The sequence below is a fragment of the Pinus tabuliformis genome, chromosome Q, assembly GCF_031772625.1.
Source record: "Pinus tabuliformis cultivar Carrire ecotype Pingquan chromosome Q, CPIR1, whole genome shotgun sequence".
NCBI lineage: Eukaryota > Viridiplantae > Streptophyta > Pinopsida > Pinales > Pinaceae > Pinus > Pinus tabuliformis.
Genome location: NC_142296.1, coordinates 700,746,108 through 700,890,286, shown reverse-complemented (window position 1 = coordinate 700,890,286; position 144,179 = coordinate 700,746,108). Strand labels below are relative to the sequence as shown.

The following is a 144,179-nucleotide window of genomic DNA, read 5'->3' as shown; positions in this document are numbered from 1 at the left end:
TTAGTACCCAATAAAGCAATAGCTATACATGCAGATGAAAAAACTCAGTCTGCACTTCCCAAGCCCATCATCAGACCTTGGGAATAGCTTGTCACAACAAGCACAGAACCAGTCTTGGATATGACAAGTACTTGTCCTTTCATATTCCAAACTACGCCAAGCCCATTCATTTCAGAGTGTTGGATTCATTCATGATAGTTCACCTGCTCCTCATGATAGTTCACCTCCAGCTGTTCCAGACTCTGCCTCTCTTCCACAGCAACAACAACAAAAACAACAACAGATTGTGAAATGCCAACATTGTGACTAAGTTGGCTATTTGAAAGATCATTGTTTTGATCTTCATCCATGTAAGCACTGTCATAAAAAGTAGTCATTGTTCACACAGATACTTCAAAAATAAACGTCCTGCAAGAACAAAGATTCATCTTGGATGGATCACTTCTTGGCAATGGGCATCAATAGACAAGAAGATATTCCAAACACATGTTAGAACTTGTTCCAGAGTATTGAACAATCTTGCAGTTCCATCATCTCACCTTGTATCTGACAGGGGGGGAAATGATGGTCATCTACAAGCTTCAAAGTCATATCAAGCGAGCCTAAGCCACAACCTACCACACCAGTTTCAAAGTTGTAGCCAACAACAAAGATGCCCCTGAACATGCCTTCAGTTGGTAATCTGGGACACTTCCTCTAGTAGAAGACTTCAGCTTCTTGCCAGTGTCGGAAGAATTCCAGGAACAAAATTGGGGACACTTCCTCTAGCAGAAGACTCTAGCTTCTTGCCAATTTTGGAAGAGTTCTAGGAATTGCATTAAGCATTCCAGAGTTGTTGGTCATCCTTAAACCATCATAGGTTGAGACTTCCCTTTTCAGGTTGAAGTTTACCCTTTTATGTGGGGTGAGACCTCCTTTTATTTGTTGAAGGTTTCCCTCTTCAAAACAATAGGAGCACTTCCTCTAGCAGAAGACTTCAGCTTCTTGCCAGTTTTGGAAGAGTTCCGGGAACTGCACTAAGCGTTCCAGTGTTGGTGGTCATCCTTAAACCACCGCCCTTTATACCAACATTTCAGAGAGCACATCTAGCCTAGTGCTGCCATGCATTTTTGTACATTTTGTATTACAGCTCTCTTCTTGGACTCATACATAACCCATCAAATTAAGGGGGGGAATGTTGGACACATAATCCTCAATGGGTTAGTGTGGAAGCCGAATGGACAAAAGGAGTCCAAGGGACCTTGGGATGTGAAACCCAACGGTCACAACATGTACTATAAATGTAAATAATTTGTCAATAAAATTGTACTTGCATGTTTTATCTTTCATATTCCTCTGCTGCCCATGTGTGTTTAACAGTATCTATATTTTTAATATTGTTGCATCCAAAGTTCAGAATAAAGATGATGTTTTTTCCATAGGAAAAAAGTGAACCATCTATTAAAAATAGAAAGTTACATAGCATACGTTGAGCATTTCTAAAAGACTCGTTTTCGCCTTATAATAAGGAGAAAAAAATAGTCTCAACTGATTGAAAATACATGCATACAGAGTATTTGCACACCAGTCTCACCAACAAAACAAGCAAAACGACCCGTCCTGTCCATGCACACCTCCTGGGATCCTTAAAAGGATAACACGAAGAAGAGATATGAAATAAGACAGAAACTGTGAGTCTGAGGGGACAACGAGGCAACCAACATCCTTTGAGAATCCACAGTAAGCACTATAAGGATTCTCGAACAAAGAAAAAAAAAAAAACGTTGATATTACACAGCGAGCCCAGACCTCCTTTTTAAAGGTAAACAACCCAGGTACCCTGATGAAGTTTCTTCAAAAATTGTAGCAATAACAAAAAGAATCAGTTTCAAACTATGTACAAGAACAATAACAGTTTTCTGAAAATCAAAATCTTAAACAAAAATGGGCTGTTCGAGTGGTCGAAACACCCCATTTTCTTCCTCCATAGCTATCCATGACCCCATATCCTGTTCAACACCCTCTTTAGAAAGGTGATCAGCTTCATGGTTCTTTTCTCGGTAGATATGGCAGAGAGATATCTCTGTGAAATGACATTTAAGATGAGAAACTTCTTTAAGCAGAGGATGCAAGATGAAATTTTTGCAATGTTGAGTCCCATTAAACCATTTCTCAATGTTCATTGAATCCCCAAAAATCTAGACTGCTCTCACATTCCTAAGGATAAGCCAACATAGGAGGTAGTGTAAGGATTTCAGTTCAACAAAGTTATTGGATCCCTGACCAAGACCAATAGATGATTTAACAAGATTTTCCTTTGATAAATGTATAATCAGACCAGCCCTGCAACGTTCATTAATGTCAGAGGCCCCATCAAAATAATCTCACGGAGTTTAATATCTAATAGATTCTTGACGAATAGCTCTGGTAGTAGTAGGAGCTTGTGGAACAGGGATACTATCATAAATAGCAGCTCCTTTTGTAGCCAATCTTCCAATCGGGAAGACAGTATCCTTAAAAATGACTTGATTCCTGGCAAGCTAGGTCCCCCAAGTTATGAGAAGCGGGATGGATCTCTCTCTGTCATTTGTAGCTTCATTCCACCACCTCTGCCAAGCTTCCAGGACTCCTTGCCCTTCCCATCTAAAAGGAATTTTGAGCAACCTTAGAATTTTGGCCCATAGGCTAGTGTTAAAGGAGCATAAAAGGAACAGGTGATGTATTGTTTTGTTACTAACTTTACAGAGGGGGCACCAGTCAGGACCAATCCTTCCTCTTCTTTGAGGAAAATCCCAAGTGGGAACTTTCTGTAGCAGGACACACTAGAAGAACAGTCTTGTTTTTGCTGGCTCTTTTAACTTCCAAAGCTATTTAACCCACAAGCTAGATTATCCCACCCATTTTGAGACATCAACCAATTATACCCCATCTTTGGAGAGTAAAGCCCATTCTGGGCAAAGACCCATCTGAGTTCATCCGGAGAGTCAGAGAGCCTGACTGATGAGTTGAGTAGGTCCCTTCTATACAAGTCCCATTCCTCCAACCATTCTTCATCCAAATGAAAATCTCTTCCCTGAATCTACCCTTGAATCCATACGGTGGAACCCCGGGGATCAACCACTTGATTTAAAGTGTAGAGTCCCCTATCTTTTAAAGCCAAAACCAGCCCCTGAGACAGAGAAAAAATCTCAGTACATCCTATCCAGTGGTCTCTACCCAACCTGATCTGAGTTCCATCCCCCACACTCTAAGCCAAACCCTTCTCTATAACTTTGACAGAAGTGACCACAGCTTTCCAAATCACGGAGGAGTTTTTGGAAGTCTTTTGCGGCAGTCTGATCCAATCTAGCGTTGATAGAGGATCAATATATTTTCTTTTACTAACAGAGGACCACAAGTTCTCAAAAGAAATGAGCCTCCATGCGAGCTTTGCTACTAAAGATTGGGAGAAGCAAGCAATATTTTTTTATACCCCAGCCTCCCCACTCTCTAGGTTGTGCCACTTTATCCTAAGCAATCCAAGAGTTACTTTCTCTGACTTGGACCTTGCCCACAGAAACCTATTGCATAATTTGTCAATTGAGGATAAGATTCCTTTGGGAACCCATGTCAGACTAGCCCAATAGACTAGAACTGCCATCATAATAGATTTAATTAACACTAGTGTACCTACCCTGGAAAGCCACTTGAAACTCCAATGATTCAGTTTGGATTCGATTTTAGCAAGGATCCATTTCCAATCATTGATCCTGTAATTATCAGGCTTTAGAAAGAACCCCAGGTATTTAAATGTATCCTCCAAAGATTTGACTTCAAAATGCAGGACCAACTCCACTCTACGCACCATCTCTCTGGACAAACCTGAGCATGTGAGTGAGGATTTTCTCTTGTTTATGCAAAGACCAATAGCTTTCAGGAAAAGGTCCAAGATCCTCTTGAGCGTCCTACAGTCCTCGAGACTTCCATTGCTGAACAGAATAATGTCATCCACGAAAAGGAGGTGAGTGACCCAAAAATTAACAGCTACTTCAATACCTTTGAGAGTCCCCTGCCTTTTTGCGTCATGAATGATAAGACTGATGCCATCTGTTGCGAGTAGCAACAAAAGGGAGAGAGAGGGAAACCTTGACGCAGGCCACGTTTAGGACTAAAAATGTTGGAGGCCGCTCCATTGATCAGGACAGCTATGGAAGATGAAGAAACACAACTCATAACCCATCTCACAAAATCATACCTGAATACGCGATGAGTTAACAGCAAGCCTAAGGTACATCCAACTGATCTGTCATAAGCCTTTGACAAATCAATTTTCACAATGGCTCCTTTTTTCCCCAATTTTTAGACTATGAAGAGTTTCTTGAGAAACTCCTACTGCTTCATGTATTGTCTGCCATCTAGAAAGCGAAATTGCTCAGGATAAATGTTTAGGGAGAGGAATGGTTTTAGCCTAGAGGCAATAACTTTGGCAATAATTTTGTATACACAAGTGCACAGGGAAATGGTCCTGAATTCATCAAAAGAGCCCGGGTGGTCAGATTTGGGAATGAGGGCTAGAAAGGTGGCATTGGAGGGATGATAGATCGATCCTGTACACCTGGATTCTTCCACAACTGCCACTAACTCATCTCCAATGAATTCAAAGAAATGCTGGAAAAATTCGACAGTCCAGCCATCCAGACCGGGGCTTTTTTCCTGTTGTATTGCTTTGAGAATGTCTTCTACCTCCTCCTTAGAAACAAGTTCCATGATGGAGTCATTTCCTTCCTCCTCTATGAACCTAGGAAAGAATTGGGCGACTCTTCTAACTTCTACAATAGAAACTTCCTCTGGTGCTTTGAAGATATTCTTGAAATAATTGACCCCTAATGAGGAAACTCTTCAAAAGAGCGAGCCAGTTCACCATTGGCTTTCTTTATTTCCAAGATTGTATTAGTGTTTTTCCTTCCTTTAGCATAATTATGAAAAAATTTAGTACTATTGTCCCCCGCCTACAACCAGATCATTCTACTTTTTAAGCGCCAACTTTCCTCCCTGAGCTGGAGGATTCTCCTCCTTTCCGTCTCCAACTCTTGAAGTCTAGCCCGAGACTCTACTATTCCATATCCATTACTGCCTGGGTCTTCAAGGAGGGCAATCTCAGAGTTAACATTTTCGAGGGTCTCTTCTTCCTTCAGTTTCTTATGGAGGTCCCAATGCTTAGAGGCGACCTTCATCCTTTTTAAATTATCCATAAAAACCTTGATGCGGCTCTCATATTCATTGAGATCATCTTTATTCCAAGTGTTATGGAAGAGGCTAATAAAAGATGCATCCCAGAGCCAAGAGGAATTATATTTAAAGGGAGTGCCTAGTTTAGTGAAAACTCCCTTTAATTCCAGAAAGACAGGGAAATGATCCGAGAGACCACCTTCCCCAACCCAATGTCTAAAAGCCTATAATTTTTCCACCAACGATTCACAGAGCAGGAATCGATCAAGTTTCTTCCTAATCCATTCTTTTCCTATTCTTCGGTTCCTCCAAGTCGGGCGTAATTTGAGCAGGGAGACATCCACCAAGAGAGATGAGGCCAATTTATTCAGAAAGAAATCAGATAGAGGATCTGCCCTATCTCTGACCCCCCAATATTCTGTCATCCCCAAGGAAAAATTTAGATCTCCTCCAATTATAAGATTTGAGTGCGCCAAAAAAGATTTAGCGAAGAAGGGGTTCCAAAACCTCTCCCGATCGAAAACAGGTCCATAGACATTTAGAATAAGAAAAGGGATGCATAGTTCATTGGAGTATAGTTCCACAGCGAAAACATTTTCTGATCCCCAAGAGGAGATCTCTCGAAGTACCTTTGCGTTGAAACCTAGTGCCACCCCACGTGAATGTCCATTAACATATATGGCATGGAAGCTCCAGCCCGGAAGGAGCTTAACGAGGCATCCTGTTACTTCTTCCCCCTTCCCCAGAGTTTCTTGGAGTAGAATAATATCAGGTTTGTTGGACCTGACCAGTTCCTTTAGAGCTAGCTTTTTAGGTAAACTAGCTAGACCCCTACAATTGTAGGATAAGATGATCATCGAAAAATCTCAGGGGGTGGCCGCTCTGCTCTAAGCACCCCTGACAGAGACATCTGCTTCCCGTCAGTAATATCGATAATAGCCTTCAACTGTGCCTTCGACAAGTTAGATTTCCTTCCTCTTAACTTCCATGGGCCTGCTGACACCATGTCCAGCTCCAGGCCTCCCACAGCAAGCCCTTTCCCCTTTCTGTTGGCCAAAGGTCTAAGGTTGTAGGGAGTTCAGGGCTAAAGAAAATAGGAGGGGAAGAGGAGACAACATCCATGGGAATAGAGGACAACTTAGGAGAGGATGGAATGGCCATGATAACACTTTCTACAGAGGCTTGACCCTTCCTCAGGTCCGGCATGTCATTCAGGAGCTGCCTGAAAGGACCAAGCTCATCACAACATGATTGAGATAAAGCAATAGAAGTGCATAAGGAAAAGGAAGGGGATAAAAGCTTACTCACCTGAGATTCCCCTGCCTTTTCAGAGACTGCTAGGGGTCCCAGGAAGGTCATTAGGATACAAATAGACTTAATTGCTACAAACCCAGGCTGTTCCTCATCTTCTTACTCCACTTGCTCTGGAACCAATCCCTGAGCATTTGCCTTAGGATCACTCTCCTTGATCTGAGCCCCTTCTTCTTGTGTGAACACCTCCTGATTTTCCTCCAGATTTTTTGCACTTCTCCTTTGTCTTCAACGTCGACAGTGTCCCAAAGGGCACCCCTAGTCCAGATGTCCATATTTATGGCAACGATGGCATCTGAATGGAAGATTTTCATAGTCCAGGGTCTGTAAAAACTCTATATCTCTATACTTCAGGTTAATAGCGTCTACCAAACCTTCTCTGGTATTTAAACTTACCAGAATATGAGCAACACTCAAATCATGTGTTCATAGATATGATCTATCAAAGTCGAGAAACTTCCCCAAGGCATTACCAATTGAAATGAAGATTGAGTCAATCTAGAATTGCATAGGCAGACCCGGTAATTTGACCCAGACCGAAGACTCTGCCATTTTTTCTTTCTGGGCATCAAACAGGGGTGTCCATCTTCTAAATAAAATTGGCCTCTTCCCAAAGCTCCAGTTCTTTTCCAGCACCCATTCGACATGCTCCTTTTGCCCAAACTGAATGCAAAACCAACCTCTGTCTAGATTCTTGATCTCTTCTGGCTGACCCGGTGCTTCTTTCCATTCTGACTGAGCCCAAACCTTGATGTAGTCTACCGAGAACTTTCTTCCACGAACTTTGCCAACTAAAACAGTTTTTGAGGCTTCCATCGCCTGATCTATATGAATATCCACTCCAAAAACGCAACTAGGGTGCTCCTCCTTTTTCCTGATAGGTTTTTTCTTCTTTCGCTTTCCACCCACTTCCTCCTTCTTGGCTTCTCCCTCCCCTAGATTTTGATTAACAAGAGCATCTACCTCTTTTGCCCCAAGCGACTGAGGTCGCCTACCAACAGGGTCACTATTGCCTTCAACCGCCTCCACAACCATCCTTTTTACCTCAATGCCAGAGGCTGGGGCCAGCCTTCGCACTTGACCCTCAACTCTGGATCCTTTCGACTCCCCTCCTACCTCTTCATTGGACGTAGACCACGACAGGCTATGGAGCAGCCCTTCCAAAATTAGGTTTTTTACAGGGACCCTTTCCTGAGCTTCGTTTTTCAAACCCCCTCCTCCCACCACCTCGTCAAGGAAACGTGAGTTCGCTCCGCTATTCGGAAATAAATGTTACATATTTTTCTCAGACACATCTTGACCCCAACAAGTGAGAAGGTTTCTGGTGCTTGTTCAATGTCGACAGACTCACATTCAAAAACCATCTCCCGCTCTTCTCTCAGGCGATCCGTTTTACCATGACTTCACATTTGATTTGGGATAGTTATGGTTAATGCAGAAGACTTTGCCAGTATCACTTCCATTTTAAGCAATGGGAGTCCTCCTCCATAACCTTTACTATAATGAATATTTAAATTCAGAATAAAGAAGATGTTGTCTTATATTAAAAGTTAAATTTATTTAAAACTTTATATATGAATGAGATGATATGTTTCTTAAATTATAAACTTATATACACTATTTAAAAATATAAATCAGTTTCTCTACTGAGTATAAAATGGAATAAATGATGACAAGATGCTCTAATGAATCAAGAAAAAATACATGATCCCAATAATGTAATGTATTAGTTCTTTATGAGCAAATAAGAGTAAGGAAGCCTTCTCGTAAGTTGCTAGAATCATTAGAAGGTTTTATGCATCAACAATTAAATCCTATAAATATAGCGAGTTATGAATACTTGAATTATTTACAACATATTCAAGCCTTATTGACAAAGGATCAATAACCATATATGCCTTTCTACCATTATGAATTCTCATCTGTAACAAGGATCAATAACCATGGACCCCTTTCTACCATTATGAATTCTCATCTCCAGCAACAGTTCCACGTATTTGGGCTAATTCCAGGCCACCATATATGTTTAGCTCTGTGTTAACTTGCCACTTTGCTGGTGATTTGTAACAAGCAAATTCCAGTGGCTGGAATATTGCCGGTGAATGAGAAGAAACAATTCTCTGCCAAGTATACAAAAAACTAGAAAGATCTCTATCGCCCATGTATCTATTACTTCCTTCACGTAGAAAAAGTCCCCAATCCATTCAAACTCATGAGAAGCGACCACCACATTCATGAACACCAACTAAAAGATTCCCATCACCAAATCAATTTATATATAAGCAATCTGAACTACTCCTTCCTATAATCAATCAAAGACACAACCTAAAATAAAAATATCAACAACTCCTTTTCAAAATCAATCAAAGGCACCAATCTAATCCAAAACCTAAAATATAAATAGGACTTCTCCTTTTCAAAATAAATAATCCACCGATCTAAGAAACAACCTAAAATAGAAATATCAATTAGAACTTTTCAAAATCATTCAAAGCCACCAATTTGAAATACAAATATGAATTAATTATTCAATAATTAAAGTTATTAACAGAAAAGAAATAAAAAAAGGAATTATAAATTACTGTTCCCATAAACAATAAATGATACTGCAAAAATAGATAAACATAAAATAAAAGTGTTTTGATTCATTATGAGTTTTTAAATTAATCAGTTTGTATAGGATTTAGTTTTATTAAGGTTTTATTTTATTAGGATTTACGTTTAAATTTCATGGGGAGGAGTTGAGGGTGACACACTTAATTTGTGGTGTTAAATTATTTTAACTTGAATGGATTAGGCATAGTACAAATATATTATGCAAATCAATCAATCCACCAATTGAAAATAGAAATATGAATTTCTTGTTCCCATAAAAAATAAATAATAGTGGAAAATATATAAACATAAAGTGAAAAGTGTTTTGATTCACTATGAGTTATTAGTTTAGTTGGTTTGTATAGGGTTTTTTTTTTTCCTCATAAAGGAAAAGTCGTAATATAGGGTTTAATCTTATTAGTATTTACTTTTAAATTTAATGAGGAGGAGTTGAGAGTGACATTTAATTTGTGGGGTTAAATTATTTTAATTTGAATGTATTAAAAAAAAATTCCCATCCTATATTTAACAAGTTTAAATATTTTCAAAATAAATAATGATATATTAATTATATATTTTTAAAAATAATAATATATGGAAAAGGGAAAGAAATAAATTAAATATTTTTCAAAAATATTATTCTTTAGAATAAAATCATTATAATATAAAAAATTTAGTTGCACTTGCACTTGGAAAATCTGACCCCACTCTCACATTCACCTTTCGAGTGCTTGGGAATAGGGCTAATGTCCTAATCGTTGAAGCTTCGTTGTTCTACCCAAATTCTGGAATCAATCATATTGATCACATGACAATCATAGTCAAATTCATCCCACAAGTAGCTTGCATTGGGTCTCTCGAGGCCAAGGAAGTATGAGGATCGTGTCATGTACAGTTGGAGTACATGATCGGGAAAAATGGTGAGAACACTTGGTGTTCTCTGCATCTCCTCAGCTTCGTGCTCCCTTAGTCTTGTAGAGAATCCTTGGAAAACAATGTTATAAACATGAAGCAGCAATGTATTATCATTCCCCACATCCATAAAAAAGCCCGATTCTATTTTGATGATGGCCTTGACAAAGTAACGGTTGATGTGTACCACTACTCATGAGTAAGAAAGATCGTTGGTTTTGAATTACTTTCAATTCGAACCATGAATGTCTTCCATCCATCTCTGACACACCTACCAATGATAGTTGACACAGATATAACACTGATACCAACAATGATATTTACATTGTTGATTTTCTAAGGATATACAGAGAAACCATTATGGAATTTTGTTTCACTACCAATGCCACTCAATTTACAAAACACTCAATTTACAAAACAATAACCCTGAAACAAAATAAAAAAATAGATATAGAGTTATAAAATAGAGTATTTCCTTCTCAATCAATCTAGAAATCATAATAAGCTAGAGAATTTTCTTCTCAAACAAACTAGACACCGTAAATAAAGCCACTGACCTATCAAATGCTTCCAATCTCGTCTTGTTAAATGGACCGCGTTTAATCCTAAGATATAAGTAGTCCATCCATATGAGCATGCAACTCTTTTCGCATCTCTTTAGACTTTTATGAATTCAAATGCCTTATTATTATAATGTAGATAAGTGAATAAGATATTATACGTATTGTCTCCACTTCTTAATTCTAAACAATCAAATGTGATTTGAACGCAAAATTATTCAATAATCACATGCAGAAATCAACAATCGCTCAACTACAACCAACGAGACTTTAGAGGAATTAATGACAGAAACGAGAATATTTTTTCCACCAATTGGAATAATATTGTGTGGTCTATTTTATCTCACAAACAACCTCGATAATCATACAAAATAACACAAAAGCCATAGAAATAATTCGTCATGTGCATATTTCACAAACAAAACAAGAATTATATTAATAAATATATCATTGATCAGTCACAAACATGGTTTCTCAAAACGATAATGCAATGGAAATGTTTCCCTATTGTAAATGTCTTTCCGCAATGTGATAGCAAAGTTGGAAATGGCTTTTCCAATGCTTGAAATATAACACCAATGTCCTTGATACACATCTCTTAAGCCCTTTCCATGACGAGCACACCAATGTCAAAGAAACACTACATTATGCATTCACACTATGTAAAATTAAGCAAGGTGAAATGTTAACATGTAAAATTGTGGAAATTTTGCTTATTATTTTGAAATTCTATGGTTAAAATTAAACATTGTGTAAGATTTAGAGTCCTTTTTATTACAAATTTTCTGTGCATGTAAAGTTTTAGTAAAAATGAATATTTATCTGTCATCGTTATGGTGAATGTAATTAAATTTATTTATTTATTTGTATTTTATAAATACAAATTTATGATTATTTGTGTTATTAAAAGTCTTTTTTGAAATTATGTAGCTCATTTCAAATTCTAAAATTTAATTATGAGCTTATTTTTGGCTTTATTCTTGGGGAGATTAACTTCCCAAATATTCTATTCCTTTGTTGTATATTTGCACCTTTTGGGGAAATTTGTAGCTTTTATTGTCTGCACAAAGAACAAAAGTGACCAACTTCATATCAGCTACTGAAAAAACAAGAACATGGCAGACACCAAGGAGATTAGTGGTAAAGAACAATGTGAAATTTTGAATAGTTTCAAGGATCATGAAGGAAATAATAAAGAGGTGACTCAACACTCAGAAGAGAAACACAAGCAATTTTGTCAAGAAGAGGTGTAGTTGATGCTATTCTTGGGTTCAATTTCCAGATTGGAGATATGTGCAGCCTTATTCAAGGTTTGATCTTAGTTCACATAAGAATTCAAAATTTATTTAAAAAAATTCTATATTCCTTTGTAGACACATGTTTAAAACTATAAAATAAATTCTTTGTACTGATTAAGGTTTTCTATAACAGGAGGAAGTGATCAAGAAGAAATATGGAGGAGTTGTACCAAAAAACCTCTGATTTTGAAGGTAGAAAATCACAATATATTTCTTTATTTACGAAGCATTCATGCTGGCATAATCAGACAATGTATTTAAATTCAACGTAGTCCTCATGATTTGTAAGGCTAAAAGACGTAGTATTGTAGTAACATTTCATTTTATCATGGTCAATGGATGTCATAAAATAATTTGGACTTGCCAATGACTAAATTCTCATGGGACCACAAAGGTCATTATGTCCAATTTCCACATCCATGTTTTTTCTTCTTTTCAACTTTTTTTGTCAAATTTATCCCTCTATTTCTTGTCTAAAATGAAAAATTCATAATAACTCTTTCATGTTTTTACCAATTAGATATACGAGTAGGTTATATAAATTTTTAGCCAATATTTTAAAACCAAGGTGGGATGTGTTCTTTTCATGTAAGAAAGACATATTTTCATTGTGGTGCTTATGGACTACACTTGCTTGATTTTCAAGATAAAATGGTTTAAATTTTGTTGAATGATCTCTACATTATTTTCAACTGCATGACATGGGTTAGATTTTGCATTAGATTTACTTAAGAAAAATATGTTGGATTAAAACAAGAATATGACAGGCAGTAAGGAGATTAGTGGCAAAGAGAAATGCGATCTTTTTAATAGTTCAAGGATCATAAAGGAAACAATAAAGATGTGAGTCAACATTCAAAAGAGAAACACAGACAATTTTCTCAAGTAGTGGTGTAGTTGATGCTATTCTTGTGTTCAATTTAAAGATTGGAGATATTTCCATTTTTATTCAAGGGTAGATCCTAATTCACATAGAAATTCAAAATTTATTTACAAAATTGTTATAGTACTTTGTAGACACATGTTTCAAACTATATATAAAAAAATTATATTGATTAAGGTTCTCTATAGCGGGAGGAAGTGATCAAGAAGAAATAAGGTGGAATTGTATAAAATGATCTTTGATTTCGAAGGTAGCAAATCATGGTCTATTTTTTTATTTACAAGGCATTCATGTTGGCATAATTAGACATAGTATTTAACTTCAACATAGGCCTCATGATTTGCAAGGCTCAAGGAAGCAGTATTATGGTAACTAGTGCTATACATTATTGTCTTACGTTGTTTCCTTTGCAACATCTAGTGCAATTTATAGTTATAATGCATTGATTATTCTATGACACTCATCGAATCTCATGACAATGTATGTATATTTTGTTGATTGAAATGTTAATTTTATGTCGTAATAGCATAATGTATTTTAGCGAGGAGCTTGATCTCCAAGGTTCGTGTTCAAGTTCTCCTTGGGTGAATAATGTAATCAAAAGTGAACAATGTAAACAAAAAAAAAAAAAAAAAACTACAACAACAACATAATATATAATAATTTATACTAGAATTTTTTTTTAAGTAATTGATTAGGTTGATTTTTTATGAATTGATAGTTTGTTATTTATTTGAATTATATATTTTATTTACACATAAATTTTATGTAATGATATTGTTTTATTTATAAATATATTAATTATTTATATATGATTTATAAGTTATACGTATATGGTTTTTTCATTGTCTAATATAATTGTTTTTATGTAATTAAGATTATAATTTTTGAAGTCATTTTCAAATCAAGAATTAATATTGTATTTTTTTTTAGTCATTTTCAAATAAAGATTTAGTTTAATTTATTGAATACGAATTCATTTTTTTTATGAATGAATATCTTTGTTTAAATTTCATTGTAATGATAACTTTATTATTTTTAATGTTAAAATATCAATTTTGAAAACAATTATGCTCTTATTCTATCATGTAAACAAGATACCATACTTTAATATTTAAATTTATAAATAAAAAACTCTAATTCTATGAAACCATTGTAGAATAAATCATATATATATATATATATGCTTATACTCAAACAAACCATTATTAGTCCCTACCATAGGCACAGATGGTACCATAGTAATCGAAATGGGGTTATTAACATTTTTTTTAAGTTTCTTAAGCTGGTTACTATTCCACGCTGCTATTAAATGTGTATATCTTGCCACTTCGTAGTCTTATTTGGCCTCTTCCTAAGGAAGACCATATATTATGTGCATTTTTTGAGGCACTGCTGTATATTCTTCATTGATTTCTTAAGTTAAAAAGGTTGATATAAATCCTATTTTGGCAAAGAGGAAGTAATGCTAGCATTAATTCATTAACAGAAAGTGTTTTCTTTACATAATATATATACATATATGATGCATAAGGTAAGGTGAAGTCATGTTGAGTTCTCACGTAAGTATTCCACATGGCTAAGTTTGCATGTACTCTGACACCAACTCACCTTCTTTGTCCACTCATCACTTCCTTCACTACTCGTGTGACCATACTTACTGTCGTGTCCAAGTTGTTGTTTGCATGAGGGTCCTTCTCTTGCTATCCCTGTGATTTCCTGTGTCGTTATCCCTGCCACTGCCTGTGTCTCTGCTATTGATGTATCCTATGTCGATGCTTTTACTGGATTAATAAATTTCATTTCAATCAATTGAATACACATACGGATTTGGGGCTGAACTTGGAACACATTGATGAGGATATGCCACGGGACTAGACTGGAAAGGAATGTTCTCAAAAAATTTATTTGTATTTTGTTATGGTTCATTGGTAATTTAGTATTTTGTTGCCTTCATATTTGGTGGTGCCTCTACCTACTCTATTGTTGAATCAATTACTGCTACATCTTTCGATGCTACAGAGTTATACACTGAATCAACGGGTATAACAACTACTGCATGTGCCTCCGATCTTGACGCTACTCAAATAATAATCAGAGGAAGTGACTCTTAATTTGCATCACAGGTTGATATTTAATATCAGGTAAATATTAGTAACTCTTAATCTGCATAAGTAAATCAGGTAAATATAGTAAAATCCTTACTTATAATGAGTAGCATGCCTATACTTTATATATTGTCTTTTCCACAGTATGAAGGTAATATGTGAACTAATCCCGATTTAGTAGGGGAAATACACATATATGTTATTACACGAGACATACTTATCCTTATTTTGTCGATGAAACACTTCCACTGGTAATCCCTTAGATCTAGAATCATAGTCTGGGTAATTATTTGCAATTATTGGTCGCTTGAAAAGAAACAGTGCATTTCAGAAATAAGAAAAGCATTAAAAAATCATAGGTGAACAGACCCCAACTCTAAGTTGTAATAAAACCCATTTCCTTTTATGCTACTCAGAAAATAAGTTATTAAAATTGAATAAAAGATCTGGTATATAAGTAGATTCATACATGGAAGTTAGAAGAATTAAACATGCAATTAAATTATATCCGTCGAAAAATCTTACAAGAACATAAAACAAAAACCCAATATTACGAAATCGTTTTCATGATTTGGAGAAGAGCTTCATGCTGACAATATTTTGGATTACAAAAATTCTATAGAAGACCTATATTTCAGGCAACAACTCCTACATGATGAAACTAGAGACAATCACTAAATACAACATACACACTTAGAGTGCAATCCTAGGCATACCCATTTAAGAAATAAAGGCCCTACATATAACCCATGTTTTGAATTTTAGGTTTGGTGTCTAGAACTCCAAATTTAGAAAATGGGAAGATTCATTGTTTTGGAAATGGGAGTTTTAGAAGATTTTGGAAAACCTTGCAGTCTAATCCAGTACTATTATCCAACTTACTAATTGTGCTAGATTTTCTATTTTTTTCCACTGACATTGGCATTGGAGAATTGCCCTATTATCAATTATCATTTTTCATCGATAAATTGATATATCATTCAAGTGATATCCAAGATTAAAATTATTGAATATCTATGTGCAAAAGAGCTTCAAGAAAGAAAATACATGAGAATATGCAACCCAACGTTTTATAATCTAAGTGATTATATGCATGCACTTAAGCACAGAGACAAAGAGAAACTATTACAATCCTCTCTGGAAACCTTAATTTAATGGAAACCTTTCATGTATCATCTATGAAAAACAAAATAGATCAGGTACAATGATTGCAACATATAATGTTTTATCTACTTAAAATATTAAGACAAAAACTTCTAATTAACTTTTTTAGGAGAAATTGCTAATTAGAGAAAACAACATTCTACTCGATACTGGTTTCAAGAATTGAAAATCCTATTTGTTCATTTTTCCACTTGGATTGAATCAAGACATCAAAGAGCGAGATATTAAACAAAGTTGTACAATTTCATACAGACAGTATTACAGGTTTTCTTAAGGCATTTATCTCTAAAGGAGGATGCACAATGAGTGCTAGGAAAAGCTTTGCCTCCATCCATCCATCCTTCCTTCCTTCCATCCCTCAAATAAGAAAGTTAGCAAGTGAAAACCTTACTTTTGCTTTGGTTCAACAATTTGTCCGGTGTCAAGATTTTCCTATTTACACTAAGCCAAGGATCACAAATAGATGATACCGCTAAGCTTATAGAACCCTTGCTTTCACAATTTGAAATCATATAGTGATACAAATGAGCTCCTTTGAGTTTTGAACAAAACACAAATTATAATCAAAAGCTGTGATTGAGCCCTTCAACAGAGAAAACTGAGTCTTTAAATACTAAAAATAGTAAGTGCTACTATAATTAAGAAAACTAATGAAACTAATTAGAGGTCTATGTGGAATAGGTGGGTGGCCACCAATATCAACTTGGATCAGTCCTCCCCCCTTAGGAAGCAATGGTCCCCATTGCGTGCAGTGCCTCCATGAGGTGAGGAAATTTCTATTGAATATGGTCATTGGTGAGCCACTTTCTGTGTTGAAGGAGTTGGTTTGCTTCGACAAATTGATATAGTTGGATCCACTACTAGCAAGTGTTCTTGATTTGTGTGTCCATGATCTTATCAGTTGTGACATGTTAGATACAACTTGGGTTGAGCTTTGTTGGTGTCAACTTCTCAACAACATCATATGTGTCCAACAATGGGAGAAAGTATGGTCATAGTTAGTCCACATTTAATACTGGGTGTAGGCCAATGAATGGTGGAATGTTGAGCTCAAAAGAATTGTCCCCTAAAACCTTAGTGATGGTGCAAGGCCCATATTAGAGTGGGCGAAGATTGCAGTGGGGCCGAGCGAGGCACAACTTCTACAAATGTAACCAAATTTTTTCACCCACCTGAAAATTGTGTGGCACCTGATGTTCATCATGATGCTACTTGTACTATGCATTTTCTCTACCTAATATGTCATGTACCTACTGACGGATGTGCTAAATGTTCTCAAAGAAGTTGTTAGCCCTGTCATCTTCATATTGGACATGAGCCAAATATACCTGAGTAACTGCAAATGGTATGGAAACATCAATGGGACATTGTGGCTAGAATTCCAATCCCACCTGAAAGGGGTTGTGCTCAGCTGAGTTGTGGAGAGCCATGTTGTAGCTGTGTTGGACATAGGGGAGGCTCTCATTCCATATGTGTGGGTGCTTCGAGTTGTACATGTACATGATGTGCATGATTACTTGGTTGACGACCTTTGTTTGGCCATCAACTTGGTGTTGAAAGTTATTGGAATTAGTGAGCTTGGTATCCAACAACGACTAGAGGCTTTACCAGAATTCACTTAGGAACCAGCTGTCCCGATATGAGATAATGGACTGTGGGATCCCAAAGTGTACCCATACTCATTCAAACAAGCATTTGGTAGTGGCTTCTACTAAGATACTCTTCTTTCAAGCTGATAGAATGGCCACCTTAAAGAATTTGTCGACGACCACGAAAACATAGTCATTTCCATGCTTGGTAGAAGGATAGCCAGTCATGTAATTCATGGAGATGGATTCATGGGCTAGCTAGGAGTAGGAAGAGGAGTATAGAGACCTTGCCACAAATATTGTAGTACTCATAGAGAGATATCTAACGAGGTATTATATGTGCCAAACAGAAATCATATGACCAAGTTATGGCCCTGAGAATTTGGCTACCTAACTAACCCCAATGAGGCCCACAAACTCTTGGTGCTCAATATCCCAGGGTTAGGTTTTTGGTTTTTTAGGGTTTCCCTTTATTTTTCAATAATAGAAAGGCCCTTAAGCCTCATTGTAACACATTTCAGAGGCATATAGCCGCATAATCTCTTCTCAGAAATAAGCTACCATCGACTGAGCTAGTTTATGTCCATTCTGTATGTAAGCATATTTCAGTTCTTTGGTGTTAATCAAATGAATTTTTAGTTCTGCTGCATCTACGTGTTTATGTTTATATCTATGTTCTATTATGTTCCTCCATAAGTCTGGATCAATGGTATCAAAGCGGTGTGCTCTTTCTCTCTTTCTCTTTGCATGTCCCCGATGAGGTCAAGGTAAAAGGAGTTAGGGCCCAAACTGGTTGAATCTTTGGAAGACCAGCCTTGCAAACCTTGATGGCCTCCCATGGTCGAAGAAAAGAAAGACGAGGGAGCAGGAGATCCTTTCAAAATATTTATCGAAGAATCCCTTTGAGTGAAAAAGGAACACAAAAAATCACAGATATAAACATAAACATAGATATGCAATAGAAATAAAACTTCATTTCATTAACACAAAAGAACTGAAATATGCTTAGATACAAAAAGGAATAAACTAGCTCGGGTAATGGTAGCTTATCTCTGAGAAGAGATGTGGCAAGTACATGGCTTTGAACTATGTTACAATGGGGCTCAGGGGCCTTTTTATTATTGAACAACAAATGGAAACTGTAAAAAAAAAGAAACTAACCCTAGGAGAAGGAACACCAAGAGTTAGTGGGCCCCATTGGGGTTAGCTAGGAAATAAACTTCTCGGGGTCATAACTTAGTCATATGATATCCATTTGAAGCATACGATACCTCGTTAGAAATATCTCTTTGAGTACTATAGGATTTATGGTAGGACCTAGTTATGGTCCTATGGAAAACCTAAAAAAATGCAATTTAAGGAGTCAAAACAACTCTAGAAGTTCAAGACCCAAAAAATTGGTAAAAATAGTAAATGATGCTATAATCAAGGAAACTGATGAAACAGACTGGAGGTCTAAGTGGAATAGGTAGGTGGAAACCAATATCCACCTGGATCAAAAACAATAAATGCTGCAACAAAAGTTTAAAACCTTCAATTGCATATCAAGCTATTACAAATATGGGTTGCTCACATAACGAGAGCTTCACTGGGGGAGAAATACCATGCCATGTGCATTCACATTGGGGGATATAAATTGAGAAAATAAATGACATCATATATTGAGCATATAAAGCGGGGTAAAGGATGTTTATATTGGTAGGTATAAAAAATGGAGTTCAAGTTAATGAAAAAATATAAAGGGGTATAAAAAATGTTAATGAAAAATTGGATACCTACAATATCTAGTGAAATTAGGGGTTTTTAAATTAGGAAGGTATATTGGGTTCATATTAGTAGGGGATTAAATAATGTGATCTTTAGATGTATTTTCCAATATGTATTCAAATTAAGGGTATTGTTTAGTATGCCATGAACGCATGGGATATGTCAGAGGTTCATTGAGTGAAGCCCCCATGGCTCATATGCTTCAAAGAAAACATAAGAACTGTTGAACATATGAAATTTCAATAACACAATGTAGAACCATTTATGGAAAGTATCATTCTACACGGAATTCAGATTACAATTGTCAATGTCTATGCAACACCCTATGCCGCATTGCCCAATATACTAAATATTATTGAAAAAGCATTATGCAATATACCTATTGGTAAACCAATAGACATCGTAGGATATTTCAATGTTAACATGCATTAATGCAGCAATAGAAAAAAGACAAAAACATACTATATGCATAGCTAAAACCTCCATTTCCTTCTATATACAAATACCTGTGTGGCCACATCACTCATTGATCATGTATGGTCTAACATAACAAACAACCATAAGATCTACAAGCCAAATACATATTGGTCATATCATGAAAAAAATTGTCTCATAATGGCCATATATATGCAAATGAATCATAAATCATATTGAATTATTTCCATATTTGCAATTAAATCACTTTTTCCCACTTTTTGTCACTATTGAGGCTTAAACATTTACTAATGTTCTTTTGGAAGCGTCCAATGCATCAATATGAAAAGAAGATTCTTATGTCATTTCCTTTCTACTATACAAGCAAAATGGATCAAAGCTATAGTGACCAAAAACAAAAAACAAAAGTATTTACAAATACTATTTCTACTTCTCTTTGGTTCTTTATTTTCATATATTAGCTAGTTTTCGTGTGTCCATTATCACTAATTTCATTTTCTCCACCCATTTTTGTTTGCACTACAATGAATGCGTTGCATCATTGAGTAGCAAAGAAATACAACATCACAACAAGATAAGCAACTACAAAAATAAGCAGCAAGGCAAGTCAATCTATGTCCATTTCTTATTTCCATTAGTCATATCTACATTGTCTTGTTGTAATTAACTTTGATTTTCATGACCTATACACAACCCAAATGCATTGTCAACCATTCCAATATCAATTAAAGAACTGGACATCTGTAAATCTTGAAAATTGTTTCATGGCAATGGCATGGTTATATATAACACATTTTTGGATAAAGCAACAAAAACACATCAAAACTATTCATTGATTTGACTAATCAACAAGTATTGATGATAATCACAATGGTTGTTCCAAGTGACCTGATAAAAGAAACAAAATCAAAAGATCTTTCTAGGAAAAGGAATTACAGTAAAAATTTCCAAATTGTGCCAAAATAAAACTATGATTGTGGTGACTGTGACCATAGTCTTTTGTTAGATAATACAAGCATTGTAGAAAACATCAACACAAATTGTGCAAAATAAAAATTTGTTCCCAATGCAACAATAAAACAGTTGGGAGAAAGAATAGAAACATTCCCAATTGGAATAGTTGCAACACCTGTAACAACAATTCAAAAAGTTGGAATCCAATATACACTGCAAATTAGACACGGAAGCTCTGAAGATGATAAGGCATTGATAACATGCTCACCCTTCCACTAGTCCCCCATTAGTCTTATGCATTTCAACTTTTGGTGTGTATGCAATATCAACAATTACATTTTATTTTTGGTATTTTATATTATAGCTACAACATTTTGAAAACTTTTCACCTATCTACAATGAAATGGAACAAAAATTGCAAAATGGAGATATGCAAAATATACTTTTCAAAAACATAACAAAAAGAAAATACCTCAAGGAAAAAATGTTTTGTACAACACAGGCCACATTCATAACAAATTTGAACACTAAGATACAATAAGACCTCAAAAAAATAATCGACAAACAAATCAAGGTACGTACATATCCAATAATCTATCTATGTTTCATTCCACCGTTATTTATTTTTCATTACACACTTGTTGACTAGTCTTCTATTCTAACAGGTGCAAGGAATACTTGTCATTGCATATGCATACTCTACACCATTTGAACCTGTCTGTGCAGTCTACAGTTTCCCAATGTCATCACCTGCAACGATAGAATATATGCCAATATTTTGCATTAATTGCAAATAATAAACCCCTTTTCTCTTTCTACATTTTAATTGCATTATAAGAACTCTCGATAATAGAATATTGTATTGTTTCCTTAGAAACAGGCTAGTTCAAAAGAAAATATTGCCCGAATTAGCTCAAATGTACTACCAAGAATATTTGCAAAAAACAAAAACATCAATTTATATGTTGCGCAATTAATAGATTCATGGTCTTTCCACTCTCAATGGTGACAATGAGATTCTAGATGTTGAAAGCAACTACAAACAAAATAAAATGAGCCAAAGCTCCAACTAGCAAGTTTGTCTTTCCTCCTCAAGTATCATCCTCAATATTTCACCTTTATTTTTTGTCCATTTAAAAATATGCTACAAATTTCTATTCAGGCAAACATTAATAAACACTTTGTATTAGTTTTTCCTCATCTAGGGATGATCAAAGTCCATAAACAATATTGGGAATTGTTATAGATCTTAAATGCCAATGTTGAAACAAGAATGAGCATTACTACGTTGATTCAAAAAAAAACATTTATGCTTCAAAAAACTTTCATGTCAAACATAAGAATGCCCCTTTTTTGTTAATAGTGATATTATCGAAACAATTTTTTTATCTTTTAAATTGCATAAATATTTTGAAACATTGTCTACAATTTTCTTGTTTCTTGTTAGGCTTTATTTTTTCTTTTTTGTTAATTTGAAAATTTAATGGTTCTAATCATTCACAAGAATTCAAAGTATTGTGATTTGTTATATTATGTTTCTTCGTTGTCTTTAAAACATGTTGCATTCTCACTTAAGTGCATATTTTATCAAGTTTTCTTTCAAACACCTCCAAATCATATGTATAGCTAGCATAAATGATCCCTCAATGATCGTTAAATTTCATTTTTCTTACTTTACAAGAGAAGATAAGATTTAACTCATATAAATTGTTGTAGCTATAGTTAAATTTATAGATTTGCAAAATCAAATAACTTTAAAGAGCATGTGGATTTCTTGTCAAGCTCTAAGTCCAATTAATATCTTTATCTAATAATTACAATGCTTTGATGTGACAACATATATTACAGGATCACCATCTCAACTTTAATTAACCTCATATATTTTTAACCAAATAAATTGAAAAAAAAACACATATAGATTTTGTGTGGAGTTTCTGGCATAGTTAATTCCTAAAAGCTAATTTACATAATAATTAGAATCCAATTTATTATCCTAGAACCTAATTTATATAATAATTAGAATCCAGTTTATTATCGCCACTTCAAGATTCATTTTCATAGTTTATTTTGTTACACATATTTTTTACCTTATTAAATTATGAATTGAATTAAAAATTTAATGGAAATTAAATTCTCTTTAAACTAATTATTTTATAAATTTCATAAATATTTAATAATTCAATAAAATATGTCAAGTCCCACTAACAGAATTGATTGAGGATGGGCCTTGTTAGCAATATGACCGAGGATCAAACCTCACGGGGGTGGTTGTGTCTCTGATAGGGGGAGGACACACCCAGGCTCGGTGCGGTCCACGAGTGATTTTGACGGATTAGATTCCCTTGGGTTGTGGTTTCTCAAGCGAAAGGTCAAGCGTGGATAATCATAGACAAATTTTCAAAAAAAGAATCAATAAACTATAAAATTAAAGTGAATGAAAATATAAGCATATATTTAAATTTATTTTTATGAATTACATATAATTAATTACGATGAAATACTTGACTTTGTGGATACATTTTATTTCTATCGTCTGCGAAATAAATTAGCTACTTTTTCATCTTAGATTGCATTTTGAAAGAGTCTATAGGAAATCAAGTTCATTATTTTATTCATTATTGTACAAGGATTTGTTATCCGTGACCATTTCTAAATTCAATGTGAAAAATTTAAGCATGGTTTAAATATATTATGTTGATTTTTTTATTTAGAATATTTTTTAATTATTCTGTTATGTTTTGTTGAAAATATATATGTGTGTGTGTGTGTGTGTGATTTAAACTTCCAAAGAAAACTTTATTTTATTGTATTTTTGCATTGAATATTGTTATGGTTTGTACTCTATTTATAATACGAAGCGTTGTGTATCATGTATCTTAGCTTTTACATCCCTTATAATGAAACACATCTTGTTATGATTTATTCTACAAATTCAATTGACCATATATACCATCTATCACATTTGTAGCCCTTGTTTAAGTGACACAATATGCTAGCTATAGTGCTTTATTTATTATATCATTTATTTATTTCTTTTAAGTTATGTATTCAATCTAACCAAAGTCATTCCAATTAAAAGACAACAACTAACTTCCATCTTTCAATTATATAAAATATATTAAAAAAAAATTATATCAATAATAAAAATATGCTTATACAAAAACATTTTCCATATATCACCGAAATCGAGGAAAAACTAAACTTCACAGATCTGAACAATGATAAAACTAGCACAACCACATTAAAAGTATTAATGTGGTTGATATAACCAAAGGCTTCATTTGTATTATCACTATTAAATGTATATTAATAAAAAAATTATTATTATAACAAAAATATTATTATTAATAATATAATTAACTTAGAACTAAAGTCGTAGTCTAACAATTATGCTTTTTTTCCCTGAAAGCTATGGCAATTCTAGCCATATTTTGAAAACATCCGCTAGGGATTTTTGTAAATCCAAGTAAGAGCTGTCAAGATTCATAATTTTAGGTGCCCTGGAAGTTTTTAATGGTGGTGAATTCATTTCCACCATAAAAAAAAATGATTCAAACACTGCTTCTACAAGATTTTTTGAATTTTTTTGCCCAGATTCCGACCACTTTTGGCTGTCCGGGCAATTCTTTCACCTCAGTAGACGACTCCAAAATGAAATATTATTTTATAAAAAATATTTAATTTTAATTTATCTAATATAATTTAAATATTTAATAATATTATTAATTAATAATAATAGTAATATAATAAAGATAATAGTATTAATCTTAATAACAATACTTATTTATTAATAACAATAATTATTTTAGTAAATATGGTCGATATAAGCCCAATGCTTCATTGCTTCATTTATATCTATGATAGAAGGCATTAATAAAGATATAATAATGTTTTAAAATAAAGATTTAAAATTAAATATAAATATTAATTAATTAATAATATTAATTAATATTAATAATAATAACAATTTAGGTCTGCAGGTCTTAATCATGGTTAAACAATGGGAGTCCCTTGACCTAAAACCGGCGCCAGAGGATATCCTCTCTGTTTGGGGGAAGGACCTTACGGCACAAAATGTGGAATGGTATTTCGGGGTCGTCGACAGCCATGGGAGCGTGAAGCCCTCTGTGGAAGAAACTGGCTTTAATATATGTTCCAAAGGTTCGCTGGGAGGAAGCCTCGATCAGGCTAGACAATGCATATTCAACGCAAGGGATCCTCAAGAGGTAAGGTTACAGAATGAACCCAGTCATATTGTATCTCCTCGGTTGATTCAAGGAAGGAAAGGGAAGGGATCGACCTCGGGTCCAATCCTTTCAGGGGGACTTGAAGATATCGTTAATTTGGGGTCGGCACGAGGGTTCCGAACCAGAGGGGAAAACAAAAGAGGTCTGGTAGTTATCAGATCCATCAATGCTGAAAAGCTAGTAAACCCTAGTCGGTTATCAACTGTGGTTGCTCCGGAACCTGGAGGATTTGTGGAACCGAGGTCCAGCTTCATTAGCCCTAGCAATAAGAGGCCCGAAGAGGTGTTTGAATCTATAGGAGTGCTAGGGAAAGTTTCAGGAGGTGATGCAGCTCCAGAAGATAGAACTCAGAGGAATCACTCAGACCAGCAAGAAGGGATACCCCAGAAGATCGTAAATACACAATCCAAGGAGGAGGGTTTGGTGGTAAATAAGACAGGGGAAAAAAGGAAAAAAACGAAACCCATCAAGAAGAAGGATATCGAAGATAATTTAGTGCTGGGAATGGATGTTCAGGTGGATGAGGCAATAGAAGTGGCTGAATGTACCCTAGTTGGAAGAGCGAGGGGGAAGAAACATTCAACCCAATTCATTAAAAATTGGGGAGAGCAGGAATGGAAGACGGATCTAGTTAAAAACTTCAAGGTCGCGGCTCTGGCAAAAGGATGGTTCAGGGTGAGATTCGAGAATAAAGAAGTGGTAGACTGGGTAATGGCAAGAAACTAGGCATTTGGTAATTATCCAATACTATTCAAGAGATGGAGCCCAATGTTTGATGCTATGCATGAAAGAACAGATACATTTCCAGTTTGGGTACGAGCTCCAGGATTGCCCTCATTTCTCTAGGTGGAACCAGTTTTTAGGTCCATTGGGAATAGGTTGGGCACCTTTCTGGAGGTGGACATGTCGTTTCCTCAAACCCAAAATATGGCGATGGCCTGGATTCTGGTAAATCTAAACCCCAGGGGAGGACTCGCGGAGAAGATAAATCTCCAATACAGAGAATATGTTTTCGAACAGATTCTTGACTATGAGCATCTTCCTTTCAGGTGCCATAGATGCCACGTTTATGGACACCTAGCAAGAGACTGTCCCATGGGAAAACGTCGAAGAAGGAACCAGAAATCGAAGGAAGGAGAGGGCATGGAAGCAGATCAGGACCAGCAAGTGGAGGAAATGGAGATAAGAGAGAACCCGGTGACGGAGTCAATGGAGGTGGATAATCACCAGGGGGAGAAGGAATTATAGCAGATCTCAGACAGCCTTCCAGTTAAGGAGGGAAGGACCGGACCAGGGCTCGTTAATGAAGGTCCGACTAGAACAGAGCCTGTCATCGAAGGCCTGAATCAGCAGCCCAACAAAGAAATCCCAGCTTCCACAAGTACAACTCCAGTTGAAGACCCTTCGGGGAGCAAAATGTTACAGCGGACAACCTTTCTAAAGAAGGTATACAACAAGTTATGGGCAGTTGGAAAATAGTGGAAGAAGATCAGGGACAGATCCGTGTGTCAGATCAACCACCATACTCTTAATATTTCCTTACTTTGCAGTTTTACAGTTTATAATGTTATTTGAAAAACAGTTGGCTCTTACTGTTTTGATGTAATTTTTGTTGATAAACTACATAACAATTCTATGTTGAATGTTGATTCTATTTTCATTATGGGTTGTTTTCCTCTTAAGAGGAGGCCCAGGAAATAGTAATTGGACATAAACAAATGGAACACATATTTTTTGGACTGATCATAGCTCTTAATAGGCTAAAAACGCAACTGTGTTTTTTCGCTTTTCAGCTGAACTTAAGACTGATTTTGAGATGCAGAAAGGGTTGTTTTCCTTTTTGTAGTAGCTTTATGAGTTTTTCATATAGCAAACGGAATGCCTTTGGCATATACTTGTAACTTTTTATGTTTAATGAAAAGTTCGCTTTTTTCCTTGGAAAAAAAAAATAATAACAATTTATAAGAAATATTTCGGCGTAAATCACAAGCAGAAAATATCTATCGACGTGTTTCGAACCAACTAGTGTGGTTCATCGTCAGGACAAGTTGAAGAAACAAATCCAGCTTAGCATGTTAAATAGTCTGAGAAGAGACTCCAACGGCTAACTTAACCAACGACTAATTTTGACTTTAGGACCAGGGTCATAAAAATTATTATGGAAATTAGTTATATTAGGTACCCAATAAATATTTAAAATAATTTTAAATGGATTTTGACTTTAGGACCAGGGTCATAAAAATTCTTATGGAAATTAGTTATATTAGGTACCCAATAAATATTTAAAATAATTTTAAATGGATTTTGACTTTAGGACCAGGGTCATAAAAATTATTATGGAAATTAGTTATATTAGGTACCCAATAAATATTTAAAATAATTTTAAATGGATTTTGACTTTAGGACCAGGGTCATAAAAATTATTATGGAAATTAGTTATATTAGGTACCCGATAAATATTTAAAATAATTTTAAATGGATTTTGACTTTAGGACCAGGGTCATAAAAATTATTATGGAAATTAGTTATATTAGGTACCCGATAAATATTTAAAATAATTTTAAATGGATTTTGACTTTAGGACCAGGGTCATAAAAATTATTATGGAAATTAGTTATATTAGGTACCCGATAAATATTTAAAATAATTTTAAATGGATTTTGACTTTAGGACCAGGGTCATAAAAATTATTATGGAAATTAGTTATATTAGGTACCCGATAAATATTTAAAATAATTTTAAATGGATTTTGACTTTAGGACCAAGGTCATAAATTTTTTTATGGAAATTAGTTATATTAGGTACCCAATAAATATTTAAAATAATTTTAAATGGATTTTGACTTTAGGACCAGGGTCATAAAAATTATTATGGAAATTAGTTATATTAGGTACCTGATAAATATTTAAAATAATTTTAAATGGATTTTGACTTTAGGACCAGGGTCATAAAAATTATTATGGAAATTAGTTATACTAGGTACCCGATAAATATTTAAAATAATTTTAAATGTATTTTGACTTTAGGACCAAGGTCATAAAAATTATTATGGAAATTAGTTATATTAGGTACCCGATAAATATTTAAAATAATTTTAAATGGATTTTGACTTTAGGACCAGGGTCATAAAAAATATTATGGAAATTAGTTATATTAGGTACCCGATAAATATTTAAAAAAAATTTAAATGGATTTTGACTTTAGGACCAGGGTCATAAAAATTATTATGGAAATTAGTTATATTAGGTACCCGATAAATATTTAAAATAATTTTAAATGGATTTTGACTTTAGGACCAGGGTCATAAAAATTATTATGGAAATTAGTTATACTAGGTACCCGATAAATATTTAAAATAATTTAAAATGGATTTTGACTTTAGGACCAGGGTCATAGAAATTATTATGGAAATTAGTTATATTAGGTACCCGATAAATATTTAAAATAATTTTAAATGGATTTTGACTTTAGGACCAGGGTCATAAAAATTATTATGGAAATTAGTTATATTAGGTACCCGATAAATATTTAAAATAATTTTAAATGGATTTTGACTTTAGGACCAAGGTCATAAAAATTATTATGGAAATTAGTTATATTAGGTACCCGATAAATATTTAAAATAATTTTAAATGGATTTTGACTTTAGGACCAAGGTCATAAAAATTATTATGGAAATTAGTTATATTAGGTACCGATAAATATTTAAAATAATTTTAAATGTATTTTGACTTTAGGACCAGGGTCATAAAAATTATTATGGAAATTAGTTATATTAGGTACCCGATAAATATTTAAAATAATTTTAAATGGATTTTGACTTTAGGACCGGGGTCATAAAAATTATTATGGAAATTAGTTATATTAGGTACCCAATAAATATTTAAAATAATTTTAAATGGATTTTGACTTTAGGACCGGGGTCATAAAAATTATTATGGAAATTAGTTATATTAGGTACCCAATAAATATTTAAAATAATTTTAAATGGATTTTGACATTAGGACCAGGGTCATGAAAATTATTATGGAAATTAGTTATATTAGGTACCCAATAAATATTTAAAATAATTTTAAATGGATTATGACTTTAGGACCAGGGTCATAAAAATTATTATGGAAATTAGTTATATTAGGTACCCAATAAATATTTAAAATAATTTTAAATGGATTTTGACTTTAGGACCAGGGTCATAAAAATTATTATGGAAATTAGTTATATTAGGTTGTGAAAATTTCAAAACAAAATCAAAAAATTTGGCCATCTTTTATATTACTTGTGTCCAATTTTATAATACTACAATTCCTGCTGTATTACATACTCCTGACAAAGATGAAGGCCAAGTCACTCTCATACAATATGACTCATCTTGTAATGCTGTAGCACTAGTATATGTTTCCTGCAATGATTTCTGTCCTCCTGATTATTGGGTAACCAATTGGGGTAAGCCCATAAAGAAACCTGTTGCTGCAGCCCAGTCAATCATCACAGAGATAGATGGTAAAGTTACCACACGATTTCCCAGAGTTAACACAGTTCAGCGTGGTGGACCCTCTGCTTCTGTCTCTGCAGTTCCAACTACAATCAGCGAATTACATCCTGCCTAGACCTCTGCACCTCCGCAGTCTGTAATTTACCAAGCAGTGTACGATTCTATCAGAATATTATTTTCACAACCAGGCCCTTCTCAGCCTTTCAGTTCAGTCTGTGACCATCCACACTGCTCAAAAACATTTTGCCAATTTTCTTCAGAACCACCTACACCACATGGTGAGTCATCAGACCGCCACAGAAACAATATGATTAGATTTACTCCTCCGTCTGACTCATCTGAAGAAAGATACAAAAAAGTTGTTTTTTTTAACCCACAGGAAGAAATACTTGTACATACAGTTTCTAGTTCTTCCTCGTATGGTTTGGGTTATGTTGATTCTTCACCTATTCCTGAGTTCAGAAGAAATCCTATTGATAAAATTCCAAAGCATGTAGAAATTCCTTCTGATTCAGAGATAGTTGCTTTTTTAAAGATTTTTAAAGGAATTAGTCCATATGATCCAGATGATCAGTGGAAAAAGAAAATGTTCAATTGGGATATGTTTACACATGAAAAAGAACATTTGTACTTCGAAGAAGTAATGCTTCTTCCGAAAGATGATCGTCCTACCTTCAACAGATAGAATGTTGAGAATTGGAAAGAATGGATGAAGGCAGAAAATCAATGGATATCATTCTATGAATGGTATTACCCTTCTGCAAATATAATTGAACAATCCTTGATGAAACAATTCAGAAATCAGGCAAAGCAAAAGAGAATCAAGGATCCAGAGAAATTTGTAGAAGAAAAATTGAAAGAAAATCCTGTAGTAATTCCTCCTCCTTTGAAAGCTCATGTATTCCAACCAAAAATTCAGAGTATGATGAATAAGCCAAATATTCCTAGACCTCTGATTGCTGTTCAAATAGAAGGAGAGAAATTACTAAGAAAAATTTGTTCGCAGTTCCAAGTAAACATGATACGGACTGGAACTCCAAACAAACACAAGTGGGAACTCCTTGATGGAAACCTCTTGGAGACAGACACATAATTTTCCCCTTGGAAGAACTTTGTGATAAGAATCCAGGATGGAAAATTGTAGAAATTACTTCCATCACATGCTGATGATCCTAATTTAGTAGCAAGAGATTCAGTTGCTGCTACTAATTGGAAAAATCTAGCTCTGTCTAGCCTTGAGAAATTTTTCAGTTCTAAATTTGAGAGTATTGAAACTGCTAATTCTTAGATGAAGAGTATGCTTGAAAGTATTTTAAGGAAACAGGATTATAACACAGTATGTTTGAATAGCAGTGTAACTACTCTAGCAGGAAATGATAAAGCACTTGCTAAGAGTCTTGACAGGTTATCTCTACAAACGGGCCAGATAGAAAAGAAAACCCATGAAGTTGCCTCTGCTCATGGAAAAGAAATAGTAAAAATCAATACTTCTCTAGACATTGTCAAAAAACAAGTTTGGGAAGTATCTCAAGGAATAGAATCCTTGAAAAAGAAGCCTAGGTTGGAAGCATACAAATCTGCAACCTTATTTTCAGAACCAAAGACTTCTGTTCCATATTCTATCACTCCTTCTATGGAAAGCCTCATCAGAACACCCAGTTCTATAACCTTTCCACCTCCAACTTCCTCTCATCCATATTCTTTGTTTGCAAATCCCAGTTTCTTTAGCCCACATCCTGCTATAAAACAATCCAAAGAAACTGAAGAATCAAGCAAGCCTGAGTCTTCCAATTTCATGTTTGTGGATTCATTCACTAAAGATGAAGGAGAAAGTTTTGATACAAGCCTTCATAAAATAGAAGCAGAACCACAAATTGAAGACCTTGAAGCTTGTATCAATAACTTCTCTATATCAGATCAAGAGCAGTCCGATGAAGATAAAGACCAAGTTAATGCTACATCTTCTAGATCAAGATGGGAGACTACATGGAATCCTGCTCCTGATCGCAGAGACCTTATGAAATCAGAATATCATAAGGATTGGTCTGCAAATTCTACCTACTCATGGAATATTGACAATTGCACTGAAGCTGAAATTATGTCTGTATTACATTCCATGCTTGTCTGCTATAGGACTTATCTTGCAGATGATATAGGTCCTACTAATGCTACAAGAAGAATCATTGGAGGCTTTGAGGGAACATTAGATTCTTGGTTAAAAGCTGAAACATTGTAAGAGCCAAGTCTCCTTGTAGATTGGGAACAAGCTGTTGTCCTAAATGAGGATGGCACCACTCACATAGACCCTGTCACTCACATGCCTATCAGCAATATGATAGGAAAACTCCTCTATGCAATTACTGTCAATTTCATTGGTTTTCCTCAAATAACCAATGATATTACAGCAATTACTCTGCTGGCCATGAAACTACACAATATGCAGCACTTTGATGAGTATTTTAATGAATTCCTTCACAGATTGCACACATTGACTCCAGATCTTATTCTTGAGCCAAAATGGAAGGACATTTTTGTTACATCTCTTCCCCAATGGGTTTTTTCTGCTATTGTCAACAAATTACCAGGGAAGGTTGGTGATTATAAATTTGGCATAATCAGGCAAGCTGTAAAAGCTATTATTGTTGAATTATGCTCACAAATGAAGATAGCTAGAGCAGGATTCCATGTAGTCTCCCATCTTGATCTGGAAGATGTAGCATTAACTTGGTCTTTATCTTCATCAGACTGCTCTTGATCTGATATAGAGAAGCTATTGATACAAGCTTCAAGATCAATATGGGAGACTACATGGAATCCTACTCCTGATCGCAGAGACCTTATGAAATCAGAATATCATAAGGATTGGTCCTACAGAAATGGTATCAGAGCCAAGTATTGTTTGAGTGGATTTTTATTGTGAGATATTGTCTGAGTGGATCGCGAATTCGCTTGAGTCCTGAATAGCGTTTGAGCCCGTTGTTGCCGGTGTTGGTGTTGGAGGGTGTTGAAGACATTGGACGAGAATTCGTACTTTGGTACGCGAGGAAGCCGCAATTCTGCTTTCATCATTTACTGCGAAGTCTTTGAACGGGTATTTATCTATCTTAAATCTACAATGGATGCATCTAGAAATTCATCTGCTGAATCTTCTGAGTCTATGGGAATGTTTGGATCAAAGCATTTTAAATCTATAAAGACTGAAGATGAATTAAGATATGGCTTAGAAGGATTATGTCATTCTGAATCTACTTCTGGTAATTCTGCAATTATTGAACAAGAAGAGACAGATCCCACTGTAAACTGGAAACTTCCACCAGTTTCTCCCCATGATGTATATAGAGGACTTTCATCTTTTAATTTCCGTGCCCTTAGTCAAATTAAAATCAAAGAGAAATCCATCAAAGGAGATCTAACGTTGAATGCCATGTTGACCATCTCTCTGTTAGAGGCCAAACACATTAAAGCAGCTCTTAAATCTAGTTATCAGTACACCCATCTGGGGATGGTGAGGATAGGACTGAATGTACTACATAGAAAAGGCCAAAAGGCCTATTTATTCTCAGCCCTATTTGATAATCGATGGACTACATTTACCCAAGCTATGATAGGTGGCATTGAGACAAGCCTTGCTGAAGGCCCTGTACAGTATGATGTTTTTCCAGACTTTTCTGTTGCACTTGATGACCCAAATGTCCTGCAATGCCTAACATTAGGTATCTAGACTACCGGATATGAAAATTTCAAAACAAAATCAAAAAATTTGGCCATCTTTTATATTACTTGTGTCCAATTTTATAATACTACAATTCCTGTTGTATTACATACTCCTGACAAAGATGAAGGCCGAGTCACTCTCATACAATATGACTCATCTTGTAATCCTGTAGCACCAGTATATGTTTCCCGCAATGATTTGTGTCCTCCTGACGATTGGGTAACCAATTGGGGTAAGCCCATAAAGAAACTTGTTGCTACAGCCCAGTCAATCATCACAGAGATAGACGGTAAAGTTACCACATGATTTCCCAGAGTTAACACAGTTCAGCATGGTGGACCCTCTGCTTCTGTCTCCGCAGTTCCAACTACAATCAGTCAATTACATCCTGCCCAGACCTCTGCACCTCCGCAGTCTATAATTGACCAAGTAGTGTACGATTCTATCAGAAGATTATTTTCACAGCCAGGCCCTTCTCAGCCTTTCAGTTCAGTCTGTGACCATCCACACTACTAAAAAACATTTTGCCAATTTTCTTCAGAACCACCTACACCACATGGTGAGTCATCAGACCACCACAGAATCAATATGATCAAATTTACTCCTCCGTCTGACTCATACGAAGAAAGATACAAAAAAGTTGTTTTTTTTAACCCACAGGAAGAACTACTTGTACATACAGTTTCTAGTTCTTCCTCTTATGGTTTGGGTTATGTTGATTCTTCACCTATTCCTGAGTTCAGAAGAAATCCTATTGATAAAATTCCAAAGCATGTAGAAATTCCTTCTGATTCAGAGATAGTTGATTTTTTAAATATTTTTAAAGGAATCAGTCCATATGATCCAGATGATTAGTGGAAAAAGAAAATGTTCAATTGGGATATGTTTACACATGAAAAAGAACATTTGTACTTCGAAGAAGTAATGCTTCTTTTGAAAGATGATCATCCTACCTTCAACAGACAGAATGTTGAGAATTGGAAAGAATGGATGAAGGCAGAAAATCAGTGGATATCATTCTATGAATGGTATTACCCTTCTGCAAATATAATTGAACAATCCTTGATGAAACAATTCAGAAATCAGGCCAAGCAAAAGAGAATCAAGGATCCAGAGAAATTTGTAGAAGAAAAATTGAAAGAAAATCCTGTAGAAATTCCTCCTCCTCTGAAAGCTCATGTATTCCAACCAAAAATTCAGAGTATGATGAATACACCAAATATTCCTAGACCTCTGATGTTGGGTCCCTATAATACTAGTGATTACCCCATTACTATTGTAGTTATACCCCTTATTTATATTGTTGTGCCCCTATTACCCCCATATTGTTACTATTGTGCCACATAGAAGCCCACTATTGTTATTGTTGTGCCCTACAATATTATTGTTATGTAGGCTTTGATTGTATTGGGACCACTTAGACTCCTATATATAGAAAGGAGGTATTTTCATTTGTATCATCCAAGAATTGTTCATTTATGTAATGTAAAGGAGGTTTCCCCCTCGAAGAGGCTGAATTCTAAGGCATGGATCTCTCTTTTCTATCTTTTTGTGAGCTGGTTTCATAACATTTGGTATCAAAGCTTTGGATTCTAGGGTTTCGCTGCTCCAAACAGGTCATCGTGGCATTTTCGCTATAACGTTTTTTCTGTGATGTTTCAGAAGTCGCAAAAAAAACCCATTTGAGAAAAAATCGCGCTGAACCTTGAGTCCGAATTTCAGAGCGTTTCGCGCGATATTTGCGGAGATATGATCTGAGGAAGTTGGTCTTTTTGCAGACTCCTGAATTACATTCAAAACAGGTGACCTGGGGAAAATCGTCATAACTTTCTTTCTGGGGATCGGATTGAAATTTCGTAAGAAGGTACAGAAAGAGGACGGACTGTGGTTTCTTGTATGTGTGTTTTAGATTCAAAGGTTGAAACAGGGACTCGTGGCATGTCGTACAATTTCGCTTTACTGAACCAGTCTAAAAGCAAGTCACTGTGGGAGATTTCACACAACTCTTCCTTGGATAATCCAATTTGGCTCAGACTTGTGGCATTGGAAAGAGGGCACAGAAGGCTACTACAGGTAGCAATTTCAGAATTGGATGATCCGAAATTACAGAGATACATCAGGTTCAATATCAGGCTTCTATAAAGTGAAAAAAGGTGTGTAGTTTTTTTGTTTTTTAATTTTTGTGTAAGGGCATAGCAAAGCATTATTATCGGTAACTGATGCCCCGAGGAAAGAAAATGCAAACACCTAGTAAGGAACCTGAAAGCTCTAGCATGACTCATGAAGAAGAGGAAGAAATGCTACATGATATATCAAAATTACAAGAACAAGTGCAACAAATGTCACGCTCACAAAAGCTAACAGAAGCTAAGATAAGTGGCGTGGAATCTAAGATAAATGGTGTGGAATCTAAGATAAAGGGCATGGAAGCTAAGATGGATGATTCGAAGACAGATTTGAAGAGAGACATGGCAGATTTGAAGATAGATATGAAGACAGACATGGAAGAATTGAAGAAGTTGCTACAAGAAAGGGTCACTAATGGTGAAAAGGTAGTAAAGGAAACTCATGATGAGAACAAAAGAAATGTTAATCATGATTCCATAGACTCTAATGTTGGATCAAAGACTCACCATGTTCCAAAAATCGATATGAGGAAGTTTGATGGCAAGGATCCCGCCACATGGATATTACAAATGGAGCAATTCTTCGATCTCAATAATGTGCAAAACACACAAAAGGTACGTATGGCAACTTTATATTTGGAACCAAATCAGTTTGTATGGTATCAATGGCTTTGTTCTCGTAAACAATTTATCACTTGGGCAATTTTTACGGAAGAATTGATAGCACTTTATGAGGATACAAAAAGTAACACTTTTTTTAGCCAATTGATAAGTCTCAAACAAAAGGGTTCAATAATGGAGCACATTGAGGAGTTCCAAAAATTGAACATAAGGGTAAAAGATATTCCAGAGGAGCATAGGATTGATGTGTTCATAGGGTCTTTAAAGGATAATATCCAACATGATGTGCGCCTTTGGGAACCTGATTCATTAGAGAAGGCATTCAGGTTAGCAAGAAAAATGGAAAGCAAAATTATGGCAAGTAGGAAGCATACCATTCACAACTATAAAGACGGAAGTGTTGTTGCCCATAGTCTTCCACAACCTACAAGGTTGACACCACAACAATTGGAAGAAAAAAGAGCAAAAGGGCTTTGTTACAATTGTGATAGCAAATACACAAGAGGTCATAAGTGTGCTGAGAAGAAATTATTCTACATAGATTGTGAAGAGGAAGAAGAAAAGGAGCAAGAAAGGTCAAAAGAAGAGGATATATTCCAGGAACAAAGCCTAGATGAAGAACAAATAAATCCGACCATATCTTGTAATGCATTGGCGGGAATTACCACTCCTCAAACCATCAAGATAGAAGGACAAATCAAGAAGAAAAAGGTAATAGTGTTGATTGATTCAGGAAGCACCCACAATTTTATTAATTGTAGGGTAGCAAAAGAATTGAATTGCTTCCTATATCCAGCACCAGAGTGTCAAGTGATGATTGCAAATGGAGGAACAATAAATTTCTCTGGAAAGTGCCATAATATCAAGCTATCCATGGGAGAATATGTATTGACTAGCCCAATGCTTTCCATTCCAATGGGAGGTGCGGATGTTGTACTAGGAGTCCAATGGCTACAATCCTTGGGTACAATAGCTTTTAATTTTCAAGAACTTTTCATCAAATTTTCTGCGGAAGGAAAGGAAGTTGAATTAAGGGGTATTGCAGGGAAACCAGGAAAGATAATCAGCTCTCATGGTATGAAAAAGCTTCTAAAAAAGGAGCAAAGAGGTGTAATTGCACAATTATGCTCGCTAGATGTTTCCACATTGGAATCATCTATTTCTCCAGATCTCCAAAAAATCTTGGACAATCATTCCAAGGTATTTGAGACTCCCAAGGGTCTCCCACCTATGCGTGATCATGATCATGCTATTCATCTGATTCCAGGAAGTGTTCCTCCAAACATCAGGCCGTACAGATATCCCTATGTCCAAAAAAGTGAAATTGAACGTATGCTTGCAGAAATGCTAGAGGCTGGTATAATTCAACCGAGTCAAAGTTCTTTCTCAGCTCCAGTAGTATTGGTGCACAAGAAGGATGGATCATGGCGCATGTGTCCAGATTATAGGGAGCTCAACAAGCTCACTATTAAAGATAAGTTTCCCATTCCTGTTATTGATGAATTACTAGATGAATTGCATGGATCCATTTACTTCACCAAGTTGGATCTTCGTTCGGGATATCATCAAATCAGAATGAAGATTGAAGACATTCCAAAAACGGCATTTAGAACTCATGAGGGTCATTATGAATTTTTGGTCATGCCTTTTGGCCTTACCAATGCACCTTCAACATTTCAAGGTTTGATGAATTCAATTTTCAAACCATTCCTTAGAAAATTTGTGTTAGTATTTTTTGATGATATACTAATCTACAGCAAGTCTTGGAAGGATCATGTTGAACATGTTGACAGGGTGCTACAACTATTGGAGGAGAAACAATTATATGCAAAAAGATCCAAATGTTTCTTTGGAGTCCAGGAGGTGGAATATTTGGGTCATATTGTATCTCATGAAGGAGTTAAGGTAGACCCTAGCAAAATTAAAGCCATTAAGGAATGGAAAATCCCCACATCCATAAAGCATCTGCGAGGATTTCTTGGGTTGACAGGGTATTATCGCAAGTTTGTTAAGAATTATGGGAGAATAGCAGCACCTCTAACAACATTATTGAAGAAAGATTCATTTTCATGGACTCCGGAAGCAACAAAGGCCTTTGAACATCTTAAAGAGGCAATGTGCCAAGCACCAGTCTTAGCTACACCGGACTTCACAAAAACCTTTATTGTGGAATGTGATGCTTCAGGAAATGGAATTTGTGCTGTTCTAATGCAAGATGAAAGACACATTGCTTTTGAAAGTCGTCCAATCAAGGGAAAGTTTTTAAGCAAAGCTATTTATGAGAAGGAAATGTTGGCAATACTCCATGCACTTAAGAAATGGTGACCCTACCTAATGGGAAGACACTTCAAGGTAAAAACGGATCATGATAGCCTTAAATACTTTTTAGAACAAAGATTATCCTCTGAAGAGCAACAAAAGTGGGTCACAAAGATGTTGGGTTATGACTTTGAAATCATCTACAAAAAAGGGAAGCAAAATGTGGTGGCAGATGCACTCTCAAGAAAGGATGAGGATGTGGAAGCATGGTTGTGTGCCATTTCTATTATCCAACCAGATTGGATAAACGAAGCAAGGGAGGAATGGAAGAATGACGAAGAAGTGTGGGCACTTATTCGAAAGCTACAACAAGATTCCAGTACTTCTGATACATTTAGCTGGAAAAATGATTCGTTATGGTACAAAGATCGCTTATACCTCTGTAAGAATTCCCAGCTAAAACAAAATATTCTTATGGAATTGCACACTTCTCCCTTAGGAGGGAACTCAGGATTTTAAAAAACTTACCACAGGGTTAAGAAGGAATTTTTTTGGGATGGCCTTAAATCAGACATTCAAAAGTTTGTGGCGGAATGTTTGGTTTGCCAGCAAAATAAAGTTGAAACAATTAAGACACCAAGTCTGTTACAACCGTTATCCATTCCAAGCCAACGTTGGGAGGAGGTTTCAATGGATTTTATCACAGGTTTACCCAAGTCTGAGGGAAAGAGTGTCATCATGGTGGTAGTTGACAGACTTACCAAGTATGCACACTTTTGTGCATTATCACATCCATTTAAAGCCAGTACAGTTTCTACTGCATTTATGGAAACAGTTCAAAAGCTACATGGAAACCCAAAGATTATTGTAAGTGACAGAGATCCCATTTTCACTGGAAATTTTTGGACAGAATTATTTTCTTCTCTTGGTACTCAGTTAGCTCATAGCTCATCTTATCATCCTCAATCTGATGGGCAAACTGAGATAGTAAACAAATGTTTGGAAGGATATCTTCGTTGCTTTGTATCTGATAAACAGACACAATGGGTCAAATGGTTGCCTCTGGCTGAATGGTGGTATAACACTTCCTTCCATACAGCAACAAAAATGACCCCATTTATGGCACTTTATGGGTATCAACCACCATCCATCACATCATATTTAAGAGAAAATTCTAAGGTTCAGGTAGTGGAACATCACATCGAACATCAACAACAAGTCCTCCAACTCTTAAAGGATAACCTCGTGTTGGCACAAAATAGAATGAAACAACAGGCAGATCAACATCGCAGTGAAAGAAGTTTTGATGTAGGTGATTGGGTATTCTTACGACTACAACCATATAAGCAAATGTCCCTAAAGCAAGCTAAGAAGGATAATAAATTATCACCAAAGTATTATGGTCCATACAAGGTGTTGCAAAAGATTGGTACTATGGCATACAAATTGGAGCTTCCTACAGCTTCTCGATTGCACCTAGTCTTCCATGTTTCATGTTTAAAGAAGGTTATAGGTGACAAGCTCCCAATTCAAACAATATTGCCAGAACTTGATGAGGAAGGAAAAATTATATTGGAACCGGAAGCAGTCACAGAAACAAGAACTCGACAGCTACGAAATCGATCAATTTCAGAATATCTTATCAAGTGGAAGAACTTATCCGCTGAAGATTCCACATGGGAGGATGAGAATTTTATGCAGAAGTATCCAAAACTACTCAAGTGTTGAGGACAACACTTTTTTGAAGGAGAGGGGCATGTTGGGTCCCTATAATACTAGTGATTACCCCATTACTATTGTAGTTATACCCCTTATTTATATTGTTGTGCCCCTATTACCCCCATATTGTTACTATTGTGCCACATAGAAGCCCACTATTGTTATTGTTGTGCCCTACAATATTATTGTTATGTAGGCTTTGATTGTATTGGGACCACTTAGACTCCTATATATAGAAAGGAGGTATTTTCATTTGTATCATCCAAGAATTGTTCATTTATGTAATGTAAAGGAGGTTGCCCCCTCGAAGAGGCTGAATTCTAAGGCGTGGATCTCTCTTTTCTATCTTTTTGTGAGCTGGTTTCATAACATCTGATTGCTGTTCAAATTGAAGGAGAGAAACTACTAAGAAAAATTTGTTCCTAGTTCCAAGTAAACATGATACGGGCTGGAACTCCAAACATACAAAAGTGGGAACTCCTTGATGGAAATCTCTTGGAAACAGACACAGAATTTCCCCCTTGGAAGAACTTTGTAATAAGAATCCAGGATGGAAAATTGTACAAATTACTTCCATCACATGCTGATGATCCTAATTTAGTAGCAAGAGATTCAGTTGCTGCTACTAATTGGACAAATCTAGCTCTGTCTAGCCTTGAGAAATTTGTCAGTTCTAAATTTGAGAGTATTGAAACTGCTAATTCTGAGATGAAAAGTATGCTTGAAAGTATTTTAAGGAAACAAGATTATAACACAGTTTGTTTGAATAGCAGTGTAACTACTCTAGCAGAAAATGATAAAGCACTCGCTAAGAGTCTTGACAGGTTATCTCTACAAACGGGCCAGATAGAAAAGAAAACCCATGAAGCTTCCTCTGCTCATGGAAAAGAAATAGTAAAAATCAATACTTCTCTAGACATTGTCAAAAAACAAGTTTGGGAAGTATCTCAAGGAATAGAATCCTTGAAAAAGAAGCCTAGGTTGGAAGCATACAAATCTGCAACCTTATTTTCAGAACCAAAGACTTCTGTTCCATATTCTATCACTCCTTCTGTGGAAAGCCTCATCAGAACACCCAGTTCTATAACCTTTCCACCTCCAACTTCCTCTCATCTATATTCTTTGTTTGCAAATCCCAGTTTCTTTAGCCCACATCCTGCTATAAAACAATCCAAAGAAACTGAAGAATCAAGCAAGCCTAAGTCTTCCAATTTCTTGTTTAGGGATTCATCCACTAAAGATGAAGGAGAAATTTTTGATACAAGCCTTCATAAAATAGAAGCAGAACCACAAATTGAAGACCTTGAAGCTTGTATCAATAACTTCTCTATATCATATCAAGAGCAGTCTGATGAAGATAAAGACCAAGTTAATGCTACATCTTCTAGATCAAGATGGGAGACTACATGAAATCCTGCTCCTGATCGCAGAGACCTGATGAAATCAGAATATCATAAGGATTGGTCTGCAAATTCTACCTACTCATGGAATATTGACAATTGCACTGAAGCTGAAATCATGTCTGTATTACATTCCATGCTTGTCTGCTATAGGACTTATCTTGCAGATGATATAGGTCCTACTAATGCTACAAGAAGAATCATTGGAGGCTTTGAGGGAACATTAGATTCTTGGTTAAAAGCTGAAACATTGAAAGAGCCAAGTCTCCTTGTAGATTGGGAACAAGCTGTTGTCCTAAATGAGGATGGCACCACTCACATAGACCCTGTCACTCACATGCCTGTCAGCAATATGATAAGAAAACTCCTCTATGCAATTACTTTCAATTTCATTGGTTTTCCTCAAATAACCAATGATATTACAACAATTACTCTGTTGGCCATGAAACTACACAATATGCAGCACTTTGATGAGTATTTTAATGAATTCCTTCACAGATTGCACACATTGACTCCAGATCTTATTCTTGAGCCAAAATGGAAGGAAATTTTTGTTGCATCTCTTCCCCAATGGGTTTCTTCTGCTATTGTCAACAAATTACCAGGGAAGGTTGGTGATTATAAATTTGGCATAATCAGGCAAGCTGTAAAAGCTATTATTGTTGAATTATGCTCACAAATGAAGATAGCCAGAGCAACCACTAATCCTAAAAAGCCTCATGGCTATCAGCAACTCTATAAGCAATGGCACCTTGGTAAAGCTGGCAATTCTGAGGGGCATAAGAGAAGAAAGAAAAGGCATTTCAAAAAGAATTACCAGATTTCCCAAGAAAAACCAAAAGGAAAACATCACAAAGCAAAACCCTACAAACATACAAAAATGTTTTCCAAGGACAGAGAAATAATCTGTTACAATTGTAACAGAAAAGGCCACACAGCTCCAAGTTATCCAAACCAAAAGAAAGATTTATCTAAGAAGAAAGTCCAGTATAGAAATAAGAAATGAAATATAAATTCTTTTGATCTTCCTAGCAGCTGTGATGAGCTTGTATCTTCTGATTCTGAATCTGAGAATGATCTTAACTTTGTTGATTCAGAAGAATCATCTGATGAAGAATTTTGTAATAACCCACATTGTACAGAATGTAAATATTGTGATTGTGATGACCCTGATGTTTGTACATGTAATGCAGTCAGAATGATGAAGACTGATTATGATGAAATCAGCAAAAATATCTTTGCACAGATGATGGCTGCTACTGACCCACAAATGAAAAATATGTACAGATCTTTGCTAACAGAACATTTGAAGCAAACACCTTCTAGTTCCAAAAATTCTCCAAACAAAGGGTATGTGCCCCCAACTACCCTCTTCTCAGTAGAAGCTTTAACCAGGCAGTTTCGAAATGAAGATTTTGGAGAAGATCTGCCACAGACTTTGCCTGCAGTCCATCAGGCAATTAAAGAATTAAGAAAAGCAATAAAGGAGAATAGAAGGTTTTGTGTTCAAAAACATAATGAGTTAAGTCTAAGAATAATGAATGCACAAGTAGCCCCTGCTACAACATCACAAGGTCCAATCTCAGGAAAAACAGAAAACTGGACATCCCACATGAATCCAGTAATGTCAGAAACAAGGCAAGAAGGAAATACAGAAGAAGAAGAGGAGAAAGCCAGAACAGATTTTGGATGCAATAGCATGAACAGAGATGTCATGTATTGTGTCAAAATGAAGGTAAAGATTGGAAACCAGTATGAGTTTTGGAAAGTTCTTATGGACACTGGTTCCAGATTAAATATAGTAAGTGATACTGTAGTTGGCATGCACCATCGAAGGCCAACAACATGTCCAAGAGTGATTACAGCAAGTGGTGATATCCCCACCAAGCATGAAGCAGAAATAGATGTTCTGCTTACAGAAAAGATTGGAGTTCATTTGGTTTGTCCCGTTGTCCCAGGATTGGATTGTGCTATGTACCTCGGGACCCCATTCTTTCAAAATTTCAGCATGCATGGAGCAAAGTTTGACACAAGAACTCAGAGGTATGGATATTTTATCAGCCTCAAGGATAAAGAAATATTTTTTCCATTTATTAATTCTAATTCTCCAATTAGGATTAAAAGGATTGAGAGAATGGAAAATTTTTTGGCAAAAATGGAAGTTAAGAGAGAAATATTAAAGACAGAAGAACATTTAGATAATGGAAAATATGCTTCTGAAATACCAGATCTCACTGCCAAATTTAAAGAATGTTGCTCAGATGATCTGAATGCCTTTTGGCATATCAAGAAACAAGAAGTAGAACTCCCCTTGAAGAAGGATTTCAGCGAAAAATTAAGGAGATCTAAAGCAATGGAAATGAATAAAGAATAGATGAAGATGTGTAAGGAAGAAATCAAATATCTTTTAAAGAAAGGTTTCATCAGAAAAAGTAAGAGGCCAATAGCATGTTTTGCTTTCTATGTTAACAAGCACGCTGAAATAGCCAAAGGTAAACAAAGGCTAGTTGTGAATTATAAGCCTCTGAATAGTATACTAGATTATGATGCATATCCTTTGCCCAAGCCATCCTCTATACTTGCTCAAATATCAAAATCAAAGATATTCTCTAAGTTTGATTTAAAATCTGGTTTTTGGCAAGTAGGAATCAAAGAGGAAGACAAATGGAAAACAACATTCTCTGTGCCTGAAGGGCATTATGAATGGAACATTATGCCATTTGGCCTAATCAACGCCCCTTCATCTTTTCAGAGGATAATGGATGAGACTTTTGAAGGAATGGAATAATTCCTGAAAAAGTATATTGATGATTTACTGATTCATTCTTATAATATTGCTGACCATATTAAACATTTGAAAATATTTCTCCGCAGGGTCAAAGAAATGGGTATAGTATTATCAGAATCAAAAATGAAATTGTTCAGGCCTATGATAGATTTTTTGGGTTACAATATACAGTATGGATCTTATACTGTAATCCAAAGAAGTCTAAACTTTATTGATCACTTCCCTGATGAAATCAAAGATAAGACTCAATTGCAGAGATTTTTGGGAAGTTTGAATTATATTTCTAAATTTCTGAAGCATTGTGCACAAGAAAGAAAATTGTTAAATAAAAGGCTTCAGAAGGATCCTATTCCATGGAATAATGACTGCACCCAGGCAGTCCAGTCAATAAAAGAAAAAGTCAGAAACATCCAGCCCCTCTCTCCTATCAGAGAAGAATGGGAGAAGATTATAATGACAGATGCCAGTCATGAAGGATGGGGAGCAGCATTGTGCCAGAAGAACCCCAGCAGCAAAAATGAGATTGAAGTATGTCAATACGCATCTGGATTATGGGCCAAAAATCAGCTAAATTGGTCTAGTCTGAAAAAGGAGCTCAGAGCAGTCTGTCTAGGAATAGCAAAGTTCAGGGATTTTGTCATCTACACCAAGTTCACTGTTAGAACAGACTGCCAGGCATTAAAATTTGCCATTCACAAATGTGATTTTGAAGACGCTGCTATGGTAAGATGGATTATGCAGCTAAGCCAGTATAATTTTGATGTTGAATTTGTTAAAGGTGATAAGAACAGTTTTGCAGACATGTTGAGTAGGGAATTCCTGTCTGAACATTCAATACTAAGTCTACATTGCAATTATATCAGGAGAAGAGAAAGTACTGTTGAAATTGAAACACCAAATGGTTGGGTAAGTTATATGCTTGAAATTCCAGTACTTATCCATGATGTAGATTGGTATCCAATCAAAGAGATTAGGCACCGAGAAGATATTCCCTATCTATGGACAGAAACAATGCAAGATGAAATGAATCAAGAATCAGTGGAAGCTTTAGAGTATCTGGAACACATTGGCAGTATACTTTATACTCTTGAAAGAGATGATGAGGATGATGACAGAATGACAAGTTGCCACATCACACTTCAGAGGTTTGATAACCATCTCCATCGGGAAAATTATAACCCCGACAGACAAAAAGAATCCTTCTTTACAGCTATGAACCTCCAAAATTGTTCAGCCAACTTATTTTATTCTATACAGTCCTCATTTCTATTTGAAGGAATGACAGCAGAAGCCTTAGAACGAGAAGACCCCACGCCAGATTGGTTCATCGAATGGTGGCAGATATATGGACTCTCAGCTTTGGTCATTAAGCCGTATACACTACACATGCTTAAAATTCCCGGGTTTAGTGAACCAAGGTCCCACATGAATGGTATAGTATATAAGACTGTCGAAGACATTGCTAACATAAATAATTTTTCTTTTCTGCAAGCAATCCGATGCTGTGGTCACATCAGATGGTTTGTCACAAATCAATACAAGGCAAGGACGATATCTTCTAGTACCAATTATGAAGATTTCCACCACCAGGTTGATATCTCATCAAATCCTTTCCAGCCCATCAACTTTTTGGAACCTCCTAATAGAAACATTTCGCAAACGTGGGAATCAGAAAAAGAAATAAGAGTGCAGTACTTTAATAATTCCCTGGTTGAAAGGTTCAGATATCAGCATTACACACATCCACAAATAGAATATTATACAATGGATTAAGTGTTGTCTTTCTGGCCGACTATGGCGCCAGACGAGCTTTCGTGGGTTCCCTCGTTTTGGAATCTCCACCTTGTACAAACAAGATTTGCATATCTTGTCACTTAAGTCTTTTTAGCCTTTCGAGGGTTCTCTTTTATGAATATCCTCTGTGTAATTACTGTATGTACTAAGATTCGGTCCCCACATGCCTCTGGCTCTCTGACAAAGAGTAGGGACGAGATAACATGGGACAGTCTTCCCATGCCCGAATCTTGCTTTCGGCTATTTTACTTTTGAGTCATCAGTCTGTACAAAGTCCATTCACGAGTGTTTGTTCCCTTCGGGCCTTATAAATAAGTTAGCCCCGAAGTAAGAGGCATTCGGGTTTGGAGAGAGTCTTGAGTCTTGAGTCGAGTGATTTTCCTGCTCTGCATCTGCGGACCATAGTGTCTGATCTGCTTGCATCACGAAAGGTTCACTCAGGTCTTATAGTATTGGTTTGGAAGCCTGCGCATCAGTGTGCTCGACACTGGTGAGAACCTAAAGTGGCTGAACATATAGGAAGAGTCTGAAAGTCTGTAATAGATTTCTGAGGCAGAGTCTGTCCATCGCCAGGTAGCCTCTGGTAATACTTGTTCCCTGTGAACAGTATGAAGTCCGGTAAAAGCGACGACAGTCGATCTCTGTAAGGAAATAACCTTTCTGTAATATCTGCATCCATATAATGAAAACTCTTGTTCATATTTCCGCAAACTTGCTGTGTCAATCATATCTGTGAAAAGGTCCAAAATATTTAAAATAATTTTAAATGGATTGTGACTTGAGGACCAAGGTCATAAAAATTACTATGGAAATTAGTTATATTAGGTACCCAATAAATATTTAAAATAATTTTAAATGGATTTTGACTTTAGGACCAGGGTCATAAAAATTATTATGGAAATTAGTTATATTAGGTACCCAATAAATATTTAAAATAATTTTAAATGAATTTACGCATATTTTAAATATTTAAAATAATTTTAAATGGATTTACACATATTTTAAATATTTCTGCATGTGATTTACGCCAAAATATTTCTTATAAATGTTATGGATCACAAAAGTCTCAATTCAACCATTGATTCCCTGCACGGTAAAGCCATTGCATCTAAGGTTCATCATTTTGAATGGGCACGCTTGCAGGTCTCTAAGTTGAAGACAGATCTTGCTTTTCTGAAAAGATGTAGAGATTCCACGGTCATCCCGGTCTTCACTCAGATTAACATGCTAAGCTAGATTTGTTTCTTCAACTTGTCTTGGCGATGAACCACACTAGTTGGTTTGAAACGCGTCGACAGATATTTTCTGCATGTGATTTACGCCGAAATATTTCTTATAAATGTTATGGATCACAGAAGCCTCAATTCAACCAATAATAACAATTTTTTAATAAAACAATAAATAAAAAATAATTAAATTAAATCATTTTTAATATTGTTTATAGAAAAATATAAATATTTTATTTTATAATAATATTTATTATTATTATTATTAGTATTATAGTTGCTACTTAAAATATTGTTAATAATAATTTACTAATAATAATTAATAAATAATAGTTAATTAATTCATTATTATGAATAAATAATAATATTATGAATAATTAATTTATTTTTATTTTAAAATAATTAAAGAATAAAGGAAATATTATTATTATTATTATTTATTACAAAATATAAATATTATTTATTTATAAATGTAAAAATATCCACATTAGTAAATGTGATTGATATACACCATAAGCATCAACTTAATATATGCTACATTATAAACCTACTATTATAAACTATAATATCAAACCCTATATTAAATGTTGCAATTATAAAACCTATTTTATAAACACTAATATAATAGTAATGTATTAAGAAAAATATTGTATTAATAAATGTAAATGTAAATATTAATATATTATTATATATTAATTAATATTAAAACCAAGAGATTTATACTATAAACCTTAGGGAGTAATATCATAAATCCAACGGAATAATATTAAGCCCAAGGCACTAATATTAAAAACCCTAAGTATATAAACCCTAAGATAAATATTATAAACACTAAAATAAACATGGTTGAATGTGAACCCTTAGATTAATAATCCCAAGGGATTGATAAACACATGGGATCAAAATTATAACCCAAGGTATATAAACCCTAAGATAAATATTACAAAACCCTAAAATAAATATCATTGACCATGGTTGATCATGGTTGATTTCCATATTGAGACAAACCTTGGACTATGGTTGACCATGATTGATTTTCATATCAAGATGATCATTGTCACAATGCAACGTTGGACCACGACTGACCATGATATTTTCATATTGAGACAATATTTGTCACAATGCGACATTTGACGATGGTTGGCTATGATTCACCATGGTTGAGCATGATTGATATTATAAACCCAAGGGATTGATATTATAAACCCAATGGATAAAAATTATAAATGAAAAGCATATAAACCCAAAGATAAGTATTATAAACCCTAAAATAAACATGGTTAACCATGGTTGATTTCTATACTAAGACAATCATTGTCACAATGTGATGTTGGACCATGCTTGACCATGATTGATTTTCATATGAAGACATTATTTGTCACAATATGACGTTGGAGTATGGTTAACCATTGTTAATTTTCATATTGAAACAATCCTTGTCACAATGTGACATTTGACTATGGTTGGCTATTATTGATATTATAAACCCAAGGGATTGATATAATAAACCCAAGGGATTAATACTAAATCCCCAAGGGATTATACTAAAACATCGTTGACTATGGTTGACCAAGGTTGACCATGATTAACCATGGTTGATCGTGGTTGACCAAGATTGACAATCGTTGACCATGATTATCATATTGAGACAATCTTTGTCATAATGCGACATTGGACCATGGTTGAGACAATAATTGATTTTCATATTGAGACAATATTTGTTACAATGTAACGTTGGACCATGTTTGATCATGATTAACCATGGTTGAATAATATTAAACCCAAGGGACTAATATTATAAAGACAAGGTATATAAACCCTAATATAAATATTATAAACACTAAAATAAACATTGTTGACCATGGTTGATTTTCATATTGAGACAATCCTTATCACAATGTGACATTGGACCATGGTTAACCATGCTTGACCATGATTAATTTTCAAATATATAGAATCTCTGTCACAATGTGACATTAGACTATGGTTGACCATGGTTGATTCTCATATTGAGACAATATTTGTCAGAGTGAAACGTTGGACACATGGTTGACCATGATTGATCATGGTTGTCTATGGTTGACCATGATTTTCCATGGTTGATAAAATTCAACCATGGTTATTCATGGTTGACCATTATTCACCATGGTTGATCATGGTTGACCATGGTTGATTGTGGTTGACCATAAGACATTGACCATGGTCGGCCATATTGAAGCAAGATTAACCATCGTTGATCATAGTTCACCGTAGAGACATTGATTAACCATTATGACCATGGTTGATGATGGTGGAGCATGCTTGACCATGGAAGATCATTGTTGAACATTGTTGATCATGGTATATGATGGTTGATATTGATTGACCATGGTTGAACATGGTTGAGCATGTTTCATTGGATTCAACCATGGTTGACCATACTTTATTTTATTATTTTATTAATAATTTATAAAGCAATATTTATTAATTAATTAAAAATTTGATTTAACGTCATTTATTTATAATAAATAACATTAATATATTAATCTAAACATGATTAAATTAATGTTCAAATCTATCCAATATTTTTCACAGTGCGACGTTGGACCATGATTGACTATGGTTGGATTTATAAAACATGGTAGGCAATGGTTGAACATGGTTGAGAGAATCCTTGTCACGAAGTGATGTTGGACCATGGTTGACCATGGTTGACCATGATTGACCATGGTTTTCCATGGTTGACCATCATCATTAATCATGATCAAAAAGACTTTAATTAAGGTTGATCATGGTTGATGAAATTCAACCATGGTTATTCATGGTTGACCATCAATCATCATGGTTGATCATGGTTGACTGTGGTTGACCATAAAGACATTGACTATGGTCGACCATATTCAAGCATGATTAACCATCATTGATCATGGTTCACCATAGAGACATTGATTAAGCATTATGCCCATGGTTGATGATGGTGCAGCGTGCTTGAGCATGGAAGATCATTGTTGAATGTCATTGATCATGGTAGACAATGGTTGATATTGATTGACAATAGCTGAATATGGTTGAGCATGTTTGACTGGATTCAACTAAGGTTAAGCATATTCTATTTTATTAATTTATTAATATTTTTTATTAATTTATTAAGTATTAATTAATTAATAATTCATTTAAGGTCATTTATTTATAATATTAAATATTAATATAGTAATCTAGATTAAATTAATGTTCAAAGTTATCTAATATTTTTAATTATTTATAGTTAAATTACATATATATAAAATTGATATTATAGTTAATAAAATGGTGTTATCTATTTATAATATTATTAAGTATTATTATTTATTTTTAATAGTATTATTAAATAATATTATTAAGTATTATTATTTATTTTTAATAATATTTTTATTTAATAATACTATTGGTTATTAATATTTAATAATGTTATTGTTTAATAATTCTTATTAATTTAAATTAAGAAATTGATAATAATAATAACTATTATTATTATTATTAAAATCATTATTCATAGTTATTAATTATTATTATGTTACTAAAATTATTAATAATATAAATTTAAAATAAATTAAAAATAGTATCAACTTAATTCATCAATAAATTTAAATTTAATAATTTTTATTTTAAAATAAAGGGAAATAACAATAACTTATTAAAAATAGATATCATAATTTAATAATAAGGTAAAAGTTTCACTGAATTTTCACAAATAAATATCATAATTGATAAGGTAAAATAATTTAATATTAGTAAATTAAATTTCAAACAATGAAATTAATAAAATTAATAATTTAAAAATTAATTGATAATTATTGAATTGAGGCTTCTGTGATCCATATCAATTATAAGAAGAGTTTCGGTGAAAATCACATGAAGAAAACCTTTGTCGACGCGTTTCGAACCAACCAGTGTGGTTTATCGTTAGGACAAGTTGAAGAAACAGATCCAGCGTTTCATGTTAAATAGTCTGAGAAAAGCCTCCAACGGCTAACTTGACCAACGACTAATTTTGACTTAGGGACCAGAGTCATAAAATGAATTTTATATAATTTCAAGGAAGTTAGTTATATTCGGTGACCATACCTTTAAAATATATATAACAGTATAAAAAAATCATTTTAATTGGTGTTTAAGTTAATAGATAGTTAAAAAGTATCATTTAATAATTAAAAATTATAAGTTATTTGTAATTTAAATTTAGTTATATGGAAGATCTTTCTTTTAATATAAATATATAAAAAGTGATTTTAAGATAAAAGGTAGTTAGAATAAATATATATTAGAATGAGAAAATAATAATAAATAAATAACTAAAAAAATAATAAATAAAATAAAATAAATAAATAAATAAACAATAATAATAATAATAATAATAATAAATAAATCTAACTAAGAACATAGCTGGTAAAGGTTAACTTTAGTTGGAAAAATAAATAAATAAATAAAATAAAAATAATTAATTAATTATATATATAATGATAATAATATATATATATATATAGATATAAGTTTTTTATGTATATAAAAAAAAGAGGAAGGCGAGGGTTATTTAAAAAGGAATAATAGATAAGATTATAATTTATTAATATCCAACAGGAAAAAAATAAATAAAAAGAAAGAGTGACACAAAATAAAAAGAAGGAGAAGGACAGGAAAAAGACCATTAGAAAACCACAGAGCAAGAAGGAAAAACCCTAGGAGGAAGGAAAAGACAAGGCTCCAGGGGAACAACGAAAGCTCGAAAAGGATAAAAAGGGGGGCGGGAAAGGAAAAGAAAGACTAGGAAGAAAGGGCAGGGATCCAACAGCTACTGATCTTCCAGTATTTTTTTTTTTCAACTAAACTTAACCTTAACCAGCTATGTTCTTAGTTATATTTATTTATTTATTTATTTTATTTTTATTTTTATTTATTTTTAGTTATTTATTTATTATTATTTCTCGTTCTAATATATATTTATTCTAACTAACTTTTATCTTAAAATTACTTTTTATATATTTATATTAAAAGAAAGATCTCCCATATAACTAAATTAAAATTACAAATAACTTATAATTTTTAATTATTAAATGATACTTTTTAACTATCTATTAACTTAAACACCAATTAATTTTTTTTTATATTTTTATATATATTTTAAAGGTATGGTCACCGAATATAACTAACTTCCTTGAAATTATATAAAATTGATTTTATGACTCTGGTCCCTAAGTCAAAATTAGCCATTGGTCAAGTTAGTCGTTGGAGGCTCTTCTCAGATTATTTAACATGCAAAGCTGGATTTGTTTCTTCAACTTGGCTTGACGATGAACCACACTGGTTGGTTCGAAACACGTCAACAAAGGTTTTCTTCATGTGATTTTCGCCTAAACTCTTCTTATAATTAATTGATAATTTTAAAAAATGTCATATAATTAAATATATAAATATAAATTTATTTAATTTCAATATTTTAATATAAATCTTTGTTGTTTTAAATTGCTAGTTCACTATATTATAATTTACTAATTCAATATATTATAATGTATTTATTTTCATATATTTTTGGAACTTAAAACATGTGATTTCTTAATTATCCTTTTATCTATTCTATTTGTGTCAGTGTCATGATTTTTTTTTTTTAATCTAAAAGTAAAATTTCACATAAGGATAACCAATAAAAACATTGGTTAAATAGATTTTATATTAAAAATATTTAATATGAAGTAGCATAATTTAATTTCATATTTATTAGAAAAAAGCAAATAATAAATAAACTTTTGATAATTTTTATTTTTTACTGAGATTCCCCATTTTTTTTTTTTAATTATAAATTCTCACAATGCAACAACTTTACAACCCCTCACAGATGATATTAACGACTTTAAAAAAACTTAAATTTATAGTATTTTGGATATCATCTCACCTTCCACCACTCCATCAATATCGCAGTCCATTGAAAAATATATTGTTTCTCGCAAAATTCTTAAGAACCCTCATGATGCGCTGTATCTAAAAGAATATTTTAGTCTATATGTAATTAGAGGAGTATTCACTTTATGTCATTCTTTTTCTTGAAATAAAGGTTCTAGAAAGTTACTTGTCCACCGTGTTGAGTGGTGATCCAATGGCTTCTAGGCCAAATTCCATATGCCGATTCACAATAAACGACCAACGCCTTGTAGTCGTTTTAAAAAAAGGTTTTATTGGAAGTTTTTTTTGAAAGAGTTTAAGGCTTTGCAAAATTTCATTCATCTTCAATTGTTATTGGTGTTTTGTCAAGGATGAGAGTGTTTTGGGTGAAGATTGTGCCTTACAGAAGTACATATTAAGAATCATATTTTTTTCAAGTGCAATATCGAAGATAGCCTCATGCAATCAGGGAAGCACCTATAAGATAGAGGAAAGAAGACATTATGGGTTGCACCTATAAGACAGAGGAAAGAAGACATTACGGGTCGCAAAGTGTGATTGAAGAAGACTAAGAAAGTGAATTGAAAAGAAGAGGCAAAGATCATTGCCATGTTTAGAGATGTTCAAGCCGCAACCGAGGAATTGAGAAGTCTAGCAGAAGACAAAGAAGAAATCGAGAGCCATTGGTGTAGCTTTGATTTTCTACCACCTCCTATGTTTACTCGTAAATATTTTGATCCTTGGGCTATCAAGATGCTAACTTTTCTTTGAGCTAAAGTGTTAATTGAGTACGAGTCTAATAACCCATATGATGAAGTATGCGATGCTTTAGCAACGAATTTTATAAAACATGAATTGGATAAGAAGTGTTTGTGCAAGGTAGCAAAATCTACAACTGCCGAGAAAGCATGGAAGATATTGGAAGAAGAATTTGGTGCAGGGGGGAGTGACATGCATCAGCAAGATGTGTTATAGTCTATTGAGTCAGCGACATATCCTAGAGCGGATGAGAAAAACTTTTAGAAAACAATAGAGCTCGGGGAATCCCACTCAAAAGTGGATGATGATCACCAAGACCATAAAATTGAAAGTCATTATGCAAACATGCATATGGATGAATAATATGCAACAAATATTGCAAAGAGAGAAGTTGAAGCCACTGTGTGTGAAGTAGACCAAGAGCATATAAATGTTCAAGGACTCCACTGTAATGTGGATGGTGCAGATGATGGTGAATCCCATTGTGACAAAACACGTGGATGACGACTGCAAAGTGAGATGTTAATTGGTTAATCCAATTGCAGTTAATGGGTTTGGAATTTTCGATGACCACATGCATGCTTGGATAACCCACCATAGTGTAGATGAACATTATGGTAATGGAATTTGTGAAACATGGATTGATTGTTGGAATACGGTAAGTGCCATGTTTGTTGAAGAATTGAAGATTGAAGCTTCCATTATAGCAGCAAGTTATAAATCAATTGGAACTGCTCATGAAGTAGTGGGTGAACAAACAACAACTGAGTTTGGCATAGATAAAGCTATCAATAGAGTAGCAAGTGGTTTGGTGGATCCAACAATCGGAATTGCTGATGTTAAATTTGATGAAGATAATTTAACTGGTGATTACTAGTTGCACATGATGCAACAGAAAGAACATATTGATACATTGTTATTGGGTGAGAGAAAAGCACTTGTGTTTGGAAGTCAAGTGGAAGACAACATGTTTGCAGCAGCAAAGGATGGTAAAAGGGCAGAAAAGGAAAATTATGATACAATGACAAAAAAAAAGAAGAAGTAGGTAGAAAAGGAAGAGGTAGAGTAGGAAGCTCTCACTAAAGAACATAAGAAAGATGTTTTTAACATTGTCTTTTAATATGCAGGTGTTTAGAATAGCATGGGAGCAGAAGTTGAAAACAAAGTTGCTAATAAGTTTGATACAGATTTGAAGCTCAGTGAAGAATGGATTCAGAAGCCAATTGAACAAATTGATGGCAGTCTTAAAGCAACAACTAGAATAAAAGAATTGAATGAAATGGTGAATAATGATCTTGAGTGTACAGATTACAGGCAAAAAACAAAAGTTCCTGATGATGAAAGTGAAGAGAAGGACATGGAATTTTTGAAAACAAGGAAGAATGCATTAAAAGCATTTTTCAACAATGGAGTCAAGAAGAGATAAGATTCTACTATCAAGAAATATGGAAAAAAGAAAGTCAGGAATATGAAGCATAAGAAGCAAAGCAAAGAAGATCATTTGAAGATGCAATGTTGTGGCGGTAGTCCATGGTTGAACGAATTGTTGAAGAGGAAGTTGTAGAAGACCGACTCAGATCAAATTCAAGATAATTCAAAGAAACATTGCAACAATAACAAGTAAAGAAATATAGAGCCTATAGAAAAAATGCGCAACAAAGAATGAAACAATTTCGAGGATATACAATATGGAAGAAATGAAAAAGAAAATGCAAAATTGTAGAAGTTTTGAGTCATTATAATCCTCACTGAGACATAGATCAACAAGTATGTTTGAGTGATGACACTACAACATAGAGGGGGGTTTAAAGACAATATTTGAGACAATTTTTGGGTAAATTGTCTTAAGTTGAGACAAAAAAAAAATTGTATATTGTCTTAAATATTGTCTTTAAGCGAGTGTCTCAAATTTAATGTCTTAAAAAATTGTCTCTATAAAGACAATATATAACACAAGTGTTATTGTCTCTTAGGAGACAATTTTTTTGGGTAAATTGTCTTAAGTTGAGACAAAAAAAAACTTGTGTATTGTCTTAAATATTGTCTTTAATTGGGTGTCTCAAATTAATGTCTTAAAAAATTGTCTCAATAAAGACAATAAATAACACAAGTATTATTGTCTCTTAGGAGACAATTTCATTTTTGTCTCTCCAGAGACAATAATTTGGATTAAAGACATATTGTCTTTATAGAGACAATATGTCTTTGGTCTCTTTAAAGACAATATAAAACAATGAATCCAGAAAAAATATATCTTCATGAATATAAATCACTATAAAATGTATTTAACTAAAAATAAACAACAATATCATTAATTAATTCATATTAGGGCATAGTGGAATCGAACCACCAACCTCCTGCATGTAAAGTAGGTGTTCTTCCAATGAGCTAGCACCCATTAAAGAATTATGTGATCAGGTTGGGAAGTTAGAGGATGTGTCAGAGATACAAGAGGTGATGATGGAGCTTTAGGAGGGTTGCCAAGATGAAATGGATAGGATGGAGGTGGTTGAACTTTCACATAATTGGTAGTATTAACATGATCTTGTATAGGTACTTGTAAGTGTAATAGAGTATCACATCGATTACTAATCTACTTACCTTATACTGATCTCAGTTTGGTAAAGGATAGTGTGATTAATGAACATAACATTTCAGTCATACTAATGTGTCATACTAATATGTACTAGTAACACGTACTGGTTTTTCTATACAATTGATGTAATTAGTGCTATTCATTATGGATAAATAAGAGCATAATCAATGTAAGTAATAGAGATAGTGATATCCTAATAATTGATACGATCAAGTAGTGTGAATGACGATATGTCAATAGCTATGAGTAATAAGGGATACAATTCCAAGTAAGGTAATCATGTTTACATAAGCTTTATGTTAAGAGTTGACACATATGATATGGAAACACTAGTCACACTTATGAATCAATGCACTTGTTTGAGCTTATTAGTATAGTGAATACTAGTAATCTTCATCTACATGGGTTTAGTAATCTTCATCTACATGGGTTTAGTTCTAGTACATTAACTATGACAAGATGCTTAGTACTAATACGATGATTAACCTTATCAAACTCATATGTATAAGTGAAACAGTACTACAAGCCTTACTTAGCTTGTTTCCATTAGATTGATTTCCATAGTAACTCAACTTCTTAAGCATACTATGATTACTATACTAGCTTAATCTGATGTTGATTCATTACTGGTTTCATGTTATCTATGGAGTTATAAGAGTGTAACTATTAATAATACTTACATAACCATTCTACTTAGTAAGCTACTAGCTCTCATCAATACCACATGTTCCATCATTGCAATACTATACCTATGCTTATGAATCATTGTTTCTATTAGCTCATAGTAAGAGTGTAGTTATGGATAATACGTGATAGCTAAACTAGTATTATGTCCATTACTCTTAACAACTGTAATCACTAGTCTATAAGAAGATATAAATGGGTGTACTATTACGATTGAATGTTATGGTTGTAATAAGCTACAACGCCAAGTTGTTCACTGCATAAAAGTAATGATTGAACTATCATCTTTGGTTAAACCAACACTTAGACTATATTCATACTGGTCCAATCAACAGAGTAAGTAGTTATATTGATGCAACGAGACAAGGTGTGATTTATTAGCATTATATAAGGAGCCCATTAGTTTTTATATTGATAAGTCATTACATGGTTTTATATGCATAACACCTTAAAATAGAGTTACTAGAGTTATTGGAATTGAACCAAACTATCACTATAAGCTAAGTTGAACCAGTAGAGTGGAATACAGTAATCTATGAATATAAGTAAGCTTATAGATCTTTACATAGTCAACAAGCTTAAGCACATTTCTAATGAAGGAACATGATTTGGGACAATTGTAATCATAATTACTTCATAAGGAAAACACATCGTATCCACCAACTTTGTACATAGCATGTTGTTCAGACTAGAGCTTGTACCTATTCATAACATATCAATGCTTCCATAGGAAGTGATGATGGAGCTTTAGGAGGGTTGCCAAGATGAAATGGATAAGATGAAGGTGGTTGAAATTTCACATCAACTATCCCAAAAATAATTGAACATCTTAAACTCAGAAGAATTAGACAGGTATTGAGGCGTTTTTCCATGAAAGTCATCTGCACAACATCCAAAAGAAGAGTTAACTAAAATATGAATTGTAGCAATTTCTTAAACAGGAAAAAAATAATTTATTCTATCATTATTGTTGAGTTGGAATAATGTGCAAGATTAACAATTAACTTTCTTGGGAATAAGCATCAGATCACTAAATATTTGATTTATTTGAAGTGTTAAATTTTTTTTAAACACATTTACAAGTCAATTGATATAGTAACAGAGGGTGGAAGTAAGGGAGGATTCCTTGTACAGGAACAAGAATAAATGGTTACAAATATATAGGTCATATAGTTTTCTAGCATCATCGTAGACATATCTATGAAATAGAACTCGCGAGACTTCATCACTCTCCAACAAAATATGACATAAGATCTCATATATTAAGCCTTAGATAGATATTTTTCTTTTGTTTTTTAAGTATCAACTACAAATATGAACAATACATGCCACAACTTGAGTCCAAACTTTCAATCGTTCCTTCACTTGTTGGGGATGGTCTCATGGGCTGGAGATTTTCCAATTGGCAATAGGAGATTGTGCATAACCCTCATTGTTTGGAGAATCCATGTTATCAAGTGTAGATACAAGGCATGCCTTTTGATGGTGGTCATCTTGAAATTTTTGTTCGATTTAATAACATTACTCCAAGGCTAGCAAGGTATTGAGAGCAGATACATTTCTTCATAATTGAAATTGAATCCTAGATCTAGATGATGAGCCTCAGTATTGCAACAAGAATGATGCAACTCCCAAGGCTACCAAGTTTAATTATCAACCCGAGGTTCATACACAATTAAGAGGTATTGGTACTATATATGTAGCATATAATGTGTCATTCCTTTATTGTCATGATGTAATGGAGTGCATGTAATGAAATTAAATCCTATCTAGTTGTAAAAATGGAAATGTTCGAAAATGAAACCTTAACCTATTACAAAAAAGAAAATACAAGGAAGGAAAAACTATTCTAATTGCATAAAGTAAATATCATTAACTAAATATCAATCATTACATTTAAAAGAGTTTATATACATTGACAAATTTCATTGGATGTCGCAATCAAGAAAATCATGATTGTATTATCCAATTCATAAATTTGTCCATTAACCCAATTTACTGAGATGTTTTCCATGGGTAAAAAAGCAATTCCTAAGTGGTATTTATTCCTCCTCATACATTTATTTAGATCCTATAGGTCATGATTCAACCATAAGGGGCAAAAACCAACATTTTTGAGAAAATATGGGTAAGTATATACATTAGATATCATTTTTGGGATTCAACTGCGTTAAGTAAGTCATTCAAAGTATGACCATTTCCATGAGAGGTAGTCGTAAAGTGACTAATTTCTCATGATTTTTTGAATAGTTCACTTAGCACTCATTGCATCGGGTGATGCTCACAGGGGTGAAGAAGTGGGATTGAAACTAGTGAAATGTGGAGAACGAATCACATAGCATCAATCATCACTTCCGGGGCTTGCACCCGGTAACCAGGACTTCCCAGGAGGTCACCCATCCCAGAACTCCTCTGGCTCAAGCGCGCTTAACTGTGGTCCTTGAGCCAGAGGAGTTCTGGGATGGGTGACCTCCTGGGAAGTCCTGGTTACCGGGTGCAAGCCCCGGAAGTGATGATTGATGCTATGTGATTCGTTCTCCACATTTCACTAGTTTCAATCCCACTTCTTCACCCCTGTGAGCATCACCCGATGCAATGAGTGCTAAGTGAACTATTCAAAAAATCATGAGAAATTAGTCACTTTACGACTACCTCTCATGGAAATGGTCATACTTTGAATGACTTACTTAACGCAGTTGAATCCAAAAAATGATATCTAATATAATGCACTGCGTAAATCCCCCATACTTAAATTCAAAAAGAGTCAAGGGATCTCTACTTGAATGGTTCATGAGGCACAATACTTGCTAAGGTTTTGCAAATGGGGTAGCAAGCTAAGTGGGCTTGATTGTGGGGAAAAACTCCACAGTTAAGCGCGCTTGAGCCAGAGGAGTTCTGGGATGGGTGACCTCCTGGGAAGTCCTGGTTACCGGGTGCAAGCCCCGGAAGTGATGATTGATGCTATGTGATTCGTTCTCCACATTTCACTAGTTTCAATCCCACTTCTTCACCCCTGTGAGCATCACCCGATGCAATGAGTGCTAAGTGAACTATTCAAAAAATCATGAGAAATTAGTCACTTTACGACTACCTCTCATGGAAATGGTCATACTTTGAATGACTTACTTAACGCAGTTGAATCCCAAAAATGATATCTAATATAATGCACTGCGTAAATCCCCCATACTTAAATTCAAAAAGAGTCAAGGGATCTCTACTTGAATGGTTCATGAGGCACAATACTTGCTAAGGTTTTGCAAATGGGGTAGCAAGCTAAGTGGGCTTGATTGTGGGGAAAAACTCCACAGTTAAGCGCGCTTGAGCCAGAGGAGTTCTGGGATGGGTGACCTCCTGGGAAGTCCTGGTTACCGGGTGCAAGCCCCGGAAGTGATGATTGATGCTATGTGATTCGTTCTCCACATTTCACTAGTTTCAATCCCACTTCTTCACCCCTGTGAGCATCACCCAATGCAATGAGTGCTAAGTGAACTATTCAAAAAATCATGAGAAATTAGTCACTTTACGACTACCTCTCATGGAAATGGTCATACTTTGAATGACTTACTTAACGCAGTTGAATCCCAAAAATGATATCTAATATAATGCACTGCGTAAATCCCCCATACTTAAGTATATACATGTTGGAAGAGTGCTACAAGAATCCCCTACAGGCAACACGTTTGCTATAGGAAGATATAATTCACCGAATGACCAAGAAAAACAAATAAAAATTGGATGGGAGAAATTTTTTTATTGACTAGGATATATTAGGTCTCCATCCTAAGTGGAATATCTCAAAAATACCCTTGTCAACACATGCTAAAAAATAGCAAAAAATTACTAGTCTAAAATCTATAAATTCGAGAACTAGTGAGCTAGTTAGTCTATCAAATTCCTAACCTAATTAAGTGCGGATGCAATGGGGTAAATTTTGTTAATAACTAGAATTTTTTTTTGATATAATGCAAGTTGAATCAACTCAATTAAAGATCGTTAGCATGTTCTAAAAAGTAACAGAAATTTACTACTATTTTCCAAAAGGGACTTCAAGAAATTTAGATTTGGGAATAAGAAAACTAATCCAAGTAGCTCAATGATTACTATGACCTTCCAAAGTTGTTCAAAAGATGAAATAACACTTTTGATCCTGCAAAATAACTTACTTCAACCATTTAACTCAATTCTACAACAAGAAATCATCAATACTAAATGCACAAATAGAAAAAGACAAGAACAAGAGATGCACGTGAATAAGAAGTGAAAGGAAGAAAAGTAAATGATACAAAAGGGATCTAAGGCTCCTAGGATGGCACAGCCCAAGAAAACACAGAGTCCTATGAAGGAGGCCAATATTTAGGAGTTGAACATGGCACCATTCTTCATTATTTCCATCAATACAATAAATCCCTGCAAGAAATGAAAGTTGAGCTGCAAAAATACGAGTTCTCTCCATAAGAAGACTAATAAAAAACAACCCCTAGAGGAAAATTCGACTTGGTACTTATAAAAAATGATTAAGAAACATTCCCCATGAAAGTAGGAATCTCCCCCCTCCAAAAACCCTCAAATAGTGGATCTCGTTCCCAACACTAGGAATCTACATTAAATGAGAGGGAACACATTCCTAGATTTTCTCAATCATTGCAGCTCCAGAATTTGTGCAATAATTTCATAATATCTTATTGATTTATTATTTGATATTGATCCTCCTATAGTAGGGATAAAGTCCCTAAATTATCTCCTCCTCTAAATCTCCATAATCTACCCAATATTCTCACAATATTCTACAAAAATAAATAATATTATGCACAAATATGCAATTATCCATAAACCTTCATAATGAATATATTAAAGCTAAAACAAAATTATTAAGTGTAGAAGAAGAGGTTGAATATAGCCTTCATGCACCTAAGAAAGTTTATATGGGCCTTTATTTATGTCTAATTTGGACGCCGAGCATACCCCCTTGCTAAAACGGTTGCTCATCCTCTAAGAAACCTATTCATCCTACTTGCCTTGTTGTTCTTCATGTATGTTGACATGTTTCATGCTTTGTTTTCTGGTATATTTTATGCTCTTTTTGGTGATCTTCTTGCTACTACATTTTCCTATCTCAGTTTCCCAAGGAAGCCGTACCATAAGTTGAGGCTGCTTCTTTCACTCAAGTGGTTCTTCCACTGTAATGAGCTGCACACAACCTAAATCCTGTAGAAACTAAATTTTGCATGCCAAGAGGTGGCGAGTTCATCCTTTTTCTTTTCTTTTTCTTTTTCATTTTTTTCCGTTATTTTTTCTTTTTTTCAACTTTTCTCTATTTTTTTATTGCATGCAAAATACACTCAAAGTGCTTTGAGTTAACTGGGTTGGCCCTCACCTACCCCTTTACACTCCTTGTCTTCCATCACAACAAAATGATTACATCCCACTTTACCAAGTCATTTTCACTTTTGTCTTATCCTCTCCCCCATGTGTGTGTGTCTTGGTGGAAAAGTGAAGTTAATTTCTAGATAAGGCTGAGATTTCTTTACTACTAAACTTGGTTATAAAAACCTTTTCCTTCATACACTTGCAATCTTTTTCAACCTAAAATAAGTTCGTAAGAAAGTTTTAAAGGATTGCATACCTGAGCCTTACCCTTGATGTGTTTTTGCATGTGATATTGAGGCTACTGATATGAATGGTTAAGTTTCCTCTAGTGGTCCCGCAGCTGCTGCTAATGATCTTGAAGGTGCATGTGATAATCTGCAGGAGGTCCTATTGTTGATAACCTTGAATATGGAGGTATCCTAGGTTGTTGTTGTTGTTGTTGTTGTTGTTGTTGTTGCTTCAAATCCTTGGCTAAAATGTTGTTGCTAAGCTTCATAACATGATGGTTTCAGAGGTGTTGACTTCCTTTGTTTGTTGATGCATAGGTCTTCATAGCATGATGCTTTTTTTGACTCATGTAATTTTTTTGTGTTCATTCCTCTTTCTGGCATTCAATCTATTGTTGTTGGAGCTGATGGATTCCAACCCACATTCTAAACCTCTGTCTTTCAGTTACCATGAGAAAGTTGTCTTAGTCAAATCTGACCTTATTGGAGTGTTGGGCTTGTCCATGGGTGATGTTCATCTTCCTCACACTTTTCACATCTATCATACACCCTTCCAACACTTCATATCACCATCTGTTTCCTCCAAAACCCCTCAACCAACTTCTTGTAGTAGTTCAGGACATCCTGTAGTAGAACAGGGAATCATGTAGCAACATCGTGTAGCAAACCTATACCAAACATGTTTTGCCCATATCTCTCAAATGATATAATCGATTGACCTGAAATTTTCTGAGCATGTTGCCATCATCCTTATTCACCTCCCCATTTAAAAATCTTAGCAAATGGATGCCGGAATCTTGAGAAAAATAAAAAAATGGTTGTAGGTGACGGGGGTCGATTTCACAAAAACTATGCATTGTAATTTGTTGAAATTTCTCAAGAATGTTACCATAATCCATATGCATCTCCCCATGAAACAACTTGTTAAATGGATGCACACATATTGAGAAATTTAAAAATGGTTGTAGGTTATGGAAGTCAATTTCTCGAAAAGTGTGCATTGAAATTTGTTGAAATTTCTTGGGCATGTTACTAGAATCCATATGCATCTTCCCCTGAAACAACTTGGAAAATGGATGCACGATTTAAAAAATATACCAAAAATAATTGTATGCTCTGTGTATTTTTACTTCCCATAAAAAACAAAGCCTTCGTGTATCATTTTAGGATAGCAAGGAAAATGAGTTGTAAAAGCTTAGGAATGATGAGTGGATGGTGGAAATATAGGAGGGTGATGGATTAGCATGGCCTTGGTCCTTCTGTAGCATTTGAGCAAAGGAGGAGAAAGTCTAAGTTTGACTTCCTTTGACTAGGATTTTGATCAACTTTTCTTTTGGTGGCTAACTTGTTTTTGTTACTTGCAGAGGTTGGAGAGAGCCTGCATTCATGAGAGAGAGATACATGGAACAAATATTTTTTTATTATTTTTTTCCTCTTTTTCTTCTAGGCCTACTAGTTGCCTCAATGACATTTTCAACTAGTAGGTCTGCCTAGGTGCCTCAAAGGAGGTTTTCGCCTAGGATCTTTTTTTTCTTTCTCCTTCTTCCTTTTATTTTTTCAACCCATTGACCGTGTCATGGAGGTTTTCAATCAATGAACCAATCTCGAGAGCCTCAAATGAGGTTTTCACTTGAGATTTTATTTTTTCCTCTTATTTATTTTATTTATTTCTTTTTCTATACTACTCTACTTGAAAAAACCAAATAATTTTCAAGTGTAGGAATACTTCCAATGGAGCCGCTTGCATAATAGGATGATAGGTAAAATCATGTGTAATCTAGAAAAATATGCTTTGACATGTACCTTAATGTGAGATACCAACTGCTTTGACTGAGAAGATATTAGGAATTGTTGAAGAAAAGTGTGTTACCAAAACTTAATGATTGTCTGGAACCATATTTTAATATAGTTGTGATGCCCCTAGTCCACTTGCTGATTTTGATCATTCTTCATGACTTCCAAATATTCCTCTTTTTCCATATTATTCTCTTGAACACATGGAGGATCTGATGGTAAACATGAGGACACTTTCTCAATATCTAGTTCTAATGTCGTCTCTTCATTAAGTGCAGCCCATGATTCTTTGGTCTTCTCATTTGAATCTTCTTTTTTTGCATGCTGTCCTTCAATCACACTAAGAGAATCTCTTTTTCGCAATACTCTTCCTGAGCTAAGATTAATACCATCGAGATCAAGAGGGGATGTTAGGAAGTGTTGTACCTTAGCATTGTAAGTGGGCTAAGCTACTTCCTTGTGTGGTTTCGGAAATGGTGGTACTGGTAGTTGAGTGGGAGTGGATGTTTGAGAGGGATTTTGTTGGGGTTGTTGTTGTGGTGGAGGTGGATGGTAGGGATAACATGGAGTTGGGCATGGAGGATATTGAGGAAAACATTGAGGATATTATGGATGGCTCCCATAAGTTCCTTGCCAACATTGTTGCCAAGATTGATTTTGGGGTTGAGATGGCCAAGGTTGCCAAGGAAAGGGTGTGTTTCAATTACTTTGAGATGCATGAGCTTGAAATTGTGAATTATGTTCTCCATGGTCTTCTTGAAGCTACATAACATAGCTTCTTTGGTGATTGACTTGCTCCATTGTCCTCTTGGTAAAATTCCTTCAACCTTGGTAATGATGGACAATATCTAATAGCATGTGATTACGCATGGAAAACACAAATACCAGCATTTTCTTTTAGCTCATTTTCCATTCCTAACATTTCTACTTGTTTGGTTATATTGCTAACAATTTATGTTTTAGAGTCATTAAAAAAAATTCCAAGTTTATCTTGACTTACCGATCTTGATGTTGATTTACTTGCTCTTGCCCTTCCTCTTGAGATTCTCTTGCATATATCACAAATTTCTTCAAATGATAATTGGTATACATCACCTCTACTCATGAGATCAAGGAGATCAATCAACTCATCTCTAATTGTTCTATGTAAGAGGGTTATTAGCGTGTCAGATCCTAAATGATGTAATTTTCCCCTCTTAACATTATAAATGAACCTCTCTATTAGATCCTCAAGGCTTTCATCTTCTTTTTTATTCATTCTAAAGATTCATTCGTTAATATCATGGTCTTTATATTTTTCTAGAAATGTATTTTGCATATCATTCCATGATCTTACTGAATTAATCCCTAAACTCATGAACCATTTAAGAGCTCTATCCTTCAATGTTGCTAGAAATAATCTCAATTTTTGAGTTTTTAATAAGTAACCATAAGATATACAAAAAATTTCAAATTCAACGAGAAAGGTTTCTGTATCCTCTCACCTTAGACCATGAAAGTTTGGAAGAAAAGATGGAGGGATGTTCTTCATGTGCACACTAACATCAATATCTTAAATGGGAAATCCAAGAGGATATTCTTCATTGTCATCAGCTCCATCCATTTATTCTACGTTCTTTGTCACCTCTTCTTGTTCTACCTACAAAAATGAATGGTGATCTGGCTCTTACTGCTCCACATGATCAAATGGGGGGGTTGGTGTTGGAGATTTGTTTTTTGAATAAGAATTCTATTGCAATGCAATTTTATGTTCTTGAAATGAAAGATGCCTAATGATTTTTTTTTTATAGAAAGTAAAAATAAATGAATCAACTATGGAAGAAAACAATGCATACTTTGACACCTCCTTGGCAACGACGCCAAAAAGTGATGAGCCTCAGTGTTGCAACAAGAATATTGTAACTCCTAAGGCTACCCAATTTAATTATCAACCTGGGGTTCGTACAAAACTACGAGTTATAGGAAATGTATGTGCAACATACAATGTGTCCTTCCTTTGTTGTCATGATGTAATGAAGTGCATGTAATGAAATCAAATCCTAACTAGTTGCAAAAATGGAAATGATCGAAATGGAAACCTTAACCTATTGCAAGAAAGAAAATACAAGGAAGGAAAAACTATTATAATTGAATCAAGCAAATATAATTTAATAAATACCAATCATTACATTTCAAAGAGTTTAGATCCATTGAAAAAGTTCAATGGATGTGGAAATCAAGAAAATCATTATGGTATTATCCAATTCATAAATTTGTCCATTAACCCAATTCGCTCAGATGTTTTGCATGGGTAAAAAGGCAAGTCCTAAGTGGTGTTTACTCCTAGTCAAACATTTATTTCGATACTAGGGGTCATGATTCAATCTTGAGCGATAAAAACCAACATTTTTTAGCAAATATGGGCAAGTATATACATGTTGGAAGAGTGCTACAGGGAACGGGTTTCCTATATGAAGATATATTTCAACGAATGACCATAGAAATCAAATCCAAATTGGATGGGACAAATGTTTTTATTTAATATGATGTTAGGCCTCCATCCCAAGTGGAATCACTCAAAAATACCCATGTTAACACATGCTAAAAAATAGCAGAAAATTACTAGTCTAAAATCTAGAAATTCGAGAACTAGTGAGCTAGTTAATCTATCAAATGCCTAACCTAATCAAATACGAATGACATGGGGTAAATTTTTTTAATAACTTGAATATTTTTTTATATAATTAAAGTGGAATCAAGTCAATTGAATCTCATTAGCATGTTCTAAAAAATAATAGACATTTACTATTATTTGCCACAAGGGACTTCAAGAAATTTAGATTTGGGAATAAGAAAACTAATCCAAGTAGCTCAATGATTACTATAACCCTAAAAAGTTGTTCAAAGGATGAAATCATTCTTTTAATCCTAAAAAATAAATTACTTCAACCATTTAACCCAATCCTACAATAAGAAATCATCAATACTAAATGTAGTAATAGAAAAAGACAAGAACAAGAGATGTGTGTGAACAAAAAGTGAAAGGAAGAAACGTAAATAATACAAAAGGGCTCCGTGGCTCCTAGGATGGCCAAGCCCGAGGAAAATTAGATTCTTATGAAAGATACCAAGATTTAGAAGCTAAACATAGCACCAATTTTCATTATTTCCATCAATACAATTACATGTCTGCAAGAAATGAAAGTGGAGCTGCAAAAATACGAGTTCACTCCACAAGAAGACTAATAAAAATCAACCCTAGAGGAAAATTCAACTTGGTACTTATACAAAATGATTAGAAGAATTCCCCATGAAAGGAGGAATCTTTCCCCTCCAAAATCCCTCAAATAGTGGATTTGGTTCCCAACACTAGGAATCTACATTAAATGACACAAAACACATTCCTATATTTTCTCAATCATTGGAACTCCGAAATATGTGTAGTAATTTCAGAATATCTTGTTGATTTATTATTAAATATTGATCCTCCTGTAGTATTAAGCAAGTCCCTAAATTATCTCCTCCTCCAAATCTCCATAATCTTCCCAATATTCTCACAATATTCTACAAAAATAAATAATATTAGGCACAAATATGAAATTATTCATAAACCTTTCTAATGAACATATTAAAGCTAAAAAACATTATTAAGTGTGGAAGGAGAGGTTTAATATAGCCTTGATGTGCCTAATAAATGTTAGATGGGCCTTAATTTATGTCTAATTTGGAGGCCCATCACTAGACACCCATTCAGCTCATCTAAGTCCATGGTCTCCTGGGTTGGAGATTTTCGAATTGGAAATAGGATATTGTGCATAGTCCTAATTGTTGGGAGAATCCCTGTTATCAAGAGTAGAAAAAATACAGAATTTTTGATGGTGGTCATCTTGAAATTGTTGGCCGATTGCATAACATAACTCCAAGGTTAGCAAGGTATTGAGAGCTCAAACATTTCTTCATAATTGAAACTAAATCCCAGATCTAGACACCCATTCAACTCATCTAAGTCCATGTTTGTAAGCTTCCTAACTTAGGGAGTACTAGAAGTATGTCTCAAAGTTGAATAAGGAGAATCAACTTTGGCCTCTTTATTAGTTGAGTCAGAAGTTGTCTTAGAGGACTGGAAATCACTAAAATAATTATAATCGCAAGACAATTCCTTTGATATAGCTTGATCTCTTTTCCTTTCCCAAGCCTTCTCATGCCAATATTCACTACTAGAACTATATAGGCTTCTTATGCTTCTACTTTTCTTAGATTGATTGAAATCTCTGCATTGATCTGCATCTCCATAAACTACGTTGATTGGCTTGCTGAGAGGATTACTTAAATCAGAGAGTGGGGACTTCTTGTTGTACCCTGAGATAACATATGCCAAAATACCTCATTAGATGAGTCTTTATTTTTCCTTCACCTTAAGAGACTATTGCACAATATTGTAGTCCACTCACCTCAATCCTTGAATTCTAGATGCAAAAATTTGACTCTCTACACACCGCAAAATATTTATTTTTGTAGTAATCTAAATTATCTCAAAGATCTATATAGTGCCCAATCTTCTATAACTTGCAGTACAAGGCCTCAAAACTTCAAACCCCAACATTATACCCTTCTCACACACACCACAAACACACAAAAAAACTTTGATCTTCCAATGCCAGTCCGAGAGAAAACCAGAATGCCCCGGAATGGTATCTAAAAGAAATTAAAAGCTAATTTGGCTGACTCCTAGACCACACTCACTCCATTCATCCATCATTAATTTACCTTTCAAAGAAAAAATTGATACACACATTTTTTGAGAATGATATGTGATTTCTTTCATCCTAAGAGCGATCATAGAATATTATAATTGGATGAATTCAAATATCCAATAGAATGTTCTCTATCTCATTCATGCCTACTAAATTTTGATTTTTGATATGGTCATTTTAAAAGGCCTAGTTTAAAGGATTTATGACTTAGTCCTCTTATGATCGACTAATTACCCAAATCATTACATGTTTTGGTGAGCATAATTCAACTCTTCCAAATTTTGTTATTGTTTTTTTGTGTAGTTCATGATTCATTCAAACGATGCCAGCTAGAAAACCTCTCAAGTCTCAACTCAAAGATTGATACAAGTTAAATATGTTTAGTAGATGCACACTTTAATGAGTAAACAAGAAAAATATAGTCTATTCTTCCAAGCTTAAGAGTTACTATAGGACTCACTAGAATTGATATTTTGGAGCTTCCAGAAGATACTTCTCATAGGCCACAACTTCTACATACAGGTCTGATACTCCAAATTTGTCTAAGCATATTTCTCCTGCATAGACCAGTGCTACAGATTTGCATGTCCTCAAAGAGAAACCCTCAATGAAATAGAATATGTCCAGGATCTGTTCTCAAGTTAATCTTCAAGGGATTGTGAATTCCTTCTCAAACTCATAATGTTCAATTTTCAGCTAACTTAGGTTATGCGAGGTTACTAAAATAAAACCAGTGTTGATGCCTAATAAATGACCATAAACTTCTCTTTAATAAATGTTCCAATATTAGTGCATAAGTTCATGGGTTTAGGGCTTGAATGTTTTACCTCAAGTTAGCCTGAAAACACATTTTGGAACAATATTTTAATTCCTTTCAATAGACCGCAAAAAATCTATTGATTAGGGATTGTCTCAATGCAAGAAATAGCACAGAGGCTAGAATGACAAATCAGAGTATGCCCTATCATAGGGATGAACCTTCGCGACAAAAATTACTTCAGGCCTGAGATTCTTAGATTATGTTTCCAAATCACTTCTCAAACAAATAAAATTCTTCAAGATAAGGCTTGAAAGTAACTTCTCTACCATAGATCCTTCTCAATGATCATTTACCAGTACCCATATACTTTGAATAACTTTTCTAAAACATTTTTATTTTATCCACGATGAATTGAACTTAAAAGGATTGGATGGTTTCCCGCCCCTTCTATTAAACTCCAAAAAATAAAATAAAATAAAAATTGATCTAATTCCTCTCCATTGCCAACCCACTTCCTAGACAATGAGATAAATTCTAGCGGACCTTCTGCCACTTCAAAATAGTCAATCCTCTTATCCAACCACTCAACCCCTATTCACTTAGTACTCCAAGTAGTATTAAAATCCAAAAAATTGGTATCCACAAGCTTCTTATTCAAGAGTTAGCGCAGAAAGAAATTTGTCAAGGGATCAATTCTTGACATGTTTACGTCCCCGCGTGAGAAAATTAAATCCCCTCCAATAATAATATTTTCATTATAAATGAAGTATTTCCTCATCAAAGAGTCTCAAAATAAGATGCACACTTTAATATGACTGCCATCATCCTCCCTCTATTTCAATTGTTTTCAAAAATAGCAGGCTCATTTGTTTTGAAGCATTTATATGGTCTATCATTGGCCCTCCATCTTCTATTTCAATGTTTTCAAGAGATATGGGCCCACTCATTTTGATGCATTGTTCTATTCCAAAATGTTTTCAAGAGCTATGGTCCCATATTTCTTGTGTTTGGATAGGAAGATTTTGTGCATGTGTTGTGGTGTAATTTCTCTGTGAACAAGCCATAATATCTTTTGCATATTGTAGCATAACCCTACAACAATTGTGATATAAAGGTCGAGTTGTAGCACATGAGTGTAGAGATTCTAGAGGACTATTTGTGTAGGCATTTGAGGACCGTTGGACGAGTTGGGGTAGCACTATAGTTGTTACAGGAAGCCCTAGATAGGGTCGAGTATTTAAGGGCAGATGATGACGTCTTAGAGAGGTATGTTTTATGTCTGGTTTTGGAAAGTTCTAAAGAAACCTAAAAAAGTGGTTAGAGGACTGTTAGTGGCTATTTGGATAGCCCTAAGTGTTGTGAACAAGTTACAGATTTGTCACAACAAGACGATTGTACATTGTATGCCCTAAGAATTTACTTTTGGAGAAGGGTAGTTAAGAGGGCTAGTTATTGGGCCCTAGTTCTATGATTGACAGTGGGCCAAATCAAAGAAAAGAGGGCAGCTCCAAGCCTAAATTCTGGTCATCTTTAGAGTAGTAGAGAGGACAGAAGTGGACAGTGGTTAAGACCCTAAGAGTTTGCACTGTTGGAGGAGGATTTGCATAGCTCTTTGAGGATTGTTAGACTGAGTTGGGACAGCACTATAGTTGTTACAGAAAGCCCTAGATAGGGCTGAAAACCTTAGAATATATTGTGCACAGGGCCAAGTATTTGAGGGAAGATGATGGCATCCTAGAGAGGTATGTTGTATGTATTTCATGTTGATGTTTCACTAGGGATTGTAGGTCTAGTTTTGGAAATTCATGAAGAAACCTAAGTACACTGGTTGGACTATTAGTGGTTGTTTAGGTAGCCCTAACTGTTTTGGATAAGTGGAATATTTGTCAAAAAAAGAAGGTTGTACATTTTATGCCATAATAATTGACTTTTGGAGGAGTTAAAGGGCATTCAATAGGACTAGTTATTGTGCCCTACTTTTGTGATTGCCATTGGGCCAAATTAGAGATAAGAGGGTAGCTCTGAGCCATAAGTCTCATCATATTTGGAGCAGTAGAGAGGAAAGAAGTTGACAGTGATTAAGAACCTAAGAGTTGTCACTCTTGGAGGAAGAGGAGAGAAGCTTGTGGGCAAACTTGCTTGGGCCAAAGTTTAATCGCTCTTGGAGCAGCAGCAGGGTTGATAGTGGAAAATTGTTAAGTTAGAGATGCACACTTTCTAAGGGAGTAGAAGTTGCATGATTAGCAGAAGAGGAAGAAAAGTACATGCCAAATGTGTTCAAGGTACATGGACTGAAAAGACAATGGATGCACACCATCAGCAAGTCAAGTGTACTTTGTTCAGGGACAGATTGGTCATCATAGTTGTTAATACCAAGCCCTAGTTTTTGTCTTGTATCAGGGTTGATTGCAAGGGATATAACACCTAGTATGGGAGCCCTAATATTGTTGTATTAACCTTTGTAATATAACAAGCGTTGGGTTAAAATTTGTCTTGTGTACTAGTTGATTCACTGTTATTTGTTATTCCGTTGTGAAAAGTAGAAGTGTTGTGGCATTTGAGTGTGTTTGTGATCGTGATATTAGACTCAAACTAGATTCTTGAGTGCCATGGAAAAATCAACACTTCACCTGTTTTGTAAGAAATATAGGCATTCCGGGATTCCAATGTTTTATTGCAACTAAAGTGACCTAATTATCTACTCAAACACCATATTGGTACTCAATGCATTTTAATGCCTAAATCAGTATTTGAGACAGACAAAATTAAACAAGCAATTCAGCTCAAACAAATAGAGAAGAAAATTGTTGACAATATTACCAACTCAACAAAATAAAAATAAAAATTAACCCTACATATAAGAACTATGTAACCACCACAGAATGGAAAGCATACTCTTAATTTTCTGGCATTTCTACAGAATATTTCAATTCTTTTCCTTGTAATTAAATCTGGATCCCTTCCAATATTCTTTAGGATACTTTTTACTCTACACTCAAATGACAAGAAATCTGCCTCGACCTTCTCTTGGTAGATCTTTTGTAAGATTTTGTAATACCTATAAAAAATAAGACATATTTGCAGTTATAAACAAAGGGCTCTCACATTTCAATGTTGTTACTGTAAATTAGATGATTATTATTTAACATTAACATTTTCCAACCTAGCTGCAGCCATAATATCAAGGAATCATGCTTGTTTTTATCTTAAATAAATATTTTGCATAGCCTTCAACATTAGTCTACAGTCTTTCTTCATATTTCTATAGGAGTGGAACTTTAAAAATCTGCTCACTTAGTTAAATATGTCATATATGGAATTGATCCCTCAAGAGGTGCCTCCCCTTCACCTTCATTTGCAATAAATTCCTATCAAAACAAAATAGACAATGAAAATATAAGGCCAATGTCAAATTCTTGTCTCTATAGAAAATCTTGTAAGCTTATTAAAGGAAAAAAAAAAAACAAAACTTTGAAAATCTATTTATAACTCGATGAACAAATATTGTGTAACTTCAAAACTACAGACAAATACATTGGTTGAATTGAAAAAAATACTTGTCATTTTCACCCAATATAATCAAGGATGATGCAACATACAAAAGTATATCATTAATATAATTATAATATATAATATAATAAATCCTGTCAGGGATAGACCAAGTGTTCAGGAATCATAGTGTTAATGCCACCTGCCTCAGTTCAAATCTTGTCTAATCTCAACGCATGATTGTGGGTTTCACTTGTAAAAATTGGGCGTTATAGTGGCAGCTCAGAGGATTTGACCATGTCAAGCAGGTGAGATTATGTGTGTAGATAAGGTTTCAAGCTTCTTGTCAGTTAACTTGGGAAGTCACTTTTCTTGCAATCGTGAAATTTCCACTCTGTAGACACTTTCCTTTTTATGAATTTTAAACACAACTTTTAGTCTTTGCAAGTAATCCAAAGTTGTAGTTTGATAATTTTGTTTTAAATTGTATTAAGGTTTATATCTGCATATTGAGTATCCAAACAACAATGACGTGATTGGTTTTGGCACTAAATATTCATATCATGCAACCTCATTCTCTTTAAATTCTAGAGTACTTCCAAATGACTCTTGAGATAAATTTATGCTCTACACAGACTCCATCAAAGTGAATTTCCAGTTAACAAATCTATCAGGGCATAAAGAACATCATTGAGCCACAGTTGACAAATTCACCAATTATAGCACATGAAGGGAGTGGAAATAGAATTAAGTTCTATGGAACCAATGAGAAAAGAAACATTTGGCAATAACACAGTCTTCCATCTTACCCCTAATTAGATTAGGTAAGTAGTTCCTCCATTGGATACCATAGAAAGTAAACTCCACCATATACAACCTAGAATGCCCAAGCTTCCAAATACAATTTGAAATGCACCAAATCACAACCTCCTACAAGTAGTGCTTAGAGAAACAACATAGGAAATACTATAAGCATTTGAGCTTTTATCTGAAGTGTTGGTAAGGTGTTTGTTAGGCTATTTATCTAAAGTACCTCAAGTACACACTCAACACATTTTCTATTACTGCAAAGGTAGTTTCAATTTCAACATGTACATGTGAAACTACATAATGGAATTCACATTCTTCACCATGTACATTCTATTCATGTTGTAGAAGGTAACATTTTTCTTTGACAATTTCTTCAACCAACTTCTCTATAATGTTTGAAGTGCAATTTCAAATTTGAATCATAATTTGGATATTGCAATAGAATGAATCATAATTCAAATTCACTTGGAGGGGAGAAAGTTGGTTCATAACTAGATGAGATCTTAGACTTCATTAAATGAATCTAAATTAGGAACTTGAACAATCAGTTTACCTAAAAGGATGCCAAACAATGTAGGGACAAGGCTTATGGAAGGATTAATGCAGGCTTAGCTCAGTTGTTGAAGAATTGAGAGAAATTACTTGAGTTTGCAAGGAAGTTAAGTGAGAGGACTAGCCTCATCCAATGTCATTATGAAATAGCACCTTGCTAGCCCTAAAAATATTGCACTACACCTTAATATATAATCTTTATGCGAAAATGAAATTTAGAAGTTGTAAGATGATTACTCCATTTTTTATGGCACCATAATATAATGTACTGGGTGTGCTATCTTCTTCATTTTCATCTATAGACTAGCCATGAAAGGTTCTACCCTTTTATTATGTAAATTGTAGCCCAAATTAAGTGGACAAGGTGCCAAATTGATCATAATGCATGACTAGGATAGAATTGGGTTACATTCATGACAAAATAATGAAAAAAAGAAGGGATAAGTTTGACCGTATTCATTGCAAAAGACAATAAAGATCTGTATGGATTAGAAGGTTTGTATACTTCTCTCTTTGTAGTAGAAGATTGCAATCTAGGAGGGAATAGAGGATTAGACAAATTATGTTCATTGATAGTGTGAGACTAGTGATCTGCACTCACATCAATCCTACAGAAAGGTATAAATTGAGACCTATTGTGCGAGAATAGGAATGTCCTTATGGTTGTGCAACCTTAACTTGTAAGGGCTCTACATTATACCTCAGAAAGAAGTAATTTAAATGAGTGATAAAAAGGTGATATATATAGATTTGAGCATTGAAATGAGTTATAAAGGGTTGGCCTTTGGATTATAACAATTTTCAAAGTATATCTAGGTCTTACCTTGCAATGTCAAATTTAAACGTAAGTGAGCCAACTCAATCTGCTGTATTTACTATTTATTACATCTGTGGGTGAAGTGTCTGTCAAGTCAGCCTGTAGGGGTGGAAATATATTGAGAATGGGGCTCATTTTTGAAAACATGAAATTTAAGGGGATTGCTGGTGTGATCATAGAGCTTATCACGTTATCAACTAATTGATTTTGGAAGGTTATGTTGCTTCAATTGCAATGTTCACTTGGAAAAGATTTGAAGGTGTGCTAGTATTCCAATGGAAAAAATATAGTGTTTGAAGAGCTTTGGAGGCTACGTGAAGAATCATAACGCCCTTTATTATCATCACTATGGGGTTCATCATGTATTGTGAAATATTTTTCACCCACCTTGGAGGCCACTTGGGGGCTTGCGTGCCCACAATGGAGGATGCTTCGATGGCTATGGTAGTAGATTTCAAATGTTAAAATTCAAGTAATTTCTTGATCAATTTAATATTATCATTAATTATATAACATTTGTAGGGTCTTAGGGTTGAATATTAGGTTTCCCCACTCATAAATTATTTCTTTATAAAACACATTTGAGTTTTGTGGGTCCTTAGTCACATTGTAGGAAGTCTTACAAAACTCTCTCGTTCATTGAAAAAAGGTCGACTTGTCACTGAACTGGCCTTTTCCGGTTCAAAGTCACTGGTCAAAATGGTTTGGCATTCAAAATGGCCTCACTACCAGTCCATTCCAATAACATTGGTGCTACTATTTAGAACATCTCACAATTAACTTTGGCAGGACAAGGGAGGAGTCTGGAAACATGTGACGTAGAACTCTTATTAGTGAAGCAAATAAATCGACCATGCAACTATTGTTCAAAATAAGTTGTTATTCAAGGCATTGCAAGTATGGCCAACATTGTCATGTTAGGACTTAGGGAGTGTAAAAAATCATAGGGGGCTGGTTGAAATGTCACAAAAACATATTCCTAGAAATGTTGACTCTCTTTAGTGAAGTGTCAACATTTTTAGGAGATGTTTTTGAAGAACAAGTTGTCACAAACATGCAAGTGATTCAGTCATTGTGACAAGTTACATATTGAATATTATGAAGTTTAGAGATCATCGCTTTTCCATTAGCATGAAGATAGAAGTGTATATTGCACTAAATGGCTTTTCCCTATTTGGGAAGCCTTTGTTCAATTTTTTTGCATGTGGGGTACCCTCCCAACTTATGAGAGGCTTTAGGATGTCTTTTCCCAAAATGGAACAAGATAATAATCAATTATGGCATCCATGAAAATAATGATGAAGATTTTGTGGAGTAAGAACACCCTGTGGTGCTAAGGAAAGGATTGGATGAAGACGAAAAGGTATTGTAAGAAGAAGAACTTCCTCATCTCCTTCAACATGATGATCATCCAGATAAGGAAGAAAATTTAGAGGGTGAATATCTATACTATGATGATGTTGCTATTGATATGAATAAAGTGTTGAGCTCAAAATTTGAGGAAGTTAGCACTGTTGGCATCATTTAAGAGGCTACTAGCCTACTACAGATCCAAAAGAAGAATAACACAATAGCCCTGATATAGACTTGATCCAGATTCATTATTTGTGCAAAGAAAAGGAATATCATATGTTGTGTCTTTTGAATCCAGTCCTATCTATGATGAATATGAGAATACAAATGACATTAAAAACATTTCTTAGATTCGGTTGTGAGCCATTTTCTTTTCCCATAACTCAATGTCAACACAACTACTGGTATAAAATGAGAAATTAGTGACTAGGTGACTAAAAACATTAGCCACCACAACTTTTCCAAGTGAAATACTACCAAAAATGAGCAATCTTAAGTGACCCAACTAAAAATGACTAACATAAATCACTAATGTAGTTGCGTGTTAAAATATATGACTAGCTAATAAGCAATACAACTAAAAATTACTAATATGGATGACTAATTTAGTCTAGGAACAAAAATATGACTACCTAACAAGTACTACAATAATATGAATGAGTTGTTTATGTTAGTCATTTTAATGATGTCAAGCAATCTAAACTTACAAGTGATAGAGGATTGAAAGGTTGTTAAAGATTGGCTGAAAGGTTATCATTCCTTAAACACTTCTTCATCCTGACATGGTCTATAGTTGAGCCAACTTTGAATTATTTATGTTTAATAATTTGTAATTTGAAAAATATACTTTTTAATAAAAAAATTAATTGTTTTATGTATTTTTTAAAAATCTATTCATGGAATCTAATTGGATCTACTTCCACTTTGAAATTAATTTGAAGAGAAATTCTAATTTTTAAGGCTATAATATCAAATAACAACTACTTTAATTTCATATTAACTAGCCTATATCCATATTAAACCCGTATCTATCAAGCACCAAGGGGATCCAATCTCTCGAGGTGAAAACTTCCTTTTTTAGGGCAACACTTCAGGAAATGTTTGCACCTCAAGGGATTGGATCCCTCTCGGCACTTGATAGATCTAGGGTTAATATGGATATAGTTTGGTTATATAATACTATATAATATCTATATTTGTATTTGTGTCTCTTTGTTATTCCCTCTCTCTATCTCACCCCCCAAACATACACACTCTCCCTCTCCCTCTCCCTCTCTTCCCCTTCTCTCTCTCTGTCTCTCTTCCCATTCTCTCCCTCTCTATCTCTCTCCTTCTCTCTATTTCCTCCATCTCTCCTCTCTCCCTCACTCTCTCTCCATGGATCCCTTGTCACCCCTCCTCTCTCTCCACCTTTCTACCTCTATTTTTTTCTTGTGCCCTCCCTCTCCTGTCCCCTTCAATTCCATCTCCCTCTCCCCATATCCCTCTTCCTTCCTCTCTCTCCCTTCTCTCCCACCTCCCTCTCTCTCTCCCCACTAATAACTATCTCTCTCTCTCTCTCTCTCTCTCTCTCTCTCCTATCCAAATCTATCACTATCTCCCTGCCCCTCTCCTTCTCTCTCTACTCTCCATCTTTATGTCTCCATCTCTCTCCCTTCCCATTCTCTCACTATCTCTCTCCTGTCCTCTTCTCTCTCTTCCCTCCTCTCCTCTCTCCCTCACTCTCTCTCCATCTCTCCCTTATCACTCCCTCTCTCTCTATATCCACCTCTATATCTCTATTTCTTTGTTCTTTCCTCCCTCTCTCTCCCCTTCCAACTCCATCTCTCTCTGTTCGTCTCTCCCTCTATCCTTCTCTCTTCCTTCCTCTTGCTCCCTCTCTCCCACCTCACTCTCTCTCTGTCTCTCTCACTTCCCTCCAACTTTTTCACTATCTGCCTCCCTCTCCCCCTTCGCCCCCAACTCCCAACCCCCAAATCTCTCTTAAATTTGATTACATTGTATTATGTTTAAGAAATTATCTAAATTAAAAAAAAACTTAATTGGTTGTCAAATATTAAATCTATATTTTGGATCAAACATGTCAAAAAAATAAAATAATGAAAAACTTTAAAAAATCATGCCCTATATTTAATCTATTATTGCTAGTCACTTTGTTTTCTCTCATCCCTTTGATCGTTACGTAAGATGGATCTATGATGGTTCTTTATATATCTTTGGCTAATATGGATCTATATTGTTCTTTAATGAACATAGATCCATATTAGCTTAATTTTATTAAAACCTTAATTACATCCGGCGTTCCTTGCGAGAAATACTCCTTTAGGTTCCACCTTGCACCACTCTACACCTTCAGATTTAATGTTAGACTATTAAACAATAGTCAGCCATCAGATTAATATTCAATTAATAGATTTGAAAAAGACTCCCCTAGGTGCCACCTTGCACCACTCTACACCTTCAGATTTAATGTTAAACCATTGAACAATAGTGAACTGTAAGATATTAATCTTGTTAATAGTTAATAATAATTTAACTGCTGACTTACCGATTATGCTAGATTAAAAAGAAAAAATTAACTGCTGAGAAACCCAAAAATGATTCGTTTCAAACTACCCAGGTCGGAAGCATTCTTGCTCTCTCTTCTTCGGCCGCAAAATATTCACCACCATGGATTGATTAAATCGCAGTAGGTTTTCTAAATGGGTATGTCGTTTCTTTTTCCGAAGATATTGATTAAATCTCAGTAGGTTTTCTAAATAGGTATGTCGTTTGATTTTTCGAAGGTAAAGATTGCGATTATATGAAGTTTTCTTATGACCAGACAACTGCAATTTGAATCTATTATTTTGGGAAGCTTTTAGGGATAACTTTTAATTAAGAACCCGCGTCATGCACACCACCTGCACCACCACCATGGAAACACTCCCACGCTCATTCTGGACGCCATTCCCAGGATTTTGTGCATGCCAAGAAATTTTCAGTTGATGTTCTTGATAGTGATAGTGCAAACACGCACGCCGCTGCATCCAGCTCATCATCACTTCCTTGGACAGACAATCTGTAATCTTTTCAAAAGTTGTTGGCTTATGGTAAGAGGATGTATATAAAACCAGAGGCAATTGATTTCAATATAAATCACATTCATATGAGATATTTTTCTTTTCTTTATTTTTCTGGACACCAACAATGGTTGGCCAGATCATGTCAAAAAAATTTCACAAATTCAATTTGTTTTTCGCTCTGAAAAGGTTTTCGCTCTGTTTGTTTTCTAAGTAAACACTAGAATTATCCGCAATGCAATTCCTGTCGGAATGAATTTTAATGAATTAGCACAACGATTAGAATAAATTGAATTTGTAATAAATTCTGACATTGACAGATGTTTTTCCATTTCCCTACACTTTCCTGCTTTATGATTTTCGATTGCTTTGAATTTTTTGTGTCAATATGTGTTATAGTGAGTATTAAATAATCAACGAGAATCGACAGCTATTAAGATAAAAAGAATGTGCAGAAAATTCATATACAGATACGTGTTGTTGTATTTAACTGAATTTCCTTATACATGCTTTTCTGTTTCTGCAGTGTGGTTTGGAATGAGTACTAAAGCTTGTGCGAGCTTTAACGACAATTTTTTTTATTTTTACAAAATGAAAGCGTTAGAGAATTTTAACAGCGATTAACATAAAAAAAAAAAAGTCCAATAGATTCATATCGTTATATATGTTTGTTTCTATCCACCTCATACTTTTATTTGAAAATCTTTCTAATTCCGAAATCTTATCTAAGAATCGGTGACTCGGAAAATAAATAAAAGAAATAAAATACATTAAGCCATTTAACATATCATTTATAATTATATTTCAAACTCATATTTCTTATCATTTTATTAACTTTAATTAAGTTTCAGATTGGAATATGTTTACCTGACATTACTTATCTACCTAAAATGTATTCATGTGTCTTGCGTCCAATACATATCACGTAAATTAGTGTCTTGGAAAATAAATAAAAGAAAAAAATTACATTAAACTTTTTAACCTATTAATTATCATTAAATTTTCAAACTCATATTTCACATCATCCTTATAAAATTTTAATTAAGCCTCAGATTGGACCTTACTTGACATTATTCATCTATTTCAAATGTGTTCATGTATCGTGTGTCCAAAACAAATCACGTAGTACACTTATAAAATAAGTATAAAAATAAATCTTTTATTACCAGTGTCAAGTCTAAATTAATGCTAGGATTTCCATTTGCATTCACTACTAAGGCGATAGGTGCAGGCATTTCAGGTGTACGTATAGATTATTTTTAGATTTTCATTTTGCATTGAATTAATTCGATGAACTTGCGATTTGTAATGCATAAATTCAGACGTTTTATCATATAATTTAAGTGGTTTCATATTAAAATATTTACGTAGTTTCTTTTGAGAAAAGACATTTAGGTGTTACTTTGCACTACTCTACACGTTTAGATTTAAGATTAGAGGATTGAACAATAGTCAATCATCGGATTAATATTCGGTTAATAGTTATTAATAATTTAATTCATGAGAAACTCATTTTAACTGTTCTTTTCAAACTAACCAGCCAGCAAGCATTCTTGCTCTCTCTTCTTCGGCGACCGCAAAAGAATCACCACCGCGGATTGACTGAATCGCACTAGGTTTTCTAAATAGGCATGTGGTTTGTTTTTTCTGAAGGTAAAGTTTGAGCTTATATGAAGGTTTTTGATGACCAAACAACTGCAGTTTAAATCTACTATTTTGGGAAACTAAATTTAAAGTAGTTCATTTTATTACTACTGCGACAGGCGCAGGCGTTTCATGTGTACATGTAGATTATTTTTAGATTTTCATTTTGCATTGAATTAATTTGATGAACTTGCGGTTTTAATGGTTCTTTTCAAACTACCCATCCAAGAAGCGTTCTTGCTCTCTTCTTCGGCGGTCGCAAAAGATTCACCGCTGCATATTTCGCAGTAGGTTTTCTAAATAGGTATGTGTTTCTTTTTTTTTTAAGGTAAAGATTGGGATTATATGAAGGTTTTTTATGACCAGACAACTGCAGTTTGAATCTACTATTTTGGGAATATTTTACGAATATCTTTTGATTAAGATTTGACCTGTTGCTTTTTTGTTTTTTTCAATGTTTTAATGTATGAGCAACTATTTGTGTAGAATGTGCTTGTCTGCAAAAATAAAACCTGAGTTTTGGTTGATTCACTGAATGGCAGTTGAATCTATTCTTTTATAACATAAAAGACTCTTATAATATAAAAAATGAGCGATATTGTTTTTATAGCCACTAGGGGTTTAAATTTGGCGTTTAAATCTGTGCTTAGTGGATGTCTATTTTGTGGGCATATGGTTTGTGACAAAGAGCAAAATCCATAAGTCCAATCGCCTACTCCTTTCTTTTAAGTGAAAAATCATAAAACTGTGGCCGTAGTCATTGCCATAGAAGCAAGGATAAGAGGAATCAGGTAAACTTGAGTTTACAATCAAGTGACATACTAGCTATTTTTTTGAACATGCTATCTATTTTTTTTTTATATTCGATTTTAACTTTTGCCTTATCATTAGGTTACGGGGACTTAATTTGCTCTTAGAATTATATTGGTTTCAAATGAACGTGTTTGGTAAGTTGTCATGAACAGAGAACGATTGCACATTAAGTTTATTAATTTCTTCATGGTGGGTTTCACTTAACATTAAGCTGATGAATACCTCCGTTGGAAATAAAATCCTAGAAAACTTGCATGCATATTTTATATTTTCTTTGGTTGAAAATGCAATATTGGATTTGACACTAGGGTCTATTTGATGCTCTTTTTGGTGATATTCTTTCTACTACATTTTTCTATCTCAGTTTCCCAAGGAAGCCGTACTATAAGTTGAGGCTGCTTCCTTCCCTAAGGTGGTTCTTCAACTATAATGAGCTGCACACAACCTGAATCCTGTAGAAACTAAATTTTGCATGCGAAGAGGTGGTGAGTTCAGATTTTTCTTTTTCTTTTCTTTTTCTTTTTCATTTTTTTCCATTATTTTTTTTTTCAACTTTTCTCTATTTTTTTATTGCATGCAAAATACACTCAACGTGCTTTGAGTTAACAGGGTTGCACCTCACCTACCCATTCACACTCCTTGTCTTCCATTACAACAAAATGATTACATCCCACTTTCTCGAGTCATTTTCACTTTTGTCTTATCCTCTCCCCCATGTGTGGGTGTCTTGGTGGAAAAGTGAAGTTAATTGCTAGATAAGGCTGAAGTTGCTCTCCCCATGTGTGGGTGTCTTGGTGGAAAAGTGAAGTTAATTGCTAGATAAGGCTGAAGTTGCTCTGCTACTAAACTTGGTTATAAAAACCTTTTCCTTCATACAATTGCAATTTTTTTCAAGCTAAAATAAGTTTGTAAGAAAGGTTTAAAGGATTGCATACCTAAGCCTTACCCTTGATGTGTTTTTGCAGGTGATATTGAGGCCGCTGATATGAATGGTTAAGTTTCCTTTGGTGGTCATGCAACGGCTGCTAATGATCTTGAAGGTGCATGTGATAATCTGTGGGAGGTCCTATTGTTGATAGCCTTGAATTCGAAGGTCTCCTAGGTTCTTGTTGTTGTTGTTGCTTCAAATCCTTGGCTAAAATGTTGTTGTTGAGCTTCATAACCTGATGGTTTCAAAGGTGTTAACTTCCTTTGTTTGTTGATGCATAAGTCCTCATAGCATGATACTTTTTTGGACTCATGTAATCTTTTTGGTGTGCATTCCTCTTTCTCGAATTTAGTTTGCTGTTATGGGAGTTGACGAATGCCAATCCACATTCTAAACCTTTGTCTTTCAGTTACCATGAACAAGTTGTCTTAGTCAAATCTGACCTTATTGGAGTGTTGGGCTTGGCCATGGGTGATGTTCATCTTCCCCACACTTTTCACATCTGTCATACACCTTTCCAACACTTCATATCACCATTCGTTTCCTCAAAAACCCCTCAACCAACTTCTTGTAGTATTTCAAGACATCCTGTAGCAGAACAGGGAATCATGTAGCAACATCCTGTAGCAAACCTATACCAAACTTGTTTTTCCCATATCTCTCAAATGATATACTCGATTGACCGAAAATTTTCTGAGCATGTTGCCATCATCCTTATTCACCTCCCCATTTAAAAATTTTGGCAAATGGATGCACGAATATTGAGAAAAATAAAAAAATGGTTGTAGGTGACGGGGGTCGATTTCGCGAAAACTATGCACTCGAATTTGTTGAAATTGCTCGAGAAAGTTACCATAATCCATATGCATCTCCCCATGAAACAACTTGTCAAATGGATACACACATATTAAAAAAAATTAAAAATGGTTGTAGGTTGTGGAGGTCAATTTCTCGAAAAGCGTGCACTGAAATCTGAAATTTGTTGAAATTTCTTGGGCATGTTACTAGCATCCATATGCATATCCCCTTGAAACAACTTGGAAAATGGATGCACAATTTTCAAAATATACCAAAAATAATTTTATGCTCAGTGCATTTTTACTTCCCGTAGCAAAACAAAGCTTTCGTGTAGAATTTTAAGATAGCAAGGAAAATGGGTTGTAAAAACTTAGGAATGATGAGTGGATGGTGGAAATAGATGAGGGTGATGGATTGGCATGGCCTTGGTCCTTCTATAGCATCTAAGAAAAGGAGGAGAAAGTCCAAGTTTGACTTCCTTTGACTAGGATTTTGATCAACTTTTCTTTTGGTGGCTAACTTGTTTTTGTTACTTGTAGAGGCTAGACAGATCCTGCATTCATGAGAAAGAGATACATTGAGCAATTATTTTTTTATTATTTTTTTCTCTTTTTCTTTAGGCCTACAAGCCGCCTCAATGACGTTTTCAACTAGTAGGTCTGAGTAGGTGCCTCAAAGGAGGTTTTCACCTAGGATATTTTACTTTTTCTCTTTTTTCCTTTTTTTTTCAACCCATTGACCATGTCAAGGAGGTTTTCAATCAATGAGCCAATTTGAGGAGCCTCAAATGAGGTTTTCACGTGAGGTTTTATTTTTTCCTCTTTTTTTTTTTCTTTTTCTATCCTACTCCACTTGAAAAAACAAAATAATTTTCAAGTGTAAAAATAATTCCAATGGAGCCACTTGCATAATAGGATGATAGATAAAATAGTGTGTAAGCTCAAAACATATGCTTTGACATGTACCTGGATATGAGATACCAAATGCTTTGACTGAGATGATATTAGGAATTTTTGAAGAAGAGTGTGTTACTGCAACTTAATGATTGTCTAGAACCATATTTCAATATAGTTGTGATACCCCTAGTCCACTTGCTGAGTTTGATCATTCTTCATGTCTTGTTCTACCATGACATTCAAATCTTCCTCTTTTTCCAGATTATTCTCTTGAACACATGGAGGATCTAATGGTAAACATGAAGACACTTTCTCAATATCTAGTTCTAATGTCGTCTCTTCATTAAGTGTAGCACATGATTCTTTAGTCTTCTCATTTGAATCTTGTTTTTCTGCATGTTGCCCCTCAATCACATTAAGAGAATCTCTTTTTTGAAATACTATTCCCGAGCTAAGATGAATACCATGGAGATCAAGAGGGGATGTTAGGAAGTGTTGTACCTCAACATTGTAAGTGGGTTGAGCTACCTCCTTGTGTGGTTTTGGAAATGGTGGTACTAGTAGTTAAGTGGGAGTGGATGTTTGAGATGGATTTTGTTGGGGTTGTGGTTGTGGTGGAGGTGGATGGTAGGGATAACATGGAGTTTGGTATGGAGGATATTGTGGATGGATCCCATAAGTTCCTTGGCAACCTTGTTGCCAAGATTGGTTTTGGGGTTGAGATGGCCAAGGTTGCTAAGGAAAGGGTGTGTTTCAATTACTTTGAGATGCAAGAGCTTGAAATTGTGAATTATGTTCTTACTGCCATGGTCTTCTTGGAGCTACATAACATAGCTTCTTTGGTGATTGACTTGCTCCATTGTCCTCTTGGTAAAATTCCTTCAACCTTGGTAATGATGGACAATATCTAATATCATGTGATTATGCATGGAAAACACAAATACCAGCATTTTCTTTTAGCTCATTTTCCATTCTTAACATTTCCACTTGTTTGGTTATATTGCTAAGAATTTATGTTTTAAATTCATTAAATAAATTTCCAAGTTTAGCTTGACTTACCGATCTTGATGTTGATTTACTTGCTCTTGCCCTTCCTCTTGAGATGCTCTTGCATATATCACAAATTTCTTCAAATGATAATTGGTATACATCACCTTTACTCATGAGATCAAGGAGATCAATCCACTCATATCTAATTATTCTAAGTAAGAGGGTTGTTAGTGTGTCAGATCCTAAATGGTGTAATTTTCCCCTCTTAACATTATAAATGAACCTATATATTAGATCCTAAAGGCTTTCATCTTCTTTTTTTTCATTCTAAAGATTCATTCGTTAATATCATGGTCTTTATATTTTTCTAGAAATGTATTTTGCATATCATTCCATGATCTTACTAAATTAATCCCTAAACTCATGAACCATTTAAGAGCTCTATCCTTCAATGTTGCTTGAAATAATCTCAATTTTTGAGTTTTTAATAAGTAAACATAAGATCTACAAACAATTTCAAATTCAAAGGGAAAGGCTTCCGTATCCTCTCACCTTAGACCATGAAAGTTTGGAAGAAAATATGGAGGGATATTCTTCATGTGCACCCTAACATGAATATCTTAAATGGGTAATCCAAGAGGATCTTCTTTATTATCATCATCTCCATCCATTTATTCTACATTCTATGTCACCTCTTCTTATTCTACCTGCAAAAATGAATGGTGATCTGGCTCTTACTGCACCACGTGATCAAATGGGGGGGTTGGTGTTGGAGATTTGTTTTTTGAATAAGAATTCTATTGCAATGTAATTTTATGTTTTGAAATGAAAGACGCCTAATGATTTTTTTATTTTTTTTGAAAAAATTAAAAAGAAGTGAATCAACTATGGAAGAAAGAAATGCATACTTTGACACCTCCCCGGCAATGACACCAAAAAGTGGCGAGCCTCACTATTGCAACAAGAATAATGTAACTCCCAAGGCTACCCACTTTAATTATCAACCCGAGGTTTGTACAAACGTAAGAGTTATAGGAGCTATATGTGCAACATATAATGTGTCCTTCCTTTGATGTCATGATGTAATGGAGTGCATGTAATGTAATCAAATCCTAACTAGTTGCAGAAATGGAAATGCTCGAAATTGAAACCTTAACCTATTGCAAGAAAGAAAATACAAGGAAGGAAAAACTATTCTAATTGAATAAAGTAAATAACATTAAATAAATATCAATCATTACATTTCAAAGATTTTTTAGATCCATTGAGAAAGTTCATTGGATGTGGAAATCAAGAAAATCATTATTGTATTATCCAATTCATAAATTTGTCCATTAACCCAATTCTCTGAGATGTTTTGCATCGGTAAAAAGGCAAGTCCTAAGAGCTGTTTACTCCTAGTAAAAAATTTATTTAGATACTAGGGGTCATGATTCAATCCTAAGGCATAAAAACCAACATTTTTTAGCAAATATGGGCAAGTATATACATGTTGGAAGAGTGCTACAGGAATCTGCTACAGGAAATAGGTTTTGTATAGGAAGATAGATTTTGTTGAATCACCATGGAAATCAAATACAAATTGGATGGGACAAATTTTTTTATTTACTAGGATGTCTTAGGCCTCCATCCCAAGTTGAATCACTCAAAAATATTCCTTTTAACACATGCTAAAAAATAGCAGAAAATTACTAGTCTAAAATCTAGATAATCGAGAACTAGTGAGCTAGTTAATCTATCAAATGCATAACCTAATAAATACGAATGACATGAGGTAAAAAAAAATTTAATAAGTTGATTTTTTTTATATATAATGAAATTGGATTCAATTCAATTGAAGCTCGTTAACGTGTTCTAAAAAATAACAGACATTTACTACTACTTTCCATAAGGGAATTCTTGAAATTTAGATTTGGGAATAAGGAACTAATCCAAGTAGCTAAATGATTAATATGACCTCAAAAATTTGTTCAAAGGATGAAATCATGCTTTTTATCCTACAAAAGAACTTATTTCAACCATTTAACCCAATCCTACAACAAGAAATCATCAATACTAAATGCAGAAATAGAAAAAGACAAGAACTAGAGATGCGTGTCAATAAGAAGTGAAAGGAAGAAAGGTAAATGATACAAAAGGGCTCTGAGGCTCCTGGGATGGCCAAACCCGAGGAAAATTAGAGTCCTATGAAGGATACCAAGATTTAGAAGCTGAACATGGCACCAATCTTCATTATTTCCATCAATACAATTACCCGTCTGCAAGAAATGAAAGTGGAGCTGCAAAAATACGAGTTATCTCCACAAGAAGACTAATAAAAACCAAACCCTAGAGGAAAATTTGACTTGGTACTTATACAAAATGATTATGAAGAATTCCCCATGAAAGGAGGAATATTTCCCCTCCAAAACCCCTCAAATAGTGGATGGGTTCCCAACATTAGGAATCTGCATTAAATGACATGGAACACATTCCTATATTTTCTCAATCATTGGAGCTCCAGAATCTGTGCAATAATTTCAGAATATCTTGTTGATTTATTATTCAATATTGATCCTCCTGTAGTATTAAGCAAGTCCCTAAATTATCTCCTCCTCCAAATCACCATAATCTTCCCAATATTCTCACAATATTCTACAAAAATAAATAATATTAGGCACAAATATGAAATTATCCATAAACCTTCATAATGAACATGTTAAAGCTAAAAAACATTATTAAGTGTGGAAGGAGAGGTTTAATATAACCTTGATATGCCTAACAAAGGTTAGATGGGCCTTAATTTATGTCTAATTTGGAAGCCCGTCACTAGACACCCATTCAACTCATCTAAGTCCATGGTCTCCTCGGTTGGAGATTTTCCAATTGGAAATAAGATATTATGCATAGCCCTCATTGTTGGGAGAATCCCTGTTATCAAGAGTAGAAAAAAGCAAAATTTCTGATGGTGGTCATCTTGAAATTGTTGGCCAATTGCATAATGTAACTCTAAGGTTAGCAAGGTATTGAGAGCTGAGACATTTCTTCATAACTGAAACTGAATCCCAGATCTAGACACCCATTCAACTCATCTAAGTCCATGTTTATAAGCTTCCTAAGATAGGGAGTACTAGAAGTATGTGTTAAACACACACATGGCAGCAACATAATATGAAGGATAAAACATGAGAGTACATTTTTATTAACAAATGATATACATTTATAGTACATGTTGTGACCATTGGGTTCCACATCCCAAGGTCTCTTGGACTCCTTTTGTCTATTCGGCTTCCAAACTAACCCATAGAGGATTAGGTGTCCAACATTCCCCCCCTTAATCTAAAGGGTTATGTATGAGTCCAAGAAGAGAGCTGTAATAAAAAATGTGCAAAAATGCATGGAAGCACTAGGCTAAATGTGCTCTTTGTAATGTTGGTATAAAGGGCGGTGGTTTAAGGATGACTACCAACACTGGAATGCTTAGTGCAGTTCCCGGAACTCTTCCAATACTGGCAAGAAGATGAAGTCTTCTACTAGGGGAAGTGCTCCTATTGTTTTGAAGAGGGAAACCTTCAACCATGAAAGGGAGGTCTCACCCCACATATAAGGGAGAACTTCAACCTGAAAAGGGAAGTCTCAACCTGTGATGGTTTAAGGATGAACAAAAACTCTGGAATGCTTAATGCAATTCCTGGAACTCTTCCAAAACTGGCAAGAAGCTAAAGTCTTCTGCTACAGGAAGTGTCCCCAATTCTATTCCTGGAATTCTTCCGAAGCAGGCAAGAAGTTGAAGTCTTCTTCTAGAGGAAGTGTCCCAAGTTATTTTAAGAGGCATTATCAACTTAAGGCATGCTTAGGGGCATCTTTGTCTCTGGCTACAACTCTGAAACTGGTGTGGCAGGTTGTGGCTTAGGCTCGCTTGATGTGACTTTGAAGCTTGTAGATGACCATCATTTCCCCCCCTGTCAGATACAAGGTGAGATGATGGAGAAAACTCAACTGCAAGACTGTTCAATACTCTAGAACAAGTTTTGACATGTGACTGGAATATCTTCTTGGTTATTGATGCCCATTGCCAAGAAGAAATCCATCCAAGATGAATCTTTGTTCTTGCGGGAGGTTTGTTTCTGAAGAATTTGTTTGAAGAATGAGTGGTTTTAAGACAGTGCTTACATGGATGAAGATCAAAACAGTGATCTTTCAGATGGCCAACTCGGTCACAGTGTTGGCATTTTAGAATTTGTTGTTGTTGTTGTGGAATAGGGGCAGAATTTGGAACCGCTAGAGTTGAACTGTCATGAAGGAATCCAGCACTCTGAAACTGAATGGGCTTTGAGTAGTCTAGAATATGAAAGGACAAGTCCTTATCATATCCAAGACTAGTTTTGTGCTTGTTGTGGACAAGTTCTTCCCAAGGTCTGATGATGGGCTTGGGAAGTGTAAGTTGAACTTTTGCATCTGCATGTAACCTTGCTACTTTATGGGATTTTTTTTCAATCTTCTGAACAAAAATAGGTTCAGAATGACTCCTCTATTTTAATTCTTCTTGCTATAGCTAAGATTCCAGCTCCAAAAAATCAATTTTCTCGTGTGTATTTTGTAGACAAACCTGAATGTCTATGAGAGAAACTTTGTTGACTTTTAATGTATCATGAATAGTAGACAATATCAGAGTTTTGAGGAACTCTAATACTTCATTGATTCTGGCCATTTTTTTTTCTTCAATGTCAGAATTACACCTTAAAAACTGATCACAACTACTACTCAATGCAGAAAAGTAATACCCACTCACAATACACAACAATATCCTTTATAGATGTGCTTACAACATCATCAATTTCTTCATATAAAATAAGCAAGACTGCAGTGAATGGCAGCACTCAAAAAAACACACAAAAACTTAGCACATTCAGGAGGACATCACTGATAGGTGCCTCTTGTGGTGTCTCTGTCAGCCCTTACAAGAAACAATCATCTTTTCTCCATGAAATGAACCTATTGATCTTTTGTCCAAGAACAGTTATTTCAAGTGCATTTTCACAATATTTCAAAAGTAATAATAGATGGAGCCTGAGCATCTGGTGAAAATGAGTGTCAATATTTATGGTTCTAGTGATAGCGGATTCACGGTCAATAGACAGGCAGATTTCTGTCAAGAAAGCCTGCGTTGTTCACATCCAAGTAGACAGGAAGATTTTTGTCAAGAAAGCCTGCGCTGTTCAAATTCAGGTAGACAGGTAGATTTCTGTCAAGAAAGGCTGCGCTGTTCACATCCAGGTTATGAGAATCCGCGAAGAAGATGAGAATCTTGGTGAAGATTTAATGGAGGGCGTGAATCCGAAGGACAGGTTTGTGTTTTTCCTGATCACATCGCAGATGAAGGACATGTTCTTTGAGTATTCGAGGCCAACATGTACATGAACGCTGGAGTTCGCTTGCTCTGAGAAGACTCTGACACTCATCAAAATTGAGGAGAAAGAATTTGCAATGAAATTCACTCTTTCAGGTCTAAATTTAACGAACACTCTTGATCATTCTCATCTAGGATACTTCTGTGGATATCCACTATAAAGCATGAATAATTCATTCGCTTTAAATCACAACAGTGAATCTAAATAGAGATTTATTTCTAATTGATTTGTCCAGTAGCCAAATTTCAATGCAAACGTTTTCAACGATAGAACAAGTGATTTTTCACAACATTACTCTGTTCATTCGGGGAGCTCTTTGGAGCCATAAAATTTACAGCATTTCTCTGGCAATGGGCATGGTTGTCATATGTCAAGGGCGGTTACCATGCCACCTCTTTCTGCACAAAATATTTCTAAGCGTGGAATGCAGCCATCCATTAAATCTCTTGGTTGAAATCCACATTCCATTGCTGGAGAACGACAATCTTACCCATATTCGCATCCATGGCGGCTTCCATCACAGGAACGGCGTTGTTTCAATTCCTCTACCAAATGCACCCCTGAACTGAGACTTCGAGTCTAAGGTAGGCAGGCCAACACTGAACACCAGTGCTACACCTAAAATTGTTGTTTGACAGACAGATGTAGCACAAAGTTCGAGTTCTGCAGCAATTTGTTTAAAGCTTGACATAGCCTTTGCTTCTTCACTTTGGAAAGCATCCGTGACTCAATTGTCACTCGTAGATCTTTGTTGAACTTGATATGCAAACTATCAACCATCTGATATGCTCAACAGTATTTTTTAACTAACCAAAAATGCTTATTTCATTGATCCGCCTAGATGCTTATTAAAGCAAGCACGCGTTATTATAGATCTATGCCACAGAAAGTGAACTGTGTATGGGAGTCGATTATGTATGGAGGTCGACTATGTATGGAGGGAGGAGATAGTGTGTAAAGGGAGCAAGGTTTTGACTAGTCGGAGAGCGGTATTATAATGGGTGTGGTTTTGAATATTGATCCAAATCACAGTTTGTGGAGGCATATACCACAACAGATTCAAAAGCAATGTAAAAATAAGCACATCATATTACAAAATAGTGATATATATGGTATGCAGGTCGAGGCACAGCGTATACCACACATAATTCGCCTTTCATGCAGCCTGGAGGAGGCTCACCGTAGCTTGAAGTTGTGTCTACGGAATACCAGTTAGGGTAACGCTACCACACTAAGAAACTTATGGCCATAGAAGGGAATCACACCTCCTTGTAGCTTTTCCACAACAGATTCACTGCGTGAAATCTAATCGAACGTTTAACACACCATTGCATTTATTAATGCATGAAATTTCTAAGGGATTTGACAGAGATGTCAGTCAGGAGTTGCGTTACCAGAAAAAAGGTACACAGAGGAGAGGCAACGGATTTCTGGAAGACAATAAATTAATGGAGCGTTACAGATAGTGTGCAGAAATGGGATGTAACATACAGGCTGATGAGAGGGCAGATGGGTTAGGTTTCAAACTAGAGGAGCACCCAAGTGGAGCATATTAGCATCATTTCTATAGCTGGATGACTGACCAAATAGAGAAATGACACACAAATTCTGGAAAATCTGAAAATGTCTAGGCCTAAACTTGTCTCACAGTAATTATGCAATGCAGGTATACGCCTACTGCTTTGATACCATGTTAAACACACACATGGCAGCAACATAATATGAAGGATAAAACATGAGAGTACATTTTTATTAATGAATGATATACATTTATAGTACATGTTGTGACTGTTGGGTTCCACATCCCAAGGTCTCTTGGACTCCTTTTGTCTATTCGACTTCCACACTAACCCCTAGAGGATTAGGTGTCCAATAGTATGTCTCAAAGTTGAATAAGGAGAAACAACTTTAGCCTCTTTGCTAGCTGAGTCAAAAGTTGTCTTAGAGAACTGGAAATCACTGAAATAATTATAATCACAAGATAATTCCTCTGATATATCTTGATCTCTATTCCTTTTGCAAGCCTTCTCATCCCAATATTCACTATTAGACCTATATAGGATTCTTATGCTTCTACTTTTCTCAGATTGACTGAAATCTCTGCATTGATCTTCATCTCCATAAACTACGTAGATTGGCCCTTTTGTATCCATAAACTGTGTAACTTCAAAACTACAAACAAATACATTATTTGAATTGAAAAAAAAAACTTGTCATTTTCACCCAATATAATCAAGGATGATGCAACATAAAAAAGTATGTCATTAATATAATTATAATACATAATATAATAAACCCTGTCAGGGATAGACCAAGTGTTCGAGAGTCATAGTGTTAATGCCATCTGCCCCAGTTCAAATCTTGTCTAATCTCAATGCATGATTATTGGTTTCACTTGTAAAAATTGGCCGTTATATTGGCAGCTCAGAGTATTTGACCATGTCGAGCAGGTGAGATTATGTGTGTAGAAAAGCTTTCAAGCTTCTTGTCAGTTAACTTGGGAAGTCACTTTTCTTACAATCGTGAAATTTCCACTCTATAAATGCTTTATTTCTTATGAATTTTAAACACAAATTTTAGTCTTTGCAAGTAATCCAAAGTCATAGTTTGATAATTATGTTTTAAATTGTATTGATGTTTATATCTGCATATTGCGTATCCAAACAACAATGACGTGATTGGATTTGGAACTAAATATTCATATCATGCAACCTCACTCTGTTTAAACTCTAGAGTACTTCCAAATGACTCTTGAGATAAATTTATGCTCTAAACATACTCCATGAAAGTGAATTTCTAGTTAACAAATCTATCAAGGCATAAAGAACATAATTGAGCCATAGTTGAAAAATGACCCAATTATAGCACATGAAGGGAGTGTAAATAGAATTAAGTTCTATGGAACCAATGAGAAAAGAAACATTTGGCAATGACACAATCTTCCATTTTACCCCTAATTAGATTAGGTAAGTAGTTCCTCCATTGGATACCATATAAAGTAAACTCCACCATATTAAAACCTAGAATTCACAATCTTCCAAATACAATTTGAAATGCACCAAATCACAACCTCCTACGAATAGTTCTTAGAGAAACAACATAGAAAATACTACAAGCATTTAAGCTTTTATATGAAGTGTTGGCAAGGTGTTTGTTAGGCTATTTATGACTTCACACCATGATCAAATCATACTCAGATAGGAACTTGAACATTGAATTTACCTAGAACAATGAACAATGAATTCTAGTTGGCTCATAACTAGATGAGATCTCAAACTTCATTAAATGAATCTAATAAGGAACTTGAACAATGAATTTACCTAAAAGGATGCCAAACAATGTAGGGACAAGGCTTATGGAAGTATTGTTACAGGCTTAGCTTGGTTTTTAAAGCATTGAGAGAAATTGCTTGAGTTTGCAAGGAAATTAAGTGAGATGACCAGCCTCATCCAATGTCATTATGAAATAGCACCTTGCTTGTCCTAAAAATATTGCACTACACCTTAATATAGAATCGTTATGAAAAAATGGAATTTAGAAGTTGTAAGATGATTACTCCATTTTTTATGGCACCATAATATAATGTAGTGGGTGTGCTATCTTCTTCATTTTCATTTGTAGACCAGGCATGAAAGGTTATACCCTTTTATTAATTAAATTGTAGCCCAAATTAAGTGGACAAGGTGCCAAATTGATCACAATGCATGACAATGGATAGAATTGGGTCACCTTCATGACAAAATAATGAAAACAAGAAGGGAGAAGTTTGACCGTATTCATTGCAGAAGACAATAAATATTTGTATGGATTAGAAGGTTGTATACTTCTCTCTTTGCAGTAGAATATTGCAATCTAGGAGGGAATAGAGGATCATACAAATTATGTCTGCTGATAATGTGAGACTAGTGATCTGTACTCACATCAATCCTAGAGAAAGGTATAAATTGAGACCTATTGTGCGAGAATAGGAATGTCCTTATGGTTGTGCAACCTTAACCTGTAAGGGCTCTAGATTATACCTTAGAAAGAAGTAATTTAAATCAGTGAGAAAAAGGTGATATATATACATTTGAGCAATGAAATGAGTTATAAAGGGATGGCCTTTGGATGCTAACAATTTTCAAAGTATATCTAGGTCCTACCTTACAATGTCAAATTTAAACGTAAGTGAGCCAACTCAATCTGCTATATTTACAATTTATTACATCCATGGGTGAAGTGTCTCTCAAGTCGGCCTGTAGGGATGGAAATATATTGATAAGGGGGCTCATTTTTCAAAACATGACATCTAAGGGGATTGTTAGTGTGATCATAGAGCTTATCATGTTATCAACTAATTGATTTTGGAAGGTTATGTTGCTTCAATTGCAATGTTCACTTGGAAAAGATTTGAAGGTGTGCTAGTATTCCAATGTAAAAAAATACAGTGTTTGAGGAGCCTTGGAGGCTACGTGAAGAATCATAAAGCCCTTTACTATCATCACTATGGGTTTCATCATGTATTGTGAAATATTTTGCACCCACCTTGAAGGCCACTTGGGGGCTTGTGTGCCCACAATGGAGGATGCTTCATTGGCTATGGTAGAAGATTTTAAATGTTAAAATTCAGGTAATTTCTTGAAGAATTTAATATTACCATTAATTATATAACATTTCTAGGGTCTTAGGGTTGAATATTAGGTTTCCCCACTCATAAATTAATGTTTTATAAAACACGTTTGATTTTCGTGGGTCCTTAGTCACATGTAGGAAGTCATACAAAACTTTTTGGTTTATTGAAAAAAGGTCGGTTTGTCACTGAACTGGCCTTTACCGGTTCAGAGTCACTTGTCGAAATGATTTAGGACTCAAAATGGCCTCACTACCAAACCATCCCAATAACATTGGTGCTACTATTTAGAACATCTCACAATTACCTTTGGCAGGACAAAGGAGGAGTCTGGAAACATGTGACACATAACTCTTATTAGTGAAGCAAATAAATCGACCATGCAACTATTGTTCAAAACAAGTTTATATTCAAGGCATTGCAAGTATGGCCAACATTGTCATGTTAGGACTTAGGGAGTGTAAAAAATCATAGGGGGCTAGTTGAAATGGCACAAAAACATATTCTCAGAAATGTTGACAATCTTTAGTGAAGTGTCAACATTTTTGGGAGATGTCTTTGAAGAACAAGTTGTCACAAATATGCAAGTGATGCAGTCATTGTGACAAGTTACATATTGAATATTATGAAGTTTAGAGATCATCGCTTTGCCTTTATGGAAAAAGAAATGATGGAAAAAGAAGAAATATGCAAAAGATAATAATGAGGCATCTTCCCTGGACTCTTTTTCTAGGAAAAAGAGTCAAGTAATTGTTTCAAGTGTAAAAGAAACAATACTATGCTAATGAATGTTCAAATAAGAAAGTATTTAGAAAAGGTAATGGTAACATCCACACAAAAAAATTGTAGATAGTGAAGATAGTTCAACTGATGTGAATGGGTTGGCATCCACATTAAACACTATGATTTCCACAATTTCATCTATTTCTACATATTATCACTTGGAAATACTTTTCATATTTCAATGAAAGAAACCAAAGTTATATTAATAATTATTAGGAACTAAGTCCCTCTAACTGATGAAGCTTCCTATGACTTCATAATTGGTGATATCAATTTGAGGGGAGTCTCCATGTAATCTTCAAAGCTTCAACTTTGAATTCCCAGGGGAAATTGACAACCCAAATCTGTAATAAAACTTGTTGATCTGCAACAAGATTTTCAAAATTTGTAGTTTTTCTCTTCAAATCATTGATAACAAACTTTATAGTTATTATAGATGTCAAAATAACAAAATTCCAAAATTTTCTATTAACTCCCTTTGTTTCTGGGACAAAAGTTGTAGAACAACTTTAAAAATTGACCAGAAACACCATGAAAACTCTCCAAGCCATTGTTTTATTGCTGATATGAGATATATCTCTATTAGTACTTGAAATTGACCATGTGTTTTGTAACAAAATCAACAAAGAAACTTAATGTAACATTAGGAAATCTACTCACATTGTCACCTTTGTTGTTTCATCTCACTATGGGTTTGTGATTTTCTAGTGTTGTGGGGGGGGTTGCTAGGGGGTCTAACTCTTAGATACACATTGTTTTTCATAAATTAGACCTTATATTAATGAAATAAGTCATTGATGTTTCTAATTAGGAAATTAAAATCATCAAGCTAGGGTGCACACAAACACTAAGGTAAATCAAATGAACTAAGTTCTCATTCAAATATGTTACAAGGAAGTTTAAATTTGCAATGGTCTATTACATATATGAATTGATTATACTAAACAAGTAAATGATAGAAGATGTGATAAAGTGGTAAACACTCACCTATCACCTACGTGGATTGATGCCTTCATGGATTGGACTAATGGAGAAGAGTTGAAATCTACACGCAAACTTATTAAGTTTTATTCTTGCAGATGAAAATGAAAATAATAATGACAAGTAAACAATAAGAAGAGAACCATAATGTCACATGATCAACATAAAACATTTAAATAACCACAGGGTTATCTAAGCATTACCATCATAAAAAATACCTCCAAAAAATTCATAAAACAGAGATTAACTCTGCATATTTGATAATACCACTTCTTTGCACTCTTGCTCGCTCCTCAATGACATAGATGATATAATGGAAAATAAGAGAAATCATAAATGATAAAAGATTTCCAGATTTAGATATTGAAAATATCCCAGGACACCAAAATAGGCACCATCTTAACTATGGAGAGGATATTTAGGAGTTTGGAGGGAACTCTTTTAATGATTTTCCACATGTCCTGGCATTTATGAGGTATATCTCAGAATTGGAAGAAAGGCATGAAGATGTCATGATCATATTATTTATACTTTCTTTGGGATACTAGTGTAATAGATGGCTCAAACATTCTTGTAAACCAAAGCGCATACATTCTCTCAAAAATCTAGTTGAAAACTCCCTCAAACATTGTCACCCAAGGTTTCATAAATTTGATGACCGTGACCAGTACTTATTTGCAGCCTTGGACTAGGAAGGTTACCTTTGTCTTTTTGTAGGAAATGATGGCATCCATGAAGATAATAATGAATATTTTATGGAGTAAGAACACCCTGTGGTGCTAAGGAAAGGATTGGATGAAGATGAAAAGGTATTTTGAAAAGAAGAACTTCCTCATCTCCTTCGATGATCACCCAGATAACAAAGAAAATTTAAAGGGTGAATATCTATACCATGATGACATTGCTATTGACATGAATAAAATGTTGAGCTCAAAATTTGAGGAAGTTAGCACTGTTGGCATCATTTAAGAGGCTACTAGCCTACTACAAATCCAAAAGAATAATAACAAAATAGCCCTGATATAGACTTGATCCAGATTAATTATTTGCACAAAGAAAAGGAATATCATACGTTGTGTCTTTTGAATCTAGTCCTATCTATGATGAATATGAGAATACAAATGACATTAAAAAGATTGCTCAGATTTGGTTGTGAGCTGTTTTATTTTCCCAAAACTCAATGACAACACAACCACTAGTATAAAATGAGAAATTAGTGACTAGGTGACTAAAAACATTAGCCACCACAACTTTTCCAAGTGAAATACTAGCAAAACTGAGCAATCTTAAGTGACCCAACTAAAAATGACTAACATAAATCACTAATTTAGTCACGGGTTAAAATATATGAATAGCTAATAAGCAATACAACTAAAAATTACTAACATGGATGACTAATTTAGTCTAGGAACAAAAATACGACTACCTAACAAGTACTACAATAATATAAATCAGTTGTTTATGTTATTCATTTTAATGATGTCAAGCAACTTAAACTTACAAGTGATAGAGGATTGAAAGGTTGTTAAAGATTGGCTAAAAGGTTATCATTCCTTAAACACTTCTTCATCCTCAGATGGTCTATAGTTGAGCCAACTTTGCATTATTTATGTCTAATAATTTGTAATTTGAAAAATATACTTTTTAATAAAAAATAATTGTTTTATGTATTTTTTAAAAATCTATTCATTGAATCTAATTGGATATACTTCTAGTTTGAAATTAATGTGAAGAGAAATTTTAATTTTTAAGGCTATAATATCAAATAACAACTACTTTAATTTCATAATAACTAGCCTAGATCCATCTTAAACCCAGATCTATCAAGCACCAAGCGGGATCCAATCTCTCGAGGTGAAAACTTCTTTTTTTTTAGGGAAACACTTTAGGAAATGTTTGCACCTCAATATATTGGATCCCTCTCGGCACTTGATAGATCTATGGTTAAGATGGATATAGTTTGGTTATATAATACTATATAAGATCTATATTTGTATTTGGGTCTCTTTGCTATTAAATCTCTCTATATCACCCCCCAAACATACACTCTCTCCCTCTCCCTCTCTTCCCCTTCTCTCTCTCTATCTCTCTTCCCATTCTCTCCCTCTCTATTTCTCTCTTTCTCTCTATTTCCTCCATCTCTCCTCTCCCCCTCACTCTCTCTCCATGGATCCCTTGTCATCCCCCCTCTCTCTCCACCTTTCTACCTCTATGTTTTTCTTGTTTCCTCCCTCTCCTGCCCCTTTAATTCCGTCTCTCTCTCCTCATATCCCTCTTCCTTCCTCTCTCTCCCTTCTCTCCCACCTCCCTCTCTCTCTCCCCACTAATCATTCTCCCTCTCTCTCTCTCTTCTATCCAAATCTATCATTATCTCCCTCCCCCTCTCCTTCTCTCTCTACTCTCCATCTCTCTCCCTTCCCATTCTCTCACTATCTCTCTCCTCTCCTCTTCTCTCTCTTCCCTCTCTCCCTCACTCTCTCTCCATCTCTCCCTTATCACTCCCTCTCTCTCTATAACCACCTCTATCTCTCTATTCCTTTGTTCTTTCCTCCCTCCTTTCCTCCCTCTCTCTCCCCCTCCAACTCCATATCTCTCTTTGCGTCTCTCCCTCTATCCTTCTCTCTTCCTTCCTCTCGCTTCCTCTCACTCCCTCTCTCTCTCTCCCTCTCTCCAACTTTTTCACTATCTGCCTCCCTCTTCCCCCTTCACCCCCAGCCCCAAACCCCCAAATCTCTCTTAAATTTGATCACATTTTATTGTGTTTAAGAAATTATTTAAATTAAAAAACCTTAATTGGTTGTCAAATATTAAACTTTCGATCAAACATGTCAAAAAAAATAAAACAATGAAAAACTTTAAAAAAACATGCACTATATTTAATCTATTATTGCTAGTCACTTTGCTTTCTCTCATCCCTTGGATCCTTAGATAAGATGTATCTTTCATGGTTATTTATATATCTTTAGCTAAGATGGATCTATATTGTTCTTTAATCAGCGTAGATCCATATTAGCTTAATTTTATTAGAACCTTAATTACACCGGAAGGCATTCCTTGTGAGAAATACTCCTTTAGGTGCCACCTTGCACCACTCTACATCTTCAGATTTAATATTAGACTATTAAACAATAGTCAGCCATCAGATTAATATTCAATTAATAGATTTGAAAAAAACTCCCCTAAGTGCCACTTTGCACCACTCTACACCCTCAAATTTAATGTTAGACCATTGAACAATAGTGAACCATCAGATTAATATTCTATTAATAGTTGATAATAATTTAACTCCTGACAAACCAAAAAATGATTCGTTTCAAACTACCCAGGTCGGAAGCATTCTTGCTCTCTCTTCTTTGGCTGCAAAATATTCACCAGCATGGATTGATTAAATCGCAGTAGGTTCTCTAAATGGGTATGTCGTTTGTCTTTTCAAAGGTATTGATTTAAATGGGTATGTCATTTGCTTTTTCGAAGGTATTGATTAAATTGCAGTAGGTTTTCTAAACAGGTATGTCGTTTGATTTTTCGAAGGTAAAGATTGCAATTATATGAAGTTTTCTTATGACCAGACAACTGCAATTTGAATATGCCATGCCAGGCAGTAACTCCATAAGGCAAAAATGATTCGACTATTCTATTCCATCAAGTAGGTCTTCATTATATACATGAGGGAGAGACTGTTCAGTTCGTCTCCCGATGACTGTTCATATTTCCTATTTATCTATTTACATAAATTCACCCAATCACAAGGATTAGGTGTCAACATTCCCGCCCTTAATCTGAAGGGATGTTGGTGAGTCCAAGCATCATTCTGAATCGTTCAAGCTTTTCTCTTCCAAGCGCTTTGGTGAAGATATCTGCAATTTGCTCATTTGTGGAACAATGACGGAGATGGATTGTTTTGGCCTCAACATGATGTCGAATCAAATGATATTTACTATTGATGTGCTTCGTTTGATCATGGAACTTTGGGTTCTTGGCCAACTTTATTGCAGAGGTATTGTCAATCATGAGTGGAGTTTAGTGTACTTGTTTTACCTGCAAATCTTCAAGAATTTTCCTGAGCCACACAATTTCTTTTGTTGCTTCAGCTGCTGCCATGTATTCTTCTTCTGTTGTGGAATCTGCTGGAACTGATTGTTTGCATGATCCCCAGGAGACAGCTCCTGATCCAAGACTCATAGCATATCCTGAAGTTGATACCCTAGTTTCTTTGTCTCCATCGAAGTTTGAATCAGAGTATCCAATCAAACAGAAGTCGTCGACCTATGTATACTTGATTCCAAAGTCTTGAGTTCCCTTCAAGTACCTTAGAACTCTTTTTGCAGCAGACCAATGTCCCTCACAAGGATTTTGCATAAACCTAGAGAGGATTCCAACACCAAACGAAATGTCTGGTCTGGTAGTAGTTAGGTAGTTGAGACTTCCTACAAGCTCTCTATACTTTGTTGCATCCTCAAATTCTTTTCCTTCAATAGATGTGAGCTTTAAGTTTTGTTCCATTGGAGTAGTAAGAGGATTGCACTCTGTCATGCCAAACCTGTTCAACAGATCTCCAATGTATTTCTTTTGAGAAAGAAATATGGACTTTGGATGTTGGTGTTGGCTAGTTGAATTGTTTATGAATTAAACATTCAAGTACCACATTAATTGTCAACCAGGGAAAGTCTTTTTATTCCAAAGGCTGCTGCGTACTGTATGTACTCAAAATCTAAAAGCATTGAAAAGCTGTAGTATACGTGATTCTTACGCTATGTCATTACAGTACTTGTTAAAGTAAAAGCAATTAATTAAAACTACAAATCCGGAAAACGAAATGATGGATGCTCTGTTGGCAGAGGATCAGGACCCTATCCTCCAAATGGGGACGTTCAGCATCTGCCCCTGTAATCAGATTTACTAATGCACACTGCACTCTCATTCACCGGTGAGAAACAAACTCAAGTGATTAATGAAACAGAGTACTAGCAAAACAGAAAATACCAGAGGTAATGCTATCAAATCCAAGTAGAGTACCAGAAAGAAACTATTGCACACTTACACACTTGACAAGAAAGTAAATGGGTGAATCTTGTGAGGAAGGTGGGCCCAGTCCCTCTCACAAGATTCCCCAGGAAAACGAAGACTGGATTAAGTGCTCAAAATAGTTGTATATTCATCTGCCAAAAGATTTAAATACAATAGAGTTCAGACTTGCTGATGTTCTCAGGATCTCTCTTTACAGACTGACCATAGACACTGACTAATCCCTTTTTCATGTAGATGTCTCCTCTTTATAGAGGAGACATCTATTACAATAAAGTATTACAGCCCATTCAGTTAACCCATCTTATCAAAAATAAGCAATTCAGAACGCTGTTACAACAGTATGATAATACATTCTTTCTTGAGTTCTAGCTGTTACACAGCGGGTAACTGACTTCGACCGTCTTCTCGGGATCTTCATATTCCTTTGCCATTTCCCCATGCTGTTCCTGATTTAGGCCATGCTGACTGTGTTCTTTTTGCTTTAGATCTCCGCTTGATTATGCCACGTCAAGGTTCTTTAAATAGTTGCCATCTGTTATTCGCGGCTGTTACAAAATAGCTTGCTTTAGGTGATTGCTGTTGCTGACTGTAGCAACTACGGAGTTGCTGCTTCTGGTGTTGCAGCAACTGCGTAGTTGCTGTTTCTGGTGTTACAGCAACTGCGTAGTTGCTGTTTTTGGTGTTACAGCAACTATACATTATAATTCCTGCAAGCTTAAGGCAATTACTTGACAATTTAGTCAGCGTTTCCAAGGATAAGTATAAAGATATTCACGAATATGAAATAAACAATTAAACATAGATATGCGGGAGGTTACTTCGTACCTTGGGGTCATTATGTCATTATAAAATAAAAGCTTTCAACTTATGACTGCAAAAGGATAATAATACGGCAAAAGATAAGGTCAAAAATAGGTCAATTGTGAGTCCCAACATCCCCCCCAACTGAAGAGATTGCATGTCCCCATGCAATGGCTACTCTGAGTCTGAGTCGGAGAACTGGGACGAACAATGCAGATTACTAAGACAATAGTTGTAGGGAGTAACATCAAACTTGTCTCTGAAACCACAAACAGTTCGTATATGCTTCCATGCTGCTGCTTCTTCTCTGTTAGAAAGTCCAAACTGGCCCTTATACTGATCACCAGACAACCATAAAAGTGGGAATTTAAATTTATAACCCATCCAATTTTTAGCACAACGCTGCATGCATTCAACATACTGAGGTACCCTTGAAAGTGCTACCTGCAGATTTGATGGGTTATACGGGTGATATTCCTTCCTTTCTGCGGGGCAGTTATCCCAAAACAGTTTATTTGCTTTAACAGCCAAGGATGCTTTGGTCTTTACATACCGCTGACAGTCTGTTAGAACTTCTATTTGCAGTCTCATGACATGATCCTTCATATCAGAATTGCTTACCATTTTTAAATGTTGTGAAATGAAAGTGGCAGCGTTCTGTGGTTCAGCTCGAATCCACAGAAGACAATTCTGTTCGTTTTGGTGGCCTGAGACATAGGCATTCTTCCAGGTAAGTTGATTAGCCAGAAAGGAGATGAAGGCCCTCAATTGTATGTCACCCGCTACAGGTATCATGTTCATGTTCGTTTCTTCAGACACGGCCTCATTATGGAGGTATAGTTCACATAGCAAGTTTTGATCACTTTTGGGTGCCTCTGCAAAGGTCTGCATAAACTGTTCTGCTGTGACCACTTGATGAGGCCTCCCATCTTTGATAGCCTTCAGCTGAATGAGTGCAAGTCTTTCCCTCAAAAATGTAGCATAGTTAAAAGAGGGCTTCCTCGTGGCGAGCATTCGTTGACATAACTCAAACATCTGGGACATTCTGCGTTTCAGTTCCTTGATTTCTTTATACTGGGCCCTACACTGTTCCAGTGCTTCCCAGTTCTTATAAGCATGATCGAACCAGGTCCCCTTTTGTTGTTCAAATGCTTTGCCTTGAGACTGCTGATATTCTCTCCACCATCTACCTTTTAATTCCTGAAAACTTTCTGTTTCTATACATGCATCACTAACAGTGGGGAGCTCTGTTTGCATACAGGCATCAATCATGGTCATCTGCTCTGTTGAAGTGGGCTGGGATGATCCAGCATCTCTCTCTTCATCTCTGACCAGAGTTTCTTCCTCCTGTTGGACTAATCCATTTTGCTCCAAATTGGTTTTGGTGGACCGGGGTGAATCTGTTTCTGTTTCTTCATCTGCTCCTTGCTTCTTGTTGGGCGAATTCAATTCTTCTTTATTCCCTTCTGAAACTATTTGCTCTTCCTCCATAATAGTCTGGGCAGGCCGTGATGAATCTGTATCTTCTTCTTCCTCTTCTAGCTCCTTAGCAACTTGAGTAGGGCTAGGTGAGTCCAGTTTTCCTTCATTTTCTCCTGAGATTATTTCTTCTTCCATAATAATCTGGGTAGGCCATGATGATTCTGTGTCTTCCTCTTTCTTTTCTTCCTGTATAGTGCCGGAAAGCTCCTCTGTTTGTTCCTGTGCAGTCTCTGAAGAACTTACTGGTTCTTGTGTGTCAGTAAACTCCTGGTCTTGTGCAGTTTCAGATGAACTTACTGGTTCTTGTGTGTCAGTAAGTTCTTGATTTTGTGCAGTTTGAGGTGAACTTACTGGTTCTTGTGTGTCAGTAAGTTCTTAATTTTGTGTAGTTTGAGGTGAACTTACTAGTTCTTGTGTGTCAGTAAGTTCTCGATCTTGGTCCTGCATGTTCTCTGGATGACCTGTTGGTTCTTGTGTAACAACAGGTCTCTCTGACTGCACTTCTTCTGAAGATCCTGTTGGTTCTTGTGTAGCAACATGTCTCTCTGACTGCACTTCTTCTGAAGATCCTGTTGGTTCTTGTGTGACAACAAGTTTCTCTGTCTGCACTTCCTCTGAAGATCCTGTTCGTTCTTGTGTGACAATAGGTTTCTCTGTCTGCACTTCCTCTGAAGATCCTGTTGGTTCTTGTGTGACAACAGGTTTCTCTATCTGTACTTCCTCTGAAGATCCTGTTGGTTCTTGTGTATCAACAGGTCTCTCTGCCTGCATTTCTTCTGCAGATCCTGTTGGTTCTTGTGTAACAACAGGTCTTTCTATTTCAGCAGAGAATTGTGGGATTTCTACTTCAGCATCAGCAGACTCCTTTGTTTCATTTTCGGCCTCGGAGGCTTCCTTTATTGGTTCTTGTACTACCTTATATCCTGCCTAAGTATAAATTTCACCACAATTTGCACACATATATTCGTTATCTTTACTTTTCTCTGCTGCGGACGCTACTCTTGCTAAAACATGCAGGCTGAATTCTTTCTGATATGCTTCCCTGACCCTTATTATTTCTTCCTGGTAGTCCTGAATCTGAGATTTCAGAAACTCAATTTCTTCTTGCAGGGCGGGTATAGTAGGCTGATCCTGTGAAACAGTAGATTCCAGTGGGGGTAGAGGTTCTGCTTCGTCAATTTGATCAGTATTCCCCACAGGTGGTTCTTGTGTGTCACCTGGGGTAGTGGCTGTTTCTTGTGCTGCAGCCACTTGCTCACTATCATTCTGGGTGTCGGCAGCTGGTTCTTGTGTATCAGTTGTCTTAAGATATGAAGCCACGAAGCTATGAACGCTCTGCATCTCAGCCTCTATGGGTGAGGGGAGGGGTTTCGAAGAGTGGTTGGAGTGCGGATTTTTAAAGCGATGGGTGGTGAGCTGGAGGAATTAGGGGATTGAACTACTACCGATTTTCGTTTTGGTAGGGAAGCAGGAAATTGAGGTGTTTTTCTCTTTCTACTGGCTTTTAAGGTCGGAACAGTAGTCGGGGTAGTGGGTTCTTTGGTTGAAACCCTCGTTCTTCTTCTTTTTGCTGGGGTTTTCTTTACCTGCTCCATTTTTCGTTTAAGCTGAGTAATTGGGATATTATCGTCAGAATCATCAGTAGAAATACTGAGTATGGGGGCGGGAGAATTGGTTCTTTTGGGAGACGTGGTTAATTCTGCTGCTGCTTTTTCATTCTCTGTAACATGCAGGGGTGTTTGCTGGGGTTGTTCGGGAATATGCTCTGTTTGCTGAGGGTTTTCTAAAGGGGTTTGTTCAGGCATGTCGTCCGTTTGTTGAGGAGGCTCTTGGTCTTGCTGAGGTGTGTCCTCAGCTTGACGAAAAGTTTCCTCTTCTTGATGAGGACCTTCATGCTCGGGCTGTGGAATTCTTTCCTCCAGATTGGGATTAATGGGGGGTGGAGGGATGTTTAGAGCGAGAGCTCTGTTAATCAACAATTGGATTAAGCGATGGTGTTTTAGGGAGAGAACTGGATGCTTCGCTTTCATAGCATATCGTGCCATATTTTTTAGACAACCCAGCAAATAATATGGCATGTTCAATAATTGACCATTTCTTAAATGATTTAACAGAACAAAGTCGTGCTGGTAGATTACCTGGTAACGACCTTCGCACGTCAGATATTGCTTGACGAATTCAGCGAAGGTCATTACCAGGTAATCTACCAGCACGACTTTGTTCTGTTAAATCATTTAAGAAATGGTCATGAGTAATGAGGGTTCCTCCCATGGCTGTTGTCTCGGTAAATCTTCAGAATTCAGAGCCGAGCTACCGATTTCAACTCAAAGTATACATCACAAATGGTAACATGCCATAGTTTTTACATACAACCGGGAGAATTAAGGGTGGCAGTGGTTGGCGTCGTTTGTCATTATGGGAATTGCTTCGGTAATCCCCCCCCTTCCTACGTGTAAATGATATGATTGGGAATGCAATCATTTGATGGACCTATCAACCTTTTTCCGCTTATCTATTATTTAATTCTCATTCATAAACGTGCGTACCTTCGTACTTTACCTTTTTTATCACTGCGTCAAAAAGTCTTTTCTCGTCCGCTGTCAAATTATAATAATTATCGCGGATCTGAAAGCACGGGAATATGGGTGATTTGTAATGATAGTGACGGGAAGTGACAGTAAGGTGCTGTAATCATCACGAGAAGTGGTATATTTTGTGAGGGAAGGATATTTCGTGATCGGGAAGCAATATCGTGGCACCGGGACTGGTGTTGCAGCGACAGAAAATTACCGTTGGGGCAACAGGGATTAGGGGAAAACGTTTGTAAAAACGGGGAATGTGCTGGAGTAATGGGACAAGTGTTACAGCAACAGGAATAGTGTTGTGGCGACGGGAAATGATGTTGCAGCAACAGGGATGGTGTTGCAGCAACGGGAAATGGTGTTGCAGCAACGGGAAATGGTGTTGCAGCAACGGGGAATGGTGTTGCAGCAACAGGAAATGGTGTTGCAGCAACGGGAAATGGTGTTGCAGCAACGGGGAATGGTATTGCAGCAACAGGAATGGTGTTGCAGCAACGGGAAATGGTGTTGCAGCAACGGGGAATGGTGTTGCAGCAACAGGAATTCAGAGTCCACACAGTAAATCCTTTCGAGACTTTTGTTCTCAGCTACTTGTCCATGCTAACATCTGCAAAATACCGAAATGTAATATCACAATCCTTGGCAGGATTTATTAGTTTCTAAAAAAAATGTCTAATCCTAAAAATTACATAAATAATAGAAATTCAAGTGTTTTGAGGGACAGCAAGTTCCCCTGGAAAAGAATATTGTTTTATTGCCATGCAAGTGGCTTTAAAGTCTTCTTTGGAAACCGGCCGCTGATATAACCGAAGTCGGTAGCCATTCACTAACAGTGGTGTTCTGCTTCCATCAATTGTTAATAGTCTAACCGTTCCATTCGGGAAAACAGTATCCACTTCATACGGCCCTAGCCATCTTGTTCTCAGCTTCCCTTGAAAGTTCTCGAAATGTGAATCATAAAGTAGAGCCCAATTACCTTTCTGGAACTGCTTTTGCTTAATGGTTCTGTCATGCCATCTGCTCCTTTGTTGCTGTATCATAGTTGTTTGATGGACGGCATCCAGTCTTTTCTCATCCAATTCCTGCAACTGCTGCAACCTGGCTGTCTGTGCATCAGTTAAATCAAGGTTAACAGCTAAGGCAGTTCTTAAGGTTTTAATTTCAAACTCTACAGGAAAAATAGCATTCTTTCCAAAAACCAATTCATAGGGTGAAAATCCTGTTGTGTTTCTCCAAGTGGTTCTGTAGGCCCAAAGAGCCTCGGGCAAGCGCTGAAACCAGTCCCTTCTATTCTCCTTTATTGTTTTTGTTAAGATAGCTTCTATGACCTTATTTGTGCTTTCCACCTGCCCATTTGCTTGGGGGTGGTAAGGTGTGGTCATCTTATGCTTGATATGATATTTTTGGAGCGTATCTTTGAAACCATGAGAATTAAAAGGAGGTCCTCCATCAGTGACTAATTCTCTGGGTAGTCCAAATCTAACAAAGATTTCCTCAAATAAAAATGTTAGTACTGATTCTTCATTAGCTTTAATGAGTGCTTTGGCCTCTACCCATTTAGTCATGTAATATGTGCATACTAAAATATAAACTCTTTGATTAGATGGAGGATTAATGGGACCTACGAAATCTAATGCCCATTTCTCAAAGGGTTCGAGAGTTACCTGGGGGTTGAGTGGCATTTCATCCCTATGGTTGGGCTGGCCCATTCTTTGACAGCTATCACAAGCCTTCACATATTTTCTAGCATCTTTAAAAGGTGATGGCCAGTAATAACCCATTCTAAGTACCTTGTGAGTTGTTCTTTTATCTGCAAAATGTCCTCCACAAGGACCATCGTGACAAGCTTTCAATATGTCATAAACCTCGTCTTCCCCAACACATCTCCTGATTTCTTGATCTATTCCTGTGTGGAACAAACACCCGCTTATCCAGCTGTACCTAGCACTTTGCTGGATGATCTTCCTTCTTTCCCTGTGTGATAGGTATGATGGTAATTTTCCTGCAACTAGATAATTGGCAATGTCTGCATACCAAGGTGAGTGAGCAGATACTGCAAATAGATACTCATCAGGAAAAGAATCATCTACTGGAACATTTTCATCAGTTTTTAAACGAGAAAGAAAATCAGCAACTACATTTTCTTTTCCCGGCCTATCTACAATTGTGATATCAAATTCCTGTAATAGTAATAACCACCTGGTGACTCGAGCATTTGTAATTGATTTGTTCATTAAATACTTGATGGCCGAGTGGTCAGTATGCACAAAGGTAGTATAGCCAGTAATATAATGCCAAAATTTATTAATAGCATAAATAACTGCTAAAAATTCTTTCTCAGTTACTGTATAATTTAACTCAGCTGGTGTCATGTTTTTGCTGATGAAATAGATAACATAGGGGAGATTATTTTCTTCCTGACCCAGGACAGCTCCGATTGTCGTGTCTGAGGCATCAGAGGAAATATGAAAGGGTAATGCCCAATCAGGTCCTCTCAAAATAGGAGCTGTGGACAACTGATGCTTAAGTTTATTGAATGCATTCTCACAGTCATCAGTCCACTTGAATTCAACATTTTTCATTAATAACACAAACAAAGGAGAAGCTATTTTAGAAAAATCCTTAATGAATCTTCTGTAATATCCGGCATGTCCTAAAAAACTTCTCACCTCAGTTTGTGTCTTGGGGATAGGAAGGTTCTGAATGACCTGAATCTTAGCTGGGTCGACTTGAATTCCTAAAAATGAAATGAAATGACCTAGTACAATACCCTGATTCATCATCATGTGGCACTTTTCAGTGCTTAAAGCAAGGTGTGCTTCTATGCACCGCTTAAGTACTTTTTCAAGGTTTTGCAGAGCATCTTCAAAGGTCACTCCATAAGGAGTAAAGTCGTCCATGAATATTTCTAATGAATCGTTTAACATATCAGAAAAGATTCCTATCACCGCTCTCTGAAACGTTGCTGGAGCGTTACACAACCCAAATGGAAGTACTCTATAGGCAAAGGTTCCCCATGGGCTGGTAAATGTGGTCTTGTCCTGATCCTAGGGTGCAATCCTAATTTGGTTGTATCCACTAAACCCATCCAAGAATGAGAAGAATTTCTTACCTGCTAAATTGTCCAATACTTGATCAATAAAAGGTAAAGGGAAATGATCTTTCTGGGTTGCTTTATTTAATGATCTATAGTCTACACATACTCGCCATTTCCCATTCTTCTTTGGTACAATTACGAGTGGAGAAACCCACTCACTGTCAGATATTGGATATATAAATCCTGCATTTAAAAGTTTTTGGAGTTCCTCCTTCACAATTTCTCTAAGGTTAGGGTTCATTCTTCGTTGGGGTTGACAGACTGGCCGGGATCCCTCCTTAATATATATACGGTGAGTACATAATTCAGGGGAGATCCCTTTCATGTCTGTGTAGTCCCATGCAAATGCCTCTTTGTTTGCTTGGAGTAACTTTATTAATTTCTGTTTTTCATCATTAGTCAGATCAGGATTTATATTCAGCGTTTTGCCAGGTTCAATTTCAACTGTTGTGCTTTTGGAAGGGTTGCCTAATGCTGTCTGGCATAAGTTTTCATCTTTCATATTCTGCTGGGATTCAGGTTCTAGGATTGCAGCGAAGTGGTTAAATGTTTCTGGATTAACCGAAGAGGGCTCAGAAATAAAACTGCTAATTAGTTCATCTTCGGTGGAGTCTTTAAAAGTCAAAGCTTGCCCAATAGTTAATATCGGTTGGGTTTCCTCATCCTCATAGTCTACCCATATGGAATTGTCACTGTTAATCATGGGAGTGGCATGAGGATAGAGAGTCAGTTGTTTAGTTTCTTGTCCATTGGAGATGGTCATTGATCCAAATCTACAGCTGATGAAAGCATCAGCTGTAGCCAACCAAGGTCTTCCTAGAATCAACGGATGACCCCCCAACTTTGTTTTAGTTTGTAATACCACAAAGTCGACCGGGTAATTCCAGGATTCTACAGAGATTATAAGGTCTTCAATGACCCCTTCAGGTTTGATTGTAGAACGGTCAGCTAATTCTAAGATAGTAGGAGTTTCCCTGATAAAGTTTTTTAGCTGGAGCAGTTGAGCTGTTTCGAGTGTCATGATATTTATTGCAGCTCCTACGTCTACTAAGACCTTAGAGATAAAGGTTTTTCCGACCTGGACTGTTACTGTAGGGTGACCAGGGTCACCATACTTCACAGGATAATCTTTTTCAGTCATTAAGGCAGTTAATTCCCCCATCACATGAACTGTGAGGGGGTCTTTAGCCTTCCTTCCAGGTTTCTTTACACAAATGTCTCTAATAGTTCTAGCATATATAGGAACATCCCTTAGTGCTTGCAATAATGGGATTTTGACATACAAGTTCTGTAGCTCTCCTAAAATATTGAAAGTAGGTTGTTCAGGTGTTTTAGTGAGAGTCAGCCTTTCAGGGAATGGTGGATCTATTGTTTGGTCATTCTTGTTAGGTGCTGATTCTGCTGTGTCAGCACTATGGTTAGCTGGTTTCTCTTTTCTAGCCTCTTCTTTGTCAGAGTCTGTAATATCATCTATAATAGGTTCGACTATTCTCCCTGAGCGAAGGTGAATATCATTACATTGCAGGGGAGAGATAGGCTGATTTTGAATGTCAATAACTTGCAGGGCTTTATTATTATTTGGATTGGGGTTAGGTTGTACAGGCAACTGTGGTCTCATTGCCTGATTATTCGGAGGATTATTAGATGGTAAGGAAAGAGATTGTTGTTGTTGAGGAAAAGGTATCTGTTGGGCTGCCCAGTTTGGGTTCCATTGATTAAAATATGGTTGCTGGGGAGCCCAAGGATTCCACATAGTAGGGTCAGGAAAAGGAATATTTGGTTGCTGCATGAGTGGAAAGTTCATTGTGTTGAAGGGTGGGTATTGCATTTGATTCATGGGTGGGTAAAAAGGAGAATTATTATTCCAACGATTGAAAGTTTTATTAGAGCTCGTACCTTGTCTTTGTGGCCATTGCCTCCTTTGTGTCATTAGGTACACTGCTTCAGCTTCTTCTTCAGTTGTCTGCAGTGCTGCTTTGATTCCAGGCAGAGAGGGGCATTGCTGTGTTTCATGATCCTTCTCGCAGATTGTGCATATAGGTATCCTATCCAGTGGGCATTCTCTAAGTGGATGTTTTTCTCTGCATTTTGAACAGAAAATTGCCAGAGCAGCTTCTGCTTCTGCCTGTTTCTTCTTGACCTGCAGAGCATTAATTTGTGAAGCAAAAGAACTTAGCATTTTAGTTTTAAACTTTTCTAATAAATTACCTATCTCAGCTCTTGTTGCTCCTCCACTGGCTGACTTCTGAACCCTTAAATACACATTATCTCTACTTTTTGATCTGCCTGCCGCTCCCCTTGAACACCGCATATAGAGCTTAATAATTTCATCAAAGGGTTCTTTAGAAATGTCCCCTTTTCCAAGCATGTTCAGCATGTCCAGGCAATCATCTCTTACCCCTTTCAGCAGTATGGTCTTCAAAATGTCTTTGCTCATATTAGGATGATCAGACCGTTGCAGATTATACTGTAATCTTTCCACGAAATCGTCCAAATTTTCGTCCTCTTTCTGGACCATTTTAAACAATTCTTCCTTTCTTTCTCTTGTCCGGCAGTAGTCTTGATACTTAGCCAGAAATCCCTCTTTCATCTGGTCCCAGGTGGTGATTGCCTGAGCTCCTAAGCTCATAAACCACCTCAATGCGTTCCCTTTTAGTGTTGCTGGAAACAATTTCAGCTTCTGATTAGGACTTATGTAATCATAGCTTCTACACAGTATGTCGAATTCAAAGAGGAATTCGTCCGGGTCTTCGGAGGATAACCCATGAAAATTGGGTAATGCCGAGAGTGGAATATTTTTCATGGGGGTTGTTCCTCTCGGGAGCTCCCCAATAGGGAATTCCAGGGTAGAGAGCGAGTTTTCCCCTCTCCCTTCTATTTTGTTATCCTCCATTGGTCTTTTCCTTGAATCACTCGCTTTATCTTCTGTGTCTTCTGTTTCTTCAGGTTCCTCTACCGGTTCCTCAATGTACTCTAGTGCTTCCAACTTCCTTTCAGGTCCTATTACTTCCTCCGTCTGTTGGTCTGTTTGTGAGGAGTATTGGATCTGGGGTCTCCGGGAACTCGTCCTCTGTGATGCTTCGGCCTTAGAGATGATTTCGTCAATGTAAGTCTTCCTTCCTCCTTTGCCGCCTGTAAAATTAGGTTTCTTGCGTCCTCTCCTACACCTGTTATTTTCACAAAGAAACCATTAATGCTTTCAGAATTCTTTAGTTGCCTTCCCCGACAACGGCGCCAAAATGTTGGCTAGTTGAATTGTTTATGAATTAAACATTCAAGTACCACATTAATTGTCAACCAGGGAAAGTCTTTTTATTCCAAAGGCTACTGCGTACAGTATGTACTCAAAATCTAAAAGCATTGAAAAGCTGTAGTATATGTGATTCTTACGCTATGTCATTACAGTACTTGTTAAAGTAAAAGCAATTAATTAAAACTACAAATCCAGAAAACGAAATGATGGATGCTCTGTTGGCAGAGGATCAGGACCCTATCCTCCAGATGGGGACGTTCAGCACCTGCCCCTGTAATCAGATTTACTAATGCACACTGCACTCTCATTCACCGGTGAGAAACAAACTCAAGTGATTAATGAAACAGAGTACTAGCAAAACAGAAAATACCAGAGGTAATGCTATCAAATCCAAGCAGAGTACCAGAAAGAAACTATTGCACACTTACACACTTGACAAGAAAGTAAATGGGCGAATCTTGTGAGGAAGGTGGGCCCAGTCCCTCTCACAAGATTCCCCAGGAAAACGAAGACTGGATTAAGTGCTCAAAACAATTGTATATTCATCTGCCAAAAGATTTAAATACAATAGAGTTCAGACTTGCTGATGTTCTCAGGATCTCTCTTTACAGACTGACCATAGACACTGACAAATCCCTTTTTCATGTAGATGTCTCCTTTTATAGAGGAGACATCTATTACAATAAAGTATTGCAGCCCATTCAGTTAACCCATCTTATCAAAAATAAGCAATTCAAAACGCTGTTACAATAGTATGATAATACATTCTTTCTTGAGTTCTAGCTGTTACACAGCGGGTAACTGACTTTGACCGTCTTCTCGGGATCTTCATATTCCTTTGCCATTTCCCCATGCTGTTCCTGATTTAGGCCATGCTGACTGTGTTCTTTTTGCTTTAGATCTCTGCTTGATTATGCCACGTCAAGGTTCTTTAAATAGTTGCCATCTGTTATTCGCGGCTGTTACAAAATAGCTTGCTTTAGGTGATTGCTGTTGCTGACTGTAGCAACTACGGAGTTGCTGCTTCTGGTGTTGCAGCAACTGCGTAGTTGCTGTTTCTGGTGTTACAGCAACTGCGTAGTTGTTGTTTTTGGTGTTACAGCAACTATACATTATAATTCCTGCAAGCTTAAGGCAATTACTTGACAATTTAGTCAGCGTTTCCAAGGATAAGTATAAAGATATTCACGAATATGAAATAAACAATTAAACATAGATATGCGGGAGGTTACTTCGTACCTGGGGTCATTATGTCATTATAAAATAAAAACTTATACTGTTCAAACTGATGACAAAAGGATCAATAATACGGCAAAAGATAAGGTCAAAAATAGGTCAATTGTGAGTCCCAACAGTTGGGTTACTTCAATGCGAAGATAGTAATGAACATAGCCCAAATCAATCATTTCAAAACTTTTCCCCAATTCCTTATTTATGGATGCAATGTAGCTTTCATTGTTCCCTATCATCAAAATATCATCTACATATACCACAAGATATACAACTGTTTTGCCAAATTTCTTGACAATTAAAGTTGCATCATCAAGATCAAAATGTTTGAAATTGAGTTTCAGAAGATGCTCAATTAGTTTTTCACACCAGGCTCGCGGTGCTTGTTTGAGGCCATACAAGGACTTCACAAGTTTGGTACTTTATGTTCATGTCCTTTCACAGCAAATCCTTCAGGCTGGGACATAAAAACATTCTCTTTTAGATCTCCATTCAAGAAAGCAATTTTTACATCCATTTGATGGACTTTCCAACCGTTCTGAGCTACTAGTACAAAGAGTGTCCAGATGATAGCCCATTTTGCTGTGGGTGCAAAAGTCTCCTCATAATCGACCCCTTCATTCTGTGCAAAACCTTTTTCCACAAGCCTAGCTTTATGCTTGCCAAGTGAGCCATCAGCTTTATACTTGTTCTTGTAGACCCACATGCAGCCAATTGGCTTGGTTTCTAATGGAGGATCAACTAGCTTCCAAGTGTCGTTCTTTATGAGGGCATCATACTCCTTTTGCATCGCTTCTTTCCATTCATCATGAGAAGCAGCTTCTTTGAAGGAAGTTGGTTCAAAATATGTAGACAAGTTCAATTCACAATCATAAGAAACATCCATATAAACAGGTGAATTAGAGTCATCTACATCACCTCCATTTTGCCGATTTGAATTTCTGGTTCCTGTCTTTCCAATTTCATCAAGATGAACACTTTCAAGTGTCTTTGTCAGCCACTTTGGGGGACCTTTGTCAGATGGTCCAGGCTGCTCTATTGATTGAGTTGGGATTGAATCAAGATTGAGTCTCCCAATTCTATCAATTACATCAATTAAAGCATCATCCGTTGTTGGAGTTTCATGTGGGGGAGAGTGTTATTCAGAAGAAGATTCCACATGTTGATCTAATATAGGAATCCCCCCTTCAAGATGTGGAATCTTATTATCAAATTCTTGAAATGATTTTTCTTTTGCGAATATATCCAAGCGATCAAGTTTCCGCTCAACAACAATGTCAGTTTTGGATGATTCAAGAAATATTACATCTCTAGATAGAACAAACTTTTTATTTACTTCATCATAGAGACGGTATGCTTTGGAGGTGTTTGAATATCCCAGAAAGATACACTTACGACTTCTAGCACCAAGTTTTTTTCTATGTACCTTTGGTATCAAGGCATAACAGGTGGAACCAAAGACCCTGAGATGCTTTACCGAAGGAACATGTCCATACCACATTTCATATGGAGTCTTGTTTCTTATAGAATTAGATGGACATCTATTCTTTATATATGCAGCACATAGAACAGCATCATCCCAAAACATTATCTTTACATTTTTTAAGAAGAGCATGGATCGCACCATATTTAAAATTGTCCTATTCATTCTTTCAGCTACACCATTCTATTGCGGATTATAAGGAACAATTGTTTGATGTTTGATCCCATGTTGGTGAAGATAGTTTTCAAATTCATTTGATGTGTATTCTTTTCCATTATCAGTTTGAATAGACCCAATATGAGATTGTGCATCATTTTCAATCCATTTATGAAAATTCTTGAATGTTTGAAAAGCATCAGATTTGTTCTTCAATAAATAAACCCAACACATGCTGGTGTAGTCATCCATAAATGTCATGATATATTTATTTCCATTTGCAGAAGGAACAAGCATTGGACCACATAAATCTGAATGAATGAGTTCAAGTTTTCTATGTGCTCTTGAATGTGAATCATGGAAAGACTATTTGCTATGCTTTCCTAAAATGCAAGCATCACATTGCTTAAATTTCCTAGGAATTGTAGGCAAACCAGCAACACCATTTTTTTTCAACAAGCGGAGACTATCATAGTTCAAATGTCAAAATCTAGCATGCCATAATAAACTTGATGGAAGTGTACCTTCTTCATGATTAGAATTGTATGAGAAATGTTGTGCATGAGTAGAGGTTCCTTGCAGTTTGAGAAGCCTTTCTTCTTCTATTCCCCTCATGACAAGTGAGTGGTCAAATGCTTTTCTTACCTCAAGCTTTCCATCAAACATATGAATGGAGTGACCTTGCTGGCAGATGTGAACCAAAGACAACAAGTTTCTTTTGAGCTGTGGGAGATATAGAACATGATGCAGAAGAAAATCTGGAAGACCAGGCAGTTCAAGCCTGATTGTGCCAAGCCTTGATGGCTTGATTTTTGATTGATCTGCAAAGTATACTGCTCCATCAACATTTTCAGTGAAATCTTCAAAAAAGTCTTTTCTATGAGTGATGTGGCAAGCTGCTCCTGAATCAAGCAACCAATCATTTTTCGAAGAAGCAAGTGAAGCATTAAATAAATATTCATTTACTCCAATGTTACATTGTGCCACAACATAATGAGCGGATTTAGGTTCTTTACCTTTGTTTGTATCATCAGTTTTACCATTCTGTTGGTTTCTTTTCTGCTCAATTTTGTCCCATGGTAACTTTCATGTAGAGGCATCATCTGATCCATTTCCTTTGCAGTGTATGCAGTGCAAATCTGCCTTTTCTCCTTGAGAATGTTTGCCCCCCCGCCTCTGAAATATCTCCATCTTCCTCTTCCTCTTGTAAAATCTTGAGCAAGATGCTTTTCTTTATGAGCAAGGCACATAGTCTCTTAAGAAGATTCAGGGGCTGTCTTCTTTCCAAAAGCTTTCTCTCTTTCAGCAAACTTTTTCACAAGAGAGTCAAAGGCTATATATTTGAGATTTCCATTTTCTTGCAATGACTCAAGATAATTGGAGTAAGTAAGATAAAGTGCCTTGAGAAAAGCGATAAGAGGAATATCTAATTCAACCTTAGTGGATTTGATATCATGCATTATAAACCTTACTTCAGATGTAAGAGCAAGAGGATCATTATTTTGCAGTTCAAGAGTGAAGAGTTTAATCATGAGTTGAACAACTTCAAGTGCAGAATGTGAGTCATAGAGTTCTTTCAGCTTTTGTAAGGCTTCAAAGGCAGTTGAATATGACGAAATATGGTGACTCACCTCTTCATTTACAGATGCTGCAATTAATGCATAAGCTTTGTTGTTCTTGTTTTCCCAAATGACGAGCTCTTTGTCTGAGGTAGGTTGTATTGGTTCATTGTCTCCGTCTCCGACACACACTCCTTTCCACAACTCATTGAAAATGAGGGTGTGTTTTATCATCCGGGACCATTCAAGATAGTTCTCCTTGCCAGTTAGAACTATTCCCACCATGGATATGACTGAATGCATACTGTAGCAAAAAAAACTTCTGCTGCAAAACTTTTACTCTTAATGGAAAAAAAGTATACTTCTAATGTGACTGGACAACAAACTCAAATGTCAATTCACATTCATCTGCTCAGCGTTAAAGTATAGAATATGGCAGTATATTAAGTCCAAAAAAAATATCCTCAACAGCGTAAAGCACTACCACTAAAAAAGGCTGAAGAACGTAGTCCAGACGTATTTGGACTCTCAATATCACAAGTTACAAACCCTCTTAGAAATATATGAAGTCATCCCTTTGTCCATGTCCATGTGGTTAATTTTAAAATATCATGTCAGAAATTATACAATAAGGAATGCCCAACGAATATGGGGTTTATCCACTCTGTATGAAACAGAAAAAAGAATATCGCAGCCAAACAATAACCATCAGCAACCGTAGCTCGAAATGACATGAATGAATCCCATCACCATATCTGTTTCACATGGAGGAAACTTAAGTAGTTACTCGATTGGATACCATATAAAGTAAACTCCACCATATTGAAACCTAGAATGCATAATCTTCCAAATACAATTTGAAATGCACCAAATCACAACATCCTACAAATAGTGCTTAGAGAAACAACATAGAAAATACTACAAGCATTCGAGCTTTTATATGAAGTGTTGGCAAGGTGGTTGTTAGGCTATTTATGACTTCACACCTTGATCAAATCATACTCAGATAGGAAAAGGAATTGTAACATGGTAGGTTGCAGGCCTTACTCTAACAATTTATTACTGTGCATAACCACTAAATAAAATATTTTCTCACTACAAGAGGGAGGAAACTAATGTGATACCCTTTAGAAATGGTTTTAGGAAGCAAGGTCACTTATCCGGGATAGGTAAAGACTCATTACCATGAAAAAAACCATGCTAAAGTGGATAAAATGCACACCAATTGGTATTGGAGAAATAGTGAAGAATCTCATGGGGTGCTTGTTAAAAAATCAAAGGGTCTGTTAAAACACATGAGAAACCAACGATGTGTATAATTAATAACCATAAAATATATGGAGCACAAGTACAAGGAAGGACAACATGGATTGAAACCATCAAGGTTTGGATTTACTTCACCTCGAAGACATTTCCTTTAGATTCCAAGACATTCCCGATAAGGATAAAATAATAAGATATTTTTTTAATGTCCATAAATAAGCAAGTAATAGGTCAATTGGACTAGAGTGTGGTTACTAAATAGTGTAGATGGAAGGTGATGTTATTAGGGTTTGTTTTCTTGTTTTTCTTTCCTTGGGCATGACCCACACATAGGGGATGTGTGGACATCCCTCATCTTGCAGGGTATGTCCACATGTCAAGTACACATGGATTACAGATAAAGAGGTACCACACTACATCCCCTTACAAATCTAGTATAACTTGGACACACCTTGGATGTGACCCACATCCCCAATATATCATCCCTGTCAAGAAAGTGTACTTGAGGTGTTTCAATTTCTTTACACTCTCAACACATTTTCTATTACTGCAAAGGTAGTTTCAATTTCAACATGTACATGTGAATCTACACAATGGAATTCACATTCTTCACCATGTACATTCTATTCATGTTGGAGAAAGTAGAATTTTTCTTTGACAATTTCTTCAACAAACTTCTTTATAATGTTTAAAGTGAAATTTCAAATTTGAATCATAATTTGGATATTTCAATAGAATGAATCATAATTCAAATTCCCTTGGAGGGGAGAAAGTTGGCTCATAACTAGATGAGATCTCAAACTTCATTAAATGAATCTAAATAAGGAGCTTGAACAATGAATTTACCTAAAAGGATTCCAAACAATGTAGGGACAAGGCTTATGGAAGTATTGTTACAGGCTTAGCTCGGTTTTTAAAGCATTGAGAGAAATTGCTTGAGTTTGCAAGGAAATTAAGTGAGATGACCAGCCTCATCCAATGTCATTATGAAATAGCACCTTGCTAGTCCTAAAAATCTTGCACTACACCTTAATATAGAATCGTTATAAAAAAATGGAATTTAGAAGTTGTAAGATGATTACTCCATTTTTTATGGCACCATAATATAATGTAGTGGGTGTGCTATCTTCTTCATTTTCATTTGTAGACCAGGCATGAAAGGTTATACCCTTTTATTATGTAAATTGTAGCCCAAATTAAGTGGACAAGGTGCCAAATTGATCACAATGCATGACTAGGATAGAATTGGGTCACCTTCATGACAAAATAATGAAAACAAGAAGGGATAAGTTTGACCGTATTCATTGCAGAAGACAATAAAGATCTGTATGGATTAGAAGGTTGTATACTTCTCTCTTTGTAGTAGAAGATTGCAATCTAGGAGGGAATAGAGGATCATACAAATTATGTCTGCTGATAGTGTGAGACTAGTGATCTGTACTCACATCAATCCTAGAGAAAGGTATAAATTGAGACCTATTGTGCGAGAAGAGGAATGTCCTTATGGTTGTGCAACCTTAACCTGTAAGGGCTCTAGATTATACCTTAGAAAGAAGTAATTTAAATGAGTGAGAAAAAGGTGATATATATACATTTGAGCAATGAAATGAGTTCTAAAGGGCTGGCCTTTGGATGCTAACAATTTTCAAAGTATATCTAGGTCCTACCTTGTAGTGTCAAATTTAAATGTAAGTGAGCCAACTCAATCTGCTATATTTACTATTTATTACATCCATGGGTGAAGTGTCTGTCAAGTCAGCCTGAAGGGATGGAAATATATTGAGAAGGGGGCTCATTTTTCAAAACATGACATCTAAGGGGATTGTTAGTGTGATCATAGAGCTTATCACGTTATCAACTAATTGATTTTGGAAGGTTATGTTGCTTCAATTGCAATGTTCACTTGGAAAAGATTTGAAGGTGTGCTAGTATTCCAATGGAAAAAATATAGTGTTTGAAGAGCTTTGGAGGCTACGTGAAGAATCATAAAGCCCTTTACTATCATCACTATGGGTTTCATCATGTATTGTAAAATATTTTGCACCCACCTTGAAGAGCACTTGGGGACTTGTGTGCCCACAATGGAGGATGCTTCATTGGCTATGGTAGAAGATTTTAAATGTTAAAATTCAAGTAATTTCTTGAAGAATTTAATATTACCATTAATTATATAACCTTTGTAGGGTCTTAGGGTTGACTATTAGGTTTCCCCACTCATAAATTAATGTTTTATAAAACACGTTTCAGTTTCGTGGGTCCTTAGTCACATGTAGGAAGTCATACAAAACTGTCTGGTTCATGGAAAAAAGGTCAGTTTGTCACGAAACTGTCCTTTACCGGTTCAAAGTCACTGGTCGGAATGATTTGGCACTCAAAATGGCCTCAATATCAGTCCATCCCAATAACATTGGTGCTACTATTTAGAACATATCACAATTACCTTTAGCAGGACAAAGGAGGAGTCTGGAAACATGTGACACATAACTCTTATTAGTGAAGCAAATAAATCGACCATGCAACTATTGTTCAAAACAAGTTTATATTCAAAGCATTGCAAGTATGGCCAACATTGTCATGTTAGGACTTAAGGAGTGTAAATAATCATAGGGGGCTAGTTGAAATGGCACAAAAACGTATTCTCAGAAATGTTGACAATCTTTAGTGAAGTGTCAACATTTTTGGGAGATGTTCTTGAAGAATAAGTTGTCACAAATATTCAAGTGATGCAGTCATTGTGACAAGTTACATATTGAATATTATGAAGTTTAGAGATCATCGCTTTGCCTTTAGCATGAAGATAGAAGTGTCTATTGCACTAAATGGCTTTTCCCTATTTTGGAAGCCTTTGCTCAATTTTTTTGCGCATGGGGTACACTCCCAACTTATGAGAGGCTTTAGGATGTATTTTCCCAAGATGGAACAGGATAACAATCAATTATTTCCTAAAAATAAAAAATGTGTGAGACCGTGTTCTCATCAGGGAGATGAAGAAATGATGGAAAAAGAAGAAATATGCAAAAGATAATAACGAGGCATCTTCCCTTGACTATTTTTCTAGGAAAAAGAGTCAAGTAATTTTTTCAAGTGTAAAAGAAACAATACTATGCTAATGAATGTTCAAATAAGAAAGTATTTAGAAAAGGTAATGGTAACATCCACACAAAAAATTGTAGATAGTGAAGATAGTTCAACTGATGTGAATGGGTTGGCATCCACATTAAACACTATGATTTCCACAATTTCATCTATTTCTACATATTATCACTTGGAAATACTTTTCATATTTCAATGAAAGAAACCAAACTTATATCAATAATTATTAGGAGCTAAGTCCCTTTAACTGATGAAGCTTCCTATGACTTCATAATTGGTGATATCAATTTGAGGGGAGTCTCCATGTAATCTTCAAAGCATCAACTTTGAATTCCCAGGGGAAATTGACAACCCAAATCTGTAATAAAACTTGTTGATCTGTAAAATGATTTTCAAAATTTGTAGTTTTTCTCTTCAAATCATTGATAACAAACTTTATAGTTATTATAGATGTCAAAATAACAAAATTCCAAAATTTGCTATTAACTCCCTTTGTTTCTGGGACAAAAGTTGTAGAACAACTTTCAAAATTGACCAAAAACACCATGAAAACTCTCCAAGCCATTGTTTTATTGCTGATATGAGATATATCTCTATTAGTACTTGAAATTGACCATGTGTTTTGTAACAAAATCAACAAAGAAACTTAATGTAACATTAGGAAATCTACTCACATTGTCACCTTGGTTGTTTCATCTCACTATGGGTTGGTCATTTTCTAGTGTTGGGGGGGGGTTGCTAGGGGGTCTAACTCTTAGATACACATTGTTGTTCATAAATTAGACCTTAGATTAATGAAATAAGTCATTGATGTTTCTAATTAGGAAATTAAAATCATCAAGCTAGGTTGCACACAAACACTAAGGTAAATCAAATGAACTAAGTTCTCATTTAAATATGTTACAAGGAAGTTTAAATTTGCAATGGTCTATTACATATATGAATTGATTATACTAAACAAGTAAATGATAGAAGATGTGATAAAGTGGTAAACACTCACCTATCACCTACGTGGATTGATGCCTTCATGGATTGGACTAATGGAGAAGAGTTGAAATCTACACGCAAACTTATTAAGTTTTATTCTTGCAGATGAAAATGAAAATAATAATGACAAGTAAACAATAAGAAGAGAACCATAATGTCACATGATCAACATAAAACATTTAAATAACCACAGGGTTATCTAAGCATTACCATCATAAAAAATACCTCCAAAAAATTCATAAAACAGAGATTAACTCTGCATATTTGATAATACCACTTCTCTGCACTCTTGCTCGCTCCTCAATGACATAGATGATATAATGGAAAATAAGAGAAATCATAAATGATAAAAGATTTCCAGATTTAGATATTGAAAATATCCCAGGACACCTAAATAGGCACCATCTTAACTATGGAGAGGATATTTCGGAGTTTGGAGGGAACTCTTTTAATGATTTTCCACATGTCCTGGCATTTATGAGGTATATCTCAGAATTGGAAGAAAGGCATGAAGATGTCATGATCATATTATTTATACTTTCTTTGGGATACTAGTGTAATAGATGGCTCAAACATTCTTGTAAACCAAAGCGCATACATTCTCTCAAAAATCTAGTTGAAAACTCCCTCAAACATTGTCACCCAAGGTTTCATAAATTTGATGACCGTGACCAGTACTTATTTGCAGCCTTGGACTAGGAAGGTTACCTTTGTCTTTTTGTAGGAAATGATGGCATCCATGAAGATAATAATGAAGATTTTATGGAGTAAGAACACCCTGTGGTGCTAAGGAAAGGATTGGATGAAGATGAAAAGGTATTTTGAAAAGAAGAACTTCCTCATCTCCTTCGATGATCATCCAGATAATGAAGAAAATTTAGAGGGTGAATATCTATACCATGATGACAGTGCTATTGACATGAATAAAATATTGAGCTCAAAATTTGAGGAAGTTAGCACTGTTAGCATCATTTAAGAGGCTACTAGCCTACTACAAATCCAAAAGAATAATAACAAAATAGCCCTGATATAGACTTGATCCAGATTCATTATTTGCACAAAGGAAAGGAATATCATACGTTGTGTCTTTTGAATCCAGTCCTATCTATGATGAATATGAGAATACAAATGACATTAAAAACATTGCTCAGATTTGGTTGTGAGCTATTTTATTTTCCTAAAACTCAATGACAACACAACCACTAGTATAAAATGAGAAATTAGTGACTAGGTGACTAAAAACATTAGCCACCACAACTTTTCTAAGTGAAATACTACCAAAAATGAGCAATATTATGTGACCCAACTAAAAATGACTAACATAAATCACTAATTTAGTCATGGGTTAAAATATATGAATAGCTAATAAGCAATACAACTAAAAATTACTAACATGGATGACTAATTTAGTCTAGGAACAACAATACGACTACCTAACAAGTACTACAATAATATAAATCAGTTGTTTATGTTATTCATTTTAATGATGTCAAGCAATTTAAACTTACAAGTGATAGAGGATTGAAAGGTTGTTAAAGATTGGCTGAAACGTTATCATTCCTTAAACACTTCTTCATCCTCACATGGTCTATAGTTGAGCCAACTTTGCATTATTTATGTCTAATAATTTATAATTTGAAAAATATACTTTTTAATAAAAAAATAATTGTTTTATGTATATTTTAAAAATCTAATCATTGAATCTAATTGGATATACTTCCGATTTGAAATTAATCTGAAGAGAAATTTTAATTTTTAAGGCTATAATATCAAATAACAACTACTTTAATTTCATAATAACTAGCCTAGATCCATCTTAAACCCAGATCTATCAAGCACCAAGCGGGATCCAATCTCTCGAGGTGATAACTTCTTTTTTTAGGGCAACACTTCAGGAAATGTTTGCACCTCAAGATATTGGATCCCTCTCGGCACTTGATAGATCTAGGGTTAAGATGGATATAGTTTGGTTATATAATATCTATATTTGTATTTGTGTCTCTTTGTTATTCAATCTCTCTATCTCACCCTCCAAACATACACTCTCTTCCTCTCCCTCTCTTCCACTTCTCTCTCTCTGTCTCTCTTCCCATTCTCTCCCTCTTTATCTCTCTCCTTCTCTCTATTTCCTCCATCTCTCCTCTCTCCCTCACTCTCTCTCCATGGATCCCTTGTCATCCCCCCTCTCTCTCCACCTTTCTACCTCTATGTTTTTCTTGTTTCCTCCCTCTCCTACCCCCTTCAATTCCATCTCTCTCTCCTCATATCCCTCTTCCTTCCTCTCTCTCCCTTCTCTCCCACCTCCCTCTCTCTCTCCCCACTAATCATTCTCCCTCTCTCTCTCTCTTATATCCAAATCTATCATTATCTCCCTCCCCCTCTCCTTCTCTCTCTACTCTCCATCTCTATGCCTCCATCTCTCTCCCTTCCCATTCTCTCACTATCTCTCTCCTCTCCTCTTCTCTCTCTTCCCTCCTCTCCTCTCTCCCTCACTCTCTCTCCATCTCTCCCTTATCACTCCCTCTCTCTCTATAACCACCTCTATCTCTCTATGCCTTTGTTATTTCCTCCCTCCTTTCCTCCCTCTCTCTCCCCCTCCAACTCCATCTCTCTCTTTGCGTCTCTCCCTCTATCCTTCTCTCTTCCTTCCTCTCGCTTCCTCTTGCTCCCTCTCTCTCTCTCTCTCCAACTTTTTCACTATCTGCCTCCCTCTTCCCCCCTTTGCCCCCAACCCCCAACCCCCAAATCTCTCTTAAATTTGATCACATTGTACTGTGTTTAAGAAATTATTTAAATTAAAAAAACTTAATTGGTTGTCAAATATTAAACCTATATTTTCGATCAAACATGTAAAAAAAAATAAAACAATGAAAAACTTAAAAAAAGCATGCACTATATTTAATCTATTATTGCTAGTCACTTTGCTTTCTCTCATCCCTTGGATCCTTAGATAAGATGTATCTTTGATGGTTCTTTATATATGTTTAGCTAAGATGGATCTATATTGTTCTTTAATCAGCGTAGATCCATATTAGCTTAATTTTATTAGAACCTTAATTACACCGGAAGGCATTCCTTGCAAGAAATACTCCTTTAGGTGCCACCTTGCACCACTCTACATCTTCAGATTTAATGTTAGACTATTAAACAATAGTCTGCCATCAGATTAACATTCAATTAATAGATTTGACAAAAACTCCCCTAAGTGCCACTTTGCACCACTCTACACCTTCAAATTTAATGTTAGACCATTGAACAATAGTGAACCGTCAGATTAATATTTTGTTAATAGTTGATAATAATTTAACTCCTGACAAACCCAAAAATGATTCGTTTCAAACTACCCAGGTCGGAAGCATTCTTGCTCTCTCTTCTTTGGCTGCAAAATATTCACCACCATGGATTGAGTAAATCGCAGTAGGTTTTCTAAATGGGTATGTCGTTTTTTTTTTTGAAGGTATTTATTTAAATGGGTATGTCATTTGTTTTTTCGAAGGTATTGATTAAATTGGAGTAGGTTTTCTAAACAGTAATATCGTTTAATTTTTCGAAGGTAAATATTGCGATTATATGAAGTTTTCTTATGACCAGACAACTACAATTTGAATCTGTCAGGCCAGGCACTAACTCCATAAGGCAAAAATGATTCGATTATTCTATTCCATCAGGTAGGTCTTCATTATATACATGATGGAGAGACTGTTCAGTTCATCTCCCGATGAATGTTCATATTTCCTATTTATCTATTTACATAAATTCACCCAATCACAAGGATTAGGTGTCAACATTCCCCCCCTTAATCTGAAGGGATGTTGGTGAGTCCAAGCATCATTCTGAATCATTCAAGCTTTTCTCTTCCAAGCGCTTTGATGAAGATGTCTTGCAATTTGCTCATTTGTGGAACAATGACGGAGATGGATTGTTTTGGCCTCAACATGATGTCGAATCAAATGATATTTGGTATTGATGTGCTTCGTTCGATCATGGAACTCTGGGTTCTTGGCCAACTTTATTGCAGAGGTATTGTCAATCATGAGTGGAGTTGATTATACTTGTTTTACCTGCAAATCTTCAAGAATTTTCCTGAGCCACACAATTTCTTTTGTTGCTTCAGCTGCTGCCACGTATTTTGCTTTTGCTGTGGAATCTGCTGGAACTGATTGTTTGCGTGATCTCCAGGAGACAGCTCCTGATCCAAGACTCATAGCATATCCTGAAGTTGATACCCCAGTTTCTTTGTCTCCATCGAAGTTTGAATCAGAGTATCCAATCAAACTGAAGTCGTCCACCTGTGTATACTTGATTCCAAAGTCTTGAGTTCCCTTCAAGTACCTTAGAACTCTTTTTGCAGCAGACCAATGTCCCTCACAAGGATTTTGCGTAAACCTAGAGAGGATTCCAACACCAAATGAAATGTCTGGTCTGTAGTAGTTAGGTAGTTGAGACTTCCTACAAGCTATCTATACTTTGTTGCATCCTCAAATTCTTTTCCTTTAATAGATGTGAGCTTTAAGTTTTGTTCCATTGGAGTAGTAAGAGGATTGCACTATGTCATGCCAAACCTGTTCAACAGATCTCCAATGTATTTCTTTTGAGAAAGAAATATGGACTTTGGATGTTGGGTTACTTCAATGCGAAGATAGTAATGAACATAGCCCAAATCAGTCATTTCGAAACTTTTCACCAATTCCTTCTTTATGGATGCAATGTAGCTTTCATTGTTCCTTGTCATCAAAAGATCATCTACATATACCACAAGATATACAACTATTTTGCCAACTTTCTTAACAAATAAAGTTGCATCATCAAGATCAAAATTTTTGAAATTGTGTTTCAGAAGATGCTCAATTAGTTTTTCACACCAGGCTCGCGGTGCTTGTTTGAGGCCATACAAGGACTTCACAAGTTTTCATACTTTATGTTCATGTCCTTTCACAGCAAATCCTTCAGGCTGGGACATAAAAACATTCTCTTTTAGATCTCCATTCAAGAAAGTAGTTTTTACATCCATTTGATGGACTTTCCAACCGTTTTGAGCTACTAGTGCAAAGAGTGTCTGGATGGTATCCCATTTTGTTGTGGGGGAAAAGTCTTCTCATAATCGACCCCTTCCTTCTGTGAAAAACCTTTTTTCCACAAGCCTAGCTTTGTGCTTGTTAAGTGAGCCATCAGCTTTATACTTGTTCTTATAGACCCACATGCAGCCAATTGGTTTGGTTCCTAATGGAGGATCAACCAGCTTCCAAGTGCCGTTTTTTATGAGGGCATCATACTCCCTTTTCATCGCTTCTTTCCATTCATCATGAGAAGCAACTTCTTTGAAGGAAGTTGGTTCAAAATCTATAGACAAGTTCAATTCAAAATCATAAGAAACATCCATATCAAAAGGTGAATTAGAGTCATCTACATCACCTCCATTTTTCCGGTTTGAATTTCTGGTTCCTGTCTTTCCAATTTCATCAGGATGAACACTTTCAAGTGTCTTTGTCAGCCACTTTGGGGGACCTTTCTCAGATGGTCCAGGCTGCTCTGTTGATTGAGTTGGGACTGAATCAAGATTGAGTCTCCCAATTCTATCAATTACATCACTTAAAGCATCATCCGTTGTTGGAGTTTCATGCGGGGGAGAGAGTTCTTCAGAAGAAGATTCCACATGTTGATATAATATAGTAATCCCCCCTTCAAGATGTGGAATCTGATTTTCAAATTCTTGAAATGATTTTGTATTTGTGAATCTATCCAAGCGATCAAGTTGCTGCTCAACAACATTGTCAGTTTTGGATGATTGAAGAAAAATTACATCTCTAGATAGAACAAACTTTTTATTTAATTCATCATAGAGACGATATGCGTTGGAGGTGTTTGAATATACTAGAAAGATACACTTACGACTTCTAGCACCAAGTTTGTTTCTATGTTCCTTTGGTATCAAGGCATAATAGGTGGAACCAAAGACCCTGAGATGCTTTACCAAAGGAACATGTCCATACCACATTTCATATGGAGTCTTGTTTCTTATAGCATTAGATGGACATCTATTCTTTATATATGCAGCACATAGAACAGCATCACCCAAAACATTATCTTTACATTTTTTGAAGAAGAGCATGGATCACACCATATTTAAAATTGTCCTATTCATTCTTTCAGCTACACCATTCTGTTGGGGATTATAAGGCACAGTTGCTTGATGTTTGATCCCATGTTGGTGAAGATAGTTTTCAAATTCATTTGATGTGTATTCTTTTCCATTATCAGTTTGAATAGACCCAGTATGAGATTGTGCATCATTTTCAATCCATTTATGAAAATTCTTGAATGTTTGAAAAGCATTAGATTTGTTCTTCAATAAATAAACCCAACACATTCTGGTGTCGTCATCAATAAATGTCATGATATATTTATTTCCATTTGCAGAAGGAACAAGCATTGGACCACATAAATCTGAATGAATGAGTTCAAGTTTTCTATGTGCTCTTGAATGTGGATCATGCAAAGACTATTTGCTATGCTTTCCTAGAATGCAGGCATCACATTGCTTAATTTTCCTAGGAATTGTAGGTAAACCAGCAAAACCATTTTTTTTCAACAAGCAGAGACTATCATAGTTGAAATGTCCAAATCTAGCATGCCATAATAAACTTGATGGAAGTGTACCTTCTTCATGATGAGAATTGTATGAGAAATGTTGTGCATGAGCAGAGGTTCCTTGCAGTTTGAGAAGCCTTTCTTCTTCTATTCCCCTCATGACAAGTGAGTGGTCAGATGTTTTTCTTACCTCAAGCTTGCCATCATACATATGAATGGAGTGACCTCGCTGGCAGATGTGAACCAAAGACAACAAGTTTCTTTTGAGTTGTGGGAGATATGGAACATGATGCAAAAGAAAGTCTGGAAGACCAGGCAGTTTAAGCTTGATTGTGCCAAGCCTTGATGGCTTGATTTTTGATTGATCTGCAAAGTATACTGCTCCATCAACATTGTCAGTGAAATCTTCAAAAAAATCTTTTCTATGATTCATGTGGCAGGTTGCTCCTGAATCAAGCAACCAATCATTTTTCTAAGAAGCAAGTGAAGCATTAAATAAATCTTCATTTACTCCAATGTTACATTGTGCCACAACATAGTGAGTAGATTCAGGTGCTTTACCTTTGTCTGTATCATTAGTTTTACCTTTCTGTTGGTTTCTTTTCTGCTCAATTTTGTCCCATGGTAGCTTGCATGTAGAGGCATCATGTGATCCATTTATTTTGTAGCATATGCAGTGCAAATCTGCCTTTTCTCCTTGAGAATGTCTGCCCCCTGCCTCTGAGATATCTTCATCTTCCTCTTCGTCCACCTCTTCCTCTTGTAGAATCTTGAGCAGGATGCTTTTCTTTATGAACAAGGCACACAGTCTCTTCAGAAGATTCAGGGGCTATCTTCTTTCCAAAAGCTTTCTCTCTTTCAACAAACTTTTTTACAAGAGAGTCAAAAGTTATATCTTTGAGATTTCCATTTGCTTGCAATGACTCAAGATAATTGGAGTAAGTAGGATAAAGTGCCTTGAGAAAAGCGATAAGAGGAATATCCAATTCAACCTTAGTGGATTTGATATCATGCATTATAGACTTTACTTCAGATGCAAGAGCAAGAGGATCATTATTTTGCAGTTCAAGAGTGAAGAGTTTAATCATGAGTTGAACAACTTCAAGTGCAGAATGTGAGTCATAGAGTTCTTTCAGCTTTTGTAAGGCTTCAAAGGCAGTTGAATATGACGAAATATGGCGACTCACCTCTTCATTTACAGATGCTGTGATTAATGCATAAGCTTTGTTGTTCTTGTTTTCCCAAATGATGAGCTCTTTGTCTGAGGTAGGTTGTATTGGTTCATTGTCTCCGTCTCCGACACAAACGCCTTTCCACAACTCATTGAAAATGAGGGTGTGTTTTATCATCCGAGACCATTCAAGATAGTTCTCCTTGCCAGTGAGAACTATTCCCACCATGGATATGATTGAATGCATACTGTAGCAAAAAAAACTTCTGCTGCAAAACTTTTACTCCTAATGGAAAAAAATATACTTCTGATGTGACTGGACAACAAACTCAAATGTCAATTCACATTCATCTGCTCAGCGTTAAAGTATAGAATATGGCAGTATATTAAGTCCAAAAAAAATATCCTCAACAGCATAAAGCACTACCACTAAAAAAGGCCAAAGAACGTAGTCCAGACGTATTTGGACTCTCAATATCACAAGTTACAAACCCTCTTAGAAATATATGAAGTCATCCCTTTGTCCATATCCATGCGGTTAAACTTAAAATACCATGTCAGAAATTATACAATAAGGAATGCCCAACGAATATGGGGTTTATCCACTCTGTATGAAACAGAAAAAAGAATATCGCAGCCAAACAATAACCATCAGCAACCGTAGCTCGAAATGACATGAATGAATCCCATCACCATACATCATATCTGTTTCACATGGAGATGATAATGCATGGAGGCAGCTTAAAGAAGCAAGGTGGCCGCTCCGAGCAAGGCGGCACCAAAGATACCCATCTTCTCCAAACTGGCGGTAGAAACAGCGTCACTGCTGGCGTTCGGTGGCGAAGCGGTGTCGGGGCCTTGAGGCAAAGGGCTAGATGCTAGAGTTTGAGAAGTGGGAGAGGAGGCTGAGCTTGGCGGTGTGGCCGCTTTAGAAGGAGCAGAGGCCCGGAGAAGAAGGGAAGTGCCTACTCTCCACTAGTGACAATAATGGGTCTACCTCTACATGTTAAAATATTTTGCGGGCTTTAAGAAACACTTTGATATCGTCCACTGTCGTTAGTCAAGAAGAGTAAGCAATTTTACTGGTAATGAAACAGTCACACAAGATATTAAGGGATAAGCGCTCATATTTTCAGACGATTCTTGACACGCTGACAAAAACGGGCTCCGAGAATCCAACAAACAATGAACAAGGTGCAACAATATTACATTACTGATAAATTAGAGAACACTGATAGAAAATAAATGCCGAGTAGGAGACCGCAGACCGCCACAACAAGGCCATTATTATCCTCAGGCACAGTCATGATGCCGCAACATCGTGAAGGCATCAGCGCAGAGAGTACTGTAGAGCACCCGGCTGCGGTGGACTGTTTCAAGCTGCAATTGGGTGATGGAAATGGGGTTCAGTCTTTCCAGCGGAACCGAGTTAGGTTCGGCGCTAATTCTGTCAACAGGGATGAGGGAGGCATATAGTGATTCAAGGGCGCCTGCCACTGACACCAACGGTTATGATACCAACGGTTATGAAGCGTTAGAGAGCCAGAGAACGTAGGCAGTGTAGCAGACAGGCGTACAGGCACTGAATTATATGGACAGCAGAGGAGCAGACAATTATATGGAGGAGCAGCTCAGCTATATGGAGAGTAGACTCGGAGTTACAAGGGACATAAAAGCTAAAAAAAAGGAGCTGGCTCTCATACCATGTCAGGCCAAGCAGTAACTCCATAAGGCAAAAATGATTCGACTGTTCTATTCCATCAGGTAGGTCTTCATTATATACATGAGGGAGACATTGTTCAGGTCATCTCCCGCTGACTGTTCATATTTCCTATTTATCTATTTACATAAATTCACCCAATCACAAGGATTAGGTGTCAACAGAATCTATTATTTTGAGAAGCTTTTAGGGATAACTTTTAATTAAGAACCCGGGTCATGCACACCACCTGCACCACCATAGGAAACACTCCCACGCTCACTCTGGACACCATTCCCAGGATTTTGTGCATGCCAAGAAATCTTGGGTTGATGTTCTTGATAGTGATAGTGCAAGCACGCACCCCACTGCATCCAGCTCATCATCACTTCCTTGGACAGACAATCTGTAATCTTTTCGAAAGTTGTTGGCTTATGGTAAGAGGATGTATATCAAACCAGAGGCAATTGATTTCAATATAAATCACATTCATATGAGATATTTTTCCTTTCTTTATTTTTCTGGAAACCTAACCATGGTTGGCTAGATCGTGTTAAAAAAAATTCACAAATTCACTTTGGTTTTCGCTATGAAAAGGTTCTCGCTCCGTTTGTTTTCTAAGTAAAAACTAGAATTATCTGCAATGCAATTCCTATCCGAATGAGTTTTAATGAATCAGCACAAACTAGAATTATCTGCAATGCAATTCCTATCCGAATGAGTTTTAATGAATCAGCACAACGATTAGATTAAAATGAATTTGTAATAAACTCTCACATTGACAAATGTTTTTCCTTTTCCCTAAATTTACTGCTTTATGATTTTCGATTGCTTTGAATTTTTTGTGTCAATATGTGTTATAGCTAGTATTAAATAATCAACGAGAATCGACAACTATTAAGATAAAAAGAATGTGCAGCAAATTCATATCCAGATAAGTGTTGTTGTATTTAACTCAATTGCTTTATACATGATTTTATGTTTTGGCAGGGTGGTTTGGAATGAGTACTAAAGCTTGTGCGAGCTTTAACCACTATTAAATTTATTTTTACAAAATGAAAGTATCAGAGAATTTTAACAACGATTAACATAAAAGAAAATGTCCAATAGATTCATATCGTTATATATGTTTGTTTCTATCCACCTCATACTTTTATTTGAAAATCTTTCTAATTCCGAAATCTTATCTGAGAATCGGTGACTTGGAAAATAAATAAAAGAAATAAAATACATTAAGCCATTTAACATACCATTTATAATTATATTTTCAAACTCATATTTCTTATCATTTTATTAATTTTAATTAAGTTTCAGATTGGAATATGTTTGCCTGACATTACCTATCTTACGTCCAATACCGATCACTTAAATCAGTAACGTGGAAAATAAATAAGAGAAATAAAACACTTTAAAAAATTTTAAGTATTATTTATAATTAAATAATGTGGAAAATAAATAAGAGAAATAAAACACTTTAAAAATTTTTAAGTATTATTTATAATTAAATTTTCAGACTCATATTTCACATCATTGTTATTAAATTTTAATTAAGCCTCAGATTATTCATCTAGTTCAAATGTGTTCATGTATCTTGTGTCCAAAACAAATCACGTAATAAATCTTTTATTACTAAGTGTCAAGTCTAAATTAATGTTAAGATTTCCATTTGCATTCATTCATTTTGAGTGGAAAATCGAGCATATTTCGGACGGAGGTGCAAAATTTATAAGAGTTCAGAGGGGCACAACTTATCAACACAACACAGAACCAAATCTGAACACTTGCTTCATTCACAGATTTAACAAGTATATATACAAGTTGTAGATGTTTCTGGAGCAGGGTTTAGTCGGTGGCTTCTATGAGAAGCCTCCCTCATTGTCAATTATGCCTTCTAGAACAGCGGCTGATACAGCATTTAATAGTTTGTTTAATATTGCGGACATGTAGTTGGAATTATTTATGGTTTCCAACACTCTCCCTTAATTCCAACTATATAACAAATATATACTATAGCACGATATATAGCACGATATACAAGACACTATATTCTTAATCATGAGCCGAGGGTTTCGGCAGAGTGGTGAGCTCAGTGAGTATCGCTGAGCCGAGAGCTCATGAGCGAGGGCGAATGAGCTGTGAGCTTGTAGTGAGGGTTTCCGCTGTGTCTAATGTGTGCAAGTCGAGCTATCAGACTGAGTGAAATATCTCTGTGTGGAAGTCGAGCTATCAGACTGAGTGAAATATCTCTGTGTGGAGTGCAAGTCGAAGCGCTGTTGTTAACAGTATAGTGTTGCTTGAAGCTAAAGTGTGGTGTGAAGCCAAGTGCTGCTAAAGGACTGTGAGAAATCGCTCTGCAGAGAGTGCAGCAGCCGCTGTGGTGGAGAGTGCGACCTTGAAAGAGTTTGTGAGAGAAAGGCACTGTGAGGAGAAATAGAGTGTGATACAAATAATCGCTGGTAAAAGAGCTGCCGAGATAGAAGGGCCGTGAAAGGAATTGGTGGTTGCATCTAAGGTCGAGAGAGAAGGGCCGTGATAGAGGCAGCGACAGAGGACCCGGACACTGAAGACGGAATTTTCTGAATAAGAAACTGAATTTGCTGGGCGAGTTCGTGAACCCCGCGGAAGTTTTTCTCCAGGCTGAGTCAGTTAAACCCCGTGCCAAGTCTGAGACAAATTTGGGGTGTGCCGGTACCTGATTCAACTTTGCGCATATATGGTCATAAGAGGAATGCAATTTAAGGATCATATGCACAAGGGATTGGCTTTGCAGTGATATGTAAGTAGGGAGGCCTCCAGCCAGCGAGCGGGACCTCTGAATCTGCCCGTGCGATGCACTATGGAGAGCCCAGAGTCACCACAGAGATGGCGAAGATGAAGATTGAGAGGTTTCTTCAAGCCACATGGTGCTGAGGAGCCTCCTAGAACAAATTAATTGGATTAAGGTAAAAATATTGCTTTTGGTCATTATAAAAATTTCTTTGTCATATGTGAAAGTTTGAATGCTAGAAAGGAGATAAGGTCCTTAAATATATATATTTTTAAGTGGTGAAGGGAGTTTATTAAAAAAAAATTAATTAAAAATAAAAACGTGAAGGTTTGGTGCATTGAGGGAGATCGGTTGCATTGCCGCTACAACTTTGTCAACAGAGTGTGTTGAAGTATGTGTTGAATGTAAAAATTGGAAGGAGTCTTGTGTTGACTATTGTGTGGACCTAGTTGGTGCTGACTGGCGAGTAAAAAAACTTGTGGCTTGGTATAGCGTGGCAGTTGAATTTTCTCAAATGGCAATAGTTGCAGAAGAAAATCTGAATCAGATAGAAGAATTGGAAGACACTGATGCAATACTAAAATGATTAATGCCAGTGCTGCCAATTTTCTCAAGTAAAAATTTTAAGCTTTGGGCAATTAAAATGGAAGGATTGCTTGGTTCAGTAGATTTATGGAAATTTGTCCAAGAAGATTTTATAAATCTTAATGATAAGCGTAGAAATGCAATAGCATTGTTTCTCATCATATCAGCTTTAGATGAAAACATTTTGTCTAATATTTTGTATGAATTTGGTGAAATACGTGATGCAAAAATATTTTGGGATATTCTTGAAATGAAATACAGTATGGAGGGTAGTGAGAAAGCTGAAGTTGATGAAGATGTTGTAGCTAAAAGTGATTGTGTTGAAAGTATCATCGCTGGGATTAAGGCTGAAAGTATGTCTTTAACTGACAATAGTGTAGCATGTGATAGTAAAAAAATTACCTATGATGCAGAAAACTATGAAGTCAAATTTGATGACAATTATGTATCCCATGATGAGTGGTTAAACATGATGCATGAAAAGCATCTTATTGATGAGTTGTTGTTTGGTGAGAAGAGTTGCCTACCTCCATACACCAATCAAATGCAGGACAACATGTTTGCAGTAACAGAATTGACGAAAGAGGTTGAAGACATGAATCAACCAACTATGTCAGCAAAGAAAAATGAAGGAAGCAAAGCTCTTTCCAAAGAGCACGATGACAAAAATCAATATGGTTTTGTTTATGAATCTAACATTGTTTTTGAGCATGCAGATATTCACAATCAGGAAGAAGCAACAAAACTGGAAGAAATTGCAACCATTAAGGACAAGTATGGGTCCCAAGAACGTGAAGCAATGTTGAAGAATGTTAACCTGCAATCAAGAAAGGAGAAGCTCCATCACTATTTTATGGCAAGAAAAGTGAAGATGAAGTTGCATCAACAAATGAACAAGAATGGACCTTTTAGCAAGAAAACAAAAATGAAATGTTTTGTTGTAAGTCTAGCTGAGACTTAGACCAGCAGGCATGACAATTAAGAGTATAGTGTCTTGTTTATTGTATGTAGTTGGAATTAAGGGGGAGTGTTGGAAACCATAAGTAATTCCAACAACCAGACAGCAATATTCAACAATCATTTAATGTTGTATCTAGAAATCAGCTAGCCGCTGTTCTAGAAGTCGGCGGAAACATTGACAACAGGAAAGCTTCTCCAACAAGCCACCGACTCAACTGATCTCCAGAAACATCTACAACTTGTATATATACTTGTTAAATCTGTGAATGAAGCAAGTGTTCAGATTTGGTTCTGTGTTGTGTTGATAAGTTGTGCGCCTCTGAACTCTTATAAAATTTAAGGTAGCTTCTTTTATTACTAAGGTGACAGGGGCAAGCGTTTCACGTGTACATATGGATTATTTTTAGATTTTCATTTTGCATTGAATTAATTCGACGAACTTGCGGTTTGTAATGCATTAATTGAGACCTTTGATCATATAATTTAAGTGGTTTCATATTAAAATATTTACGCTATTTTTTTTTTTAAGAAAAGACTCCCCCAAGTGTTATTTGCACTAGTTTACACCTTCAGATATAATGTTAAAGGATTGAATAATACAAAAGGATAGATTTTGGTTAAGATTTGAGATCCTGCATTTTTGTTTTTTCAAGGTTTTGATGTGCTTGTCTGCAAAAATAAAACCTGAGTTTTGGTTGATTCACTGAATGGGAATTGAATCTATTCTTTTATAACATAAAAGACTCTTATAATATAAAAAAGCAGCGATATTGTTTTTATAGCCACTAGAGGTTTAAATTTTGCGTTTAAATCCGTGCTTATTGGATGTCTATTTTGTGGGCGTTTGGCTTTGTGACAAAGAACAAAATCCATAAGTCCAAGCCCCTGCTCCTTTCTTTTAAGTGAAAAACCATAAAACTGTGCCGTAGTCATTGCCATAGCAGCAAGGATAAGAGGAATCTGGTAAACTCGAGTTTACAGTCAAGTGACATACTAGCTATTTTTTTGAACATACTATCTATTTTTCTTATATATTTGATTTTAACATTTTCCTTATCGTTAGGTTACGGGGACTTAAATTGCTCTTAGAACTATATTGGTTTCAAATGAACGTATTTGGTAACTTGTCACGAACAGAGATCGATTGCGCATTAAGTTTATTAATTTCTTCATGGTGGGCTGCACTTAACATTACGCTGATGAATACCTCCCTTGGAAATAAAATCCTAGAAAACTTGCATGCATATTTTATATCTTCTTTGGTTGAAATTGCAATATTGGATTTGAAGTTTAAAACATAAAATAACACAAGGGTCACCATAGGCGATTAATTCGCCACCCTATAATGGAATGAACATGTGGAAGTTGTGAACTCGTCAATGTCATTGACTGCGCACTGATTGCCATCAATATCCCATGTCGAATATGCTCATTCCATACATTTGTGCCCAACCCATGTTTTAAAATTATCTAAAGTGTCTGTGCTCATTCCATACATTTGTGCCCAACCCATGTTTTAAAATTATCTAAAGTGTCTATGCTCATTCCATACATTTGTGCCCAACCCATGTTTTAAAATTATCTGAAGTGTCTATGGATTATAGATTTATGAATAATCTGGAAATCAAGGCGATGAGCACAAGAAACTTTTTTAATTTTGGTTATGTATTTAATATTTAGAAAATTGTTATAAAATTTATTTAATTTCTATTATTATCTCAATATTGTAAAGTTGAAATTTAAATTTAAATAAAAATAAAATATATATTGAAATATTGAAATTTATAGTTAAATAAAACAAAAATAATTATATTTTAAAATGGTCTAAAATATATTATAAAATTTAAATTTAAACCTAAAAAAATTAATAATCATTCTCCAAAATCATTTAAAATAAATCGATTAAATTTTTATAATCATATTAAAATTTTCTTATTACCATTACTACAAACACAATAATAACTTTTTGATTATCATAAATTGATTGGAATAACGACAAACACAATAATATCTTTTTGATTATCATAAATTGATTGGAATAGGGATGAAATAATGTCCCTTATTATAATACCCGACCACTCAACTTGTTCCATCTTCTTGTTTTTTTTGGGCATTAACTAGTCTAGATTAACTCCCGTGGTTCTAAAATTTAAATTTATACTCAAATAAAATAAAATTAATGATATTTTAAAATGGTCTAAAATAGATTGTAAAATTAAAATTTAAACTTAGAAAATAGGACAATCATTCTCTAAAATCATTTAAAATAAACCAATTATCTTTTTATTTATAAAACACATATTTTATTAGTCCCTGCCATCTGGTAATGGCCAGGGACTATAGTAATCGAAATTGGGCGATTTAGCATTAGTTTGAATTGCTATTTCAGTGATTACGGTGGTTAGAGTAAAGTCGTCAAATGCCCCGTGCGAGGATAACCAAGCTCTTCTGCTGCGCCATGGTTTGCCATCTTATTTGGCCTCTTCCCGAGGTGGGAGAGGCCAGAGCATAGGTTATCTTCGTTTGCCGGGTTTATTATTGGTGACCGTCAGAGCCATTTCATATATTAATGTTAAGATTACTTAACATTAATTTGGATGGAGTTTGGATGGATTATCTGCAGTTGCAGTTTCAGGTTTGGCATATTCGCAGGCAACTGTTCAGGTTTGGCATATTCGTAGGCGGCAAGTGTTCAGCATGCAGGTTGCATGCACTGCAGCTGTTGCATTAAGGCAACTTATAGATGCTTCCACTGGTGCTATCTTAGCTGCTTGCTGGTGTTTCCTTAAGAGTCCATGTTATCATACTGTTTGATTTGGTCAGGAAAGCCTCTTCGCGACTGGTTTTGGGTTGCTTCAAGGCAGACCCTAACTTGAAAGGTCAAACAGATGCGATCAACCTAGTTCCCAGAACCTTTAATGTTTGGATTGGAAACACGCTCATTTCTAGATGTACCAAACAGGGATGGGATTTCATACAGTATGATCCATGGCATATTTCCATATATAGAGCCCAGCGCACCTTATTATTGTTCCTACTATTCCTGCCGCACAAGGAAGATAAGTCTACCACGCGCTTATTCTTATAGCAGATCTGGGTCTCTGTGGTTAATATCCGAGCTGAGGGGCTTGATTTGCCATCGATAATGCAAAAGTCGATCAATCGTTCTCTGCAACAGCTATGCAACAGCAACTCTCTGCAACAGCGTTGGATACTGAATTGTTGTGCAACAGCTATGGATACCGAATTGCTGTGGATTCGGAATTGTTGTGGATTCTGTAGCATACTACAGTCACCTCTTCCAGGGACTATAGTAATCGAAATTAGGTGATTTAGCATTAGTTTGAATTGCTATTTCAGTGATTACGGTGGTTAGAGTAAAGTCGTCAAATGCCTCGTGCGAGGATAACCAAGCTCTTCTGTTGCGACATGGTTTGCCATCTTATTTTGCCTCTTCCCGAGGCGGGAGAGGCCGGAGCATAGGTTATCTTCGTTTGCTGGGTTTATTATTGGTGACCGTCAGAGACATTTCATATATTTTTTTTTAACAAGATCGGGTACTTATATATTATAAAAACTGCTGGGACCAAGTCCTATTACATCTGGGAAGAGAAGAGAAAGAGGAGAAGGAGAATTCCAAAATGGGTTCGCAGACCCTGGCTCCTTGTTGCTTGAATTGAAATACAGATTGAAAAGAAAACGGCTATATTGCCTTACATATGAGCCTGCTAAGAGACAAAATTTACAAGACATTAGATAAATTACTCATGCTGGTTGACCGAATCATCATACTGCAGTTCATGCTTTGCGCTGGCTCTGGTAGAGTTCTCTGCTTGCATACTTTGAGTGAGCGTTTTGATGTGGGCGATTGCTTCCTCCATGTGTTTACATTTTTCCTTTAATTCTTCAATTTCCACTTTCTGTTTTTCCAACTTCTTTCTCTTAGATCTACTGTCTGCCTGAAAATCTTCTTTGAGCTCATTGAAATGTTTCACAAACCGAGCTATCATAAAACAATGAGCCTTACAGAGCGTACAAGAGCTGTTCGTGATTACTCTGTCCAAAGGATTCTCGGCATGTTCATCATTTTCCGGATTTGAGGCCATCTCAGAGGTGATGTTAAGAGAGAAAGAACGAAGAGAAGAAGCTCTGAGAGAGAGAGGAGAACAAGAAATGGGAGAGTAGAGGGGTTGATCAAGAGATCGGCCAATCTCTGAAGAGAACCAAATTAAAAGAGGACTGGTTATGATAAAACAACCAAAACTGCGAAATGCTGAATATACCTCTGAAGATTGCAAATGACGATCTCGCTGGAGAAATGTGCTGGAATCGACCACTGATGCTGCCAAACTCCTGAGGCTGGATGCCAAGGACTGTTCCTTTCCTTTGCTGCTGAAGAGGAGGAGAAGATCTGAGATGAGCAAGGAGGGAAAAGATTTGAAACTTAGGGGAACAGGGCTGCTGTCTACCACTATTGCTGCGGACTTCCGGGAGCGGAAAGCCAAACACTGCTCCTCTGCTTTGCTTCTGGAAGGGGGGAGGAGATCTGGGATGAGCGAGGGGGGAGAGGGATAAATAAGACATCAAGGGAGGCTGAGCAAGCAGGTGGTACGGGATATGCTCATGGATTTGGGCAGGCTCTAAATCAAACATAGAATCAGTGATGCAGTCTATAAGGATTGTGAAGGGACACATACCTGATTTCCGAGAGGGAGAATCACGTGAAACTTGGTGTGATCGGGTCCCTAGGGCGAGCCAGAATGCAGACGGGGAGAAAGGTGGAACGCAATTCTCGAGGGGGCGGATTGAGGTCAGCTTGTCAAGATTGAGGCAGAGAAATTCAAGATAAGAATGATGACTGAAATGACTTGGTTTCAGAAGCGTACTGATGCTGTTGTTCAAAGAATTTGGCGGACAGCTTAGTCTGCTATGGGATTGCTTTGACGTAGATGTGCTCATTTTCTCTGATTTGTCCACTCTGTCTGCTGGTGGCCTTAGAGGCGTAAAAGTCCGCTTCGATGTTGTTATCTCTTAGAACGTGCTTGAACATCGTGTCTCCCATATTTCTGAGATTATCCTGTATCCTGAGCTTTATATTGCTAAGAGCTGCTTTTTTAAAGTCTGCTCCCGAGACCAAGGCTGCTATAATGATGGCCGAGTCCCCCAAGATGATTGGGTTTCTGATTCCCAGCCTATTCAGAATGGTGGTGCCTAGAAGGAGGCTATAAGCTTCGGCCACGTTGTTAGAAACTTTTCCCAGTCCCCATTCATAATTTACGATAGTTTTGCCATGATGATCTTTTATGATACCCCCTGCTCCAGCTTTCCCTGGATTGTTCTTAGAAGCGCCATCGAAATGCAGAGTAGGACGCTTCTGTTCTAAGATCCACTGATTAACTTCTTCCTTGGTTCCTCTGAGTTTCCAGTGAGTCCTTTTCTTGTGTGCTTTTGTTTGGGAATGGTTATTGTTGGTGTAACTGAGGCTAAATTTATTGTACCAGTCCATCTCTTCTTGATGCCAGCTTGACTGATCTGGGAGGGCGATGAGATTTGTGCTTATTGTTTCAGAGATGATGGCTGTCGTTTTAGCCAGGATGCTGGCTGGATTGGGCTTTTTATTGTTGAAGACGTAGTTATTCCTGGCTAGCCAAATTTGCCAACATAGGGTGGCTGGGATGCATTTCCACAGTCTGCTGATATTATGTTTGCCTTTCTTGGAGAAGGGATAACATTTCCCCCAATTTTTCTGAAGAGAGGAGAGTTGATCAAAAGTTTCACCAATTTCCATGGGACTGATAACCTGCTTCCAGCAGCTTTGAGCAAAGGGACAGAGTAAGAAAATATGTTGAATGCTTTCCTCCTCAGTGCGACAGAAGCAGCATATTGATGGGCCCAGAATTCCTCTTTTCCTTAGATTCTCAGCAGTGAGGGTCTTACCTTTAAGAAGAGTCCAATTGAAGTGTTTGATCTTTGGGAGACACTCTGATTTCCAGACAGTTGTGGAAAGGTTCCAGTTTGTTGTTTGGGTAGTGGCCTGTAGTGCTTTGTACCCCTCTTTTACCGTGAATTTTCCTCCGCTGGGATCCCAGATATACCTGTCTTCGGCCCCTATGTTAGTGGGCGCAGAACCAGAGAGAGAGGTCTTGAGATTGGACCAGAGATCTCTAAGTTCGTTGGGGATTTGAATATCCTTCCAGTCTTGCCATTTGTTATGATTCCAGGTTGATATATCAAACAAGGTGGTTAAATTTCTTTCCTCCATCCAGATCTACAGAGGTCAGAGAGCTTGGAGAAGATTTTTCCTTTTTATGACCTCAACCCACCACGATCCTTTGCCGGTAAGGATTCTCCAGATCACCTTAAAGCCCAAAGCGCGATTGGAGAGGCTCGGAATTTTGATGGATTGTCCTCCCTTTTCATATGGAAGGGTTACCTTATCCCATTTGACAAGGCTAAATTTCTTGGTCTCTTGTTTTCCTCCCTGCCAGAGGAAGCTTCGCAAGATAAGCTCCATGTGT

General features: G+C 35.8%; 1 pseudogene; it reads right to left on the bottom strand.

Annotated features, from left to right (window-relative positions):
• Positions 1–58,383: 58,383 nt before the first annotated feature.
• Positions 58,384–105,323, bottom strand: LOC149221477 (uncharacterized; annotated as a pseudogene).
• Positions 105,324–144,179: the final 38,856 nt, after the last annotated feature.